At 42.8% G+C, this 142749-nt stretch overlaps 8 protein-coding genes across 12 annotated transcripts; 7 read left to right on the top strand and 1 right to left on the bottom strand.

The window, feature by feature from the left end:
- Positions 1–14534: 14534 nt before the first annotated feature.
- Positions 14535–29479, top strand: LOC106600666 (serine/arginine repetitive matrix protein 2-like). Its single transcript, XM_045716046.1, is given in 16 exon segments — positions 14535–14769; positions 15962–16216; positions 16920–17015; positions 23035–23220; positions 23342–23428; positions 23540–23602; positions 24012–24044; positions 24134–24247; positions 24468–24603; positions 24770–25492; positions 25622–27027; positions 27193–27859; positions 27862–27932; positions 28071–28163; positions 28366–28473; positions 28792–29479. Coding segments are annotated over 15 exon segments (4086 nt in total). The 5' UTR covers positions 14535–14769; positions 15962–15968; the 3' UTR covers positions 28847–29479.
- A 6682-nt stretch (positions 29480–36161) lies between these two features.
- Positions 36162–41605, top strand: LOC106600718 (THO complex subunit 6 homolog). Its single transcript, XM_014192291.2, has 13 exons — positions 36162–36321; positions 36655–36746; positions 36965–37029; positions 37235–37338; positions 37478–37515; positions 37683–37731; positions 37834–37905; positions 38120–38222; positions 38360–38409; positions 40151–40213; positions 40541–40651; positions 40811–40939; positions 41372–41605. The coding sequence occupies exons 1-13, from the start codon at positions 36307–36309 to the stop codon at positions 41450–41452; spliced, it is 972 nt and encodes a 323-aa protein (XP_014047766.1). The 5' UTR covers positions 36162–36306; the 3' UTR covers positions 41453–41605.
- A 280-nt stretch (positions 41606–41885) lies between these two features.
- On the top strand, positions 41886–47752 carry LOC106600727 (ras-related protein Rab-35). 3 transcript variants are annotated; one of them, XM_014192309.2, is made up of 8 exons: positions 41897–42358; positions 43186–43944; positions 44078–44274; positions 44759–44809; positions 44975–45098; positions 45388–45512; positions 46687–46811; positions 47210–47752. In XM_014192309.2, exons 3-8 carry the CDS (start codon positions 44214–44216, stop codon positions 47357–47359), a joined length of 636 nt encoding a protein of 211 aa, XP_014047784.1. In that variant the 5' UTR covers positions 41897–42358; positions 43186–43944; positions 44078–44213; the 3' UTR covers positions 47360–47752. The 3 variants fall into 3 exon arrangements, with proteins under 3 accessions (XP_045572075.1, XP_014047784.1, XP_014047783.1); XM_014192308.2 differs by having other exon boundaries at positions 43172–43944; positions 44103–44274; XM_045716119.1 differs by lacking the exon at positions 46687–46811 and having other exon boundaries at positions 41886–42358; positions 43172–44274.
- Positions 47753–52191: 4439 nt separating this feature from the next.
- LOC106600708 (E3 ubiquitin-protein ligase RNF25) lies at positions 52192–58683 on the top strand. 2 transcript variants are annotated; one of them, XM_014192274.2, is made up of 10 exons: positions 52192–52266; positions 54910–54981; positions 55576–55672; positions 56127–56194; positions 56327–56396; positions 56631–56702; positions 56912–57058; positions 57247–57336; positions 57527–57664; positions 57781–58683. In XM_014192274.2, the coding sequence occupies exons 1-10, from the start codon at positions 52196–52198 to the stop codon at positions 58579–58581; spliced, it is 1626 nt and encodes a 541-aa protein (XP_014047749.2). In that variant the 5' UTR covers positions 52192–52195; the 3' UTR covers positions 58582–58683. The 2 variants fall into 2 exon arrangements, with proteins under 2 accessions (XP_014047749.2, XP_045572071.1); XM_045716115.1 differs by lacking the exon at positions 54910–54981 and having other exon boundaries at positions 52235–52266.
- Positions 58684–58935: 252 nt separating this feature from the next.
- On the bottom strand, positions 58936–66416 carry LOC106600721 (putative carbonic anhydrase 3). Its single transcript, XM_014192295.2, has 9 exons — positions 66281–66416; positions 66101–66146; positions 65978–66004; positions 65662–65838; positions 65313–65467; positions 64002–64091; positions 63621–63693; positions 63246–63409; positions 58936–59127 (listed from the first exon to the last, which is right to left on the bottom strand). The coding sequence occupies exons 1-9, from the start codon at positions 66293–66295 to the stop codon at positions 58936–58938; spliced, it is 939 nt and encodes a 312-aa protein (XP_014047770.1). The 5' UTR covers positions 66296–66416.
- Positions 66417–69616: 3200 nt separating this feature from the next.
- On the top strand, positions 69617–85509 carry LOC106600709 (histone acetyltransferase KAT8). Its single transcript, XM_014192275.2, has 11 exons — positions 69617–70016; positions 70361–70435; positions 70573–70751; positions 70901–70954; positions 72732–72896; positions 73098–73187; positions 73449–73589; positions 74203–74296; positions 74697–74847; positions 82767–82921; positions 85238–85509. Exons 1-11 carry the CDS (start codon positions 69686–69688, stop codon positions 85300–85302), a joined length of 1500 nt encoding a protein of 499 aa, XP_014047750.1. The 5' UTR covers positions 69617–69685; the 3' UTR covers positions 85303–85509.
- A 17121-nt stretch (positions 85510–102630) lies between these two features.
- Positions 102631–118645, top strand: LOC106600706 (RNA-binding protein FUS). The gene is made up of 12 exons (XM_014192271.2): positions 102631–102790; positions 102961–103209; positions 103331–103514; positions 108150–108184; positions 114202–114237; positions 114526–114635; positions 114996–115125; positions 115180–115302; positions 116114–116237; positions 116744–116847; positions 117163–117307; positions 118271–118645. The coding sequence occupies exons 1-12, from the start codon at positions 102631–102633 to the stop codon at positions 118308–118310; spliced, it is 1440 nt and encodes a 479-aa protein (XP_014047746.2). The 3' UTR covers positions 118311–118645.
- Positions 118646–119189: 544 nt separating this feature from the next.
- On the top strand, positions 119190–142127 carry LOC106600703 (transmembrane protease serine 9). 2 transcript variants are annotated; one of them, XM_014192269.2, is made up of 10 exons: positions 119190–119209; positions 132224–132244; positions 132398–132560; positions 132894–133165; positions 134120–134256; positions 134495–134744; positions 134877–135054; positions 140009–140265; positions 140635–140732; positions 140853–142127. In XM_014192269.2, coding segments are annotated over exons 1-10 (1707 nt in total). In that variant the 5' UTR covers positions 119190–119208; the 3' UTR covers positions 141183–142127. The 2 variants fall into 2 exon arrangements, with proteins under 2 accessions (XP_014047744.1, XP_014047743.1); XM_014192268.2 differs by lacking the exon at positions 119190–119209 and adding an exon at positions 128870–129100.
- Positions 142128–142749: the final 622 nt, after the last annotated feature.

The following is a 142749-nucleotide window of genomic DNA, read 5'->3' as shown; positions in this document are numbered from 1 at the left end:
AGAGGCAGCTGGTCAGTAGGTCAGGGCGTGACGGGGTGGTTTTCTATGTTTTGTATTTCTATGTTCATGTTCTAGTTTTGTATTTCTATGTTGGTTTTGTTTGGGATGATCTCCAATTAGAGGTAGCTGGTCCTCGTTGTCTCTAATTGGAGATCATAATTAAGTAGGGGATTTTTCCACCTGGTGTTGTGGGATCTTGTTTTTGTATTGCTCAGTGAAGCCTGCAGAACGTGATGTTCGTGTTTCTTTGTTTATTGTTTTTGTATAGTGTTCTGAGTTAATAATAAATATTTATCATGAGCACTCAACACGCTGCACCTTGGTCTACTCCTAACGACGATCGTCACACAAACCCACAGTCCTGGCGTTGCAACCACCATGCTCTACCAACTGAGCCACCCTATTCTACAGTATATAGTGCACTACTTTTGACCAGGGCCCATAGGGTCAAAAGTATTTTACTATATAGGGAATAGGGTGCCATTTGGGAGACACCCTATGAATATTTTGGGCTCCCGAGTGGCGCAGCGGTCTAAGGCACTGCATCTCAGTGCAAGAGCTGTCACTGCAGTCCCCGGTTTGAATCCAGGCTGCATCTCATCCGGCTGTGATTGGGAGTCCCATAGGGTGGCGCACAATTGGCCCAGCGTTGGCCATCATTGTAAATAAGAATTTGTTCTTAACTGACTTGCCTAGTTAAATAAAGGTTAAATTACATTTCAGAGAGGAACAGGCGAAGCCACACGTTTTTAAACCCAGAGTTCCAAGCGGACCAAACAGACCAGTGACAAATTATTTTTTAGATGTTAATTTTCTCAATCTAAATGCAAAACCTAAATTTGAGCCAATTTCTTAAGGTAACTGTCCAGTGAACATCTCACTTTTAAAAGTTAATATTCTATTAACTCATACCCAAATAATGTCGTTGACTCGTCCTATAGCCTACTCGTATTTGTGGCCAAAGCATAAATTTGAGAGAAAAAAAACATTTAAAAAAAACACCTCAAACTTGTATCTTAAACAGATCTGACCAATCAGCAGTCTACTCGCATTAATATTTTTTAATGACGGTATACGCCCTCACCATTCTGTTGGGGTACATTTTAGTTCATATTTCATAGAAATCTGGAAACATTGGACAGTTACTTTAAGTAATAATAATAATCAATTTCTATAGCGCTCTGTGCTTAGGCTGCTACTAGGGCACCATGGCAACTAGAACTAGAAGCTGAGCATGTCCTAACTACAGCCTCGTGAGGTTCCCAATATGGTCAAAAACTACTTTCTGTCAAAAGAGTGCTTTCAATTTGACTGCCTGCACATGCACAGTTCAGCTTGAAACGACCTGATGACGTGTTTCTGCGCATAACGTTGCCATTAAATTGGCGACAAGAGTGATCGGGGGATTTATATTGGAGAAGCAGTTCCTCGAACTCTTCATGTACTCTATACTCTCTTTGGAAAAAGCCGTATACCACCATCTTTGCTGTATCACACTTATTCAAATCTATCCTGTTTGCGGGCTAACCAAGTCAAAAGTCCCTTTTCCACTGTTGCATTGCTGGAATCTACAGGTAACTGGAAAACTAAAGGAAACACTAACATATAGGGCCCTATTTTAACAAACCTAACGCAATGGTAAATCTAAACGCTGGTGGTGGCGCTATAGACACACAGGTGTGGCAGAGATATTTTAGCTATTTTCACTGCTGGAATTATGGTCTTAGTAGCTGGTTGCGGCACAAAAGGGCCCGGTTTTGATGAATAAATACATTATAGGCGTGTTGAGGCTTGACCCATCACTGGACAATCAGAACATGTTCCATGGCGAAATATGTGGTTGTTTGTCACGGATCCTCCCCGGTACTGCTGCTCATTCCTTTCACCAGCTCCGGAGGTCTATGTCACAGGCCTTCTAGCCGTCACTGAATTGGATTCATTACCACCAACCACGGACTGTCTTGTCTCATTACGCACACCTGGTTCCCATTCCCCCTGATTAGTATGTGTATATATGTGCCCTCTGTTCCCAATTGTCCTTGTCGATTATTGTCCCCATGTCCGTTGGTCTTGTGAGTACCTGTGCTCTGTTGTATTGGCTTTCGTGTTATGGTGCACTTGTTATTACCGGTCTCGTCCCATGTATTATTTAGATGTTTACACCTCCCTCTTTTGTTTCGATTACATCCCTGTGTTATATATTTACGTGTCTGTTTTGGGCTTCGTCCCCGTCGTTTTCATGACGTACTTTATTTTGGACGGGAGAAATAAAAGCCCCTATTACGTATTCCTACGCCTGTCTCCTATCGTAATACAGCGTGACATTGCTTCTAGTTGTGTATTTTATGTGTTGCGTTGTCATCAACTCCAATTCGAATGTTAGTCCGTTATTGCCAAGCTGGTTGAATCAACATTGTTTTAGCATAATTTGTCAACGTATTGTGATGTGGAGTCTACATGTAAAACACATTTGGATTTGCAAAAAGTCATCAACCAGCACCGTTTTCATCTAATTTCAACCAGCATCAGGGGCAGACTAGGACAAAAATTCAGCCCTGACATTTTAGCCACACCAGCCCACATCACTGCACCCACAAACTTGAGCTCCTTTGTCACTCCGTCTGTGATTCTCCTTGTTGTCCTCTGACTTTTCTGGGGCATATGCCTCTCTTTCCTCAATTTGTGATGGGCTTGAGCATCAACATTATCTGGTTTACTGTCTGTTAGGACTAGCATCATCCTGGTTGTGAATTCAGGCTCTCCTTAACAGTGCCATACAGTGCATTCGGAAAGTATTCAGACCCGTTCCCTTTTTCCACATTTTGCTACGTTACAGCCTTGTTCTAAAATGGAATAAACTATTTTTTCCTTCAATGACAAAGAGAAAACCGTTTTTTAGAAATCTTTGCAGATTTCTTAAAAATAAAAAACAGAAATGCCTTAGTTACATAAGTATTCAGACCCTTAGCTGTGAGATACGAAATTGAGCTCAGGTGCATCCTGTTTCCATTGGTTATCCTTGAGATGTTTCTACAAATTGATGGGAGTCAAAATTCTATTGACTGGACATGATTTGGAAAGGCACACACATGTCTATATAAGGTCCAATAGTTGATAGTGCATGTCAGAGCAAAAACCAAGCAATGAGGTCAAGGGAATTGTCCATAGAGCTCCGAGACAGGATTGTGTCGAGGCACAGATCTGGGGAAGGGTACCAAAACATTTATGCAGCATTGGAGGGTCCCCAAGAAAAGTGGCCTCTATCATTCGTTGTAAATGTTCCATTGCCATACTGGCTGGCAACGTTCTTATCCCTTGCTTGCTAGCTAGACAACTACGACTAACTTACAGTCACATCAAACTAACTTACAGTCACGAGACAGGATTGTGTCGAGGCACAGATCTGGGGAAGGGTACCAAATAATGTCTGCAGCATTGGAGGGTCTCCAAGAACAGTGGCCTCCATAATTCTTAAATGGAAGAAGTTTGGAACCACCAAGACTCTTCCTAGAGCTGGCTGCCCGGCCAAACTGAGCAATCGGGGGAGAAGGGCCTTGGTCAGTGAGGTGACCAAGAACCCGATGGTGACTCTGACAGAGGTCGTCTGTGGAGATGGGAGAACCTTCCAGAAGGGTAACGATCTCTGCAGCACTCCACCAATCAGGCCTTTATGGTAGAGTGGCCAGACAGAAGCCACTCCTCAGTAAAAGGCATATGACAGCCTGATTGGAGTTTGCCAAAAAGCACCTAAAGGACTCTCAGACCATGAGAAGCAAGATAATCTTGTCTGATGAAACCAAGATTGACCCCTTTGGCCTTAATGCCAAGCGTTACGTGAAGCATGGTAGTGGCAGCATCATGCTGTGGGGATGTTTTTCAGTGGCAGGGACTGGGAGACTAGTCAGGATCGAGGGAAAGATGAACGGTGCAAAGTACAGAGAGATCCTTGATGAAAACCTGCTCCAAAGCGCTCAGGACTGGGGCGAAGGTTCATCTTCCAACAGAACAACGACCGTAAGCACACAGCCAAGACAACACAGGAGTGAAGAAACCTGAAAATAGCTGAGCAGCGACGCTCCCCTTCCAACCTGACAGAGCTTGAGAGGATCTGCAGATAAGAATGGGAGAAACTCCCCAAATACAGTGTGCTAAGCTTGTAGCGTCATACCCAAGAAGACTCGAGGCTGTAATCACTGCCAAAGGTGCTTCAACAAAGTACAGAGTAAAGTGTCTGAATACTTACACTACCGTTCAAAAGTTTGGGGTCACTTAGAAATGTCCTTGTTTTCCATGAAAACATACATGAAATGAGTTGCAAGATGAATAGGAAATATAGTCAAGACGTTGACAAGGTTATAAATAAGGATTTTTAATTTAAATAATAATTGTGTCCTTCAAATTTTGCTTTCGTCAAAGAATCCTCCATTTGCAGCAATTACAGCCTTGCAGACCTTTGGCATTCTAGTTGTCTATTTGTTGAGGTAATCTGAAGAGATTTCACCCCATGCTTCCTGAAGCACCTCCCACAAGATGGAATGGCTTGATGGACATTTCTTACGTACCATACGGTCAAGCTGCTCCCACAACAGCTCAATAGGGATGAGATCCGGTGACTGTGCTGGCCACTCCATTATAGACAGAATTCCAGCTGACTGCTTCTTCCCTAAAGCATAGTTTGGAGCTGTGCTTTGGGTCGTTGTCCTGTTGTAGGTGGAAATTGGCTCCATTTAAGCACCATCCACAGGGTATGGCATGGCGTTGCAAAATGGAGTGATAGCCTTCTTTCTTCAGGATCCCTTTTACCCTGAACAAATCTCACACTTTACCACTACCAAAGCACCCCCAGACCATCACATTGCCTCCACCATGCTTGACAGATGGCGTCATGCACTCCTACAGCATCTTTTCATTTTTTTCTGCGTCTCACGAATGTTCTTCTTTGTGATCCGAACACCTCAAACTTCGATTCGTCTGTCCATAACACTTTTTCCAATCTTCCTCTGTCCAGTGCCTGTATTCTTTTACCCATCTTAATCTTTTCTTTTTATTGGCCAGTCTGAGATACGGCTTTTTCTTTGCAACTCTGCCTAGAAGGCCAGAGTGCCGGAGTCGCCTCTTCACTGTTGACGTTGAGACTGGTGTTTTGCGGGTACTATTTAATGAAGCTGCCAGTTGAGGACTTGTGAAGCGTCGGTTTCTCAAACTAGACACTCTAATGTACTTGTCCTCTCGCTAAGTTGTGCACCAGGGCCTCCCACTCCTCTTCTATTCTGGTTAGAGACAGTTTGCGCTGTTCTGTGAAGGGAGTAGTACACAGCGCTGTACGAGATCTTCAGTTTCTTGGCAATTTCTCGCATGGAATAGCCTTCATTTCTCAGAACAAGAATAGACTGACGAGTTTCAGAAGAAAGTTCTTTGTTTCTGGCCATTTTGAGCCTGTAATCGAACCCACAAATGCTGATGCGCCAGATACCCAACTAATCTGAAGAAGGCCAGTTTTATTGCTGCTTTAATCAGCACAACAGTTTTCATCTGTGCTAACATAATTGCAAAATGGTTTTCTAATGATCAAGTAGCCTTTTAAAATGACAAACTTGGATTAGCTAAAACGACGTGCCATTGGAACACAGGAGTGATGGTTGCTGATAATGGGCCTCTGTACGCCTATGTAGATATTCCAATAAATATCTGCCGTTTCCAACGACCATAGTCATTTACAACATTAACAATGTCTACACTGTATTTCTGATCATTTTGATGTTATTTTAATGGGCAAAAATGTTTATTTTCTTTCAAGAACAAGGACATTTCTAAGTGACCACAAACTTTTGAACAGGGGTAAATGTGATATTTCAGTTGTTTTTTTATTTTTTATAAATATGCTAACATTTATAAAAATCTGTTTTTGTTTTGTCATTATGGGGTATTGTGTGAAGATTGATGAGGGGAAAAAACTATTTTATCACTTTTTGAATAAGGCTGTATTGTAACAAAAGGTGAAAAAAGTCAAGGGATCTGAATACTTTACGAATGCGCTGTGTCTATATACAAAAATGTCATGCCCTGATCTGTTTCACCTGTCGCTGTGACTGTCTTCACCCCCTCCAGGTGTCGCTTATTTTCCCCAGTGTATTTATCCCTGTGTTTCCTGTCTCTCTGTGCCAGTTCATCTTGCATGTTTAGTCAAGTCAACCAGCTTGTTTTTCCCCGTACACCTTTTCTATTCTCTTTTGCTAGTCTTCCCAGTTTTGACCCCTGCCTGACTCTGGACTACTTTCCCGCCTGCCTGATCATCCTGCCTGCTCTGACCTTGAATCTGCCTGCCCTTCGGTACCTATTGGACTCTGAACTGGTTTTGACCTTTTGCCTGTACACGACCATTCTCTTGCCTACCCCTTTTTGGATTAATAAACATTGTAAGACTCCAACCATCTGCCTCCTGTGTCTGCATCTGGGCCTCACATTGTGCCTTGATACAAAAATACAACCAAGTAATAGACAAATCATTTTTTAAAGAAGAAGCAGGAAGGGTAATAGGAATATATACACAATGAATATGTTGAATATTTAAGTGGTAATGCTCGAGAAGCCGGTGTTCGGAGGATATAATTGGCACGGGTGTTGTGCCAATATATCCTTCATCACCGGCTTTGCGGGCATTATCATTTTTATACAACGGGTAACATTTTCAAATAATGATTGACATATTTTCATTAAAAAATATATTTTGAGAAATATATTCATAGTATTTCTTCCTTCCACAAGATATAGTCCCGACACAAATCTAGGGTTGCTACCTAAGCAGGCTGGTCATTCGTTCTATTGGTTCAGTTGCTAGAGACGTGACCCAGTCGTTTAGTCTTTTGTTCTGTATCTATGGACACGACCCAGTCATTCGTTCTAAATGTTCCATTGCCATACTGGCTGGCAACGTTCTTATCCCTTGCTTGCTAGCCAACTACAGCTAATTTACAGTCACATCAAAAAGTGCAGCCAGAATAACAGCAAAGTAGCTGCATTTGCATTGTTGAAGCTGTTTTCTAGTGACATTTATTTGGATACATCCATAAAAATTTGCTAATGATTTCGCCTGGCATATAAAATGTGCTCACTCGTCAGGACACTGTTGTTCAGAGGAGCTAGCCAACAACACAGCTAACACAATCACTTCAAACTGAAGCTGGAAAGATTGCAAAACTTTCACCTTTTTCTAATTTACATTTCTTTGTATATATCCATAAAAATTATGCCAGCTGATTCAGGATTTCAATTGGCTGAGAAACACTGCCTGCCTGTCTGTCTCGTCCCGACTCCCGACACGTTCATTACTATTGGACAGCTGGAGATCGAATTTGAATATTGAAACAATGTTGCAAATGTCGGAGACAGACTTCAAGGTCTATACAAAACTCTGCTGTCGAAAAAACTAAATGTTAGTCTAAAAGAAATGTGAGATAATGTCTAGATTATTTTTATAGTGAAGATCAAGTTTATAAATTGCTTGGCTGGGCTGATGAGACAGTGGATTGCACAGTCAGATGGAACAGAGTAAATAGTAATTTTAAGGTCTAGATTTAGCCTGTGGTAACTTGTGGAATAGACACCTGCTGGAATGCCATTTTAACCAATCAGCATTCAGGATTAGACCCACCCGTTATATAAACTATGAATACTACAGAATATGCTGGTATATGCAATAAAGTAAATAGTAGCAGCAGTATTGACCGCGTGTGTGTGTAAGTGTGTCTGTCTCTCTCTGTTTTGTCTTCCTACCTCCACTGCACTTGACTCTGCTGCAGCAGCTGAGCTGTCTGTGCATCGTCTAGCGTCACTGGGACCAGAAGATGAGGGGACCACACTGCCTGTACTGGGCCCAGCAACATCCTAGTGGTGAATGAATAAACGCATACAGTTTAGACAAAGAAGAAAATCACTGAATAAATGCCTCGTAAATCAGTGGTTCTCAAAGTGGGGTTTGGGGGGGTCACATGTGTGAAACTCAGCAGCATTCCAGTTCTTGACACAAACCCGGTGCGCCTGGCACCTACCTATCATACCTGTTCAAAGGCACTTAAATCTTTTGTCTTTCCCATTCACCCTCTGAATGGCACACACACAATCCATGTCTAAATTGTCTCAAGGCTTAAAATCCTTCTTTAACCTGTCTGCTCCCCTTCATCTACACTGAATGAAGTGGACATCAATAAGGCATCATAGCTTTCACCTGGATTCACCTGGTCAGTCTACGTCATGGAAATAACTGTTCCTTATGTTTTGTACACTCAGTGTATATCTACTATATACTGTATATACTGCTGTTTAGGAGTTTGACTGACGGGGATGGATTGCCTATATCTGTTCAGCTTACAATGAGGAACCCTGTTGCGTCTGCCTGTCAATGGTGTGCGTACTGGGAGCGGAGTCAGGTGCAGGAGAGCAGAGAGTTGTGAACAGGCGCACACTTTATTTAGGCAGGAGAAACCAACAGATGGACGCCACAGCGTCGAATCCTCCATCCAATATGCCAAAAGTGCAAAAACGCGCAAACAGTCACAATAATCAAGTACAAACAAATAAACATACCTCGTGATATAAAACACGGAATAAACGCACACCAGAAATAGCGCGTCAAAAATGACACGTAGCACGAAACAATCACACACAAAGACATGAGGGGAACAGAGGAATACATACATGTAGTGTGATTGGGGAATGAAAACCAGATGTGCAGGGAACAAGACAAAACAAATGGATAAATTAAAAATGGAGCGGCGATGGCTAGAAAGCCGGTGATGTTGACCGCCGAACGCCGCCCGAACAAGGAGAGGAGCCGACTTCGGCGGAAGTCGTGACAATGCCTGAGGGGAGAAGCTGAAACTCTAAGTGGAGTACATGGGAGGGTTAGTCTCATGATTGTTTGTTCATAAACACAGTCTGCAATGCAGAGCTCCTTCACACTTACTGTATCACCTTCATGGCTGTCTGGACCAGGCAATTGATTTGTTATTTTAAAGTAACTGACAACTTGCCAAACCAGGCTGAAATGCCATAGAATAGAATACTCTATATGACAGCCTGGTAGAATAGGAGCATGCCCTTCTGTTTGACTCCAAAAACCCTGAACCTACGCAGAAAATAAAGGCATTGTTGTACACTAGAGCATTTGTAAGAGTGGACCTGAGTATTGTCCACGTTATGGACCACCACAGGTGAGTGGTCACCAATAGAATTGGGGTCAAAAAACATTTCCACAGTTTGCTGGACATTTAGGATGAGGTGGCAGTCATCACATCACTACACAAACCTTTGTATCTCTGACATATACACAGTAGTGTCAGTGTCTATACACTAGACTGAGAATGGAAATATCAGAAAACTGGACAATATAGTTATCAGGGTGTCTACTTGTACATTTATTTGTATACTGTGTGAATAGGATGGGTGAACTCTCAGCCTTGGGGGGCACCTCAATGACCTTGGGCTCCTGTTTTTCAGAAATGAGTGATACTGCCTGATGGTATAGGGTTTGACTGACATCTGTCTGAGTTTACTGAGGAGGATGTGTGGCTGCAAGATATTAAAGGCTGAACTAAAATTCACAAATAGCAGTCGAGCATAAGCCTTGGGGTTCTCCAGATGTTGCAGGATGAGATGCACTATGCTGAAGATTGCTTCATCAGTGCCACGCTTGTATTCGTAAGCAAACTGATACAGGTCTAACAGTGTGTTTAGTCTGAGTGAAGCTTACACACCGTGATCTTTTCAAGACAATTGATTACAATGGAGGACAGAGCAACAGCTATACAGTCTTTGTTTTCTTTGGGAGAAGGCTTTTGGGGAAGAGGGGTGATGATTGCTTTCTTCCACCGAGGTGGAACCGTGTGAGAATGTACAGACCTCTGATGTAACTCTGGTGTAACTAAGAGAATGGCGCCGGCAAGTACAGTGGCCGTTTTACGGGCTCCTGACCAATTATGCTTTTTTGTGTTTTTTTTGCATTGATCATAACTTTTTTTTGTACGTAATGCTTCCGTCATAACTTCCTATGACTGAAAATAGCTTCTGGACATCAGAACAATGATCACTAACCTTGATTTGGATGAAGAATTCTACTTCAATGACTCGGCCGCAAAGGACATACTGTTCAACCGGGACCAGGCCCTAATCCCTGATACTGAGAAGATGAAAAGATGAGCTTCGTTTGAGATTATTCTATTAACGGGACTTGGATTACCAGGACTCATGAGCTGACCAGCTGGCAAGTGTCTTCACAGGCATTTTCAAACTCTCCCTGACCCAGTCTGTAATACCTACATGTTTCAAGCAGACCACCATAGTCCCTTTACCCAAGAACACCATGGTAACCTGTCTAAATGACTATCGCACCTTAGCACTCACATCTTTAGCCATGAAATGCTTTGAAAGGTGGGTCAATGCTCACATTAACGCCATCATCCCAGACACCCTGAACCCACTCCAATTCACATACCGCCCCCAACAGGATGCAATCTCTATTGCACTCCACACTGCCCTTTCCCACTTGGACAAAAGGAACACCTACGTGAGAATGCTGTTTACTGACTACAGCTCAGTGTTCAACACCATAGTGCCCTTGAAACTCATCCCTAAGCTAAGGTCCCTGGGACTGAACACTTCCCTCTGCAACTGCATCCTGGACTTCCTGACGGACCACCCGCAGGCGATGAGGGTAGGCAACAACATATCCGCCACACTGACCCGCAACACGGGGGCCCCTCAGGGGTGTATGCTTAGTTCCCTCCTGTACTCCCTGGTCACCCATGACTACGTGGCCATGCACGACTCAGACGCCATCATTAAGTTTGCCGTCAACGATGAGATTGCCTACAGAGATTAAGTCAGAGACCTGGCAGTGTGGTGCCAGGACAACAACCTCTCCCTCAACGTCAGTAAGACAAAGGAGCTGATCGTTGACTACAGGAAACGGAGGGCCGAGCACGGCTCCATTCACATCAACGGTGATGTAGTGGATTGAGTAGAGAGCTTCAAGTTCCTCTGTGTCCACATCTGTCACGAACCGGTTCAAAGTTCGTAACAAAAAGGAGACAAAGTGGAGATAAGGAATAACAAAATATATTTATTAACTGGAGTAAACTAAATAAAATTAACAATGGTGTGTGTAGTCAGTAATCAGTAGTGTAAGTGAGTGTTTGCGTGCATAAATGTGATAATGAGGGGTGTTGAAAGGTGCCAAAGCAAACAAACAAAACGACCACAAAAAAATACCACAACCAAACTCTATCAGTGTGTCTGCATGGAGAGAGTCTCCTCAATAAATGGGGAAGAGGTGTATTTATCCCAGGACACACCCGAGCCCAGGTGTGTCCCATTTCTCTGACGACCCTCCCGGCTCCGCCCACCGACATCCTATTAAGGAAAACAAGAGCAAAGAGAAATAATTCGGCAGACAGAGTGGGAGGGTCGTCACACATCACTAAGGGTCTATCATGGTCCAAACACACCAACACAGTCATGAAGAGGGCACGACAAGGCCTCTTCCCCCTCCAAGAGGCTGAAAAGATTTTTAATAAGACCTCAGATTCTCAAAAAGCTCTACAGCTGCACCATCGAGAGGATCTTGACTGCATCACCACTTGGTATGGCAACAATTTGGCATCTATAGTGGGTACCACTTGCCGTGCAGTAGCAGAGAGAACAGTCTATGACTAGGGTGGCTGGAGTCTTTGACAATTTTTAGAGCCTTCCTCTGACACCACCTGGTATAGAGGTCCTGGATGGTAGGAAGCTTGGCCGCAGTTATGTACTGGGCCGTACGCACTACCCTCTGACCTCCTCCCTATATATAAGTCGTTCCTGGCCGTGCAGTCGTGAGTGAACAGAGAGTACAGGAGGGGACTGAACACGCCCCCGTGTTGGGATCAGCGTGGTGGATGTGTTGTTACCTACCCTTACCACCTGGGGGCAGCCCGTCAGGAAGTCCAGGATCCAGTTGCAGAGGGAGGTGTTTAGTCCCAGGGTCCTTAGCTTATTGATGAGCTTTGAGGTCACTATGGTGTAGTCAATGAATAGCATTCTCACATAGGTGTTCCTTTTGTCCAGGTGGGAAAGGGCAGTGTGGAGTGCAATAGATATTGCATCATCTGTGGATCTGTTTGGGCGGTATGCACATTGGAGTGGGTCTAGGGTTTCTGGGATAATGGTGCTGATGTGAGCCATGACCAGCCTTTCAAAGCACTTCATGGCTACAGTGCTACGGGTCGGAAGTCATTTATGCAGGTTACGTTAGTGTTCTTGGGCACAGGGACTATGGTGGTCTGCTTAAAACATGTTGGTATTACAGACTCAGACAGGGAGAGGTTGAAAATGTCAGTGAAGACACTTGCCAGTTGGTCAGTGCATGCTTGCAGTACACGTCCTGGTAATCCGTCTGACCCTGCGGCCTTGTGAATGTTGACCTGTTTAAAGGTCTTACTCACATCGGCTGCGGAGAGCGTGATCACACATTCTTCCGGAACAGCTGGTGCTCTCATGCATGTTTCAGTGTTATTTGCCTCGAAGTGAGCATAGAAGTAGTTTAGCTCGTCTGGTAGACTGTCACTAGGCAGCTCTCGGCTGTGCTTCCCTTTGTAGTCTGTAATGGTTTGCCACATCCGACGAGCGTCAGAGCCGGTGTAGTACGATTCGATCTTAGTCCTGTATTGACACTTTGCCTGTTTGATGGTTTGTCGGAGGGCAGCGCGGGATTTCTTATAAGCTTCCGGGTTAGAATCCCGCTCCTTGAAAGCGGCAGCTCTAGACTTTAGCTCAGTGCAGATGTTGCCTGTAATCCATGGCTTCTGGTTGGGGTATGTACATACAGTCACTGTGGGGACGACGTCGTCGATGCACTTATTGATGAAGCCAATGACTGATGTGGTGTACTCCTCAATGCCATCGGAGGAATCCTGGAACATATTCCAGTCGGTGCTAGTTTAGCATCTGCTTCATCTGACCACTTTTTTTATTGATCGAGTCACTGGTGCTTCCTGCTTTAATTTTTGATTGTAAGCAGGAATCAGGAGGATAGAACTATGGTCAGAATTGCCAAATGGAGGGCGAAGGAGAACTTTGTATGCGTCACTGTGTGTGGAGTAAAGGTGGTCCAGAGTTTTTTTCCCTCTGGTTGCATATTTAACATGCTGATAGAAATTTGGTAAGACAGATCTAAGTTTCCCTGCATTAAAGTCCTCGGCTGCTAGGAGCGCAGCCTCTAGGTGAGCGTTTTCCTGTTTGCTGATGGCGGAATACAGCTCATTCAGTGTGGTCTTAGTGCCAGCATCCGTCTGTGGTGGTATGTAGACAGCTACAAAAAATGCAGATGAAAACTCTTTAGGTAGCTAGTGTGGTCTACATCTTATCATGAGATACTCTACCTTAGGTGAGCAAAACGTTGAGACTTCCTTAGATATCATGCACCAGCTGTTATTTACACAAATACAAAAATTATTAAACGTGGATCAAACAATCTCTCTTTTCGAAAAGAGATTATAAGGTTTCTAAAGCACATACAAGCACCTTCAAACTCTCAAAAATAAGGGCATGGACTCTGTTTCAAAATATCACTTTTGTCCCATGAAATTCAAGTTGTTTGGGGAAAATATTATTTATATGTTATTCTGTTATATTCCATTATATTCTTATTATAAAATATATGTGTTGACTGTTATCAGGGCAGGGTATGTATGTGTGTCTTGTCTGTTAAAGTAACAAAATAACAAACTATTGATTGTATTTGTATGGAACAGCCATGTAGCCTATAGGCTGCACAGACCAGTAACATAATTAAACTCAAAATGACTATTATATTATTTTGAAATAAATGTTCTCAGTTTCATAATGTTTCTTTCTGCCTAAACAAATGTATAATGGGTTTCTTTGTTATGGAATATGGAATATATTCATTGGATTCATTAAAATAGAGGCCTACCCACATTGGCACACCCCTACACCCACCCCTCACTGGTGCTGGCTAATCACCTTGATGTATAAATGGCGAATGCCAACAAGAAAGAGAGGACAATGGGACTGTTTGAAAAGGGATCATATAAACATTGCTTGTTTTTTTTACTGGCAAAATGCTGTGAATTCTGTGTCAGTTAGTTATTATATGGATAATCATGTTGATTCATGGGTGTCAGTAATATGCAAATAGTTGTCTACTTATGAATTTGACAGTATAGGTGTAATTTCCCTAGCCCCATCATTTACCTTATTGTAAACAAGGTGATAGGAATTCTGAAATTACATATCGTGCCTTTAAATGAACTAGGTAACCTGAAGATACAAGGGGGCTGTCATTCATGGCATGGACAATATGTATTCACATTAGGCTACTCATACAGCAGATAAACTCATACGAAGGGTTGTTGTTACTTTTGGCATCAAGTCAACAAGGTGAAACGTTTAGACACCAATAGGTGTAGTCGCCAGAAAACTTTGAAGCGGAAGAAGGAACGTGTTAATGGGAAACATGGGAAATGCCAACCGCCGTTAAACCTCATAGAAGAAGAAGATGGGAAATGTAGTTTAGATGCGGAGTCTGGGGTCGCCATCATCACGCGTGGTTTTCCCCCGATGTTCAACCAGTGACGATATCCGCAGGCATTAGGTGTTTGTTTTACGAAGAAGTACTTGAAGTCGATTTGCCTTTGTTTCGATTGTCGTCTTATTTAGGTTTTTTGCAAGTGTATTTGCTTCCATTCATCGTCTCCGTTCGCGGGGAACTCAGAGGTAACGTTAGTATGTTAAATTGACTTGCTAATTGTGAAACGTTACGTTAGCCACGGTAGTTGCTAGCTACCATGCGGGGTTAAACTATTTCGATATCTAGCTACTGTAGCTGACAAAAAAAATCTAATGACCTGACTGCTGTCCAAATAACGTTAGATAACTATATTGTTTTGATGTATTCCACAAGTGTATAGCGCACGGTACGTTAGTTGCTAGCTAGCCTAGATAGAAGGCCTCTTTGGGCCAAAGTTTGGCCCGTAAGGCAGTGGGCTCGTTCCAAGCCTCGGTTCGATCCTTGTGGTTACTGGGGGAGATGACGCTCACAAGTAGTGTGTGTGTTTGTCAAAACATTAACTAGCTAGTCAGGTAACGTTAACTGATTTCGACGTAATGCCCGCTAGTTCGCCAACGTTGGCTATTTTGCTAACTACCTATGCACGATTCATTGTAGCCGTCCATTTGTCCCTACTACTAGTTTAGTGCGTAACGTTAGCTAGCTAGCTAGCTTAATTAGCTATCTCAGTTTCTGACAAATCTCATACTACTAACGTTAGCTAGCTAGGCTTGTTTGTCTCTTTCCTGTTGCAAAGTGTTATGGTATGGTACAGCAGTAGCTAGTTAACGTTGTTTACCTAGAGATTGGTGGGTTCAAAAGCAGGTCACTTTTTTTTTTTTACTTAACGTTGGGCTAGCTATCGGTGATTATATTATGGTCTACTAAGTTATCTGTTGTATTCAGGAAGTAAACAACATAATTTCAAATACCAAATGTTTATCATGCTTCCTGAATTAAAACATTATTGACCCCAACCTTGCCAACTAGGTGTTTGGAGTTTATGACAGTGTGGCCTAGTTTGGAATCTCTTCTATATCATCAATATGGTTTATAGGGCAGGATTGTTATAATTAACTATTTGTGCATTGTACCTACCCAATCCACTCCCATTTAGTCTTTATTGGCATGCCTAACTCCATAGTGCAGAGTGGATGGCTTATGATACTATGACCAACATTTTTTTTTTACAACACTGAATTGACTGGTCTGCCAGGCTAATATGGTTGACATTGTGACCTGTTTGTAGGCTGTCAATTCTGTTCTGGACTGACATATAGGCCTACCCTCTACCATTCCAGTCACCATCATTTTAATACTCTCACTTATCTGACCTTCGTCCTGTCTGTCTCTCCACAGAGGAGCCATGTACAACGGCATTGGCCTGACCACGCCACGAGGCAGCGGCACCAACGGCTATGTGCAGCGCAACCTGTCGAGCGTGCGGGCAAAGCGTCCACGGGACGAGCGTGGCGGCGAGCGAGATGAGAAGGACCGTGAGAGGCTGGAGAGCCAGCTGAATCGTCAGCCCAACGCCGAGATCCTGGAACACCAGAGAAAGCGGCAACTGGAGGTCAAGTGTGCAGAGCTGCAGGACATGATGGAAGAGCAGGGGTAAGAGCGAGGGATGGGTGGATAGGTGAAGGAGGGAGGGATGGGTGGATAGGTGAAGGAGGGAGGGATGGGCAGGTAGGTAGGTAGAGAGGAGCAGGGGTGGGGGGGAGAGGAGGAAGGAGTAAGGGTGAAAGGGGATTTAATTAACCTGGCCCGGGTTGCACTGGGCTATGGCCCGTCACGTGACCGGACGAAGCCGTTGATGAAGGCGTGCCCTGGTCAAATTGAACGGTAATCTGCACCGCTCTGTCATATTGTCAACCTTCCAGCATGTTGTGGTGTTTAGAAACATGCAACATCTGTTTTCTATAAAATATATATGTTCACATTTTCAAACTAGTTTCCATTGGGAAGGCAGATGAAGCAATCAATTTCATATGTGAACACAGAATCCTACTCATTACTCCACATGCTTAACCAACATCACTTTTTTGGGGGGGGAGGCGATGACGGTCAGAGTGGGGGCCCTGGTTCACGCCGGGGAAGCAGCCCGGTTCCAAAACGAATGCAATCACTTTTCACCCAGTGCAAACTCCAGGCAGCCGGACCATTTTAATCGATTCCCCTCAGAGAGGAATGGGAGGGACTGAAATATTTGGAGAGAAAGAAAGGGTGAAGATATGGGGGCAGAAGGAGAGAGTTAGCTGCCGAGTATTAACTGCTGATCTGTGTGTGTGTGTGTGTGTGTGTGTGTTGATGACAGGTACTCCGCTGAGGAGATTGAAGAGAAGGTGAACAGCTTCCGCATGATGCTGCAGGAGAAGCAGGAGCCGCCTTCGGCCCCCACCGAGAGACCATCGTAAGTACACTCCACCACAGATCACTGTGGTGTAATGAAACTAGTGAAACCACCACAGATCCAGTCATTACTACGGACTAGTGACATTTCTACTGCAGACCACCACAAACTACTACAGACCAGCATGGCTGCACAAACTTTAAATCAATTCAAATCAAGCTTTATTTATGCAGCACATTTCAGACAAGGAAACATCTAAGAAAATCTATGAAAATAAAAACTGAAATATTTACTCAACCAAAAAGAGTGAAAAAAAATAAACAATACATTTCAAAACTGAATGACTAAAAAGAATCCTAGGGAAAAGTAAAGCTAAAAAGGTGTGTGTGTATTTTTATTTATATATATATATTTATTATTATTATTATATATATATTTTTTTAAATGTCAGAAGTTTCAGACCCCCCCTCAGGCTGGGGGCATAGTAACTATAGGCTGCCTGGCCATGCCTCTTGGTCCTGGTCTTTTGGTATAGTTAAAAGGCAAGTGCCAGGGGACCTACTGGGTACATAACTTAAAAGCAAGTCTAACATGTATTGGGGTGCACAGTTGTGGATTGATTAACCTCTCTGGGCCAGTGGGACGTTTGCGTCCCACCCTAGTCAACAGCCAGTGGAATCGCGTGGCGAGAAATACAAATACCTCAAATGCTTTAACTTCAATTTCTCAAACATATGACTATTTTACACCATTTGAAAAATAAGACTCTCGTTAATCGAACCACGTTGTCCGATTTCAAAAAGGCTTTACAGCGAAAGCAAAACATTACATTATGTCAGGAGAGTACCCTGCCAAAAATAATCACACAGCCATTTTCAAAGCAAGCATATATGTCACAAAAACCACAGCTAAATGCAGCACTAACCTTTGATCTTCATCAGATGACACTCCTAGGACATTATGTTATACAATACATGCATGTTTTGTTCAATCAAGTTCATATTTATATGAAAAACCAGCATTTTACATTAGCATGTGATGTTCAGAACTAGCATACCCACCGAATTTACTAAATTACTCATGATAAACGTTGACAAAATACATAATTATTTTAAGAATTATAGATACAGAACTCCTTTATGCAAACGCTATGTCAGATTTTAAAATAGCTTTTCGGTGAATGCACATTTTGTAATATTCTGAGTACATAGCTCGGCCATCACAGGCTAGCTAATTTGACAGCCACCAAGTTTGGGGCAACCTAGCCTCAGAATTACTATTAGAAAAATTGGATTACCTTTGCTGTTCTTCGTCAGAATGCACTCCCAGGACCTCTACTTCAACAACAAATGTTGTTTTGGTTCCAAATAATCCATAGTTATATCCAAATACCTCTGTTTTGTTCGTGCGTTCGGGTCACTATCCGAAGGGTAACGCGCGAGCGCATTTCGTGACAAAAAAAATCAAAATATAGAAGCATGTCAAACACTGTTTAAAATCAATTTTTATGCTATTTTTCTCGTAAAATAGCGATAATATTCCAACTGGACAACGTTGTATTCATTCAAAGCCTGAATGGAAAAAAAAAAATAGAATTCTCGTGAACGCGCATCTCAGTCTCACTGTCCCCAGGCAGGCCACTTACAAACTCTGCTGCTGTACTTTGCCCAGAGACAGGAGACACGTCATTCTGCTTTCTGAACGCTTTAAAGAGCCAATGGAAGCCTTAGAAAGTGCCACGTAACAGCACAGATGCTGTAATGTCGATAGAGGTGCAACAGAAGGACAACAAATTGTCAGACAGGGCACTTCCTGCATGGAATCTTCTCAGGTTTTGGCCTGCCATATGAGTTCTGTTATACTCACAGACACCATTCAAACAGTTTTAGAAACTTTAGTGTTTTCTATCCAAATCTACTAATTATATGCATATTCTCGTTTCTGGGCAAGAGTAGTAACCAGTTTAAATCGGGTATGTTTTTTTTATCCGGCCGTGAAAATACTGCCCCCCTAGCCCCAACAAGTAAAAAAAAATAAAAAATAAAACAATAGAAGAATCTTAATGCATTTTAAAACTCACAGGCAACCAGTGCAGAGACCTTAAAACCGGTGTAATGTGTGCTCTCTGTCTGGTCTTGGTCAGTACCCGTGCTGCAGCATTCTGTATGTTTTGCAGTTGACCAACGGCATCCTTGGGTAGACCAGACAGGAGAGCATTACAGTTGTCAAGCCTGCTTGTAATAAGTGTGGATGAAATGAGAGAGAAATGGCTGCACTGTGGCAATGTTCCTCAGGTGTTTAAAGCTATTTTGGTCACATTCCTAATGTGTGATTCGAAATTGAGTTCACAATCTAATATAACGCCTAGGTTTTTTACCTGGTGTTTTGTCTTTTATTGCCTGTGAATTAAAATGTGCGGCCAGATACTCTTTCTGCTTTGGCTCCAGAAATAAGTACCTCGGTCTTATCTTGGCGCTAAAATCCTCTTGTAACAGAAATGTAAAGTTGTGTGTATACTCTGCTTAGCAGTGAAAATCAATGCTGTGCTTTCTGATAAAGCTGCCATGGGGTAAAATATACAGTTGGAAGTCGGAAGTTTACATGCACCTTGGCCAAATACATTTAAACTCCTGACATTTAATCCTAGTAAAAATTCCCTGTCTTAGGTCAGTTAGGATCACCATTTTATTTTAAGAATGTGAAATGTCAGAATAATAGTTGAGAGTGATTTATTTCAGCTTTTATTTCTTTCATCACATTCCCAGTGGGTCAGAAGTTTACATACACTCAATTAGTATTTGGTAGCATTGCCTTTAAATTGTTTTACTTGGGTCAAACGTTTCGGGTAGCCTTCCACAAGCTTCCCACAATAAGGTGGGTGAATTTTGGCCCATTCCTCCTGACAGAGCTGGTGTAACTGGGTCAGGTTTGTAGGCCCCCTTGCTTAGACACGCTTTTTCAGTTCTGCCTTCAAGTTTTCTATGGGATTGAGATGGCCACTCCAATACCTTGACTTTGTTGTCCTTAAGCCATTTTGCCACAACTTTGGAAGTATGCTTGGGGTCATTGTCCATTTGGAAGACCCATTTGCGACCAAGCTTGAACTTCCTGACTGATGTCTTGAGATTTTGCTTCAATATATCCACATAATTTTCTTTCCTCATGATGCCATCTATTTTGTGAAGTGCAACGGTCCCTTCTGCAGCAAAGCACCCCCACAACATGATGCTGCCATCTCCGTGCTTCACTGTTGGGATGGTGTTCTTCGGCTTGCAAGCTTCCCCCTCTTTCTCCTCCAAACATAACGATGGTCATTATGGCCACACAGTTCTATTTTTGTTTCATCAGACCAGAGGACATTTCTCCAAAAAGTACGATCTTTGTCCCCATGTGCAGTTTATGGTGGTTTTGGAGCAGTGGCTTCTTCCTTGCTGAGCGGCCTTTCAGGTTATGTCGACATAGAACTCGTTTTACTGTGGATATAGATACTTTTGTACCTGTTTCCTCCAGCATCTTCACAAGGTCCTTTGCTGTTGTTCTGGGATTGATTTGCACTTTTCGCACAAAAGTACATTTATCTCTACCTTCAGGTGTTTGGAAATTGCTCCCAAGGATGAACCAGACTTGTGGAGGTCTACAATTTATTTTCTGAGGTCTTGGTTGATTTCTTTTGATTTTCCCATGATGTCAAGCAAAGAGGCACTGAGTTTGAAGGTAGGCCATGAAATACATCCAGTTATGTTTACCAAGAGTTTACCAAACTCTCGACCGGTTAAGTAGGTCCTAAACCAATTTAGAACTGGACCGGAGAGGCCAACCAGCCTCTCCAATCTGTCCACAGTCTTGGTCAACAGTCTCGAATGCAGCACTTAAATCCAAGGACAGTTTGGAGAGGTGGGTTGGCCTCACCCTTGGTGTAATCAGTAAAGCAGTGCTTTGGTGGCCTATACGGGGTTATGGCCAGCACTGGTGGCTGAAATTGAAAAACTATAGCATGCTGTTTGAAAGACCCAAAGTCGCCAAATGAAATGTCCTTACAGCTGAGAGCATAAATAAAAATAGATGCTGTCCCCACCCTTGTTCCTTTTAATGATAGAGTATGAAAAGCTGTAGTCTGGGGTGAGAGGCTCTACAGTCTGAAGACAGTCAGTGAGAAACATGCAATCAACTTTGCGCTCAGTAATGAGGTCATTCACGAGAGGTTTTACTAGTGATTGCAGTTAAGAGTGCCATATTCAATGTGTGGGCCACTCTTCAGCTGGGGCATCTGCCTAGAGGTAACCAATGGAATAACAACCAAATTATTAACGTTACAGACACGTTTTCTGACAGTCTCCAACCTATCAGAATGGTAGGAGATGAGTTTGTATGAACTCACTAGAAAGCAGAGTTACAGGAACATAAAATTAGGTTACTTGCAATAACCAAAGTGCCATTGTTGTAGGAGTTATGGTTTCCTCTTCTGCTTATTCTGACAGGGAGAACTGGAGCCCTACCAGACCCTGTCTGTTAGTCTCTAAAACAGTTTGTTGCTGGGACTGGAGCACTAGCAGACCCTGTCTTGTAGTCTCTAAAACAGTTTGATGTTGCTGGGACTGGAGCACTACCAGACCCTGTCTGTTAGCCTCTAAAACAGTTTGATGTTGCTGGGACTGGAGCACTACCAGTCCCTCTCTGTTAGCCTCTAAAACAGTTTGATGTTGCTGGGACTGGAACACTGTCTGTTAGCCTCTAAAACAGTGTTAGCCTCTGTCTGTTAGCCTCTAAAACAGTTTGATGTTGCTGGGACTGGAGCACTACCAGTCCCTCTCTGTTAGCCTCTAAAACAGTTTGATGTTGCTGGGACTGGAACACTGTCTGTTAGCCTCTAAAACAGTTTGTTAGCCTCTGTCTGTTAGCCTCTAAAACAGTTTGATGTTGCTGGGACTGGAGCACTACCAGTCCCTCTCTGTTAGCCTCTAAAACAGTTTGATGTTGCTGGAACTTGGAACCCCTGCGGTTAGGGGGGGGTCCCATCTCTTTTAAAAAGTGCTGGTTGCGTCCACAAAAATACATTCCTGTCGTTGCAAAGTTTCTTCAGGTACTCGTTTTGGGCAAAGAGTCAGCCGAAACGTTCCGAACCCCTTCGGTAGCACAGGAGAGGGCCAGTGATGATAATTATCTTCCCTCTGCTAGCAAGGGTCTTTAAAAAACCCAATCTCTAGTTCTCCCTCAGATCGCCTGAAACGAAGGTTGTTTAAACCTACGTGAGTGACAATGGTGTCTATAGGAGTAGTTGACCAGAACCGTGGGCAGGAGAGTTGATGTCATGGACACGAGCTCCTGGGTGACAGTGGGACCTTAGTCGGTAAGGGGCAGCAAATTACCATCAGCGCAACGATGGGACGATTATTAGGTGATTGCCACGTGATAGAGGGAAAGCTGGAAGCGGAAGGGGCCTACTGCTCCCATCTCCTACGCTGTCAGCTCATGGGCTGCGGAGTTGAGTTTCACACCTGTCCGTTGGATTGGGACAGATCAACGCTGCCCGACTCATCAACCGCTTTGCTATAGCAGGTATTTAAAACTGAGATTTGGGTTGCCTGGGTTACAGCAAGGTCGGTGTACATAGAAAGCAGGTTTTTCTTTTCTCGCAGCCGAGCTAACAGCCGGAGGATCTCTTCCCTTAGCTGCTTGATGGTGGTGCATTTAGGGCAGACTAATCCTTGTCCATTTTCCACTTCCACCTTATCTTCATCTTGTGATTGTGTGGGAATCATCTCACACCTGAAGCATTTGTGCCCAGCCTGGGATGAAAACACTGGTGGGCTAGCACTGCTGATGTTTGCCTGCTCCACATGGCTAGCAGCTAACTGGAATCTGGGACACAAACTTGCAGTCCCAGCTGTAAAGACTGACCACGTCGCGGAATCAATAGCAATAAAAACAGCAAACCGGTTGCTTGATGACGTGGCTCTTCCTACAGTTGCTGGCCATTGAACAAGGTGGTGAAACACCACTGTTCCACTCTTTGGGGAGTAACCTAGCGTGACAATAATAGGACCTATTGAACAATGGTCCCCCGCCCTCTCTCTCTCAGGGCGACAGAGACTCACGCCCTGGCTGCAGCCAATCAGCAGAAGAACGACCGGCTAAAGGCGGCGTTCGGCATCGCCACGGACTATGTAGATGGCTCCTCCTTCCATCCGGAGCGCAAGGAGCGAGAGAAGGAGAAGAGGGAGCAGGAGAAGCTGGAGCGGGAGAAGCAACAGCAGCAGAAATATGCGTAAGTCAAGGGGGGGGGTCTCCTAGCTAGCTAGCCTTACTCGTGTAACTCTGATTTTCCTTTGTTTATCCCCTCTGTTACTTACCGTCTCTTTATTTCTTCCTCTCCGTCTCTCTCTCAGGCTGGTAGAAGAGTCAGAGGACTCGGACTCCCCGGCCCGAAAACAGAGCCGCAAGAAAAAAAGGAAGAAAAACAAGAACAGAGACAGGTGAGAGAAGAGGGAGAAAGAATGGAATGAGACCGTCCTATTTCGTGCGCATGCTTAAAAATAATGCACAGCTTGTTTGACTGACGTATCACTTTACTCTCTTCTCTTCAGCTCAGAGAGCCCTTCCCCCTCTCCTCGACGGGTGAAAAAAACTAAAAAGAAGAAAAAGAAAAGGTTTCCAGTCGTTTTTCATTTTGCAGTCAGTGAATGGACTTCATGTCCAGCGTAGTGTCGTAACGTTGCTAATTATTTCAGAACGTCTCAATTGTAGTGGGCTTGAACCGCTTGTGTAAGAGATGTGCATTGCTTACAGCTTGATGATCAGCCGCGCTAGCGAGGACTCCTTAGGGCTCAGACACCAATACAATTTGCTGGCCCAGAGTACTTAGCACCTCTGAACGTAATTTGCGAACTGAGTGCGTACCAGTTTTGCATGTAGAATCACGTACAGCGGGGGTGTTCCCTGAAAACAAAGCGTGCTGAAAGCTCGACAGACAAACGCTAGATTCACGTTCGGTGTGATGTGTGCGAGCCTTTACCTTTGTCAGCTTAATGAACAAAGACTTTGTGTTCTCTGTTCTAGGGACGGGTCGGAAGAAAAGGATGACAAAGATAGGTGGGTCCTACAGAACGTGGGTCCTACAGAACGTGGGTAATGGTGTGTGTGTGTGTGTACTAAAATACTTTGTTTGTTCCACATCTCAGCTCCTCAGACGAGAAGCAGGCGTCTAAGAAAAAACGCAAGAGAAGTGAAAATGAGACTCCGCCCCAGAGTAAGACACGGCGCCATAGGAGTGGGTCCTCCAGCTCTGCTCACAGGTACTTCCGGGTCAACAGAAGTCATGACTCACAATTTGGGGTTGTAACTTTCTCTGAATTCCCAGGTTTTCCACAAATCCCCGTCGACGTTACCGAAAATTTGCAATCCTACTCGCATCTATTCTAGTTATTCAATTCAGTAACTTAAAAGTCAAGGCAGTTTTTGAGTTGCACCCCATGCTGTTATTCCATCTCTCATGCCATATCTCCATTTGATCAGCCAATCCCCTGCCCCGCTGAGAGAGAGGCAGAAGAACCAGCCTGTCAAGAGAGCAGAGGGGAGAAAGGGGCTATCTCCTGACAGGAGGGGGCGTGGTCGCGATGACGGGAGTCCACAGCGTTCGGGAGGCAGAGCGGTAAGACCACCTGTGATTGGTCTGGTGATCAGCTCCCTCTACCATTTCAAAACCTGTTTTGTGCCAATTGGGCATAATCTATGTCCTCCAGCACTCTCTCATTCTCCACTTTCTGCTCACCTCTCTCCTTACCTCCTTTTCCCTCTCCTCCTTCTCTCCCTCTCAGAGATCTCCCAGGTATCCCAGCTCCCCTGAACGCCGACCGAGGGCAGACAAGGAACGGGAGAAGGAGCGACTGAAGGACAAAGAGAAAGGAAGAGAGAAGGAGCGTGAGAAAGTGAAGCCTACGAGAATGAGACACGACTCCTCTTCCCCCTCTCCTCCTCGACTGGAACGAGAGAAAGCCAGGCGCTCCAGAAGTGGAGAGAGGGAGCGAGAGAAGGATAGAGGAAAGGAGAGAACAATGCTGCAGAGGAGCAGACACGACTCTTCATCCCCCTCTCCACCCCCGAAACAACTGGACACCAGGAAACAGAGGAGCGGAAAGGACAAACCACTAAGACGAGACTCCTCGTCTCCATCTCCAGAAAGAGAGGGAGCAAGGAGAGGAAGGAGTGGAGAGGGGGAGCGAGGAAAGGAAAGAAATGCCCGAGCCCCAGCTGACAGAGAGAGGGGGAGAGGGAGTGAGAAAGAAGGATCTCCCCCTAGTCGGAAAAGTGATGGCGGGAGAGGTAGAAACTCATCCCGCGACTCCACATCCCCTGTCCCTCAGTCACCTCTCACCAACGGACGACAGAAAGAAAGGGAGCACGAGGGAAGGAGGGGGAAAGAGAGGAACCCGGAGGAGAGGGGGAAAGAGAGGAACCCGGAGGAGAGGGGGAAAGAGAGGAACCCGGAAGAGGGAGAGAGGAACCCGGAGGAGAGGGGGAAAGAGAGGAACCCGGAGGAGAGGGGGAAAGAGAGGAACCCGGAGGAGAGGGGGAAAGAGAGGAACCCGGAGGAGAGGGGGAAAGAGAGGAACCCGGAGGAGAGGGGGAAAGAGAGGAACCCGGAGGAGAGGGGGAAAGAGAGGAACCCGGAAGAGAGGGGGAAAGAGAGGAACCCGGAAGAGAGGGGGAAAGAGAGGAACCCGGAAGAGAGGGGGAAAGAGAGGAACCCGGAAGAGAGGGGGAAAGAGAGGAAACCGGAAGAGAGGAAACCGGAGGAGAGGGGGAAAGAGAGGGAATTGAGCAAAGAGAGGGAGAAACAAGAGGAGCAGAGGAAGCGGGAGAGCGAAAGGGAAAAAGAGAGGGAGCGAAACCGAGATGGAGGGCCAGAGCGCGAGAGGTCCGGCAGACTTTCTTCTACCCAACAACATCCGTCTATCTGTTTGTCTGAAGACCTCCGCGTGGAGCGAGAGGGTGAGGGGGAGAGGAGGGACAGGGAGAGAAAAAGACAAGTGGAGGAGGACAGCAGGCGGGAGAACAGAGACCGAAGCCTGCCGGAAAAGGAGCGAGAGAAGGAGTTGGAGAGGGCAAAGGAAAGAGAGAAGGAGAAAGCAAAGGAGAGCAGCAGTAGCAGCGGGAGTGACAGCGACAGCTCTTCCTCATCCTCCGACTCATCATCATCCTCCTCCTCTTCTTCCTCGTCCTCCGAGGGAGAGAAGAAAAAGGGAACAGTGGTGAAGAGCGGCCCAGTGAAAAAAGCCCTCCCCGCTCTCATCTCCCCTCCCGCTGTAGGTGCTGCCTTCCAGAGGTATCTGGCCAATGGGGGCAGAGAGAGCGCTTCAGAGAGTGATGGACAGAGAGCTACCGGGAGAGAGAAGGAACGTGAGAAAACAGGAGGGGACAGGTTCATGCTCTCTGAAAGGGAAAACCCGCCCCCTGCTCCCCAAAAAGCACCTGTCTCCCAACTCCCCCCTGCTGCAGAGCGCTACCCCCCAACAGACAGAGAGAAGGAGCGAGGGAAGGGACAGGAGAGGTACAGCCCCACCGAGGTAGAGAGCTCCAGCCCTCCACCCTCTCCTCCCAGAAGAGGAGCCCCCCAAGGCGGAGGCGAGAGGTACTCCCCCACTGAAGTGGAAAGAGAGAAGGAGCGAGAGAAGGAGAGAGAGGGAGGGGTGAAGAGCCAAGCCAGGAGGGCAGAGCGCTACAGCCCCTCTGAGCAGGAGAGAGAGTGGGAGAGGAGGAGGGCGCCCTCCCCAAAAGCCCCCGCAGCAGCAGTTGTCCCGCGGCCCTCCCCCCCTCGCCGCACCCCCCCACGGCAGTACCAGGACCCCCCCACTTGCTCCCCCAGCCCCCGACGACAAGCCGCCACCCGGAGAGCCTCCCCTCCGTCCCGCTCCCCGACTCGCCACTACGCCCCACGGCGGAGCCGCAGCCGGGAGCTAGAGCACAACCGAGAGAGGCAGAGAGCGAGGGATAGAGGAGGGAGGGATCGCTCCAGAGACAGAGGAGCCAGGAGGAGCAGGTCGAGGAGTCCCAGAAGACGCAGTCCCCTCTACAGGTAGGAACAGGACCTATACACACATCAATTAAACATCACACACAGTGGGGCAACTTCCTGCGTACATAAATCAATAATAACTCAATTCAAATCTGCCAAGACCTCAGATTGCCAAACCAGATTCTGAATTTATTTAATTTGTGTATTTGTTTTCTCGTCCCTCAGGTCCCGGCGATCCCCCTCTCCCGTTCGACAAAGGAGAAGCAGCCACTCGCTATCCAGAGAAAGGCAGAGACACCAGGAGAGAGAGAAGAATAGAGAGCTGGAGAGAGCGAGGGAAAAAGAGCGGCAACGTGAAAAAGAGCAAGAGAGGCGAGAGCGCCAACCTCTTAAAGAAGTCCCCCCACCCCGTCGCTCTCCCTCTTCCTCTTCTGGTTCTTCTTCTTCCTCATCCCCCTCTCCGGCCCGAGAGAGAAAGGAGCCGCCTGTAGAAAAGGTGATGAAACCGACGGTAGAGAAAGACCGAAGAGGTGATAGAGAGGAGCGAGAGAAAGGGGGAGACAGAGGTAGGAAGGCTTGTTCCATCTCCTCACCGCTCCCATCCAAGGAGACCAGTCCCCTTCCCAGCCAGTCAGAAATCAGAGCCCACCCCAAAGAAACACGGCACTCTGACCCGCCCCGCTCCAGGTCGCCACAGGCCCTCAGCCATTCAGAGACCAGAGTCTCTCTACGAGGTACCTCGAGGACCCAATCACCTGCGGTGCTCCCCTCACGCGGCTCTGCCCACCCCACAGACCGACCAGTCAGGACTGAAAACGGTGTGAGCGAGAAGGGGGCCAAAGAGAAAAAGAAAGGAAAGATGGGCAGCGCCAGCTCATCATCATCATCATCATCTCCTCCTCCTCCTCATCTTCCTCTTCGTCTTCATCAGACAGTTCTGACTCTGATGCAGAGCAAGGAAAAGCGTAAGGAGTGTTAAATGACTGACATGTTTTACATTTGGATCATAATATATTGAACATTGCGGATAGAGATGTCCTAAATTGAGCTGACATGATTCCTCTCTTTACAATGTCCCCCTCCTCTCTCTCTCTCTCCCCCAGAGGTGCCAGGATAGCGGCTGCCCATAGCACTTCCTCCTCCTCGTCGTCCTCATCATCCTCTTCTGAAAGCGAGAAGGAAGACAAGAAAAAGAGGTAATGATGCTGACAATGTTAACTATTTGTTACAGATCTATTATTTCCATTGATTCGTGACCAGAACTCCTATACTGTAATGCTTCTAGTTATGATTCATGGAAATGACACTTATTTCTTTAATGTTATTCAAAAAGTCTGGAATGTTTCTGTAACGTACAGGAACCAGTTGATCTTTGACATCTCTCATCATCTCTTCCAGCCCGGCGCGACCTCACAGAGTTCCAGCTGATTCGCTGAGAGACTCGCGCTCCCTCAGCTACTCTCCACCCAGACAGAGGCGACCTGCACATTCCCCACCCACCCGCAGGTCAGTAGCCAACTAGCCAATTTGATGGCAAACATATTTCTCTGTGTTCCTATTGGACAAAACAGACTAATCTTTAGAATGATTGACTCCAACAGAAGGTACTGGTTTTGAGAAAGAAGTACATGTTAATGTTTTATTGAGGGAAAAATTTAAATGTGATTCTCGCCTAGCCATCTTAAGATGAATGCACTAGTTGTATAAGGTCTGCTAAATGACTAATGTAAATAAACTACTCTAGCAACTACTGTGTATGTCAATTGTGATTGTGGAGTTATCTGTATTGATATTTTTGGTTATTCCTCTTTTTTTTTTTTCTAGGAGTGGCAGCAGGCAGTCCCCAAGCCGATCTCCAAGCAGTAGGAGAAGAAAATGACCCTTCACTCTGAAATGTAACTGTAACTTTCCCTCCCCCTCAATCCTCAGATTTTTCCTAAACACTTCTGGGCTGGTTTGAACTGGACTGTACCATTGGATATTATAGGGAGGGGGGGGGGGGGGGAGTTAAGGACATTTGATCTGTGAATGACCGAGTGAATTAAGCTTTGTTGTTGATTCTGTGGCATGAGGATAGCACCACAGGAAGAGAGAGGCAGAATTTGAAACCCAACAGAGACCAAGAGGTCTGCTTTTAGTCAAGGGTTTCTGTACATTTTGTTTTATGCTGTACTGTAAGGAAGACATGTAACTGTAAATGGTAGGTGAGAGTCCGTGATAGGAAAGTAACCTCTGTGCAGACCCATACAGACTGGAATGAAGCATTCCAGAATCAAAACACACACAGCGTGCACACACACACACACAGTCCTATTAAATTATCTCACAACAACAAAGTAACGTTCACTTGCGCTTTTTCTGCCCCTCTGTATTTGCGCGTTCTACATGTAGATATGACCCATCTGTATTTTGGTTATCGCCGAATGGATTACGTGCTGTTTCCATATATGTTGACTAGAAACTGCAACTCTTGGTTTGTTTCTCTTTGTGAAAATAAAAAGTTGTATCTTCATTTGTGTTGGCAGTGATTGATTTTAAACCATGCAACCATTTGTAAGTAATCTGCAACCTAGAACTAAAATCTCGTTCCATTTTATGTTAAATACGTCTGTCCACAACAGATTCATTTGTAAGTAAAAAGTGCAATTACTAACCAGGTTAACATCCACACTTCTTATGCGAGTAAAGTACTGTAATCTGGTTGATCTTCTTTGAGAAACTTTCTGATTTTGATTTAATTTTGTTCAGTTAATTTGTACTTAAGTTACTATGTTGATGGAAACAGTCCTGATGGAAACAGAACATTTGTAGGTAAACTTTCCAAATGTTGACAAAACACGCAAGACAAGGTGGGATCTTTTTGTGTCAGTAAAATGAATTATGTGAGAATTGTAGGCGGAAACGCTTTTAAAAGTAAACTTGGAGTAACGAACCTGTTGTCCTCTCGCTACTAGTCGAAAGCGTCTCGAAGGGTGCAATTGCGGCCTGCAATTCAGTGCGTTCCTGCATGTGCAGGGGCACTTTATACTTCTATTGGTCCATTTGTAATCTAGGACAGGCAGGGGCAGTACAATAGGTGGCGTTAATGCACAAGAACGTTGGATGCCAGCCACCGCAAAACTCCACAGAAGGGACGGGCACTGTTTTCCCGCAGCAGTTCTGCGAATGGCAGGTGTTTGGCAGACAGGCGCGAAGGACACAGCTAGTTTAGCCAGCTAGTACCGTACACAGGAGGTGGGGGTGTTCATGCAGAAAACAAGGTGGTGTTTGAGGAGGGGGGGGCCTTTCTGCAGATGCAGGAATATCCACATGCAGGCTGCAGTTGCACACTTGGGAAAGCATGCGGATTATTAGGCTACAGGTTAAATAAATGAATTTCACAGGGTGATGAAAGTGCAAGGTGACGAGCTCAATTGATGCTCCTTTCCAATAAATATTGAGGGTCTAATTCTGGTCACCTAAAACCTTGACAAACTTTTACAGATGCACGATTGAGAGCATCCTGTCGGGCTGTATCACTGCCTGGTACTGCAACTGCACTGCCCACAACCGTAAGGCTCTCCAGAGGGTGGTGCGGTCTGCACAATGCATCAACCGGGGTGCAAACTACCTGCCCTCCAGGACACCTACAGCACCCGATGTCACAGGAAGGCCAAAAAGATCAAGGACAACAGCTACCTGAGCCACTGCCTGTTCACCTCGCTACCATCCAGAAGGCGAGGTCAGTACAGGTGCATCAAAGTGGGGGCCGAGAGACTGAAAAACAGCTTCTATCTCAAGGCCATCACACTGCTAAATGGCCATCACACAGCTAAACAGCCATCACTAGCACTGAGAGGCTGCTGCCGACAGACTAGAAATCATTGGCCACTTTAATAAATGGATCACTAGTCACTATAATAATGGCACTTTAATAATGTTTACATATCTTACATACTCATTTCATGTATATACTGTATTTTATACCATCTATTGCATCTTGCCTATGCTGCTTGGTCATCGCTCATCCGTATATTTACATGTACATATTGTTATTCCATCCCTTTAGATTTGTGTGTATTAGGTAGTTGTTGTTAAATTACTTGTTAGATATTACTGCACTGTCGGGAGTAGAAGCATAAGCATTTCGGTACATGTGGGAACACAAGTATATATAAATAATATACAAAGGACAATTGGGCTAGGGGGTACAATATCACATTACACAAGGACCTTAAGGGACATACATACATTTATAATTCTAACAGCTTTTTTGTTACAGTGAGGGAAAAAAGTATTTGATCCCCTGCTGATTTTGTACATTTGCCCACTGACAAAGAAATGATCAGTCTATAATTTTAATGGTAGGTTTATTTGAACAGTGAGAGACAATAACTAAAAAAAATCTGAAAAACGCATGTCAAATGTTATAAAATGATTTGCATTTTAATGAGGGAAATAAGTATTTGACCCCTCTGCAAAACATGACTTAGTACTTGGTGGCAAAACCCTTGTTGGCAATCACAGAGGTCAGACGTTTCTTGTAGTTGGCCACCAGGTTTGCACACATCTCAGGAGGGATTTTGTCCCACTCCTCTTTGCAGATCTTCTCCAAGTCATTAAGGTTTCGAGGCTGACATTTGGCAACTCGAACCTTCAGCTCCCTCCACAGATTCTCTATGGGATTAAGGTCTGGAGAATGGCTAGGCCACTCCAGGACCTTAATGTGCTTCTTCTTGAGTCACTCCTTTGTTGCCTTGGCCGTGTGTTTTGGGTCATTGTCATGCTGGAATACCCATACACCACCCATTTTCAATGCCCTGGCTGAGGGAAGGAGGTTCTCACCCAAGATTTGACGGTACATGGCCCCGTCCATCGTCCCTTTGATGCGGTGAAGTTGTCCTGTCCCCTTGGCAGAAAAACACCCCCAAAGCATAATGTTTACACCTCCATGTTTGACGGTGGGGATGGTATTCTTGGGGTCATAGGCAGCATTCCTCCTCCAAACACGACAAGTTGAGTTGATGCCAAATAGCTCCATTTTGGTGTCATCTGACCACAACACTTTCACCCAGTTGTCCTCTGAATCATTCAGATGTTCATTGGCAAACTTCAGACGGGCATGTATATGTGCTTTCTTGAGCAGGGGGACCTTGCGTGCGCTTCAGGATTTCAGTCCTTCACGGTGTAGTGTTTTACCAATTGTTTTCTTGGTGACTATGGTCCCAGCTGCCTTGATCATTGACAAGATCCTCCCGTGTAGTTCTGGGCTGATTCCTCACCGTTCTCATGATCATTGCAACTCCACGAGGTGAGATCTTGCATGGAGCCCCAGGCCGAGGGAGATTGACAGTTCTTTTGCATTTCTTCCATTTGCGAATAATCGCACCAACTGTTGTCACCTTCTCACCAAGCTGCTTGGCGATGGTCTTGTAGCCCATTCCAGCCTTGTGTAGGTCTACAATCTTGTCCCTGACTTTTTTCCAACAGATATTATCAATAAATCCGTTCCAATAAGGCATGACATAAGGTATAGATACAACATCCTACTGAAACAAGGTTCGTATTGCTCTGTTGTTGAATGGACCAAAAGAGAAACAAATCTTTCCTACTGATGAGTCAACAGGGTCAATGGAAGGTAGGCTCTGAGGGTCAAGTCTTTGAAACGTTCCTGAATAAAAAGCAACACCTGAGGAAATGGCATCTAAAACAATTACAAAGTCTTTAGATGTTACAGGGACCTTGTAAAGTGATAATAATTCCTTATAACTAAGTAAAAGACCCTCTGCATTTACCATTTGGCTCACCAATCGGATATTATTTCGGAACCAATATTCTAAAAACAAAGAAGTATTTTTATACAATATATCCCAGTTATTCCATATATATATCTGCGTGGAGAAAAATTATGCTTAGAAATTAAGGACCATGACAAGAAAACCTGTCGATGAAAAGCAGAAAGTATCACTGGAACTTTGTCAATATTATAATTGCAAACCAACATAAGTTAAGGCCACCAAAAGTAGAGAAGACATGAAGAGAAATAAAATTCCACATAGAAGTGCGTCTTCGTAGGAATTGTTTTATCCAATTGATCTTAAAAGTATTATTTAAGGTAGTGAAGTTCATAAAATTCAGCCCACCATACTCATAAGTGTTCATTACAACAGTTTCCCTAATTTTAATGGGTACGGTTTCTCCACAGAAAGTTGAAAAGCATCTGGTCTCTCTCCTTGCTTATTTTACCGTCAAGATATAAAGATAGAGTGCCGTATGTTAGTCTAGAGATACCTTCAGCCTTGGGTATTAGGACTCTTCCTTTTAAAGATAAGTCCCTCTGTAGCCATTGATTTAGCTTCTTCTGGGGTTTTTTAATAGGAGGGTTCAAATTTAGTAAGCCTCTAGACTTCTGATCCTGGGTAATGGTTATGCCTAAATATGTAAGTTCTTCTTTCACTGGAATACCATAATATGAGGGTGTCACACAATCTTTGACAGCCATGAGTTCACATTTATTAATGTTAAGATATAGACCAGACGCTTTGGAAAAGGATTGTATCACATTGATCGATATGGGAATTTGGTTAGCATCTTTCAGAAAGTATAGTATCGTCAGCCATCTGGCTTATAATATTTTTTTTCCCAGCTATGGAAATACCTCGTACAGGACTATTATTTAAAGAATTTGTAAGAAGTTCGGTGATTAATAAAAACAGGTACAGAGAGATAGGATAACCTTGCCTAATTCCTCTCTTTAACTCAAATCTAGGTGAGGTGCCATATTTCAATTTGATAGAGCTGTTAGCATTTGTATAGAGAGTCTTAATAGCCTTACAGAAAAAAATCCCCATAGCCAAATTTCTCAAGTGAGTGGAAGAAGAACTGATACTCTACTGTGTCAAATGCTTTATAAAAAATTATAATAATAATAATATGAAGCTATCCTCGGTTATTAGGTCTGAGTAGTCAAGTATGTCTGATATTGTTAGAAATATGTCTGCTCCTCATAAAGCCAGACTGTGTTTAATCAATGATTGCATCCAGGACTTATTTAATTATTTTTGCAAGTAGTAAGGCTAATATCTTATAGTCATTATTAAGAAGACAAATTGGACGCCAGTTATCGATGAGCTGCACTTCTTTTTTGGGCTTAGGTATCAGTGTTATTAACCCCTGACTCATTGTAGGAGGGAGAACATTGTTTTTAATACTCTCTTAAAAGACTTCAAACGGGAAGGGAGCTATTTGTTCAGAAAATAATTTGTAAAATTCTATAGTAATTCCATCAACACCTGGTGATTTATTGTTCTTTAGATGTTTGATAGACTCTATAATCTCTTCAACTTTGATGGGTTCATCACACTGTTTAGATTCTACAGTTGAAGTCGGAAGTTTACATACACCTTAGCCAAATACATTTAAACTCAGTTTTTCACAATTCCTGACATTTTAATCCTAGTAGAAATTCCCTGTCTTAGGTCATTAGGTCTTTATTTTAAGAATGTGAAATTTCAGAATAATAGAGAGAATGATTTATTTCATCTTTTATTTCTTTCATCACATTCCCAGTGGGTCAGAAGTTTACATAAGCTCAATTAGTATTTGGTAGCATTGCCTTTAAATTGTTTAACTTGGGTCAAACGTTCGGGTAGCCTTCCACAAGCTTCCCACAATATGTTGGGTGAATTTTGTCCCATTCCTCCTGACAGAGATGGTGGAAATGAATCAGGTTTGTAGGCCTCCTTGCTCACAAACACCTTTTCAGTTCTGCCCACAAATGTTCTATAGGCTTGAAGTCAGGCCTTTGTGATGGCTACTCCAATACCTTGACTTTGTTGTCCTTAAGCCATTTTGCCACAACTTTGGAGGTATGCTTGGGGTCATTGTCCATTTGGAAGACCCATTTGGCACGAAGCTTGAACTTCCTGACTGATGTCTTGAGATTTTGCTTCAATATATCCACATAATTTTCCTCCCTCATGATGCCGTCTATTTTGTGAAGTGCACCAGTCCCTCCTGCAGCAAAGCACCCCCACAACATGATGCTGCCACCCCCGTGCTTCACTGTTGGGATGGTGTTCTTCGGCTTGCAAGCGTCCCCCTTTTTCCTCCAATCATAACGATGGTCATTATGGCCAAACAGTTCTATTTTTGTTTCATCAGACCAGAGGACATTTCTCCAAAATAGTACAATCTTTGTCCCCATGTGCAGCTGCTGTGGATATAGATACTTTTGTACCTGTTTCCTCCAGCATCTTCACAAGGTCCTTTGCTGTTGTTCTGGGATTGATTTGCACTTTTCGCTCCCAAGGATGAACCAGACTTGTGGAGGTCTACAATTTTCTTTCTGAGGTCTTGGCTGATTTCTTTAGATTTTCCCAATATGTCAAGCAAAGAGGCACTGAGTTTGAAGGTAGGCCATGAAATACATCCACAGGTACACCTCCAATTGACTCAAATGATGTGATACAGTGAATTATAAGTGAAATAATCTGTCTGTAAACAATTGTTGGAAAAATGACTTGTGTCATGCACAAAGTAGATGTCCTAACCGACTTGCCAAAACTATAGCTTGTTAACAAGAAATTTGTGGAGTGGTTGAAAAAGGAGTTTTAATGACTCCAACCTAAGTGTATGTAAACGTCCGACTTCAACTGTATATCACTGATAGCGTGACCATTATTCAGTGAGTCAAAAAACATATCTGTGGATTCCTGACAGTATGTAGAGCTATACAGTTTCCTGTAACCTGTAAAAATTGCTGCAGTATTTAGTGATTCATTTTTGGTCTTCTGTAATAACACCATCAATGTTTAATTTATGGTTAGTGTTATTTGTAGAGTGACATTTCTCAAGTCTGAAGAAATAGGATGAATTGTGTTCTCCCTCAATCCATTTTTTCCTAGATCTTATAAAGGCTCCTTCTGCTTTTAATCTATATATATTATCCAGTTTATTTAATCTATATATATTATCCAGTTTATTTAATCTATATATATTATTCAGTTTATTTTGTAACTCAATCAGTTCCATCTTCTCCTCCCCCGAGAGGCCGTTTCGGGATCTCTGAGAAAGGGAAGTTATCTTAATGATCACCTTTTCCTCCTCAGCTCTTCTGGTTTTAGCAAGATTACTACCATGTTTTCTAAGGTATATGGACACCTCAAACGATAATATGTCTCATTCTCATTGTTCTATCTGTGGCATCAGTGACTTCATGTCCCAGAATGCTTTTAAAATGTGCTCTGACGTCATATTTTGGCGACTGGTTTAAATGGGGAAAAAGACATTCTCAAACATTAGTTGAGTTCAGCAATATTTATATTTTCTGACGCTTAAAACGGTATATTCGTCTGCGCAATGGGTCCTGTCGAGGTAACAGTTTCTACCGTTTATGCATTTACAGTGTTTTCTTCTTTATCAGGAATAGCCATGCAATCAACGGCAATCAAGTCGCCTGTTCCGATAACACGATTGTAAGCAATGTGATCGTAGCTACGTTAGTTTGCACTAGCTACATGAACGCTTACAGACATGTTATTAGTCATCTAGCGATCTACATTAGTTAGCTAATGTTACTGTAACGTTAAACATCTAGCTAGCAATACTTGTATCATGCCCATTCAATATGTTTTAAAATGCTGCTATTGTTTAAAAAAAATCTGATATCTTAATTACATTAACTATGTGTCACTGTTCTTCGTCCAGCATCTCCACATGTCCGTGTTCTCTCAGAGTTTCTCCCCCTGTGGTCGCTTCCTAGCCGCCGGCAACAACTACGGCGAGATAGCGGTGTTCAGGTGAGACCGAGCGAAGTCGAGGACATGTAGTTTACTGGCTGCTTCCACTTTGAGTAGTGAAAAATACAATGATATGAACAGAGATGATGTAATCAACCTGTCCCTGCAATAAAAATGTAGCATTTAAATGGATAAAGCACATTTTTATCTGAGACGCCCAAGTATCTTATTTACTTGTGTTCTTTACAGTAAATTGCTATTTTAATCCTTTTCCCCAGTCTCTCCTCAGCTCTTAGCCCAGATGCTACAGATCTGAGCCAGACACCCATCCTCACATTTACTGGTCAGTCTCTCTTTCCTTTGATGTGTTGAAACATTCTCTACTTGCTACTTTATGGTAGATCACCAGTGTGAAATAGCATTCAACACATGCTGTATCTCACCCTTCATCCCTAGGTTGTGACACCTGTCTCTCTGTCTGCTCCTCTTACCCCTCTTCTATTTCTTAATTTTCTGTATTTCTCACCCTCACTCGTTTATTCTCTCAGCTCACGAGGGACCCGTCTTCTCTCTCTTCTCCACGGACTCTCACCTCCTGAGTGCCGGCAATGGAGAGATCAGTGCATGGAGCTGGGCGGAGCTTATCAAGCGGGTAAGGCCGTTACAAGATAAAGCAAGCCTACCAAAATGAATGGCTGTTTAGTGTGAACAGTATGTATTTCTATACAGTCTATGAGGGTATGTGAGATGGACCAAGTCTCTGTCTCTCTCTCTCTCTCTCTCTCTCCCAGAATACCAAGGCTGCTTGGACAAGGAGGCCAAATTACAAGTAAGGCACCAATCAGCCGTACATTTGTTTTGAGAAAACACAAGAAAGCTTGTCTGTGTGTAGACTGTGTACATTTGTGTTGGTTATTTTATCTCCAGATGTTTGTCTTTGCTGTCTGATGCTTGTAGCCAACAAGTGTGTGTGTTCATAAATGCTCCTCTTTGCAGATCCAGCCTGGAGATCCCAGAGATCAATGCCATGACTGTCAATCCCACAGTGAGTACACAGACACCTTTTTCAGATTCATTAAGTACCTCACTGTACTGAGACACGTTCTCTATTAAATTATCTCTCACTCTCTCTCTCTCGCTCTCTCAGGAGAACAGTCTAGTGATTGGTGGAGGGGACAATAACATCCACATAATGGATCTGGAAAGTGGTATCTTTAAGGTTTGAGAAATATTCATTTCTTCGATTCTGTCTCAAGATTCAGCAATGTGATGTTGAACATTTACATAAATATTCTTTGTTGCTACATCCCTTTTAATTTCTCTTCTCTCTCCCTCTTTCTTCCAATTATTTCTCTCTTCATCCCTCGCTCTCTCGCTATCCCACACTTAACCTTTATGTTCAATCTCTTTATTGCTCTCCCTCCCTTCCCCAGTCAGTTCTGCAGGGTCATACAGACTACATCCACTGTCTGAGTGTGAGAGAGAGGGAGGGGGAGATCCTCTCTGGGGGTGAGGACGGCGCTGTCAGGATATGGGGTGAGTGACGGATGAAGCAACCTATTACTGCTTCAGGTTCCCTTGTCAGTCACTGACACATCTGGAATCAATGCATGGCTGTATTACATTATACTCTAGTGTTGTCATGTATCTCACTCTCTGAACTCCGCCTCCAGACCACAGGACCGGCCAATCCGTGCACTGCGTTGAAGTCTACAAATATGAGGTAAGATATTGGGATTTGTGGGTGCCTGCCCCTACCCTCCATGTGTAGAGAAGTTATAATGTAGCATCTTTCTTACATGCAAAAGTATATTTCAGTTATTTTTTGCTTCATCAAAAACATGTTTATATGTAGGCAGGGCCTGTTTTGGTGATTTCTGGTATATCATCAAAATAAATCAATCACAGCCTATTTTTGTACTAATTAAGCAGTTGTTACCTGATTAAGTACAATGCCATTGGAAATTAATGTTGAAAGTTCAATTTAAATATTCCTAAAACTAAGTTGAAAATGTTGATGTTGTTGCTTCCTGTTGACAAGACATATTGATAGCCCAATCTACAGATACATGTGCAACAATAGTAATCAAGGAGCACCTTATAAACTGCACATGCACCAAAAACCCTGTTATTTTGTCAAGTGACATTAAATCACTCATCGATGGGGTGGGGGTATATGCGCAGTTGAAACAACCACGGCTAAAAATACACATGGAAACTGGATATATTTTTACATCACTGGAAAACCTGCAGAACAGTCAGCTACATTTTGTAATGGAGAATTTTGATACAGGGGGCACCAAAACAGAAAGACAAACTCAACACCGTTTTTGTCAGTCACTCCTATCAATTATCACGTTGACATCAATTGTTGCACGAGAGGAGGGAGATGAGGTCTCGTGAGGTTGTTGGTAAAGCATGACGCTTGCAACGCCAAGGTTATGGGTTCAACTCCCACAGGGGACCAGTACGAAAATGTATACACTCACTACTGTAAGTCATTCTGGATAAGAGCGTCTGCTAAATTACAAAAATGTAATAATGTTGCATGTCTTATTAAAACTAACACAGCTCAAAAACCACACGTAATCTGGAAATAATGTATACATCACTGGTTAGAGGACAATTTGTAGAAGACAGCTAGCTACATTTTGAAGTTGTATTTTGATTCAAGTGGGTCGCCAACGCGGTAAGTGTAACGCCACACTTTTTTAGTGAATCAATTCCATCGATATCACGCTGAAATCAATAGAACAGGGCCAACATTTGGGGTGTCGCACTGTTTTAATCTAACACTATTCAAGGCCACACGGAAACTTGGAAAGACCTATACATTGTTGTAATCACAACCCTCCATAGGGTATCAACGGTGACAACGGTTGGCTGCTATTTAAGTGATAGTTTGACCGTCAAATTTGTGCATTGTGTGGCTAGCGTCTTTTATAGAGAACTGCCAAATCATCCATTTCAGAAAGAAAATGATGGCTGCCGTCTAAATCCTGCGAACCCCAGCGCGTATGACAAAATCAACAGTACAAAATCAAACATATTGATATGTTTTAAGCAATTGATCTTTTGTCATCGTGTTGACTATACATTTTTTATACTAACATCACCAATCTGAGGTAAAAGGATGTGTAATTCCCCCCCAATTTGATGTGGTCAAAACATTAGCTTGTGTAGTTGGGTAATATCCATTTAATTAGATATGGCAAAATAATTATCTTAATTTAGGATGATAGTAATTTCTCACTTGTTTAACTGTTTAGTGACGATAAAATGCTCCTAAACACAATTTAACCAGACGGGTGATCTGCACTAGAGTCTGCATAGGGCTTGTGCAGCAGGCTGAACGTTTGACATCCATATTATAAGGCACCTTTCTGCAGATTGCTGAACAAAATAAATATCAAATTACAAACAAAATCTTTCTCACTTCTGTCTCACTCCCCCTCTCTTTCTAGGAATGCGCCCGCCCCCAATATGGCAAGTGGATCAGCTGCCTGACGACAGAATCTGATTGGATGGTGAGGAAAGGGCAGCCCTTGCAATTAGTCAACAGTCCCTTCCCCATAGGATGAGCTCTCTCTCTTTCTAGAAATTGTAATGACTTGTTCAGTACCTCAGTCTGAAATGTGGCACTTATGTTATCAGTGTAGTTGCCGTGGCGAATCATTAGAACAGCCGCCAAGGTCAACTCCACCTGTGGAATGCCTCACGCTGTTGTCTTTTTACTCCTTCAGGATGAAATTATTTGCAATGCAGATACTGTAACATTACTCAGCATTTCCTCCTGCAATTTTATCTCCTTTAGTGTAATTAAATAATTCTCCCTAACACCTGTCCCCCACCAGGTCTGTGGAGGAGGCCCATCCCTCACACTATGGCACCTCCGCTCCATGTCACCCACCTCCATCTTCCCTCTCACCGGATGCCAGCGACAAGCCAACTTTTACCAGGACATGGTGAGACGTGTGTGTGTGTGTGTGTGTGTGTAATCTTCAGGGTGTGTGTGGGTCAGACTGTGTGGGAAGGGAGAAAGAGTTTTATTGGTTTGTCTTTCTCTAACTGTAGACACTAGTCCGTCTGTCTGTGTGTATTTGTGACCTCTCTCCCGCCTGTAGGTCTTGTCGGTGGGCGAGGGCCAGTGTGTGTCCCACTGTCACCTGGGGGGAGAGGTAAAGGCTCAGATCCCCTGCACCCCCCACTCCCTCAACACGCTGGCACTGAACCTCAACAGCACTGATAACAGGGTGAGAGTCGTTTAGACAAACCATCTGAACACTCCGTTACTCATCCAACCCCTCAGGTTACATTTCCTTCTTTGCTCGTCCCGCTTGGGGTCTTCCTGTTCTCGTTCACAAATCCTGTGTGGCTTCGTTGGTAGAGCATGGCGCTTGCAACGCCAGGGTTGTAGGTTTGATTCCCATGGGGTACCAGTATGAAAAAGTAAAGTAATTATGCACTCACTAATGTAAGGCACTGTGGTATAGAGCGTCTACTAATGACTACAATGTAATAAATAGTTTTGTCCACATCAAAGCTTCAGTACATGGTATAATTGATATTCAGTTTTGATATGGTCTGTTGATATGGTTGAGTTTTGTTAAGCAGGGACAGTGGTGGTTTTCAGTGTATGAAGGACGTGGTTGTCATGTTGTCTTCTGTTGTCTTTGCTGTTCCAGGTGCTCACAGTAGGTGGAAGCAGTCACCAGATAGATGTATTCACCAACCTGTCCTACAGAACCTTCTCGCTGTCTTTCTGAGGACACACACAACCCCATTTAAGCTCATAATGTGCTGTCTTGGATAATTGTACTACACTATTCTGTACATAACTCATGCCTCTTGTTCAAAGGATGCCCATTCCAGGATTCATGTTTTTTATGATAATAAAATATTTTGATCACTTTTCAATATCTGTGCTTCAGTCTTGATACATTTGCCCCGGTTTTATGCTCTGAAGGAATAAATTGGCTGAAATATCTGTATGTCTTGTCTACATAAAGTCTTGGGTTACTCCATTTAGATTTCTAGAATATTGGGTTCCCTCCCCAGTTTTCATATTTGCAGCGAGTGTAAGTAACCCTGCCAAATACTACAACAATCCCATTAAACAAGTATAGTACAAACAGCCCTATTTCGTTTTTTGTATGTATTGATGAGACAAGATAAAGCACATTGAGCAAGAAGGGAGATGGGATGAACAGAGAGGAGGGAGAAGCACATGATTTGGATGAAAGTGACTCAACAACACTCAGGTGTGGCCTGAAGACGTCGGGCCGTGGACTAGTCTAAGGCTCCGAACTTTCCTGAGTCATCCCCCCCGGAACCAAGACGTCTGGAACGGTCAACAGATCCTCGTATTTCTTCGGACTGACCAATTGCACAAGTCATCGTTTTGGTGATGGCAATTTATCATTTTGTAGCACGACGCGTTTGAAATACGCATAGAAACTTAGCTACTCTAGAGGAATTATTCCTATACCGTTATCTAGCCGAGTTGTGTTTTGCGTTGATCACATTTCCAGGAGAAAGTAACTTTTAACTTCGTCTGTGGGCGAGCGGCTTGCTAACGGCAATCCCCAAAGATACCGGATACAAACGAATCTAGCCTCAGCTCAGACAGTCACTGCTGATCCTAGCTGCTGATAATGTCCTCTGGTTAAATGGTAGGTAAGTGTTTTAAACCCACATTTCTATGGTTTAAACTAAATCCAACGTTGTGGTTTGTGTCATCAACTGTTTTTGAGTAGTTTGCGATTGTACCTAATTTACGAAGAGTGTTATTGTTGCGACCTAGCCAGCTTGTTTTTCACAGACAGCTGACGATTGTAGGGACTAGGGAGGGACACTTTCCCAGGATTTTCAGTAATGCTTTCATTGATAATCACGATGAAGAAGAAGCCCTAGCAAATATTTTAACTTTGTACCAATGTGTCAGGATTCAATTTCAAGAACTAACTTGCTCGCCCCATGTACTCTTCCCTGTTTTTATTATGGAACAAAAAACTGTCCTCAGTCTTTTCTATTCTTTCGCCCTAAATCGGCGACGCGGACAGACTTGAGGGATTCTTGAGTTGTCCCTGAAAATACTTTAGTCACTTAGTGAATATCAAAGAAAAAGTATGTTTCTATGATACCTATATCCTCTACTATTTAACCATATAACATTTCCCCCAACATTTGTTTTAACTTCTTCCTAATCCAGCTCACTTTACACCATACATGCAGGCTGATGTTTCATGTGGTTAATATAGGCCTATGTTTGTGGTTCATAGTGGCCTATATTTAATGAGTGTGTGGAGAGAGGGCAAACGGTTGGAAACGTTAAATTTAGAGACAGCTGTTCTAGTGAACAGGGAAGGGAGGGTGCGTACAGGGACAGGGTTGGCATACAGTCAGGGAAGTTTTGACAATGACAGACTACAGGTTGTCTCCTCACTCTGTCCCTGTATATTGTCATTGATAAATGTTCCATACAGACGTTCTTTTTCAGGGTATGGTCCAAACAAGGGAGCTGAGGAAAGCCTGAAACAAACCAAATACTGTGAAGGCGTCCACCATTTCTCCGCTCAGAGAGGAAGTGAAACCAAGGGATTGAGACTGAAGCAGTTCAATGGATGAAAACGTTGCATGGACTGTAGATTGAAAGAGGAAGAACTTCATCCTCTCAGGTTTTTGCTTTTGGTCTCTGCTTGTACAACCTTTCAGGCCCCTCTGCCTGTTATTTTGTTTCTTGTAAGAGGTGCGTGATAACTTGACACAGAGATGACAGTGAGACTGTGGGATAAGCAAAAGTGCTAACTGAGAAGAGCAGTGACTTGAATCCTCACATCCATAGGCTACCCACTGGGATATCTAAGTATTAGCAAATCTAGCAACAACAATCCGTCTACCTTGGACACAGACCAACAACTGAGCACTTTCAGACACTCATGGATGTAGTGACTGACTGCCAGAACGCAATTTGATGAGGATAGTCTCTTTGCCCTTGTGTAGAGTTTAACGTGTCAGAAGTCCTTCACCGTCTGTCACTGCAGCCCAACTTTAAGGGGGAAAAACACTTTACTGGACTGATGGAAAGAGAACGTAGGTAAACCTGTGATGAGTCGGAATGTGGTGCTGCAAATAACTGGGAATCCCCTACTGGAGTTAGTGGGAGGAACTGGAACTGAGGTGGAACCAGAACCAACCGAGGCCTAAGCACGACAACGGAATGCCATGTACTAAACTGGAAATACACTTGATTTAACTGGTAATTATTGCACTTGCGAGGTAACAGGAATAGTTTGTAATATTGAGTAAGAATTCTGGACTAGAACTGATCTGGGAAATCAAATGGAAATCAAATTGCAATGTAAGTGTTTTGTGGATGTTTTCTGTACGAGATCTTCTTCCATTCTGAACTGGTAGCTTTGGGGGGGAGACTGTTTCATCCTGGGATTTGGGAAGACTGGAATCTGTTCCTGTGGAACTGCATTTATTGGGAGAGGATTACTGAAACCAAGAGCACTGTCTGCAGAAATGGCGGGGCCGGGAAAGGACTACAACCATCTCTTCAAACTGCTCATCATTGGAGACTCCAGTCAGTGCATCTTAACTTCCATTTTCATACAAAGCTCCTGTGGTCTCTTAGTGCTTACTCTGTCTGCGTTAAAATAGTAGTGTAATTCAAGTGTGCTGTGCTGTTACACTGATGTTTAGCAGGCAGCTCATATTGTGTGAGTTGTGATTTAAAGAATTAGGCTAATATATATTCCTGCTTAATCTCCTTAGTAACACAGCAAATATCAGTCAATCTGCTTATCATTGGGTGACTGTGATGAACATGCCTCACTTACTCACCAAGCTTACAGCTCTGATGACTTACAAAGGAGACTTATTTGTCTCTAACTCTTCAGACAATATGATAGATTTTCAAACATTTACCCATGCTGTAGTGATGTGACTTGCCATATGTAGGCTACTAGTAATGGGACAGTAAGTAGCCTGATACTGTCTACTCAGAAGTGAATGAAGAAAGGCCTAATCACCTAACCCCTCATCCCTGTCTAACCTCTCTGTTCTAGATGTAGGGAAAAGCAGTCTACTACTACGATTTGCAGATAACTCCTTCTCTGGTGAGTTGCTGCTCTCTATCTGGTCAATATATACTATTAAACGATTTGAATGTGTGAGTGGTTAGGAACTGTGTTTTTTTTAATGTTTTCTTCAAGATTGAAATGTGTGCTTAGCATGTTGTGTGTATGCGTGTGTGTTTCTAACCTTGCTGCTTTGGCTTGCAGGTAGCTACATCACTACGATCGGCGTGGACTTTAAGATCCGTACGGTGGACATCGACGGGGAGCGAGTCAAACTGCAGATCTGGGATACGGCGGGCCAGGAGCGCTTCAGGACCATCACCTCAACGTAATCTATCATCTATATCAATGATCTATCTACACGTATAGAAGCTATATATCAATACAAACGCTGTTTATCACCATAGTTGGTTTGGATTTAGGCTCAATTTCAGTTAGTTTCATTCTTTCAGTTTTATAGTGATTAACTCAGTTAAGTGCTATTGATACCAGCCCGGGACAGAGTGCCAGCCAACGATAACTATCACCCGAAAAACAATGCAGCGATTTCCTGTTTTTATACAGTACTCTTTACAATCCTTTGCTATTTTCCACTTTCTCCCTGTTTTTCCTACCAGGTATTACAGAAATACCCACGGTGTGATTATTGTTTACGACGTCACCAACCCAGAGTCGTTTGTGAACGTGAAGAGGTGGCTTAATGAGATCACTCAGAACTGTGACAACGTCTGTAAGATCCTAGGTGAGTTTGGTATGCTGAGGCGATGGATGAAGAGTAAAATAGAAAGAGTAGATTAGATGAATGGATAGAAAATTAGGAATGAAGAAAATTCACTGAGGAATGACTTTGACTTCCAGTCCAATGTGCTAGTGTTATGCCTGATTGTGAACTGATAGACATACACTATATATACACAAGTATGTGGACACCCTTTCAAATTAGTGGATTCAGCTATTTCAGCCACACCCGTTGCGGACATGTGTATAAAATCGAGCACACCGCCATGCAATTTCCATAGACGAACATTAGCAGTAGAATGGCCTTACTGAAGAGCTTAGTGACTTTCAACATAGCACGGTCATGTCATAGGATGTCACCTTTCCAACAAGTCAACTCCAAGTGCTGTTATTGTGAAGTGGAAACATCTAGGAGCAACAACGGCTCAGCCGCAAAGTCGTAGGCCACACAAGCTCACAGAATGGGATGGCCGAGTTCTGAAGCGCGTAAAAATAATCTGTCCTTGGTTGCAACACTCACTATTGAGTTCCAAATTGCCTCTGGAAGCAACGTCAGCACAAGAACTATTCGGGAGCTTCATGAAATGGATTCCCATGGCTGAGCAGCCTGGGCTGTTTTTCATGGTTTGGACTAGGCCTCTTAGTTCCAGTGAAGGGATATCTTAACGCTACAGCATACAATGACATTCTAGACGATCCTGTGTTCCAACTTTGTGGCAACAGTTTGGGGAAGGCCCTTTCCTGTTTTAGCATGACAATGCCCCCATGCACAATGCGAGGTCCATACAGAAATGGTTTGTCGAGATTGGTGTGTAAGAACTTGACTGGCCTGCACAGAGCCCTGACCTCAACCCCATCGAACCCCCTTGGGATGAATTGGAACGCCGACTGCGAGCCAGGCCTAATTGCCCAACATCAGTGCCCGACCTCACTAATGCTCTCGTGGCTGAATGGATTCAAGTCCTTGCAGCAATCTTCCAACATCTAGTGGAATGCCTTCTCAGAAGAGTGGAGGCTGTTACAGCAGCAAAGGGGGGGACCAACTCCATATTAATGCCTATGATTTTGTAATGAGATGTTCGACGAGCAGGTGTCCACATACTTTTGGTCATGTAGTGTACTATGCTGTCCAAAACATCTTTCATTCATCCCCACTTCTCTCTCTCGCCCTCCCTCAGTGGGGAACAAGAATGACGACCCCTCCAAGAAGCAGGTGGACTCCCAGGATGCAATGCGTTTCGGGGAGTCGGTGGGCGTCCGGGTATTTGAGACGAGCGCCAAAGAAAACATCAACGTGGAAGAGGTGACCCTAGCAGCCATGTTCTAAACTCAGCGTGTACCTCATTCACTTCCTCAGTAATAATAATAAAATAAAACTAAGCCTCAAATATCCCAGAGACCTGATATGGCTCTCACAGGGAATTATCAGTTTATTATGCTTTTTTTTAATGAAAACATATATATAATAATTACACTGCCAATAAATTATCCACACCAGTTGGCTGTGGTGCTATCAGAAGTGTGACCATGGTCATCTCTTATATCTCTAAAACGGTTAACTTATTTCAACTTAGACCAGGTGGCGAATTCCCTTTCCAAGGAATAGCACTTCCGTGTGTACTGGTATGTATCCGGGTGTGTATGTATTTTACAGTCATTGCCCTGTCTCTTTCCTTCTCCCCATCTCTCCTACCCTCTCAGATGTTTATGGCTTTCACACACATGGTCCTTCGGACAAAGAAGCAGAGTCAGAGTCGTGCAGAGAGAGAGCGGGAACGAGAGAAGGAAACGGTCGACATCAACTCTCACAGACACAGAGAGAGGAGGAAGAGGGGGAAGAAGTGTTGCTGAGAGGGAGAGAAAGGAAGGAGATTTTCTAAGAACAGGACAGACCAATGGAGAGTCGAGCGTCTAAAGTCTGTCTGCACTCATGGGGAAAGAGCCAGGACATTACATGTTGACATTGCACTGAGACAAGATTACGAGAGGGTAAGGACAGAGAACCACTGTTACGTGCCGAATTTTTACCCTAGCAGTTATTTTTTATGAATGCATATTAATGTCATTTTATCATTAAAAGGGAAACTGGATCCCCACTGTGTCAAACTGTCATTAAAACCCCTAATTTAGGAAATACACTAATGACTTCAAAAGTGACTAGAATGATGTATCTGTCTTATTTGTAATGAAAAAGACTGTCGTGAAAAATGTAACATGTCTAAATAAACAGAGAGCAATAAAGTTGATCTGTGTGTGCCTTTTATATGCGATATACCATCGCTAACACATTGAAAGTGTTATTTACCCTTGGTCTGAATGCTGTACGCAACGTCAGGAAGTAGCATTAGCCACCCTAGATTGGTGGTGGAAAATGCTGTTTCATAAAGAAAGTACGCATATTTTCCCAGTTTTTTGTTTTTTTCCCACCTCGCCATTAAATCAAGTTAAGGAGGAAGTTGACACTTGCAGCCTGAATACATTCCATTTGGACGGTAAAATGAAACGACTTGGTATTGTCATCTGCTGGCCTTTGGGCTACTATACTAGCAGTTTATTTGCAAAGCCATAGGTGATGCAAAATACACAGATCTATTGAAATGCAAGACTGTGGTAATTGATTTTTTTTTCTTCACAACTGCATTTTGTGCCTCTAACACCAATGTTCAGTAACTATTTACTCAATTATCTTGACTGCATCCCTGGCTGCTCAAGCGGTTTGAGAAACACTCTTTTCACGCCACTTTTATATGGAAATGACTTTTACGCAGCATGTTAGGAGACTGAGGTTAAGGTTAGAATTAGGGTTTGGGTAAGTGAAAATGCTCTCCTAACCTGCTACGAAGGTTTTGCGAGCATGGAGAGGCCAGAGATAGCCAGACGAATAAATTGGGCTGGGGCGGACTGGCATTTTATCCAAACCAGTCCACATCACTGCAAGCGGTGCCGACTCACCCCCCCAATACACACCCTACTTAGACACAGGCAGTAGTGCTGAAAACCATTGGCAGTACAGTACAGCATTTCTCAATCATTTCTGTACCAGTGACTGACGAGACATGGTCGTCCTCAGACCATGAACGACCCTCCACCTCCAAATTGATCCCGCTCCAGTGTACAGGCCTTGGTGTAACGCTCATTCCTTCCACGATAAATGCGAATCTGACCATCACCCCTGGTGAGACAAAACCGCGACTCGTCAGAGAAGAGCACTTTTTACCTGTCCTGTCTGACTCCAGCGATGACGGGTTTGTGTCCATAGGCGACGCTGTTGCCGGTGATGTCTGGTGAGGACATGCCTTACAACAGGCCTACAAGCCCTCAGTGCAGCCTCTCAGCCTATTGCAGACAGTCTGAGCACTGATGGCGGGATTGTGCGTTCTCTGCATGGTGTAACTCAGGCAGTTGTTGTTGCCATCTTGTACCTGCCCGCGGTGTGATTTTCGGATGCCACTGTAAGGACAATCAGCTGTCCGTCCTGTCTCCCTGTAGTGCTGTCAAAAATTGTACAAAAATTGCAATTTATTGCCCTGGCCACATCTGCAGTCCTCATGCCTCCTTGCAGCATGCCTAAGGCACATTCAGGCAGATGAGCAGGGACCCTGGGCATCTTTCTTTTGGTGTTTTTCAGAGTCAGTAGAAAGGACTCTTTAGTGTCCTAAGTTTTCATATCTGTGACCTGTCTTAATGACCGTTCCACAGGTGCATGTTCATTAATTGTTTATGGTTCATTGAACAAGAATGGGAAACAGTGTTTAAACCAACATCATACATCTGCCTGGTACAATTGAAACCGGGATTAATCCGTGAAGAGCACACTTCTCCAGCGTGCCAGTGGCCATCAAAGGTGAGCATTTGCCCACTGAAGTCGGTTACAACGCAGAACTCCAGTCACGTCAAGACCCTGGTGAGGACGACGAGCACACAGATGAGCTTCCCTGAGATGGTTTCTGACAGTTTGTATAGAAATTCTTTGGTTGTGCACACCCAGAATTTCTTCAGCTGTCCGGATGATGAGGTGAAAAGTTGTGTTTATACAGCAAAACCCAGCACATTAAAGCCTGCTTGTGAAAAGCCGCCAATTTCACAGGAAGTTTACCCACAATATAGGGACATTGTAGTAAAAAATTAAGCCCTCCGAGCTTCTGATCAACAAAATGAGGTACAATATTCCAGAAACTATGAGGATTTTTTGAAGTACTTTTTAACCCAGTTGACTTACATCTGATTAAAGAAAGTGAAGTCTAAGACATTTAGACCGCCATCACATACCCTGTTGGTGATAATCTCTTTTTATCTTATATGGCTTGTTTTTCCATATGAAGTTGGACAATAGCCTATCTACCTACAGCAAGTGGATTTGGGAATGTCAATAGATGAAAAAAGATAAGATGCACGAGATAGCCCCTCAGTTTTGGATAAAAGCACCCTCTTTTGAAGTCTTAAATCCCTCCCTAATCATGAGGATAATACATTTGGAGTTCACGCAAAGACAATTCTATCTCTGTCTTTTTGGGTGCAGGACTATTAACTACAGTTTCTGAATCAACCGAATGTCCAGATTCCTCCATTTCGTCTCCTGAGGGGTCAGGTGGTGTATTCTTTCTGGTGTATGAGTGGTCAGTTAGCAAATGCCTTCTTCTTCTTTGCCAAGTTTCCGATCAAGTTAACGGTCTACTGAGCGTTGTTCTCTGTTGTGTTTACCATAAATAAAGTTTTGTTACATTTAAGTAAGTTTGAGAGGGATAAAAGCTACTCGGAGCAAGATAAAATCCCATCTGCACTCGCCGCCATCTTTCTGGAACCCCCTCAGGATGAAGTTGGTGAAGAGCAACTTTAGAAACATGCAGTCGACTATAGCAGAGAGGAAGAGAGAGGAAGAGAGAGGATGAACTCGGCGGAAAATCTGTCTCCCTCCAGCAGGTGTTTTTTTTTCATTGTTTCACCCACCAAGCAAAGAGTTTTTGTATGGAGGTCAGTGAGAGAGTGTTGAATTTGCTCACCAAAATAATGTATGGCATGTTTACTATATTAGTTTTTTTGATCTAATAGAAGTTTTGTAATGCTTAAGTTGTTATGAGTGTACTGATAATAAGTAGGAGACGTGACATCCCGGCAACTTTGAGAAAAAAATCTAATCAAATCAAACTTTATTTGTCACATGCGCCGAATACATCAAGTGTAGACCTTACTGTGAAATGCGTACTTACAAGCCCTTAACCAACAGTGCAGTTCAAGAAGAGTTAAGAAAATATTTACCAAATAAACTAAAGTAAAAAATAATTAAAGTAACACAATAGAATAATGAGGCTATATACAGGGGGTACCAGTACTGAGTCAGTGTTTGGGGGGGTACAGGTTAGAGGTAATTTGTACATGTAGGTAGGGGTGAAGTGACTATGCATAGATAATAACCAGTGAGTAGCAGCAGTGTACAAAACAAATGGGGGGGGGGTCAATGTAATAGTCTGGATTAATTATCCAGCAGTCTTATGGCTTGGGAGTAGAAGCTGTTAAGGAGCCTTTTGGTCCTAGACTTGGCGCTCCGATACCACTTGCCGTGCGGTAGCAGAGAAAACAGTCTATGACTTGGGTGACTGGGGTCTCTGACAATTTTATTGGCTTTCCTCTGACACCACCTATTATATAGGTCCTGGATTACAGGAAGCTTGGTCCCAGTGATGTACTGGGCTGTATGCACTACCCTATGTAGCGCCTTACAGTCGGATGCCGACCAGTTGCCATACCAGGCGGTGATGCAACCGGTCAGGATGCTCTCGATGGTGCAGCTGTAGAACGTTTTGAGGATCTGGGGACCCATACCAAATCTTTTCAGCCTCCTGAGGGGGAAAAGGTTTTGTCGTGCCCTCTTCACGACTGTCTTGGTGTGTTTGGACAATGATAGTTCGTTGGTGATGTGGACACCAAGGAACTTGAAACTCTCGACCCGCTCCGCTCCAGTCCCGTTGATGTTAACGGGGGCCTGTTCGGCCCGCCTTTTCCTGTAATCCACGATCAGCTCCTTTGTCTTTCTCACATTGAGGGAGAGATTGTTGTCCTGGCACCACACTGCCAGTTCTCTGATCCCCTCCCTATAGGCTGTCTCATTGCTGTCGGTGATCAGACCTACCACTGTTGTGTCGTCAGCGAACCTAATGATAGTGTTGGAGTTGTGTTTGGCCACGCAGTCGTGGGTGAACAGGGAGTACAGGATGGGACTAAGTACACACCCCTGAGGGCCTCCAGTGTTGAGGATCAGCGTGGCAGGTGTGTTGTTGCCTACCCTTACCACCTGGGGACAGCCCGTCAGGAAGTCCAGGATCCAGTTACAGAGGGGGGTGTTTATTCCCAGGGTCCTTAGCTTAGTGGTGAGCTTCATGCACAAGTCTCAAAGAAGTCTAAGAAACTGGACATTTTTGTGGCTGTGGCAGAAAGTTTGGGTGATTTAAGGATTTTACATCTGAAGACTTGCAAGGGGTACTGGTGCCGGAAGACCCGCCCTCCCAGGTTCCCCTTGAGCCTGTGTAGGGATCAGATCTGTTTTATTTTTTAACAGAAATGTTGTTTGATTTAGTTTAGTTTATTAATACATTTTTGGGGTCATTTGGAAGTTTTTTGGGGGGTATTTAGTTCAATTTTTGCTAAGGCTGTTTCCATCCCGCACAGTAGGTGTCGGCATACACATTTAAAATGTGCGATCGCCAATGTACCATAGAAGAAGTAGTCCCGGTCGGTAGAACGAAGATGGCAGCTGAAAGCGAGTGAGTTTGTTGATGAGAGCGTGTAATTGGAGAAAATGTGTCAAATGACTGTATAATACGTTCATTCATATTCAATACCATTTAATTGAAAATGTATCTTCAAATGGTATGTACGTTGTAGATTGTGGTTTGCTAGCTATGTGTCGCTAGCTTGCTAGCTCCGGCGGCTAGCTGGCTAGCGTTAGCTACAACCCAGTTAACTAAACAACACAGCTGAGTGCAGGGGGTAATGCCATGCAGGGTATGATGCATGTTGTGATCATACGAAAAGAGTCTTGCAAGCAAGCTGTTTGTTCCACATTGTAATTTACCAAAGAGACATACAGTGCTAGTTAGCTGACATCCATTTCGGAAAATACACAACGTTTATATCGGCTTGAACCAGAATCTGGCCTTAAAGGAGACGTTGAACGTGGCGAGGAGAATCGCCATGTTCAATCCCCTGTAAAACCAGATTCTGGTTCGGTGCTGCGTCGTTCCATGTCATTTCAGAAAGCCACGACACCCACTATCTCAGATTGTTCTGAAATAATTTCCGTAGTTAGAAACCGATAACATTAGCATTCCTGACACATTGTTTTGCTGAAATGTAATTGATCTGAGAAATGAATAAGATTGATTACACCCAAATTGGCAATTGAAATGTATGGAATTCATAATATCCAATAAATATAGTACCTAACATCTGGTTTTGATCGAACTTTTTTCTAACAATGAGTAAGCCATGAAAAATCCAAGGAAATGGTCAAACGCCAGCCATGGACCCCTCGCACCACACCCACCGCAACGAGTGACAAGTTGTATGGAGCTGCGGCTCGGAGTGTTGTTTCGTTGTCGTATTCTCATAGAATTAGTAGATTTTAATTTTTCTCCTGTTAAGAGAAATTACTCATTGAAATTGATAGGTTTATGTCCTATCCTGCATTCTGATATTACCAGGTTCTGACCACTAGATGGTGGTGTTCCTGCTAGTATGTGATGAGTATTTATTTATTTTTAAACAGTCCCTCAATGTTAAAGGGATGTTTAATCAAAATCACAATTACATTGGTTTCCTTACCCAGTAAGTGGTTTATGGACAAGGTATGACAGCAACCCATGCTTTTGGTTTTGTTTACCTGGCCACTGTTTCAAATGCAAACATCTTAGCATTTGTGACACAAATCCAATGCAAGTCAATGGGACAGTGCCTAACAGAAAGTCTACATCCCCATGGATTTCTTCACATTTTGTTACAAAGTGGGATTAAAATGGTTTAATTGTCATTTTGTCAACGATCTACGCAAAGTACTCTGTCAAACTGGAAGAAAATTTCAAAATATATTTTTTCAAGATTAATGAAAAATGAAACGCACCTTAATTAGATAGGTATTCACACACCTGAGTCAATGTTAGAAACAACTTACGATTACACCTGTGAGTCTTCTTGGGTTAGTCTCATAAGAGCTTTGCAGGCTGTATCACATCCGGCCGTGATTGAGAGTCCCATAGGCCGTAGCACAATTGGCCCAGCATCGTCCGGAGTAGGCCGTCATTGTAAATAAGAATTTGTTCTTAACAGACTTGCCTAGTTAAATCAAAATTCTTCATGCTCTGTCAAGGTTTTGGGTATCATGGCTTGACAGCAATTTTCAAGTCTTGCCATAGATTTTCAAGCAACTACTGAGTACGTCTCAACTGTAACTTGGCCACTCGGGAACATTCATTTGGCTTTGTGTGTAGGTTGTTGTCCTGCTGAAAGGGGAATTCCTGTCCTAGTGTCTGGTGTTGGGCAGACTGAATAATGTTTTCCTCTAGGATTTAGCTTAGCTCCATTTCTTATTTTCATCCTGAAAAACTCCCCAGTCTCTGCCGATGTCAAACATACCCTTACCATGATGCAGCCACCACTATGCTTGAAAATAAGGAGGCAGTTACTCAGATGTGTTTGGGGCAAATCCAACACAACGAGGCTTTGCATTTAGGCCAAAAAGTGTATTCATTTGCAGTGTACTTTATTCTGTGTATTTTAATTCTTTTCACTCTGTCATTATTGTGAAGTCTAGGGCTGACCTCATTTAGTCAACTGATCGATTGTTTGGTCGATAGGCTGTTGGTCAACCAAGATTTCTTTAGGCGAGCGTTAGCAAAAATGTCTGATTCACGCCTTTCTAAGTGGACTGATCCATTGTGGAGGCCGTTGGATGCCATAACTCTAAGACATGTTACTGAAATTGTGATGGTTATATATATATTTTTTTTTGGGGGGGGGGAGAGTTTGGTCCAAATCGGGTGTTTGACTATTATATGAATCCTATAAATTAAAATAGCCAATTTGGGTGCAATCAATTACTTTAGTTTCTCAGAGATCAAATTATATTTTGTTCAGAAATGATTTTGTTCGATCTGAGATGGTGGGTGTCAATCTTCTTTCGTGTGCTTTGAGGTTAAACGACCCTGCTGTCATTTTATAGCTAGCTTGATCATTTACCACACATGATTAACTGAACTATGCAGGTTCTACATTTTTTTTTTTACATTTGGTTTAGCTAGTTAGTGCAGTGCAGGATCATTAAGTTAATGCGTTACAGTTCAAGCCACTTCTGCTGTAACATCCAGATTGTTGCATCATTCATTGACATTGGCTACATCTCCTCTCTACAGTGTGCTGTCTGAGATCGAGGTTCTCCAGTCCATCTATCTGGATGAGCTGCAGATTAACAGGAGAGATGATGGGTGAGCCACTCAGTTTGATGATAGCCCATGTCCCAGAACACCACTAAGTCCTCACTTTGATGGTAGCAGGATTTTGCTGACTCATGAATCTATATAAATACCAGCTGTAGCCTGGTTGCAGATCTGTTTGTGCCCTGGTGTGGCATAGCAACAAATGACAAAATAACTTGGTTCACCTTAAGCACATACAGTACAGATCTGTGACCAGACTATAATACTATAGGCACTCAAACACCATACACCATTGTATCAGAGGTGTGGTGTGCTAGTTGGCTATGTTTTATGTCGCGTCACGAGGATGGACCAGATGGAGGGATATTGCACATCTGTTGCATCATACTCAGCTGATTGTCAGCTGATCCTCCCTCTGTATTCAACATCCTGTCCTCCCAACTGCTCTCTGAAGAGGTCTGTCAGCCTTCACACTTAAACTCTTTCTGCCCTCTTTTCTATCCCCGAGTGTTTTACTATAACGTATGACTGATTAGCCTCCCCCGGCCAATGGATAAGACTAGATGAAAAGCTGATAGACTTCGGGCTTTGAAGTGGGTGCGTGTGTTTTTAATTGACATTCTCTGTTGCTCTCTCTTATAGGGGATGGGAGGTGAGTCTGGTACTATATCCCTCCACGGGTGAAGATTCCCTCTCTCAGTTTGTGCGACTCACCCTAACTTTGACTCTCGACTTGCAGGTATGCTCATGTTCCCTTCTTCCTTGTCCTTTGCAATCCATTTGATTGGGGGAAAAATGATTCCCCGTCCCCTGGCTTAGGTCATGCATTTAGGTTACTTGTGTTAAAAAAAAAAATGTGTGTACCCCCTAAATATACTGGCCTTCACTTCTCCTGGAGAGCTACCTACAAGGTGTGTACACTTTTGTGTATTGGTGCAGGGATGTAACAAACGCCTGCTTACCCAGTAGCTCTCCAGGACCGGAGTTGAGGGGTCCCTGTGATTTTTATTTTTTTGAGACAACCCTCCATGTAGCAACAACACTTCCTGTCATTGTGAAAGTTTTTCCTCGTGCTTTCATAATTTCCTGTCCTTAGAACCCTGCCCTGTCCCTTTCATTCTCAGGACATGCCACTTCCAAATGTTATACGCTGATTCTCTCTCTCTCTCTCTCTCTCTCTCTCTCTCCCTAAGTATCCCTCCTCTCCTCCCTCCATTTCCATCCACAACCCCCGGGGTCTTTCTGATGACAAGCTGTGCAGGTAACAAGAGTAAATCTGTTGTCCTCCATCTTAGGTTCATTGTAGTCTTATCCACTGCTCTGATTAAGGGTAGTTTAATTTTGTTTGTCCCCTGTTGCTTGTATTGCTCCAAGATTTCTCTCCCTCTCCCAGTGTGCAGAAATGTCTGCAGACAGAGGCGGAGTCCTGCCTGGGTTCCCCTGTGTTGTACCAGCTCATTGAGGCCAGTTCTCTTTCTCTCCCCGTTTCTCTCATTCTCTCTGTTCTTATTTGAAATCTCTTAGTTTGAGACCACAGTAATTTTAAGAACTGCATTTGTGATATTATAATTAGACCTGTGGATCAAGGATGCCCTTTGTCCTGATAATTATTATTCTTTTTTTTAAATTTAGGAATGTATAAATAGAGATGCATATCAAATACCTGACACGGTCCCTCTTTTTTTTCTCTCTCTCAGAAAGCCAAAGAGATCCTGACGGAGAGCAATATTCCCCATGGCAACTGTGTCATCTGCCTTTACGGGTTTAAGGTGATCTGTTTTAATTAGTATTTCCATTAGTCCACACAAGATGAAAGTTTAAACTAGTCTTCCTGTTTTGAAACTCTCTGTAGCCCATGTTAACACCAATCCAATGCTTTTGAAATCTGTGAGGGGGAGTGAGCAAGTGGACACAAAATGGGACCGCAGCATTGTGTGTGTGTGATGTAAACCTGTGATGTCTTTCTGGTCTGTCCCAGGATGGGGAGGCGTTCACCAAGACCAGATGCTACCACTACTTCCACTCCCACTGCCTAGGCCGCTACATCACCCACTCTGAGACTGAGCTCCAGGAGAGGGAGAAGGAGCTGGAGCAGGACAAGACACGGGAGAGGACCGACGATGAGGTGAGATCAAGTATCCATATGCAGCAGTGGAATTGAGGGGGAGTTCCTGAAGTGAAACTGCATTTTTTTTGGAGAGGGGGGTGTCAATTTATTTTTTTAATTTTCTTTGCTATATTCCTGTAGATTTTACAGTGACGATTCACTTGGTGGTCATTTTGACTGACGGTTCTTTCTCCCTCCCCCTGTAGGAGCTAACCGTTGTGTGTCCCGTGTGTAGAGAACCTCTGACTTACAACGTTGACCAGCTCCTGTCCAATCCCGCCCCTAGCTTTCCAAAGGTAAAGACACAACTGACAACACACTGTACTGCTATGTTGCTTCTTGTAGCTGTTCTTTTTTCCTCTACAGTACTGTCATATTTTGTCTTGCAATTTCAACTACACCACTTACTTGAGGGACACAACACCTTCAATTATAGTGGCTGCTATTGCAAATACATCCATTTGTGCTGACCTCTACTTCACTCAGCTGGAGGGAGCGGTGATAGGGGTGGAGTTCCGGCAGAGGTGGGCTGAGCTCCAGAACATTTTGGAGCGTCAGAAAGCAAAAGGCGGGATTATTGACACAGAGGCGGAGTCTAACCGCTTCCTCATACATATTAATGAGGTAAGGAAGCAAGGAGGGGCTTAAGCAAAAAATATTAGCTGAAGTGTCTGTGCGTGAGCGCGCACTTTCTTGATAATGTATCTTAATTAAACAACGTTGCGACTTGTTTTTCACAGCCGCCTCCCGACTCGGACAACGTCAGCGCTGACGGGAATGCCTCTCCCAGCCAATCACTGCCCTCCCTTCCCCCTGCCTCCACCAATCAGATCACAGCACCAAAGCTGCAGCACGCTGGCCACTCGCATCGCAGGGGAAGGCCAGGTCACCAGTACTGGCACCAAGGGCTGCAGGGCCACTTCAGGGGCCCGAGGAGGGGAGGGAGAGGCAGGCCCCACACCCACCCAGGGACACCTGTCCCCCCCACCGACCATCTGGACAAACTCTCTCTGTCCTCAGAGAAACACGACAACTTCCACAGCGCTCCTCCTGTCAACTCTCATGACGCACCAATCAAAGCCAGACTTCAGGAGAACTCTAGCCACCCGGAACTGGGACAAGCACAGTTAAGCCAATTGGAGAAGGAAGAAGGGGAGGGACGTACGGAGCTAGGCCAACAAGAGGCTCCAGTTCCTAAAGATGGTCAGCCAATAAGCAAATCAAGCCTGGACACTACTAAAATGGACATCCCACCTAGCAATGGCATGGAAATGGAGCCTGGGCGAGGCCATAGGGAGAGGGGAAGGAGGAGGGGCCCTCGCGGTTCAGCGCAACAGCCTGACCAATGGCAAGAGAGGTATTTGAGAGGCACGGACCAATGGGATGCTCGGGGGGGCAGGTACCATCGCTACTGGGACGGGCGAGGTCAGCGAAGCAGGGGAGGTGCCAACTACCCCCGTGGTGGCAGAGCTCACATGGCTGGTGGGAGGGGCTTCCATCAGAGTGTGGGAGAGGTGGGGAGAGAGGGTGCTGCTCTATGACAAAGGGGCAAAGGAGGAACTAAGAACAACTATGTCTGTACCTCCATTTACATTCTCGACTCACCTAAAATAAAGCTTTGCATTGTCTGGCACCTAAGTGAACCGGTGTGTCCTGTCTTTCCTATTGCCGTTTGAGTTGTTGTCAGTGGGCAGTTTAGTTTACGCTAAAGCATTCTTTTTGCTGCATAAGATACTAATGACAGGGCACACTTGTCTGAGGGAACATACAGTACATTTTATTATTGACAGAAATCGGCTGAAATTGACCTCCCATGAGTATCAAACACTTCAACTTATTTTCCCCACCCTCCACCCCTTATTTCTGCATACCTCCCCTCCCCTGGGCATCCAGCCTCACCCCCAGCCCAGTAGTAGCAGTAGTAATAGGCCGGGCGAGAGAGCCCCCCTGCTGGAAGTCTGACTGCTGCTAACGCGGCCCAGTGGGGACACTGACACCCCGGGGGAAGCGTAGACGGGGCGCCCGTTGAGGCGCTGCACTGGCCGGTAGATGTCTCTGTACTTCAGTGTTTTAGGAAACAGCTCCACCTGAGAGTGGGACAGGGGTATGAAAGGATTAGCTTAGGCACTGTACATTTTTATGAGGGATACCTGGAGAAAATCAGACGTCTGAAATAAAAATGGATGGCCCTCACTTCAGTAAAATATACTTTTACCTGACCCTCCCTGAACGCTTGAAAAAAGTGACCCTCCCCTACACCCCAAATAATAATTAAAAGGTGCACTATGCAGAAATTGCTCCGCCATTTCCTGGTTGCAAACATTGTAATAGTGTCAGTGACGAAACAAGCAATGTAGACAATCATACTACCATCTAAACCCCTGTGAAATATACACTACCCCTGTGAAATATACACCCCCCCCTTTGCTGCTGTAACAGCCTCCACTCTTCTAGGAAGGCTTTCCACTAGATGTTGAAACATTGCTGCAGGGACTTGCTTCAATTCAGCCACGAGCATTAGTGAGGGCACTGATGTTTTGCGGTTAGGCCTGGCTCGCTGTCGGCATTCCAATTCATCCCAAAGGTATTTGATGGGGTTGAGGTCGGGGCTCTGTGCAGGTCAGTCAAGTTCTTCCACACCGATCTCGACAAACCATTTCTGTACGGACCTCGCTTTGTGCACAGGGGCATTGTCATGCTGAAACAGGAAAACATGCTGAAACAGGGCCTTCCCCAAACTGTTGCCACAAAGTTGGAAACACAGAATTGTCTAGAATGACATTGTATGCTGTAGCGTTAAGATTTCCCTTCACTGCAACTAAGGGGTCTAGCCCAAACCACAGCCCCAGACCATTATTCCTCCACCGCCAAACTTTAGTTGGCACTATGCATTGGGGCAGGTAGCGTTCTCCTGGCATCCGCCAAACCCAGATTTGTCCGTCGGACTGCCACTCCAGAGAATGCGTTCCCACTGCTCCAGAGTCCAATGGTGGCGAGATTTACACCAATCCAGCCGACGCTTGGCATCGCGCATGGTGATCTTAGGCTTGTGTGTGGCTGCTCGGCCATGGAAACCCCTTTCATGAAGCTCCCGACAAACAAGAGGCAGTTTGGAATTTGGCCGTGAGTGAGTGTTGCAACCGAGGACAGATTATTTTTTTACGTGCTACGAGCTCAGCACTCGGTGGTCCCGTTCTGTGAGCTTGTGTGGCCTACCACTTAGCGGCTGAGCCGTTGTTGCCCCTAGATGTTTCCACTTCACAATAACAGCACTTACAGATGACCCGGGCAGCTCAAGCAGGGCAGGAATTTGATGAACTGACTTGTTGGAAAGGTGGCATCCTATGACGGTGCCACGTTGAAAGTCACTGAGCTCTTCAGTAAAGCCGTTCTACTGCCAATGTTTGTCTATGGAGATTGCATGGCTGTGTGCTTGATTTTATACACCTGTCAGCAATGGGTGATATATATAGTGGAATCCACTCATCTGAATGGGTGTCCACATACAATACTTTTGGTTATGGAAAATACACTATTTTCAGCTGTTTGAAGCTGGTGTACCAAACCTAATGTAAAAGATGCAAAGGTTAAACTTAAGAACAGGAAGCATAGAAATAGCGAACAGAACAGATCTACCGCGTCTTAGACTTGCTTTCCATGAGAATGACAGATCTATAACTCACATTTCTATGTGAATTTTGTTGGTCGCCAAAAAAGGAACATATTGCAGCATTAAAACAAAGTGGATAGCAGAGAACATGCCTACTGTTTACCCTTACTCCTAGGACAGACCAGAGCCTTAGATATGCAGTTTTAGAAACTGTTCTTCGTTTTGTAAGCATTACATGGCAAAGTAGCCAGAAGGTTGAGGATTCGCAGACCACTGCTGACATGGGTGAAAAGATCTAAATTTTACTAAAAGCACTACATGAAGTATATCTTCTTAAATGCGACCCAAGAAAAAATTGCCTTGTATAAACGCATTTCATGCTATTCTACGTCATTTTATATGACCGGAGATGAACAGAATCTTTTTAAATTCCACAACAGAGCATGACAATGAATGAATGCATGCTGCAGCATCTGAGATGTTTTGATTTCTATACAGGCTAATATAAAAAAAAATAGGATAGTCTTAGTCCTTCTCATCTTCGCGTGCTCTCTCTCTCTCAAACTGAACAGGACATCAGTAGGCCTAGTCCACACGCACAGATATTGAATTTTTGGGACAAATACTATTTTTTTTGCAGAAGAAGCCTTTGACTTTCTTCCTGAAGGGCCACCGTATACAGCACTGCCATTGGTTAGGCAGCACAAAATGATTTACATCAGCAAGAACAGGGCAGGCCAGTGCTCATGAATATAGTAGCCTAGTTTTATATACACACTGCCTGTGCATTTTCCCCAGGACCGTGTTTGGGAAACGCTGGCCTAGGCCTATAGTACTTCTACTTCCGGCGCCGACAGAGATGGCCGCCTCGCTTCGCGTTCCTCAAACTGAAATGGTCCACCCACGCAGACAGCGTGGTGAAGAAGGCGCAGCAGCGCCTCTTCAACCTCAGGAGGCTGAAGAAATTCGGCTTGTCACCAAAAACACAAACTTTTACAGATGGATAATCGAGAGCATCCTGTCGGGCTGTATCACCGCTTGGTACGGCAGCTGCTCCGCCCATAACCGGAAGGCTCTCCAGAGGGTAGTGAGGTCTGCACAACACATCACCAGGTGAAAACTACCTGCCCTCCAGGACACCTACACCACCCGATGTCACAGGAAGGCCAAAAAGATCATCAAGGACAACAACCACCCGAGCCACTGCCTGTTCACCCTGCTATCATCCAGAGGGCGAGGTCAGTACAGGTGCATCAAAGCGGGGACTGAGAGACTGAAAAACAGCTTCTATCTCAAGGCCATCAGACTGTTAAACAGCCATCACTAACATTGAGTGGCTGCTGCCAACATACTGACTCAACTCCACCCACTTTAATAATGGAAAAAAAGATGTAATGAATTTATTTATATTTAAGCAGACGCTCTTATCCAGAGCGACTTACAGCAGTGAATGCATACATTTCATACATTTTTTCTTTCTTCCCGTACTGGTCCCCCGTGGGAATCGAACCCACAACCCTGGCGTTGCAAACACCATGCTCTACCAACTGAGCCACCACTAGCCACTTTATATTATATAATGTTTACTTACCCTACATTACTCATCTCTTATGTATATACTGTACGCTATACCATCTACTGCATCTTGCCATCTGATGTAATTATGTATCACTAGCCACTTTAAACAATGCCACTTTATTTAATGTTCTCATACCCTACATTGCTCATCTCATATGTATATACTGTACTCTATACCATCTATGCATCTTGCCTATGCCGTTCGGCCATCACTCATTTATATATTTTTATGTACATATTCGTATTCATTCCTTTACACTTGTGTGTATAAGGTAGTTGTTGTGAAATTGTTAGGTTATATTACTTGTTAGATATTACTGCATGGTCGGAACTAGAAGCACAAGCATTTTGCTACACTCGCATTAACACCTGCTAACCATGTGTATGTGACAAATAAAATTGATTTGGGATTTGATTTGATAACATGAATAAAGGCAAATCACCTGGTTGTGACTGTGTAGTATAGGCTATTGATCACTTGATTGAGACCACACTAGGCGCACCTGATATTGCGCGCCCAGCAGAGAATCAGGGATGAGGGGCAGCAATGGGCACACATCGAGATATAAGCAACTAATTCTCAAACACTGAGCAATATGACATTTAATCTATTTACAAATGACATGACCCTCCCCTGGACTAAATAAAAAAAATACGAAACACTCCCCGACTGAAATTGAAAAGGCACGAACCTCCCCCATTTTTCTCTGGGTAACAATTGTGTAAATTTCAACCGCTCCCTTAGGCTTCTTCAATGGCCCAGGAAAATATAATAAAGCTGCAAACTCATCTTTTATTTGACATACGTTTCACTAAGGAGAACGCTTGTTGGAGTGTAATCCAACCAATCAACAAGTCAGCCCACCACTCACTCACTCACCCTCAGCGGGGTTGAAAGAAACCGTAAGCATACGGTTTTCAGGAAGCGGAGGTGAAGACTCAAACCGGATGCTTCCCGTTTCTTCCAGCTCCGCTCGGGCTTTTCTTTTACGCCTGCTATGTTAGGTTACCACTAACTAGATCTCTCCGTATCTTGATTGGCTCTTCGAACACGGTCCATACCACCACTTCATCGCAGGTGGGGGTGGTCAGAGAACCCTGGTAGCGGTAGAACTTGGTGAGGTCCACACTTCCTAGCAGATCACTGATGGATAGTGGCTGCACTATGTCAACTGATGAACCTGAGACATAAGGAGAGGGCTGTAGTGTGAAAAATACTAGTAACATCACCACCAAGGGGAGAAGGCTCTCCCTTTGTTAGTGCTCTAAAAGAAAGCAATGGTGGTTTCACTTTGCTCTTGTACTCTCTCTCTGCAAATTCAAATTAGCTACATTGGCATAAAAATACAGAATATAAGTACTTTAAAGCTAGCTGGTACCACTGCTCCTCACCCTTCTCTGTTATATTCAGCAGATATGATGTCAAAGTCGTCCAGGATTCCACATGCCATTGGTCGCCTGTCACCTGGAATCCATGGAATGTGTTGATGATAACATGAATAATAAACAGTGAAGGCTGGTGAGAGGAGCTATAGGAGGACAGGCTCATTGTAACGGCTGGAACGCATCAAACACATGGTAACAACGTGTTTGATTCCGTTCCATTGATTCCATTCCAGCCATTACGATGATCCCGTCCTCCTATAGCTCCTCCCACCGGCCTCCTCTGATAACAAGGTATTCTGCCATAACTCCTATTACTAGGTGAAGAATCATAACTCTGTCATAGTATTGTCATCATCAGTGTAGAACTGTTGTGACGTAGAGACGTACATCTATGAAGAATCCAAACACTGCTACCCTCTCCGGGTCAGTCTTAGCCTGCTCCATTGTCAAGCCTTCCTTCAGTGTCACAAGGTGGATCTGAAATCCAACAGAGAGTCACATCATATAGGACACAACACACACACACACACATACACACAGTGGTGTGTATTCATGGATGCCAAGGGAAGCCAGGCTTCCCAAAAAACTTGACCAAGAGAAATTAAATAAAGCATAAAATAATTTAGCTTTCGTCTCCGTGTTTCAACATTTTCCTTCAATTCGCAAGAGGCTGATTGTATCTCACAGGAGAAAGCTAAATTAGCCATGGATTGAGATAGGGATTTGGACTTGTGGTTTTACTTCATTCTCCGTACTGGCCAATGATTATCACGACGATTCTGGTCCAACCATTAATTCATACATTGTTGTTCCCCTGGCCTGAGAGGACGGAAGTTCAATATGTAGCTAGATGTAGAAGGCTAATGTTAACTAGCTAACGTTGCACAAGAATGGAAGTTAGGCTAGCGAGCAGGCATTTTAGCCAGGTAGCCTAGGACAACAAAAAATGTAAGCGTGTATGTACTGTATGACATTTCGTCGACATGAAATGTATGACATTTCGTCAACATGAAATGTATGACATTTCGTCAACATGAAAGAAAGGAGGATGGCATTGGTGTTTCTCTACAAGTAGGGTGAGTCAACATGTTTTTTCTACTTGCACAAACGCGCACGCAAACACACACGCACACAGAAATCAGAACCATGGGCAGCCACATCATATTTAGCTTACATTGATTGGACTAAATAGTTTTTGGTATCTTTTAGTTGTCACTGTATTAGAGGTGATTTGATGATGTTGACATGTTGAAGTTGAAATGGTGCTGGAATAGTGGAGGCAGCTCCTGTTTTCTTTGTGACTTGCGGTAACTCTCTATGGTAAAAAATCAATAGTTGTTTAGTGGTCCAAAAATGTCAGAAATATTAACTTGCTTGACGATGCTGTAGGTCATGCAACTGTCTTACTGTACATGCAATATGCTTTGTGGACTTCACTGAACAGAGGTTGCTATCAGGTTTTGTGATAAAACAAAGGTGTGGTTTAATTTGTTCTGCCACTTTGTTTTATTGTCTCTGCCTTTAGGCCTATATGTCATGGTTGCAAGACATATGAATTAACAGGTTATAGAGCAAACAACGCAATTATCACAACACAGGTTGTAATATGGCTTTTGGGGGGCCTGGCTTCCCCAGTGATTTTACCCACGCTCCGCTACTGCACACGCACTCTCTCTCTCTTCTAGTACAGTATCTCACCTCCATGGGGTATCTGACTGAATCCACTGTGTGCTCAGAGCCTGGGTGGCACAGTGAGTCGCCTCCCCAGTGGAAATGCATCATGACGGCCGTGTAGCCATGAGGGAGCCCCCCTCCTCTCACCTCCATCAGGCCCTCCTCTAACACACAGCTCACTGGGAGGACGAAAATAAGTTGTGGTATTACCGTAGTATACGTTATTATGGTATTGTGTATTCACTAACAACTGTTAATGAGTAAATGATACCTGTGTCCTGAGCTACTGAGATTACTTTAAAGAAGACTAGACAACACATGTCCTACAGACACACTATAAGGACAGGACCAAGGAGATTCACCACAAGAGTACCTGTGTGTCCATTGTTGGTGAGGAACCTGATGCTGTGTGGATTAGTGATGTCACTGAAGGTGAGGTTGCGGAGACTGGGGTCAAAGGTCAGCTGGTTAGTATCAATGTTGATCGGCGACTGTCTGACCCCACCACACTGAGAGTTGGGAAGGGAGGGCCAGAAAGAGGGGCTGTTCTCTAAAAGAGAGAAAGAAAAAGAAAGCCTCTGTCAGGTTAAATGTTTGCTGGCCTGAACTGTGTTTGTGTAGCACAGCACAGCTATGAGATGACTGAAGAGTAATGGACTGAGGTGAAGTCAGAACTAGTGAAGTCTTACCACAGCCATTGTGGCACCAGGGCTGGTCTAAAAGTAACACATTTGAAAATACATATAATTAATAGAAAATATATTAATATTCATGAAACTTTAAAAAAGAAGTTGTTTTGGAAGGCTACGCACCTGCTATAGCTCGTGAACAGAGATAGAGGATAATATACACAGATGTCTGAAAAGCAAATATAAATACAATGTAGCATAAAGATGCATGAAACTATCTTTGTTATCTCTATGATTAGATTTCTGTCAAAATGTAGCCATATCAAGATCCCTAAATGTATGATTTTAAAAATGATTTCTTACCCACTTGTACAACATAGTTTCATAAGTTGAATTAATAACCACATTAATATTGAAAATACGTTCTTATGCCTAGCTACAGCCTGCATTGCCCAACCGCCAAAACGACTTTTCAAGGCTGTGTGGAACGTTATAACAAGTGTGTAGTGCTGGGGGAGCACGAGCATCACCTTTTTCAATTTGAAAATACATGGACAATTTATTCTGATCAATTCTAAATAAATGATATTTAATTACCACAAAAAAATCCATAAAAAAAACGATAGAATGACAAACCAAATAAATATGTAGCCTACAGCTGCCTAGAGGTAGGTAAATGGTGGTTTCTTCCCTGCCTTCTCTCTGGCGGAGGCGAGAATGATGAAGAACTGTAGGCTACATGTGGGCATTGCGGAAGCCCTTTGAAGGCTTGACAAATTTGGCCAATCAGAAGGTAAAACCCCAAAAAATCTAAATTCACCATGTCTGCCTTGATGTTCATAAAAGTTCACCGACCCCTCTTGCGCAGTGGAACGGAAAACGATATGTGACCACTTGGTTACGGTGACGTTCTGCCGAGGACACCCAAACCAGTGGTCACCTGCAAAGCCCAAGAGACTGACCCTCTCTGGAAGTTGCTGTAGCCCTGCGTGGGATATTTAGCCTACAGTATATTGGCTATTGGTTGAGACGCAGGGCCCGTTAGCTTGGTATGTCAGGATGGGAAATTTTGAATTGGGCCAAGTTGGAGGTAATAATGAATTTAGGTTATAGTTTATTGAGATGCATTAATACACCACACTAAAAGCTTGATTTTATGGCTGTTTAAAACTAATTTCCTGCAGTTCTATGTAGTCTAGTAATGATTTATGTTCACTACTTGGTCAATTGATTTGATGATCAAATCTATGCAAATTAATTATATGAATTGGTAGTTCACCTCTGTTTTATTTTATTCTGTGATAGGGTATACTGCAACCATGTGTTCAAACTAATCAAATAAACGTTTATTTGGCGCTGTCCTTTAGCAACCACGAAGGGCTCTGCAATCATTTAAAATAAGACTCATCACGATCTGTTGCCTACGCCTAATAGTGCTTCCTACTCATCATGTATTATTATTACAAATAGAAGATTATCACTTCTCACAATGGTGCTCGTTTAGTAAAGTAAGATCAAAGCTTAATCAATGTCTCGCAAGATCACCTAACTATTCATCAGTATTTTACACAACAGAAGCGAATATAATAGCATAGCATAGTAGGCCTATAACGTTACTGTTCAACACTGTTACGCCAAAACAATTAGCATTCACGATTGACAGTGATGATGGCCTATTTTGAAATTATGTATGCCTAACTTGGTGTTTGAGGGTATTAAAAATACAACATTTTCTGGAGACAATATGTGGGCATAGGCAGACGTTGCAATTGGAGTATGCGCTTGATGCATATTCTTTAGCAGAGCTCTCCAACCCTCTTCCTGGGAGAGCTAACATCCTGTAGGTTTTCATTCCAACCCTAATCTAGCGCACCTGATTCTAATAATTAGCTGGTTTATAAAATGAATCAGGTTAGTTACAACTGGGGTTGGAGTGAAAGCCTACAGGCGGGTAGCGTGTCAGGAACAGGGCTGGAGAGTACGAACTTTGACTGAGGAAATGATGACGTCTTTACATATGTAGTCTACGGCGATTCGGATATCACTTACTATTGATATCTACATAGTTTGAGTTTAATCAACGTTTCAGTAAAAGTGCCGGTTTTAGCCAGCCGGCTAATTTTCAACCTCAGTCCCTGGGCAGGTTATTAAAAACAGTTACAATAAATAACAATACAGACAATCAATGAGCAGTGAGCACACCCAGAGCAACATAGGACAAGCAACACGTAACATGTGCATTGTGTGAATCACACTGCTGCACTCTCATTTTTCTATTTTCACCTTACGGATTGTGGTTGTTGTGGATGGCTGTTCACGAATCTAAATGTGTTTTTGAACCCAATAATGGTTGAATTCAAGAAGTTTAAGCTGCCTATCAATCATTGTTTTTGAAACCAGTGGACAGCCAGTGAAAAATGCGCTCTTGCAAAAGCTGCATAGTGCGGATCCAAGCCTATGGAATAAACGCGGAGCTTTTATTGCTCAATCTAATTCATGCTGATAAAATAAATAAATCCATAGGCCTAATGGACACATGCTCAAACTTGTACACTTTTGATAGACTTAAGGGGCAATCTGTAGTTTCTACATCAATTTGACTTATAAATTATATATATATCCATTGATTCTTGAAGAATATAACTTATAAATCTTATAAAGCTTAGTTCATCTGTCACACTCCATGATAAACCAAAATATAAGCTTGTTTTATTCCAATGTTTGTAAACATTGTAAATGTAAACAAACACTGTATAGCCCCATGAACATGGTTAAAACAATAATGTTATATCATGGATGGTCAGTCCTTGCATCCATAACTCTGTCTATTAATCTGAGAGTGGTCACATTTCTCCAGGCCCATCCCTCAGCTTTTAACCAAAACAGAGGCGGGGTGTCCGTTTTGTTATTGTTTCATCTGTGTATTTGCCCTTTAAACAGCTGCATATTATCAAGATATCAAAGTGTCACCAACAAAAAGGTAAACAATAGGCCTATAGCAAATGCAGCATATGGCATTCATTTTTTCACATGTAAATAGCACTTTTCTGTAGTGCTCAAAGCATGCCATTTCATGAGGGCAGCATTTATTTTTCAACTCGAATCAATGAGCCCAATCAGTCCTCCATGACAACAAAATCAGAAATAATGAGGAGGGGTGGCTAATAAGTCCTTAGTTTTGAGGTCATGCTCAGGTAAAACAATTAGGCTAATCTATACTTCCATATTTCCAAGTCCTATTCTTGAAGATCAAGGGGTATAACATTTATTGGAATGACTGGAATGCTGATAGACTTTGGTTTTTAATGTAAAGATATAATTTAATTGTATTATTATATGTAGTAGAAAGCAATGGGTTAGAAGAAGCCAACATAACCAACCCATAAAGTAAAATGTAACATCCATATATGGCCAGCTATGTAAACTTTAACATTGATTTATCCTGCAATAGATGTCGTTCAATTGGTAACATACATGTTTGTCTTCTTCTAATGCCTCTTAAAGGGAAAGTAATCTAAAAGTAACGGAATGTAATCCGATTATGTTACTGAGTTTGGGTAATCCAAAAATTACGTTACTGATTACAATTTTGGACAGGTAACTTAACTGTAACGGATTACATTTAGAAAGTAACATACCCAACCCTGGGGGTAGATAATCTGATCCTAGATCTGTTAGAAGAGAAACTTGCTAAGAAGAGTCGTGTACGCCCCCCTCTGCACTACGCAAACTCACATCGTCCGGGGCAGTGTTTTGAAATAAGACAAGATGTCTGCCGGAGCAGTGCTAACGACGAATGAGCGTCATATTCGAGACAATAACTATAACAACAATCTTCCAGAGGACCGAATGGACGTTGAAATTGACCCAGGACACAACGTAACGGACCGGGAAGACTTGGACGCCGGAATACAAGCCCCTTGTTCATCTAACGGCAGTGGCGGGGAGGAGGATGAGTCGGAGGCCATCGATCGGGAAAGAGAAGCCGGGGGCTCGATTCCTCAGCGCAACGGGGAAGGAGTGTTGTTGGGCAGGGAGCAAGAGGTCTCAGTCGAAATCGGAGAGACGTATTTATGTCAGCGAGCCGACAAGACATGGCGTAAGTATTTGTTTATAAACTTATACTAGTTAGCTACGTTTGAAAAGGCTGTGAGGCAGCGGCCAGAGCACTATTTATCAATGCGTCCCGACTTGTTCTGCGTTCATCTAAAGACTGATATAGAAACATTTCGTGACTAACTGCAGGTTTTTTTTATCGACGCTGTTGGTGATCTCAAGATCAAGTTTGCTTCTTGACCATTAGATATGTTAAATTGTGGTTTTGTTTGTTTACATTCAAGCCCATCAAGCTCTATGAGCTGTAAGCTATAGTTGGCAAGCTAGATGTGCTTTTTACAGAGATGGCTACAGTTAATCCAGTAAAACTCAACCTCTTTCTTTCAGATTCTGCTGAGGTTATCCAGTCCAGGCTGAACGAACAGGAGGGCAGAGAGGAGTTCTACGTACACTATGTTGGATGTGAGTGGGACACACACACAGCACTTCCATGCTCATATCTTTTCATACACCTCTCCTTCTACTTTCCTCCACCTCCCTTTATCGTTTCTTCCTTCTCCTCCTCCAATCCTCTCTTTACCTCTCCCCTGGCCCTGTAGTTAACAGACGTCTGGATGAGTGGGTGGGCAAGGCTCGCCTGGCACTGACCAAGACGGCAAAGGATGCAGTGACAAAAATCGCTGAGGGTGGAGGAGGGGGCGAGCTGGGGGAGCAGCCTGAGAGGAAGATCACCCGCAACCAGAAACGCAAACATGATGAGATCAACCACGTGCAGAAGGTAGGCTAGTGCAGGAGGTTCTAGACTACATACCCCCACAGCGGGGATCAGATCCCCATTGTCAATTTCTGTCAGTCAGATGAGTTAGATTCAGATGTAAATGGGCTCCCTCTGTTCTGTTTTCTAATGGAACTCCTCTTTCCCTCCAGACGTACGCAGAGATGGACCCCACCACAGCTGCCCTGGAGAAGGAGCATGAGGCGGTAAGTGTGTGTAGCTATAATGTTAATCACCTTTTGATATACAGTACCTGTGAAAAGTTTGGACGCCTATTCATTCCAGGGTTCTTGTTTAATTTGTATTATTTTCTACATTGTAGAAGAATAGTGAAGACATCAAAACTATGAAATAATCATGTAGTAACCAAAAAAAGTGTTAAACAAATCAAAAATATATTTGAGATTCTTCAAAGTAGCCACCCTTTGCCTTGATGACAGCTTTGCACACTCTAGGCATTCTCTCAACCAGCTTCATGAGGTAGTCACCTGGAATGCATTTCAATTAACAGGTGTGCCTTGTTAAAAGTTAATTTGTGGAATTTCTTTCCTTCTTAATGGGTTTGAGCCAATCAGTTGTTGTGACAAGGTAGGGTGGTATACAGAAGATAGCCCTATTTGGTAAAATACAAAGTACATATTATGGCAAGAACAGCTCAAATAAGCAAAGAGAAACTACAGTCCATCATTACTTTAAGACATGAAGGTCAGTCAATCCGGATTTTTAAGAACTATGAAAGTTTCTTCAAGTGCAGTCGCAAAAACCATCAAGCGCTATGATGAAACTGGCTCTCATGAGGACCGCCACAGGAATGGAACACCCAGTTACCTCTGCTGCAGAGGATAAGTTCATTAGACTTACCAGCCTCAGAAATTGCAGCCCAAAGAAATGCTTCAGAGTTGAAGTAACAGACACGTGCTTCTACACCTGCATTGCTTGCTGTTTGGGGTTTTAGGCTGGGTTTCTGTACAGCACTTTGAGATATCAGCTGATATAAGAAGGGCTATATAAATACATTTGATTTGATCTCAACATCAACTGTTCAGAGGAGACTGCGTGAATCAGGCCTTCATGGTCGAATTGCTGCAAAGAAACCACTACTAAAGGACACCAATAAGAAGAAGCGACTTGCTTGGGCCGAGAAACACGAGCAATGGACATTAGACCGGTGGAAATCTGTCCTTTGGTCTGATGAGTCCAAATTTGAGATTTTTGGTTCCCACCGCTGTGTCTTTGTGAGACGCGGAGTAGGTGAACAGATTATCTCCATGTGTGGTTCCCACCGTGAAGCATGGAGGAGGTGTGGGGGTGCTTTGCTGGTGACACTGGCGGTGAGTTATTTATAATTCAAGGCACACTTAACCAGCATGGCTACCACAGCATTTTGCAGCGATACGCCATCCCATCTGGTTTGCACTTAGTGGAACATCATTTGTTTTTCAACAGGACAATGACCCAAAACACACCTCCAGGCTGTGTAAGGGCTATTTGACCAAGAAGGAGAGTGGTAGAGTGCTGCATCAGATGACCTGTCATACACAATCACCCCACCTCAACCCAATTGAGAGGGTTTGGGATGAGTTGGACCGCAGAGTGAAGGAAAAGCAGCCAACAAGTGCTCAGCATAATGTGGGAACTACTTCAAACTGTTGGAAAAGCATTCGGTGAAGCTGGTTGAGAAAATGCTAAGCGTGTGCAAAGGTGTCATCAAGGCAAAGGGTGGCTATTTGAAGAAACTCAAATATAAAATATATTTTGATTTGTTTAACACTTTTTTGGTTACTACATGATTCCATATGTGTTATTTCATAGTGTTGTCTTCACTATTATTCTACAATGTAGAAAATAGTAAAATAAAGAAAAACCCTTGAATAAATAGGTGTCTAAACTTTTAACTCGTACTGTATGTAGTAGGAAAACAATGCAATTCCTAGAGAAGGGGGGAGGAAAGTATAAATGTGTCCTTGCCTGTCTCTCTCCCAGATTACTAAAGTGAAGTACGTGGACAAGATCCAGATTGGTAACTTCGAGATTGACGCCTGGTATTTCTCCCCATTCCCAGAGGACTACGGCAAGCAGCCCAAGCTGTGGATCTGCGAGTACTGCCTCAAGTACATGAAGTACGAGAAGACCTTCAGATACCACCTGGTCAGTGACTGTCAGCTTCAACAGTTTAAAAGCACTGTTAGCTTCAACATTGCTGTTGACTTTTATTACCATCTAGCATTTGAGACTAGCACTTCTAATTGACCAATATACAGTTGAAATGCTTTGAACCACATACTTGTTTTATCCTTCTCCACCTCTATTTCCTCTCGCTACCTTTCCTCTCTCTATCTGTTCCTCCAGTCCCAATGTCAGTGGAGGCAGCCTCCTGGGAAAGAGATCTACAGGCGGAGCAACATCTCTGTGTACGAAGTGGACGGTCGCGACCACAAGGTAAGGACACGAGGCAGGACCAGACCACAGAGAATTACCCCAAACTGTGTCCCGAAAGCAATTTAAACAGGTGTTAGTTAACTGGGAACAAGAACAACCTTGACCTTTCAACTTAGGTCTTGGGGGTACCCCTGATTTTGCATATGTTTGTTCCAGCCCAGCACTCACACCTGACTCAACTTCATTGAGCAACTGCAAAGTGTATTAAAATAAACAAACAAACCCACGGATGATAATACTGACCCATGTCTCTTTCTGTAGATCTACTGTCAGAACCTGTGTCTACTGGCCAAGCTCTTCCTGGACCACAAGACGCTGTACTTTGACGTGGAGCCTTTTGTCTTTTACATCCTGACTGAAGTCAACAGGCAGGGAGCACACATAGTGGGATACTTCTCCAAAGTAAGTACTGGTCCCAGTACAGGGATGGGGATATCGGTGTCTAGTTGTCCAAAGAAAAAATGTATATCTGTAATGTAGCTGGTTTCTTTGGGGGGGGGGGGGGTGTTAGTAACATATTTCATTCATGATTGTCATTCAAATCCAAATCAAATTGTATTTGTCAAATGCGCCGAATACAACGAACACAGTGAAATGCTTACTTACAAACCCTTAACCAACAATGCAGGAAAAAAATAAGTGTTTAGAAAATATTTACTAAATAAACTAAAGTAAACAATAAATACATATTATAGAAAAATAACAAATAATTAAAGAGCAACAATAAAATATTAGTAAGGAGGCTATATACAGGGGGTACCGGTACAGAATCAATGCGGTTAGTCGAGGTAATGTCTACATGTAATGCAAATAGCCCGGGTAGCCATTTGGATAGCTGTTCAGGTGTCTTATGGCTTGGGGATAGAAGCTGTTAAGAAGCCGTTTGGACCTAAAAATGTCTTGTGTCTTGAGGAAAGTCTGAAATCTGAAGGAAAGTGTTCATTGTTTTAGGAGAATGGATAACTGGTATAGTGTTGGCCTACAAAAGCTGAGCCTGTTTTTTTGTGTTCCACAGGAGAAAGAATCTCCAGATGGGAATAACGTGGCGTGTATCCTCACCCTCCCGCCCTACCAGCGTAGAGGATACGGAAAGTTCCTCATAGCCTTCAGTGAGTGGGATACACACACACACACACACACACACACACACACACTAGAGCTGGGCAATATGGACAAAAATCCATATTACGATAAATTGAGTGAATTATTAGGTTAATGATCAGTTGTGAGAAGTTAAAATAATTTGTGCTTAATAATTGTATTTTTTATACCCCTTAAACAACTACTACTACTACATTGAATGTTATCAATTTTCCCATTAGCAATAGCTCATATTAGCCGGCTTAGGCCTATTCCATTTCAAACTTCACATTTCTAGTAAAGGCTACTTATCATTATTATCGATATCAGTAAGATGTTGTTGATAAATGGCCGGTTTGGTTGGTGACGATGATTTTTGGTTTATCGTCCCAGCTCTAACACACACTATCACATGTGCTCTCTCTCTAGGTTATGAGCTGTCTAAATTGGAGAGTACAGTGGGTTCTCCAGAGAAGCCCCTGTCAGACCTGGGCAAGCTGAGCTACAGGAGCTACTGGTCCTGGGTGCTGCTGGAGATCCTCAGGGACTTCAGGGGCACGCTCTCCATCAAGGACCTCAGGTACGTACACACACGTAACCTCTTCCACCTCACCATAAATATATTCTCATGTACAGTTCCAGTCAAAAGTTTGGACACACTTACTTATTCCAGGGTTTTTCTTAGTTTTTACTATTTTCTACATTGTAGAATAGCAGTGAAGACATCAACACAATGAAATAACACGTATGGAATCATGTAGTAACCAAAAAAGTGTTTATATTTGAGGTTCTTCAAAGTAGCCTCCCTTGATGACAGCTTTGCAAACTGTTGGCATTCTCTCAAACAGCTTCATGAGGTAGTCACCTGTGATGCATTTCAATTAACAGGTGTGCCTTGTTAACCTCTCTAGGGTATGTGGGACGAAATCGTCCCACCTAGTCAACAGCCAGTGGAATCGAGTGGCGCGTTATTCAAATACCTTAGAAATGCTATTACTTCAATTTCTCAAACATATGACTATTTTACACCATTTTAAAGACAAGACTCTCGTTAATCTAACCACATTGTCCGATTTCAAAAAGGCTTTACAACGAAAGCAAAACATTAGATTATGTCAGGAGAGTACCCAGCCAGAAATAATCACACACCCATTTTTCAAGCTAGCATATAATGTCACAAAAACCAAAACCACAGCTAAATGCAGCACTAACCTTTGATGATCTTCATCAGATGACACTCCTAGGACATTGTTATACAATACATGCATGTTTTGTTCAATCAAGTTCATATTTATATCAAAAACCAGCTTTTTACATTAGCATGTGACGTTCAGAACTAGCAAACATACCGAAAACTTCCGGTGAATTTACTAAATTACTCACGATAAACGTTCACAAAAAGCATAACAATTATTTTAAGAATTATAGATGCAGAACTCCTTTATGCAATCGCGGTGTCCGATTTTAAAATAGCTTTTCGGCAAAAGCACATTTTGCCATATTCTGAGTAGATAGCTCGCCATCACGGGCTAGCTAATTTGACACCCACCAAGTTTGGCGTTCACTAAACTCAGAATTACTATAAGAAAAATTGGATTACCTTTGCTGTTCTTCGTCAGAATGCACTCCCAGGACTTCTACTTCATCCAAAAATGTTGTTTTGGTTCAAAATAATCCATAGTTATGTTCAAATATCCTGTTTTGTTCTTGCGTCCAAGACACTATCCGAACGGTGACGCACGGACGTGTATCGTGACAAAAAAATTCAAAATATTCCATTACCGTACTTCGAAGCATATCAAACGCTGTTTAAAATCAATTTTTATGCGATTTTTCTCGTAAAATAGCGATAATATTCTGACCGGGAGACGTCTTTTTCGTTCAAAGACTGAAAATGTAAAATGGACTCTTCACGTGCACGCGCGCACCCGTCTCATTGTTCTCAGATCGACCACTATCCAAATGCGCTACTGTTTTTCAGCCATGGGTTGCAAAGTCATCATTCAGCGTTCTGGCGCCTTCTGAGAGCCTATGGGAGCCTTAGAAAGTGTCACGTTACAGCAGAGATCCTCTGTTTTCAATAAAGAGGGTGTTGAAGGCCAATAAATGGTCAGAGAGGGCGCTTCCTGTACAGAATATTCTCAGGTTTTGGCCTGCCATATGAGTTCTGTTATACTCACAGACACCATTCAAACAGTTTAGAAACCCTAGGGTGTTTTCTATCCAAATCAAACAATTATATGCATATTCTAGTTTCTGGGCAGTAGTAATAACCAGATTAAATCGGGTACGTTTTTTATCCGGATGTGAAAATACTGCCCCCTACCCTAGAGAGGTTAAAATTGTATATGTGGAATTTGTTTCGTTCTTAATGAGGGAAATAAGTATTTGACTCCCTCTCAATCAGAAAGATTTTTGGCTCCCAGGTGTCTTTTATACAGGTAACGAGCTGAGATTAGGAGCACACTCTTAGCCTGTTAGGGCTAGGGGGCAGTATTGACACGGCCGGATTAAAAACGTACCCGATTTAATCTGGTTACTACTCCTGCCCAGTAACTAGAATATGCATATAATTATTGGCTTTGGATAGAAAACACCCTAAAGTTTCTAAAACTGTTTGAATGGTGTCTGTGAGTATAACAGAACTCATATGGCTGGCAAAAACCTGAGAGGATTCTATATGGGAAGTGGCCTGTCTGACAAGTTGTTGTTCATCTGGGCTCTTTTTATTGAAGACTGAGGATCTTTGCTCTAACGTGACACTTCCTACGGCTCCCATAGGCTCTCAGAGCCCGGGAAAAAGCTGAACGATATCGAGGCAGCCTCTGGCTGAAACACATCGCTTTTGGTAAGTGGCCGATCAGAGTACTATGGGCTTAGGCGCGTGCCCGAGTCGACCCCATGCTTTATTTTCTTTCGTCTGTTTACCTAAACGCAGATTCCCGGTCGGAATATTATCGCTTTTTTACGAGAAAAATGGCATAGAAATGGATTTTAAACAGCGGTTGACATGCTTCGAAGTACGGTAATGGAATATTTAGAAATGTTTTGTCACGAAATGCGCCATGCTCGTAACCCTTATTTACCCTTTCGGATAGTGTCTTGAACGCACGAACAAAACGCCGCTATTTGGATATAACTATGGATTATTTTGAACCAAACCAACATTTGTTATTGAAATAGAAGTCCTGGGAGTGCATTCTGACGAAGAACACCAAAGGTAATAACATTTTTCTTATAGTAAATCTGACTTTGGTGAGTGCTAAACTTGCTGGGTGTCTAAATAGCTAGCCCTGTGATGCCGGGCTATCTACTGAGAATATTGCAAAATGTGTTTTCACCGAAAAGCTATTTTAAAATCGGACATATCGAGTGCATAGAGGAGTTCTGTATCTACAATTCTTAAAATAATTGTTATGCTTTTTGTGAACGTTTATCGTGAGTAATTTAGTAAATTCACCGGAAGTTTGCGGGGGGGGTATGCTAGTTCTGAACGTCACATGCTAATGTAAAAAGCTGTTTTTTTATATAAATATGAACTTGATTGAACAAAACATGCATGTATTGTATAACATAATGTCCTAGGTGTGTCATCTGATGAAGATCATCAAAGGTTAGTGCTGCATTTAGCTGTCTTCTGGGTTTTTGTGACATTATATGCTAGCTTGAAAAATGGGTGTCTGATTATTTCTGGCTGGGTACTCTGCTGACATAATCTAATGTTTTGCTTTCGTTGTAAAGCCTTTTTGAAATCGGACAGTGTGGTTAGATTAACGAGAGTCTTGTCTTGAAAATGGTGTAAAATAGTCATATGTTTGAGAAATTGAAGTAATAGCATTTCTAAGGTATTTGAATAACGCGCCACAGGATTCCACTGGCTGTTACGTAGGTGGGACGATTTTGTCCCACATACCCTAGAGAGGTTAAAGGGAGTGCTCCTAACTGCAGCTTGTTACCTGTAAAAAAGACACCTGTCCACAGAAGCAATCAATCAATCAGATTCCAAACTCTCCACCATGGCCAAGACCAAAGAGCTCTCCAAGGATGTCAGGGACAAGATTGTAGACCTACACAAGGCTGGAATGGGCTACAAGACCATCGCCAAGCAGCTTGGTGAGAAGGTGACAACATTTGGTGCGATTATTCGCAAATGAAAGAAACACAAAAGAACTGTCAGTATCCCTCGGCCTGGGGCTCCATGCAAGATCTCACCTCGTGGGGTTGCAATGATAATGAGAACAGTGAGGAATCAGCCCAGAACTACACGGGAGGATCTTGTCAATGATCTCAAGGCAGCTGGGACCATAGTCACCAAGAAAACAATTGGTAACACACTACGCCATGAAGGACTGAAATCCTGCAGCGCCCGCAAGGTCCCCCTGCTCAAGAATACATATACATGCCCATCTGAAGTTTGCCAATGAACATCTGAATGATTCAGAGGACAACTGGTGAAAGTGTTGTGGTCAGATGAGACCAAAATGGAGCTCTTTAGCATCAACTCAACTCGTCGTGTTTGGAGGAGGAGGAATGCTGCCTATGACCCCAAGAACACCATCTCCACCGTCAAACATGGTGGAAACATTATGCTTTGGGGGTGTTTTTCTGCTAAGGGGACAGGACAACTTCACCGCATCATTTGACGGGGCCATGTACTGTCAAATCTTGGGTGAGAACCTCCTTCCCTCAGCCAGGGCATTGAAAATGGGTCGTGGATGGGTATTCCAGCATGACAATGACCCAAAACACATGGCCAAGGCAACAAAGGAGTGGCTCAAGAAGAAGCACATTAAGGTCCTGGATTGGCCTAGCCAATATACAGAAGTATACAGAAGATAGTATACAGAAGATAGCCCTATTTGGTAAAAGACCAATTCCATATTATGGCAAGAACAGCTCAAATAAGCAAAGAGAAACGACAGTCCATCATTACTTTAAGACATGAAGGTCAGTCAATTTGGAAAATTTCAAGAACTTTGAAAGTTTCTTCAAGTGCAGTCGCTATGGTGAAACTGGCTCTCATGATGACTGCCACAGAACAGGAAGACCTAGAGTTTCCTCTGCTGCAGTGGACCAATTAATTAGTGTTGCCTGCCTCAAATTGCAGCTCAAATAAATGCTTCACAGAGTTCAAGTAACAGACACATCTCAATATCAACTGTTCAGAGGAGAATGTGTGAATCAGGCCTTCATGGTCGAACTGCTGCAAAGAAACCACTACTAAAGGACACCAATAAGAAGAAGCGACTTGCTTGGGCCAAGGAACACGAGCAATGGACATCAGACTAGTAGAAATCTGTCCTGATGAGTCCAAATTTGGCATTTTTGGTTCCAACCTCCGTGTCTTTGTGAGACGCAGAGTAGGTGAACGGATGATCTCCATGTGTGGTTCCCACCGTGAAGCATGGAAGAGGATTTGTGGGGGTGCTTTGCTGGTGACACTGTCTGTGATTTTTATTTAGAATTCAATGCACACTTAACCAGCATGGATACCACAGCATTCTGCAGCGATACGCCATACCATCTGGTTTGCGCTTAGTGGAACTATCATTTGTTTTTCAACAGGACAATGACTGAAATCACACCTCTTGGTTTTGTCAGGGCTATTTAACCAAGAAGGAGAGTGATGGAGTGCTGCATCAGATGACCTGGCCTCCACAATCACCTGACCTCAACCCAATTGAGAGGGTTTGGGATGAGTAGGACCGCAGAGTGAAAGAAAAGCAGCCAACAAGTGCTCAGCATATGTGGGAACTCCTTCAAGACAGTTGGAAAAGCATTCCATGAGACTACCTCATGAAGTTGGTTGAGAGAATGCCAAAAGTGTGCAAAGCTGTTATTAAGGCAAAGGGTGGCTACTTTGAAGAATCTCAAATATAAATATATTTTTATTGAACACTTTTTTTTGGTTACTACCTGATTCTATATGTTATTTCATAGTTTTGATGTCTTCACTATTATTCAACAACGTAGAAAATAGTAAAAACAAATAAAAATGGAATGATTAGATGTCCACATTTTTGACTGGTACTGTATGTGAATATCCATCCACTTGCAAATCCACAACATAGGTACACCAGCATTCACTTGTACATACACTACCGTTGAAAGGTTTTGGGTCACTTAGAGATGTCCTTGTTTTTTAAAGAAAAGCAACAAAAAAATTGTCCATTGAAATAACATCAAATTGATCAGAAATACAGTGCAGACATTGTTAATGTTGTAAATGACTATTGTAGCTGGAAAAGGCAGATTTTTTATGGAATATTTACATAGGTTTACAGAGGCCTATTATCAGCAACCATCACTCCTGTGTTCCAATGGCATGTTGTGATGAGGCAACTCTGGGATGCTGACCTAGGCAGAGTTGCAAAGAAAAAGCCATATCTCAGACTGGCTAATAAAAAGAAAAGATTAAGATGGGCAAAAGAACACAGACACTGGACAGAGGAACTCTGTCTAAAAGGTCAGCATCCCAGAGTCACCTCTTCACTGTTGATGTTGAGACTGGTGTTTTGCCCGTACTATTTAATGAAGCTTCCAGTTGAGGACTTGTGAGGAGTCTGTTTCTCAAACTAGACACTCTAATGTACTTGTGCTCTTGCTCAGTTGGGTACCGGGGCCTCCCACTCCTCTTTCTATTCTGGTTAGAGACAGTTTGCGCTGTTCTGTGAAGGGAGTAGTACACAGCGTTGTACCAGATCTTCAGTTTCTGGCAATTTCTCGCATGGAATAGCCTTCATTTCTCAGAACAAGAATAGACTGACGAGTTTCTAGACTGAAAGTCCTTTGTTTCTGGCCATTTTGAGCCTGTAATCGAACCCACAAATGCTGAGGCTCCAGATACTCAACTAGTCTAAAGGCGGCCAGTTTTATTGCTGCTTTAATCAGCACAACAGTTTTCAGCTGTGCTAACATAATTCCAAAAGGGTTTAAGTGACCCCAAATTGTTCAACGGTAGTGTATGTCAAGTACTCCCACGTCATAGTTGTATACAGTTGAAGTCGGAAGTTTACATACACTAAGGTTGGAGTCATTAAAACTCGTTTTTCAACCACTCCACAAATTTCTTGTTAACAAACTATAGTTTTGGCAAGTCGGTTAGGACATCTACTTTGTGCATGACACAAGTCATTTTTCCAACATTTGTTTACAGACAGATTATTTCACTTATAATTCACTGTATCACAATTCCAGTGGGTCAGAAGTTTACATACACTAAGTTGACTATGCCTTTAAACAGCTTAGAAAATTCCCGAAAATGATGTCATGGCTTTAGAAGCTTCTGATAGGCTAATTGACATAATTTGAGTCAATTGGAGGTGTACCTGTTGATGTATTTCAAGGCCTACCTTCAAACTCAGTGCCTCTTTGCTTGACATCATGGGAAAATCAAAATAAATCAGCCAAGACCTCAGGAAAAAAATGGGTTCATCCTTGGGAGCAATTTCCAAATGCCTGAAGGTAACATGCTATTCTATACAAACAATAGTATGCAAGTATAAACACCGTGGGACCACGCAGCTGTCATACTGCTCAGGAATGAGATGTGTTCTGTCTCCTAGAGATGAAAGTACTTTGGTGCGAAAAGTGCAAATCAATAGCAGAACAACAGCAAAGCCCCTTGTGAAGATGCTGGAGGAAACAGGTACAAAAGTATCTATATCCACAGTAAAAAGAGTCTTATATCGACATAACCTGAAAGACCGCTCAACAAGGAAGAAGCCACTGCTCCAAGAACTGCCATATAAAAGCCAGACTACGGTTTGCAACTGCACATGGGGACAAAGGTTGTACTTTTTGGAGAAATGTCCTCTGGTCTGATGAAACAAAACTAGAACTGTTTGGCCATAATGACCATCGTTATGTTTGGAGGAAAAAGGGGGAGGCTTGCAAGCCGAAGAACACCATCCCAACCATGAAGCACGGTGGCAGCATCATGTTGCGGGGGTGCTTTGCTGCAGGAGGGTCTGGTGCACTTCACAAAATAGATGGCGCCATGAGGAAGGAAAATAATGTGGATATATTGAAGCAACATCTCAAGACATCAGTCAGGATGTTAAAGCTTGGTCGCAAATGGGTCTTCCAAATGGACTGACTCAGTTACACCAGCTCTGCCAGGAGGAATGGGCCAAAATTCACCCACCTTATTGTGGGAAGCTTGTGGAAGGCTACCCAAAACATTTGACCCAAGTTACACTCAATTAGTATTGCTTTTAAATTGTTTATGTAAACTTTTGACCCACTGGGAATGTGATGAAAGAAATAAAAGCTGAAATAAATCACTCTCTACTATTATTCTGACATTTCACATTCTTAAAATGTGATCCTAACTGACCTAAGACAGGGAATTTTTACTAGGATTAAATCTCAGGAATTGTGAAAAACGGAGTTTAAATGTATTTGGCTAAGGTGTATGTAAACTTCCGACTTCAACTGTACATTTGACCACACACACACACTCAGCCCCAGATTCTCATTGCTCTCCTCCCTCCACAGTCAGATGACCAGTATTACCCAGGGTGACATCATCAGTACGCTACAGTCCCTCAACATGGTGAAATACTGGAAGGGCCAGCATGTCATATGTGTCACGCCCAAACTGGTTGAGGAACACCTCAAGAGCGCCCAGTACAAGAAGCCGCCAATCACAGGTAGACATGTTTCATTTTCACTTCTCCTTTTCACATCTCATAAGCTCTGTCCCAAATGACACCTTATTCCCTATATAGTGCACTACTTTTAACCAGAGCCATAATGCCCAGTGGTTAAGAATGTTGGGCCAGTAATTGAAAGGTCGCTGGTTCGAATCCCTGAGCCGACTACATGAAAAATGTGTCTGTGCCTTTGAGCAAGGCACTAGTTGCTCCAGGGTTGCAGTCAATAATGGCTGATCCCTGGCGCTGACCTCCCTCTCCGATGGTGTTTCAGGGATATGCAAATAACAAATGTCCGATTATATGCACATTAATATACACTACATGTGTGAAATAGAACAAATGTAAGCACCCACTTTTTTATTATTCCCTATATAGGGAATAGGGTGCCATTTGGGACAAGCCCATAGTCCCCTCATTTGTAAGTACTTATCAGAAAGGACTGAATACATTTTTTGTGGCCATGGTTCCATCTGAAATATACAGCAAAATGATTGAATACTCTATATAGAGTTTACCTCCCAGATTTGAAAAATGTGTTTTGCTATTGTGTATAAAAAAAAGTATTCAGACCCCTTGACTTTTTCCACATTCTGTTACGTTACATCCTTATTGTAAAATGCATTAAATAAATACAAATCCTCAGCAATCTACACACAATACCCCATAATGACAAAGCGAAAACAGGTTTTTGGACATTTTTGCAAATGTATTCAAAATAAGAAACTGAAATGCCTGTAATTAAGACAGGTAAAATGTTGAAGGATTAATGTTCTCTCTTAGAAAATAGTCCTGATCATATAGGTCTAAACCTAGACAATATAAAATAACAATACCCAGAGTTCATACATTTTCCTTAATTTTAAATTTTAAAGTCATGTCTTCCTACACAATAGCAAAACACATTTTTCAAATCTGTGAGGTAAAATTTATAAAGTATTCTATCATTTTGCTGTGTATTTCAGATGGAATCAAGGCCACAAAAAATTTTCCTTTTTGCAAAAACAAATCTTACCAGTGGGGGTTTCATCAGACCAGAGAATCCTTATTCTTGTGGTGTGAGAGTCTTTAGGTGCCTTTTTGGCAAACTCCAAGCGGGCTGTCATGTGCTTCCGTCTGCCCACTCTACCATAAAGGCCTGATTTGGTGGAGTGCTGCAAAGACTGTTGTCCTTTTAGAAGGTTCTCCCATCTCCACAGAGGAACTCTCGAGCTCTGTCAGAGTGACCATTGGGTTCTTGGTCACCTCCCTGACCAAGGCCCTTCTCTCCCGATTGCTCAATTTGGCCGGGCGGCCATCTCTAGGAAGAGTCTTGGTCATTCCAAACTTCTTCCATTTAAGAATGATGTAAGCCACTGTGTTCTTGGGGACCTTCAATGCTACAGAAATGTTTTGGTACCCTTCCCCAGATGTGTGCCTCGACACAATCCTGTCTTGGAGCTCTACGGAAAATTCTTCCGACCTCATTGCTGGGTTTTTGCTCTGATATGCACTGTCAACTGTGGGACAGTATATAGACAAGTGTGTGCCTTTCCAAATCATGTCCAATCAATTGAATTTACCACAAGTGGACTCCAATCAAGTTGTAGAAACGTCTCAAGGATGATCAATGGAAACAGGATGCACCTGACGTAAATGTCGAGTTCCATAGCAAAGGTTCTGAATACTTATGTAAATAAGGTATTTCTGTTATTTTAATAAATTGGCTCAAAAAACCTGTTTTTAGCTTTGTTTTTATGGGGTTTTTTATGTAGATTGCTGAGGATTTTTTCATTAAATCAATTTATGAATTAGCCTAACGTAGCAAAATGTGGAAAGTCAAGGGGATCTGAATACACTGTACTTTGAAGAACTGATAAAATAGTATTTAATTTTTTTTTAGTTTTAATAATCATAATTCAGACAGCGTAAGCAGCAGCTCTTTAGAGATGAGATGATGACTTGGAATTAAATAAAGTTATAAAACAAATGTAATATACACAATTGAAATATTTTATTGAAGTAAAGTCATGCGAATAAATGATATGTGTGTGTGTGATAAGCGGTAATGGGCCGTCACTACCGTCATGAGACTTTTTATTAATTGTTTTATTCTGTGTTACAGCATTCAATGTTAAAACAAATACTTTCTTTTTTGTTGTTGTAATTGTACCAAAACCAAACCAACCTCAAAGCAGTAATCGCTCAGCACTAGTATACAGTATGCAGTTGTCTCGTGAGGATGATATCATAGTAACACTGTCACAATGTGTGTGTGTGTGTGTGTGTGTGTGTGTGTGTGAGAGCCTGACCAGAGTGTTTCTGTCTCCTCAGTTGACACCGTGTGTCTGAAGTGGGCCCCGCCCAAACATAAGCAAGCCAAGTTCTCCAAGAAGTGAGGGGAGGTGCTAGTGACATCATGCCAGACCACCCAACCAACCCACACGCATGGTATTTGTTCTCGAAGTGCCTCCTTCCCTCCCCTTGTTCTTTGTCCCCAGTTTAAGCTATTTGTTGTAAAGAGGAACCAACATGTACATCACTAGCGTCTTTGTCTTTTCATTTTTTTCATATTTTTTTTTAATAAACAAGAATAGTGATATTCACTTGGGTGGTCTTTTTTCTTTCCTTTAACTTAGTGATTTGTACAGACAATTTCTACTTAACTCAATAGCAGTGTTTCTCTTAGTTATATTTTCCCTTGGGGTGCAAAGGCACCTGAAGCAACTACTATGAGGACTGAGTGAAGACTACTCCTATATGCTTTGAAAATACTGGTAATAACAATCATGGATGCAATAAAAAAAAAAACGGTCAGTATTGTTATTAAAAAAAAATTAAATGACAATGGTATTATATGGTGCACAGTTGTTACTCAATTGTGTAAAGTGATATATGACATGAAGTGAGAGAAAGCAGTTGGTATTAGATTTCACATGGAGGTGTTAGGTATTTTCTCAACAAATTCCCCTAAGACTTTGTCTATATTGTCATGGGGATAATAAGAAGTTTTTAAAGGAATTGAATGGGAAGGCAGGGGTGTACAACACTCCTCCTAGAGTGTTAGGTTTGCAGGCTTTTGCTCTACCCCTGCTCTAACACACCTGAATACCGGTACACTTTTCCTGGCAACTCATCCACATCGCTCTGGCCAACTGACGCTTCTCCACCATGAGTCTGGATTTGCCTTCTCGACGATTTCTAGAACGTGAGCACATTCTGATTGGTCCCAGGAACAGATGGGTTTGGCCAAAGCCGGCCTACATAATGATGCTATCAACTTTAATACTCTTATTGGTTAGATTTGTTCGATCCAATAGCTGATGCATTTGATTTGTACAACCCCACTCATTTTGAAGTCACAGTTTCAGATTGATTGAATGTATGTAGCGATCAATAGAGCAGCAGCATTAAAGTCCGGGTGAGTCATTAGGCAAACACTTACTAGTCTGCTGAGCTGCACTGTTTCAGGACTGCCTTAAAGGAATACTTTGTGATTTTTGGCAATGAGGCCCTTTATCAACTTCCCCAGAGTCAGATGAACTCGTGATACCATTTTTATGTCTCTGTGTCCAGTATGAAGGAAGTTAAGAGGTATTTTTGCAAGCCAATGCTAACTACATTGCCCTCAAAGTATTCATACCCCTCGATTTATTCCACATTTTGTGTTTATTTAACTAGGCAAGTCAGTTAAGAACAAATTCAAATTTACAATAACGGCCTACCAAAAGGCCTCCTGCGGAGACGGGGGCCTAGGATATATATTTTTTAAATACAATATAAATATAGGACAAAACACACATAACAAGAGAGACAACGCTACATAAAGAGACCTAAGACAACATAGCAAGGCAGCAACACATGACAACATCATGGTAGCAAAAACACATGGTACAAACATTATTGGGCACAGACAACAGCACAAAGGGCAAGAAGGTAGAGACAATGATGCATCACACAAAGCAGCCACTCCGTGATTGAGTCTGAATGAAGAGATTGAGATAAAACTGTCCAGTTTGAGTGTTTTGCAGCTCGTTCCAGTCGCTAGCTGCAGCGAACTGAAAAGAGGAGCGACCCAGGGATGTGTGTGCTTTGGGGACTTTTAACAGAACGTGACTGGCAGAACGGGTGTTGTATGTGGAGGATGAGGGCTGCAGTATGTTTCTCAGATATGTGAGAGTGAGGCCGAAGAGGGTTTTATAAATAAGCATCAACCAGTGGGTCGGGTATACAGAGATGACCAGTTTACAGAGGAGTATAAAGTACAGTGATGTGTTCTATAAGGAGCATTGGTGGCAAATCTGATGGCCGAATGGCAAAGAATCTAGCCGCTCAGGAGCACCCTTACCTGCCGATCTATAAATTATGTCTCCGTAATCTAGCATGGGTAGGATGGTCATCTGAATCAGGGTTAGTTTGGCAGCTGGGGTGAAAGAGGAGCAATTACGATAGAGGAAATCAAGTCTAGATTTAACTTTAGCTTGCAGCTTTGATATGTGCTGAGAGAAGGACAGTGCACCGTCTAGCCATACTCCCAAGTACTTGTATGAGGTGACTACCTCAAGCTCTAAACCCTCAGAGGTAGTAATAACACCTGAGGGGCATTCTTCTTACCAAACCACATTACCTTTGTTTTGGAGATGTTCAAAACAAGGTTATGGGTAGCGAAGCTTGTGGGACACTAAGAAAGCTTTGTTGTAGAGCATTTAACACAAAATCCGGGGAGGGGCCAGCTGAGTATAAGAATATCATCTGCATATAAATGAATGAGAGAGCTTCCTACTGCCTGAGCTATGTTGTTGATGTAAATTGAGAAGAGCGTGGGGCCTAGGATCGAGCCTTGGGGTACTCCCTTGGTAACAGGCAGTGGCAGAGACAGCAGATTTTCTGACTTTATACACTGCGCTCTTTGAGAGAAGTAGTTAGCAAACCAGGCCAAAGACCCCTCAGAGACACCAATATTCCTTAGCCAGCCCGCAAGAATGGAATGGTCTACCTTATCAAAAGCTTTGGCCAAGTCAATAAAAATAGCAGCACAATATTGCTTAGAATCAAGGGCAATGGTGACATTATTGAGGACCTTTTTAAGGTTGCAGTGTCACATCCATAACCTGAGCGGAAACCAGATTGCATACCCGAGATAATACTATAGACTTCAAGAAAGCCAGCCAGTTGATTATTGACAAGTTTTTCCAACACTTTTCATAAACAGGGCAAAGTAGAAATAGGCCTATAACAGTTAGGATCAGTTTGATCTCCCCTTTTAAATAAAGGACGAACTGTGGCTGCTTTCCAAGCAATGTGAACCTCTCCAGAAAGGAGAGACCGGTTAAATAGGTTAGAGATAGGTTTGGCGATGATAGGGGCAGCAACCTTAAAGAAGAAAGGGTCTAAACCATCTGACCCAGATGTTTTTTGGGGGTTAAGTTTAAGGAGCTCCTTGAGCACCCCAGACTCAGTGACCGCCTGCAGGGAGAAACTTTGTAGCGGTGCAGGGGAAAAAGAGGGAGAAGCATCGAGGAAAGTCGCATTAGAAGGGGTGGGAGATGAGGAAATGTTGGATGGGCAAGGAGGCATGGCTGAGTCAAATAGGAATCCTGACTAAGTGGTGTTTAAAGAGCTCCGCCATGTGCTTCTTGTCAGTAACAACCACATCATCAACATTAAGGGACATGGGCAGCTTTGAGGAGCAGAGTTTATTCTCCAGGTCATTAACCGTTTTCCAGAACTTCTTGGGGTTAGACCCACAGAGAGAGAACTGCTCCATAAAGTAACTAACCTTGGCCTTCCGGATAGTCTGAGAGCACTTATTTCTCATTTGCCTGAACAATAGCCAGTCAGCCTGAGTATCCGTGTGTCGAGCCTTTTGCCAAATGCAATTCTTGAGGTGGAGTAACTCTGCAAGATCACGGTCGAACCAGGGGCTGAACCTGTTTTAAATTCTAATTTTCTTTATGGAGGCGTGTTTGTTAACAATACCACTGAAAATATCAAAAAAGAAGGTCCAAGCACTCTTCAACAGAGGGGATCAAGCTGATTCTATACCATTTTACAGAGGCCAGTTCATGAAGGAAGGCTTGCTCATTAAAGTTTTTTAGCAAGTGTCGATGACAAATCAGGACAGGTCGTTTCACTGAGCAGCCATCACGAACACAAGCTGTAAAACAGTGATCACTAAGGTCATTACAGAAAACACCAGGATTATTTGTGAGGATAACATCAAGGAGAGTAGCCTTTTCTAGGTGTTTGGAGTCATACCTTGTGGGATTGGTAATAATCTGAGAAAGATTTAGGGAGTCCCATTGTTACAGCCCAAATAAATAAATCACTTTTTTAACGCATTTACATACTACCCTTTCATGAAAAAGTGAAAACATGATTTAAGAAATGTTTGTAAATGTATTGAAAATTAAATCTGGAAATATCTCATTTACATAAGTATTCACACCCCTGAGTCAAATCATGTTAGAATCACCATTGGCAATTGAAGGGGCTTCACCTAGGGGTCATGATAGGGGCTGTACCAAATGTTTGATGTATTATAATAATTGATTATGCTTATGTTGTATTAATAGAAGGGGAGGGGTTATAAGACCCCTCCCTCCTTACATTTACAGGGTCCTAGACTACAGATGAACAATATATATACATTATGAGGTTTAATATTTTTCCACAGTACTTTTCTAGGCTCTCTGCCTGAGAAATGTGTGACTGTGAAGACAGAACTCTGCAGGGGAGTGTAAGAGATAAGAGATTAGTTAGACATTCCACTATAAATCAACTTGGACATTTACTGCTAAGCTTTTAGATAGCTATATAAACAAGAGTTTTAGTCTTGAGTAGGCATGGTTTTGGTCTCATGAGTAAAAGATAATGATGTAGGCAGTGACATAACTAGGGCTGGACTTCGGGTTTAATAAAATAACATGGGACCCTTTCTTTGATCTCCACCCGGCACAGCCAGAGGAGGACTGGCCACCCCTCAGAGCCTGGTTCCTCTAGGTTTCTTCCTAGGTTCCTGCCTTTCTAGGGAGTTTTTCCTAGCCACCGTGCTTCTACATCTGCATTGCTTGCTGTTTGGGGTTTTAGGCTGGGTTTCTGTATAGCACTTTGTGACATCGGCTGATGTAAAAAGGGCTTTGTAAATAAATGTGATTGATTGATTCAGAATTTGGACAGCCTCCCCTGGGGAATTGCATTGTGGGAGGAAGTGCAGCTCGAGAAGGAGCATGGCCGTGGCAGGCGGACATTCAGATGGGGGCCAGTGGACATGTATGTGGGGGTTCCCTCATCACCAGGGACTGGGAGCTGTGCGCCGTTCACTGCTTCCCCAAGTAAGACTACTTACTGCCTGTGGGATTGGAGGGGATCCAACCTGGGTTGTCTCAGCAATTTATCCTGGTTGAATCACCTATTTTAGAAATATTGTCCGAAATATACAAAGTAGTTATCTGTTATACTTCACATACACTACATGACCGAACATCTCATTCCAAAATCATGGGCATTTATATGGAGTTGATCCCCCAACTTCCTAACCTCAGGGCACATTTAAACAATGCCAAAAACTTCAGTGATTACAGTGAACATTTAGTCTAGTTCTTGTATAGGATGGAGTGATGCTGAAGCGAGGAGTATTGTTGAGAAAGGGCTTTGTAGAGGAACAGAGGAGTGAATGAAAGATCAACTTAGTGGGGGTTACTTGTTCCTATTAAGCTACAGATCAGTAATGGGAGTAATCCTGAACCTGTCTAGAACCTGTCAATGCAAATCAGCGGGCATGCAAAGTTGACCTCATGCAAATCACATCAAGGTTGTTGGTTTCTGGGCCAGTTGGGAGAGAGGAGGGTAATTGACATTTAAGTCATTTTAGTCATTAAGCAGACACTTATCCAGCGCAACAAAGCCCATATCAACATTCACAGGGAATACTTTTGTTTATATGCTACATTTTGTTCCAATTAATTATAGTTAAATGTGCAATAAAGTGTTGTGCCTAGGCAAAGTCCTATTTAATTCAACCCTAGCTGTTGATGTAGGCAATAGCTCATAAAGCAGGGCTGCTATATCTAGCTTAGCTGTGGAAGAGCACACGTCTGCACGGTTTCACATTGTAAACCATAATAACTGCACAGTAAGACGTACAGTACACCCTTAAACAACAGTTCAGTTCATTAACCTGTTGTGTTAGCTAAGAAGCCTAACGGAGCCAAAGTGTGAAAAGAGGTTATGTATTCGTCCAAAGGAGCAGGGCGAATCCGTGCCCGCACAGGCCTATCTTCAGCCACCACTGCTTGCGTCACAGAGGCTTGGGCTCGGGTGGTAGTGGTGGAGGAGGGACATCGGGTGGTTTCTCTTTATGTCCGTGTTGTACTTGCCCATAAGAGAAGAGTGGACATTTACATTCCATGAGGGGCAGGGACTTTCCTGAGGTGGCTGGTGGCCAGTGTGATCGATTGCTCAGCATAAAGGTGGTGGGCCCCAGTTGTCGAACAACCTGGAAGGGTTCTGACCAGATTGAGGCCATTTTGTTGCACCGCTGAGGCAGACTGATGTGATGAGAGATGCCGGTGAAACCTGTGTTGTGTTTTTGCTTGCTCTATAGTGCATTAGCGTTTGGTTCAGGAATCGCATCAGCGGTTTGGAACATGCATCCATGGACTAGGTGTGCTCTGATGCCGTTCTTCAGCTTTTTGTTGAAGTTTTCCACCCCTCCGTTAGCTTGTTGGTTGTCGTAGGACGTGCGGATGTGTTTGATTCCCTTGTTGCTGAGGTAGGAAGAGAACTCGGCAGAGGTTAGCTGGGACCCATTGTCCGTGGTGAGGGGCAGAACCCACCTTGCGAACAGGATGGTCATATGCCACCACCAGGAAGCGCTGGTGGTGAGGGACTGCTTTCCCATGGATCTCACCACAGATGTCCAAATGGATGTCCTTTCCAGGGGCGGGACGGCCATGCGAGAGGCTACAGGGGCGGTGGGGAGGCACACAGTACACTCCCTGACCAGGGCTTCAATGTCGTGGTCGAAGCCTTGTCACCACATGAGGTCTCGACATCGCTGCTTGACCTTCACTATTCCCAAGTGACCTTTGTGATCGCTGTAGTGCACTTGCGCTGGCTGAAGCTGCTGTGTGAGAATGGCTGGGGGATGAGTGAATGCTGCAGAGCTGTCTGTTAGCATAGTGAGCCAAAGACCGTACAGTATGGAGATAAGTAGAAACTGCTTCTCCAATAGAAATCCCCAATCACGCTTGTAGGCGATGTCATGGCAACGTTGGCTAGCTAAACTCATGTGTAGAAACACGCCACCGGGTCTAACGGTCATCTTGCACCGAACTGCGCATGTGCAGGCCGTCAACTCAAAGGCACGCCTTCGATATAAAGTTGTTTTTGACAAAAATGTCACTTTCACGAGGTTGGAGTACTAAAATCTTCAACTACTTAAGACATTGGCTCGAATCTAGGTTGCGCCTGTTGATTTTGAGAAAATTAACAACTAAGGAGGAATGTTTCACTTCTCTCATTGACTTCTCTAACCCCAAACCCCGGCCTGGTCTGCTTTGCAAGAAGTTTTTCTACGTTGCGCCTCTGGGTTTACAAACTCTGTAGTAGACCATTCAAAAGCCGCTTTCAACCTGGAGTGCTATTTTAATAGCTCCAAGTTGTAAATTGCCCAATTCCAAAAGCAGTTTCTCCCTTGTCTTTTTGCATAACATCCCCACTATCAGCTGATCCCTGATGGTCTCATCATGAAGTGCCCTCTACTTACAAGAGCTAGCCAAGTCCCTCAGATTAGCCATGTAGCTTTGATTTGACTCACCGGCCGTTGGTGTCTTTTCTGTAGCCGGTAACGTCAGAAGAGCACTCGCTGTTTCCTGGCAAAGTGGTTCAGTAGGATGCTGACTGCAGCGGTGAATGTAGCAGCCGATCCAAGCGCTCTGAAAATCCTCTGTACCTCCGTACCGAGGCAGTCAAGGAACAGTGCTGTCCTCCGCTTGTCGGAGATTGTAGAAAAGTCCTTAGCTTCGAGAAAAGTGTTAACTTTCGAGCCAGTTATTCCACGGGACTGGTGGTTCGCCAGGCACAGCAAGAAATGGTGTCGGTGGATGTAAACTTAATTTAATAACGTGCCACTCATTCTGACAACCTATTCGTACATAAAGCAGCACACTGTCACAAACCATAACAAACACACAGAAGATGTACAGTACATAACTAGGGAATTCTCGAATCCCCACTGAGCTAAAGTTTTTGGAAATGGCAAGTTCACTTTCTCATCCATAAACACATCTCAAGTGCAAGTGCGCTGTTCAGCAGCTCACATCAGCAGGATGGGGGCATTTTCATTAGGAAAGATGTCTACTGTGGATTGCTAAAATAATGATTATGATCACACTTCCTCAATTGTATTATTATGGGGACACCTATACATTTGGCAGCCAAGCAGAGTTGTAAGTGTAGCCTTTATCGTCTACACATGAAGTTGAAATATCTTCAGTGTAATGTAATTGTTCAATAATTCAATGTATTGGGTTTAAAAATAAAAATATCTGATCATATAAAATCTGTTGTGTTTATATTACTTTTACATATAAAAATGTGATAAACAAATCTAAACTAACAAATGTCAAATCATATTTTTCGCCGAGATGGCCAGTCAATTTGAGTAATGTTATTGGGTATTCTACATAATGACGCAGTTTTACGTTAATACGTAATGACGTCATCACGCAATGACATCACAACGTCATTTAGCAACAAATCAACCTGCCTCTAGCAACTTCCCCTGAAAATTAGTTGGCAACACTGAATGTGAGAGGCATGTAGGAAAGAGAGGGAGGAAAAGATAAAGGACTTCACTAACGTACATACAGCTGAGAACTATGCTCATGGAAATGCGAATACCTTGCACATGAATGTCCGCTCATTCGAAAGAATTGCAATGTACATATTTACGTGTGTATGTCTTTGCTGTCTCTACATTGAACAGCAGAGATCAAAGTCTTTCGTAGTTTTAGCATGTTCAGTGGGCTCTGTTATTATGTATATGTCAGACATACCAATGGTCATTTGATAGGGGAATTTTCTTTGAATGGATCTTTCAGAGTACCAACCAATGGTTCTCAGTCAAGTTTACTAGACTAAAGTTCTTAAACAGCTGCAGACTGAACGTTCCTGTGTAGTCTTCATCTTCTTCACCATTTTCTACCTTTCAGCTTACACTGTCCGGGTACTGGTCTTGTAGAGTCTAACCATTCGTGACGTTCGCCTGCTTGGTCTGATATGTTAATTCTTCACGAGGGGTTTTATGCACTCTGGAAAAAGGGGTGTTCCATGACGTTTGGCATAATGTCTGTGCTCACGTTGGCGTGGTTACTGACTGGATAAACATCATATGAAAAAACATTTTCTCATTTAAAAGGCTAAGATCGCAATTCATCTTCTCACAAATAGTTTCATATTTAATCATATAAGATCCACAACATTTGGATGTGAACCTGACAACTGGGAAATATACACATTGAGATACAGTTATGTTGTTATACTGTCCTTAGTTTACACCACAAATTAGCCCAAGGACCCTTCCAACTGCTTGGATTAAAGACATATTGTTTCATTATCCTATCTTGAATGTCATAGTACTACTAAATCTCTCTCTGTTGTAACAAAGGGATTTTTAACTTCCCTTTCATTGTGTGGGAGAGAGAGCGTTCCTGCAGGTATTTACGACTGTCATAAAACTGGTGGGGGGGGAATCTGGCGCCTATGATCCTCACCCAAAAGGGCAAGTCATGACACACACCCTAAACATAGTGGATGATGGAAAGGGAATACGCCACACACCTTGGTGTTGTTAACGTTTACAATACTCACCACCCAGCGTTCAGGATTTATCCCACGTTCTTTACCGGTACACATCCCTGATAGTAACATTGTTATAACTGTCTCTTACATTTCCCCAAACCCATACCCTGACTGCCAACAGTATCCCTGTCGGGTGCAGGAGCTCTACAGGAAGTGGCAGTGCCCATCGTGGAGCAGACTTGTTGTCACAGGATGTATCAGATCCAGTCTTACGACTCTGAGACGGTAGACATCCTGTGGACACACAACCAGACACAACAAGCTAAACATTCCAATTCCCTTGGCAAACACACAGTCACACACATTTTTGAGTCTCTAAACATGTTTTTGTTCTGCTCTGTCTCTGGAGGCCCTCTTCCATAGGAAATGGGACATGGATCCAGGCTGGGGTGGTGAGTTTTGGACTGGGCTGTGCTCAGCGCAACCGGCCTGGAGTCTACGCCAAGATGTTTGCCTTCGATGATTTCATAAGAGCCAGAGGCCCAGCTCATAGGTGGGACCACACAGAGAGCAGCCAGTGGGGCTTGTGTACTAGGATACACCCAGGCTTCACTACTGCTGGCCATATAGGCCGCAAAACATCCCAGCCTACAGAAACCTGCAAAGATGCAGTAAATATGTAGATATACTAGACTTCAGACATCCAGTACATGTGCATACAACGGTGTTTGACAACCATAAACAGCATCTGTACAAGCACTAAACATCCAAATTGATATAAACAAGATGCATACCATGTAAGCATAAGTGAAACTATGTATAAAACATGAAATGTTTTAAGTAGGATGTAATTTAGCCTTCCATAGTCTACCGCGTCAGTATGGTGTCAAACAGCTCATATGAAAATGATTACATGAAGAAGCCATGAAGAAACCATCCATGTTCTGGTTCAGTGCCAATAGCCTAAATGTTGGTCTTGTTAAACAATAACGGTTTAAACATGCCTGACAAACACCCACTTAACCAAGATGGTTCTAAGGCCAATACCTAAAATGACAATTAGACTTGACCGACATACTGAAAATCCACCTGAAACATAACATGTGAGAATTTATTTTTATCTGGGTGTGTAAAACTTGTTTGTTTTGACTGAGATAATTTCAAACTCATGGGAAATTTTGACACCCCTCCATTCAGCAATGTGCATGACTCAAGAAAAACACCCTATTACACCCCTGCCCCACCAAAGCCATTTTTTATGTTACCTGGTGGCAGTCTGTGATTGAGTCTTTTGAGTGTGAAAATGATTTTTCCAATTCCATAGGATACACAATTGCCTAGAATTATTCATTTTTTATACCACATAAGACATTATGATTCTGGACCATTTCTAATAAAGGAGAAAATGTGTTTAATATAATTACTGTTCTATTAAAATTTTGTCTACTTTTGTGGCAACTCAAGTATTTGACACATGGTCTCCTGAGCAGATGGAAATCCTAATTTCTTGCTTCATTGATAGATGAGAATTAAATGAGACAAACCTTGGGCTATGGATAAATTTGGCCCTTGATGACGCTTGTATTACGTCATGATGGTGTCGTCATCTGACATGCGATAGTGCATATTGCTGCATTCATGTGCTAGTCGGATCAAGGAAACTCGGACATTTCCGACTTAAGTGGTGCACGTGTCCAACTACAACCAGTTTGCAAGTCTGACATTTCCGAATAGCCCTTGAACGCGGCATATGACTGGAGGCTGAGACAACAATTATCTGCCTTTAGCAGCTAGTGTGACCTGCGGTCTTGAAGAATAGCCCAACGTTAGCTAAATAATCAACATCTGACAAGTTTGAGGGTTTTAAACGAGGAGATGGCGTCGAATGGTAAGAATACATAGGACAAGACGTTATGTCTGAAGTGGCCATTAAAAATTAAATATTAGCTAACGTCTGATGAAAAGGAGCTAGCTTGCAAGCTAACTATAACGTTCTATAGTATACATATTTGTTGTATTTTAGCTAGCTAGTCAATGAAACATTTACCATGTTTGTGTAACTGTTGGCAAGTGAACTTGTCAAGTCAAACAAAAGTTAGCTAGCCAAAGCAAAGACGGCTAACGTTCGCTAGTTGGATACGACAACCACCATTTTGTTTAGCTAGCTGCTAACGTTACAACAACCAACTGAACCAAGCAAGGAGAACGGTTTGTGCTAGCAACTGACCTAGTTTTGTAGAGGTCATCTTATTAGCTTGGTCGTTTAGTTAACATATTCGGAAAAGTCGGTGGAATAAGATTACTTATAGGCAGGGGTGAAAGTAGATGTAATATCTTATCGGCACGGGACACCAAGTGCGCGCACGCATTTTTTTTCTTTCATAGAGGTGAAATCATTGAATTGCAAGTAGAAGCCATATTCATTTCATACAGTGCATTCGGAAAGTATTCAGACCCCTTGACATTTTCCACATTTTGTTACGCTACAGCCTTATTCTAAAATTAATTAAATCGTTTTTTCCCCCATCAATCTACACACAATACCCCATAATAACAAAGCAAAAACTAAAAAAAACACTAAACATTTACGTAAGTATTCAGACCCTTTACTCAGTACTTTGTTGAAGCACATTTGGCAGCAATTACAGCCTCGATTCTTCTTGGGTATGACGCAACAAGCTTGGCACACCTATTTGGGGAGTTTCTCCACTCTTCTCTGCGGATCCTCTCGAGCTCGGTCAGATTGGATGGGGAGCATCACTTACCTCCCTTAGCTCCAAACTTCTTCCATTTAAGAATGATGGAGGCCACTGTGTGCTTGGACCTTCAATGCTGCAGAAATGTTTTGGTACCCTTCCCCAGATCTCTTTCTTAAAAAATCTTTCTTGGGCTCTTCGGACAATTCCTGTGACCTCATGGCTTGGTTTTTGCTCTGACATGCACTGTCAACTGTGGGACTTTATATAGACAGGTGTGCCTTTCCAAAATCATGTCCAGTCAATTCATTTATCACAGGTGGACTCCAATTAAATTGTAGAAAGATCTCAAGGATTATCAATCTAAATAGGATGCACCTGAGCTCAATTTCGTGTCTCATAGCAACGGTTCTGAATACTTATGTAAATAAGATATTTCTGTTTCTTATTTTTAATACATTTGCCAAAATTTCTAAAACTAGTTTTCACTATCGTTATTGGGTATTGTGTTTAGATTATTGAGGATTTTTTTAAATGTATTTAATTAATTTTAGAATAAGCCTGTAACGTAACAAAATGTGGAAAGGGGAAGGGGTCAGAATACTTTCCGAATGCACTGTATATAATGTCTGTATGCCTAGTAGCCTAGCCTTAGTAAATATTTGTCATATCACTTTTAACATAGGTGGCACGAAGCTATTTTTCACCATAAACATGCACCCTTATAATAAAGCATTCCATGCATCCTCGCGTTTGCAGACTTATGTAAGACAGCCTACAATTACTAATGTGATGGTTAGATTGGATAGTCATATTTTTTCATCTTAAATTATAACACAATCACTGATCGCAAAAAAGACTGTAAAATGCAGCGCAGGCTTAGGCTATAGGCCTATCAGATACATTTCTTGTGGGCATTTTATAAAGACATTTAATGCAATTCTACTGCACTTTATATGAATGTGGACATTAGTAGAATTGTTTTTAATACTATAAAAATTATAGGGTAGACTACTCTGCTGACACTGACAAACAGATCAATAAAAATGTTGTCTGATCCATGTAATTGGCATACGAAAAGGGAAGACGCATACAATATGACATCCATCTACCCTGGAGGAGGAAATGATTGTCAAAAACAAACAAAAACGACACTGACCCAATGATAAAGACAGTGAATATGCACACTCACCGGGGGTATGGCCGATGTTCTCCGCTGGTGCCAATAAGATACTAGGCTACTGTTCGCTCAATTAAGTTGAGAATTTTGTTAACGAAAAGACAGATTGGATTATTTTCATTGTACTCTCTTTACGGCAATAGCCATTTGCTTTCCAAACTGTTTTTCCGCAATTGTTTATTTAAATATTGTGATATGCCTGGATCTCTGCTTTTCATTGATAGTCGCAACTCAACTATCATCTAGGCCTATTTGGTATTTGCCTGGCACGCTGCCCAAATTGCGGACCCTTCCGACTGTAGGCTATGCGATTTAAAACAGTCCACAGTTTTTTTTACAATTTAAATAAGCTAATGATCCTCGGCGGCCAAATCATGCTTTCTGGTGTAGTAGCCTATTTTGAATGATTATTTCTTTCTGTGTAGACAGGAATAAGTTACTTAGACGAAATCATTTTGGCAATTTAATTCAATTGAATCTGGAGGCAAAAGAAACGCACACCTGTTTAGGCGAGGTGCTGGCTAGCGGAGTAGAGACCACTTGAAAAAGAAAATGAGAGCCGCCCACTCTAGAAGCTCGGATGCAATAATGTAATAACCTAATAACCAACGTTATAATGACAAACACTACGGGTCACTAGTTTACATAGTGTCAAAGGACACACACATGTGTCTGTAATCATGGCCAGACATGAATGGAACATATAAAAAACATAAATGGATAGCATACAATCATAGATCAAATTTGGCTACATAGGCCTACAAACATTTACATGATTACAGACACGTGTGTGTGTGTGTGTGTGTCCTTTGACACTATATAAACTAGTGACCTAACGTAGTGTTTGTCATTATACCCTGATGAAGACAGCTTGTCTGTTGAAACGTTGGGTTATTAGGTTATTCAATTATTGCATCTGAAGCTCTTAGTGTGCGGGTCTCCTTTTCTTTTTCTAATTTAATTCAATTTACCTGCAATTTGATGAATGGAAAGAGACACCTAAGTGTATTGTAATGACATTCTGCGATTGTCATTAGGCCTACACTTGTAGCCTGAATGGATCCATCCACTGTTGTCTGCGCACGCTTCGGTCTCACTCAGCCATTCATCTGTGCGTTTCTCGGCCGCGTGTCTCGGCTGCTCACTCATCACTCACCTGCCACAAATGTAAGTGCTCTCATTGAACCACAATGAAATTTGGGGAGCGTATACCTCCCAATTTCTTAAACGTTTCATGCGGCTGACATGCAGTAATGTTAAATAATGGTCTAATAGCATATCGTTTTTTGGGCATGTTGTATTAATTGTGATAGGCTGACGTTTTACCGGTGCGGCGTATCCCCACTATTTATTTTGCCGGGACGCCATACCGCCTTACTTTCACCCCTGCTTTTAGGGAACAAATAGCTAGCTCATAGGAACATACAGAGAAGGAACTGCAAGATGTGTCATAATAGCTTGGAAGAAATGCTGCGTTCAAAACCACTGGGAACTCTGAAAAATACAAGGTAAAATCATGACATCAGTGATCTTCAGGTCAGAAAGTTGGAGCTCTAGAAAGAGGCCTGAGATTCCGAGTTGGATGACCGTTGAAATCGATTTTTCCCAGTCGGAGCTTGTGTTTTTCCGAGTTCCTATTTGTTTTGAACGCACTGAAGTTGGAAGTTGGAGATTTCAGAGTTCCCAGTTGTTTCGGCATGAAGCCAAATTTGAAATTGAATACATGGAGCAGGGTGGAATTTTTTTTTAGTAAATCACGATTTAAATGTATTTTCCAAATGGCTGTGGTCACCAATGAATACATTAAATAGAGTGCATTCAGAAAGTGTTCAGGCCCCTTCCCCTTTTCCCAATTTTGGGAAAAAGTCAATGTGGAAAATGTCAAGGGGTCTAAATACTTTCTGTGTGTGTGTGTGTGTGTGTGTGTGTGTGTGTGTGTGTGTGTGTGTGTGTGTGTGTGTGTGTGTGTGTGTGTGTGTGTGTGTGTGTGTGTGTGTGTGTGTGTGTGTGTGTGTGTGTGTGTAATGCAATGCACTGTGTGTGTGTGATATATATCATTTTTGAGAACTCACAATCACCAAAATAAAAGCTAGACTTTTAGGGAGAATCAAAAATTCCTAATAATTCATTCAGAAGTATTTTTGTCATGGCATGGGGCACCCATTGATTTTGATATGTTTAAGTCACTCAGATGGCATAAGCCATGGAAAAATGTTTAGAATTGCAGGAAACTCGCTTTAAAACTGCACTTTTTCTTTAAGCTCCATGGCAAGATCTGTAGAGTTGCAGGAAATTAGATTTTAAAACTTCCAATTTTTCATTCACCTTTTTAGCTATTAAAACGGTAACATTTTCACTGTGGCCAACAGGAAGGCCTCTAAAATTTCTGGTCTGTGACAGCACCATTGGCCACACCCATGGCCACGCCCCTGTCACACCCACCAGCTAAGCCCCATTTTGATAAAAAAAAACCCTGGCTGCATATGAGATGGTGTGATTAGCCCTGACTCTATCCACCTCATCCTCCTTCACCCTCGTCGGGCAATCCAAAGACGTCGCTTCATGCTTCCCACCACAATTGCAACACTTCACGTTCTCCTCACTTCTACAACACATTAGATTATCTCCTCCACAACATGGACATCTCGGTTTTTACCCTCCTGCAGACACTTTCCACACGCCCAAAAGCTGTACAGTGATTACACTGCATCACTCTTGGGAGAAACGCTTTTACATGAGAATTCACATATCCGAATCCAGAAGACATAAAACAATTTCGAGGTTAGATGGATATCTATATTGAGACATAACATAGTATTTTTGTATACGGTTTTTAAGATTTCTCACAAAAACATGCATATCTCTGAAATGTTAATTGATCACTGCGTATACGGCAAGCCTTTTATTTTCAAAGCCTTTTACATTTAATTCAGTTCGTGTCGTGCTTATTTAGCTTTTTATGACCCACAGAAACAACTTTGCAGACGACCACCACAACATGTAAAATCCTCAAGTTACTGCGAGAGAAGCAACCCTGCTCTGTCAATTATACATTAGGCTACGAAATCTAAATGTTTTCATATAATGTTAATGATATGTTAGAGAGACCCCACTGAACAATTCAGAACATGAAGAATCATATTTGTCTTGGTAAAATGTGTTTTTTATAACATTTGAGGGAGATTTCATCACCAAAGCGTGTTTTCACCCACTAGGCAGAGTGGGTGGACACCCTACTATTAGGCTACCTCTACTGATAACATCCCTTTTCTTGTTCCTCAGATTACCCCCCGACTGCAGCCCAGGGGTGAGTCAAAATATGTGTATGGTATCCTCTCATTAGTGGTAGTTAACTTTATCCCGGATTGCTAAACCCAGAGCCAACTAAAGTTAAATGCATGGCTCTAGCTAAGTCCAGCCTACATTATTTTCTGCAAGCTTAATCAATTTACGAACACTACGTCAATGGAAAGGTCTTTTCTGTATGTATGTGAAGTCCTATATAGGTTATTTCTCACTGAAACTACTTGTCACACCAATTTTGAAGTGACCCATTTCTTATATTGAGATGAGATTTTATGTGCGTGTCGCCACTCCATATAATATGTGTTTGCTGCTTTCAGATATGGGTCCTATGGTGGTGGCCAGGCCAGCCTGATTGGCTACAGTCAGTCGTCCACCCAGCAGGGCTACGGCAGCAGTGGCGGCTACAACCAGAGCTCTGAGGGCAACTCCGCCTCCTACGGCCAGGGAGGCTACGGCTCTAACTACGGCCAGTCGCAGTCAGGTACGTCACCAACTGCACCATAATAAATCTTCATTAAAACCAGGCGCTATAGGTGTTGTGTTCCTCATGTTGTCTGGTCTCTAAGCGTTGTTTCCTGTTGTATTATCTGGCGATGGAGCTATTTATTGACCGTTTTTTTTGGGGGGCTTCCAAAATTGGTGCTTGGTAGCTTAAGTCTGCAGTTGCATATCCACCACACGTCCCCTCTCTCTCTCTCTCTCTCTCTCTCTCCCTTGCTGTGACCTTCCTTCAGGAGGATATGGTTCTCAGCCTCCATCCCAGGGCGGTCAGCCCTACAGCTCTGGGGGCTACAACAACAACAGTAGTAGTAGTCAGCCACCACAGAGCGGCTACAACCAGCAGTCGTCCTACTCTGGATATGGACAAGGGCAGTCTGCTGCTGCACAGTCTTCTACCAGGTGAGAGACTATGGAAGACTGTGTTTGTGAAGTTCTGCATTGTGGGATGAGCTTACAAAATGTGTTGATAAACATTGACATTTTGATGCATATGATATCCTTAGTGTTCCTAAACGTGAAAGCAGCTGGGCTTAAAATAACGTTGTTCCTTTTTTCTCCCTTTTCCACAGTAGCTATGGCAACAACTCCCAGCCCTCTAGCTACGGGCAGCAGCAGTCGCAGAGTGGGGGCGGGGGCAGCTATGGGAGCCAGAGCGGAAGTGGCTACGGGGGCAGTGGCGTTGGACAGAGTGGGGCTTATGGGGGTCAGCGGGGGTCAGCAGCAGCCCGGGGGGGCTCCCTACAGCCAGGCCCCCAGCTACAGCTCACCCCCACCCCAGAGCTACGGCCAGCAGACCAAGTACAGTCAGGGGGGTGGAGGTAAGGATCCCCCTCTGATATTAGAGGTCCAGTTGACATTCATTCAAATGCACCCGCCCTTCTATTTTTGAGCACCCACCCGGAATCTCAACCTCAATTTCCTCCATCTACTATTCCACAGGATACAGAGGCAACTCTCCACCAATGGGAGGAGGGGGTGGAGGAGGGTATGGTGGCTCGGACGGAGGCTACGGAGATAGTGGAGGGCGAGGCCGTGGAGAAAGGGGAGGCGGCTTTAGGGGTCGCGGGGATGGTGACCGAGGATTTGACCGAGGTGGCGGACAAAGAGGCACAGGCGGCATGGGGTAAGGACTCAATAGCTCCGCTCCTCCACACACACACACACACACACACACACACACACACACACACACACACACACACACACACACACACACACCCGCCTCAGTATTCACTTAGACTTCTTGCATCAGTCCCCCATAACATTTTTCTGGACTCACCACATAACAAAAGGACACACACACACTCAACTCTTGTATCTATGTTTGGATACATCTACACATCAGTCAGGTAAACACATGTGTAGTGTAGCTGATACTCAATCCAAAGTGTCTGTGTTTGGGCTATTAGAAGATAGGGAAGGGCATGGTTATTTGAATATCTGAACAGCCATTAGTATTCCATTACTTGGGAGAGTATTAGGATTGTCCCCGACTAAAAACAAATCTTGGTCGATCGAAAGTCGTCTGTTCTTTCGACCGACCAGTTTTTTTCCATAAATAGACACACCTTTATATGTATTAATAAAATCAACTAAACGCATTGAGCTTATGGTTTGATGAAATAAGACAAATGCCTCGAGGGCACCAGAGATCTAGATAACCAGAATAGAGAAACTTAACCTGAACCAATCTTCTCCTCCCACTCCTGATGGCTTTCAGATTCTGCCATTACGCTCCTGAAGTTGCCTGTAATAAGCTACAGGAGGAGTCTGCAACCTTTCTCATGTGGGATGACAATTTATCTGACCATTTCTACCGATCTGCGTGCCAGTTAGGGTTTTCATATGCACATTTTCGTGAAACAGTTTAATCTAATTTATAATAACATCTTCGTGTCTCAAAATCATTGTCATATGGTTAATCAAAATTCAATGCAAATTTAAATGAAATGATACAAACCTAAAAAGTAACTTCTGTTGTCAACTATGTAAAAATAGCCTACATAAAGCCAACAAATAAAAACATTGCAGCCTGCAGGTAGAAAATATACTGATGAAAAAAAATTATAAAAACAATCCTATAAATCACATTGGCTACACATGGCCTGTCTGCAACGAACTTGAAACATTGTATCAACTATTAACTTGGGTCAGGCCCGAAGCCTGCCCTTGCGAATTTGCAACCTTGTATAAAATATTATGGGTGCTCAGTTTCCCTCACCAGTGAGCTCGGGACAGACACAGCTGTAGGCTATTTGAGCAAGGGATAAGAAGCAGTGGTTGACTTGGGCAGGAACTCTACCGGAGCTGAATATGGGCACCTCAAATTTTCTACTGTATGAGCTCCTGTTCCTCTTATAAAATATTAGCTTAAAAGTATTGTGGAGCTCCTGCACCTAAATATAAACAGTACCAGCACCCAAAATGAGTACCGGAACCTATTTCAGTCCAAGTCAAGCACTGATAAGAAGTAATCAGGTAGGCCTATTTTATGACATTTCCACTGGATCAGAGCATGCCATTTTTCCCATTTCACTCTGAGTGCTTATTGAAAAGGAGAGAGCTGGAAAGATTTTCAAATACATTGAGGAACTATTGTCATTCTCAATGGATGTAAAGACAGACTTTGTTGCTGTTTGAGGTGAAGAAAACATTACTTTGAGAAGCTCCACAGGTCATTAGTGGTGGTGTGTTAAGCCAATCAGAAATACTATCAGATCCCCAAATGGGCACATTTATATGCCTATATTTACTCGCAGACCAGGTAGCCTATAGGACTACTTCCATGCATGCACGTCTTAACTCATCATTGACAGGAGCTCTCCAAACAAAGCCAATGACTAAATTGACTTGTTAATGAAATGAACCAAAACTTGTTTCTCACAAGTGTAGCATTGTTTGCAGAGTGCACAACCTATGTGTCCACTCCGACTGGAATAATAGCCTAATATTGAATGCATTAGCAGAAATGATAGGAATTAACGTTAAATGTACTACTGATATATGTAATGGGGAATTGATATACACTAACAATCAAATGCAAACAATTCACACAATGAAGTTATGAAACAATGAATGCAAACTGGCAGGAGAGAGCACATCCTGGAGAGAGAAGTGCATCTGGGCACATGGTCAATCTGACATCTGCATTGGCCATGCAGCATTTACGGTGATACGGCCTCAGCAGGAGTCAGGGCATTCATACTTCTTGTGTTTCGTGGAGCAGTGCAGAGCTGTTGTCAAGAAAGTGAGTTTGTTTTCTACAGGATGTACCGCCTCCACCTACCGTCAACCAATCATGTCAATGCGGAGTTCTACAGAACCCTCCGCATTGTTACAAAATTTGGGAGGCGCGTGGCGATGCGGTGAGGAGCTCGATTTGGCTTCTGCATTCCTCTGGAGGCTCCGCAATTGCGTCACACTTTCCATATGGAGCCTCCGACCACATTTTCGAATCAAGAATAAGTTTAGTCTAGGCCTCCAATGGATTAGTTCACTGAGATGGGCTTGCGAGCGCGCGTGTGTGTGTTACTGCTCGACTAAAACGATCTCGGTCGACCAACAGCCTAACGACTAATTGGGTTCAGCCCTAGTGTGTTTATTATTATTATTATTTCTATGACATTGCTACATAGCCTATAAGGATAGACCATTACATTCCACATTTTTATTAAAAAACTGTTTTGACAGTTTTTACAGGTGCGCCCCATTTAAAAAAAGACGCACTGTCAGCCTAAACACGTTTCACACGTGTAGCTAGTTGTTATTGTCTGTCAATCAAAGCGCTGCTACAGTCAGAGGCTCCATGTGTAGCAAGTGATGTCAGAGATTTCTAATCAATGCAGAATGGGATTCAAATTAGAATTAAGTTGTCCAAATGAGGAGGAGGAGTAGGCTGCAATGATCAACCAACAGGTAGGCTGTTGTTTCACTCACACAGCGTGCTCGGGTCACGCAAGCAAGTCTCCATTTGAAGTTTTTCTTTAAAACCTGTATTTCAACTATCCTGATATCCCCCCGAAATACTATCGCCAGTCTGATTTGTACAGAAACAACTCAGTGGTGAAATGATTGTCTTGGTGACATTGTCGGTTACCTGGAAATCCAAGGGGGACAAGGAAAGATGTAATTGTCCACGTGAACTGTAGGAAGCGCTTGTCAATTTGATCAATGAAAAATGGATGCACTGGTGCAACTATAATAATGGAAAACTCAAACTCAGTAGGGGTTGAATAGTTTGGAGTTGTATGTGCAAGCGACCCATGAGACATGACAAAATAACAGTGTTCTGGCTGGTTATAGGGGTTGTTTACAAAGGAAGGAGTTTTTGAATGTGATAAAGACATCGGTCTTAGGTTCTCCCAATTATTTGGTTATTAAATAATTTACTTCAGTCCCCATGTTCTCCTCGCTGCCTGTTATCTATGGAACCTGAACTGAGTGTCATACTAGCGTTGTGCACGTTCACACTGACAAAACTGCCCATGCTCAAACCAAGCACACGCAATCCATGGCTACAGGGAAATGCTGTGTAAAGTGCACATTTGTGTTTGTGGTTGCTTGTGTGCAAATACAGCATCACCAAAGCCACTGTGATGAAGTAAGCCGAATCCTACTAGCATTAACTACCTAGCTGTGCAACTGACTCCTAGTAACAGTTGTGTGGTTCTTTAAAAGCTGAATACTGCTAAACGTCATCCGTATTAACTTTAAACATGCTATGTTGCTGAAATGTTAGCAATTAGCAAGAGATGTAGTCATTATCACATTTCATCAAGAGTTATCTTCTGCTTACATTGGCAGCCGTGTGACAATTTATTTATCATAGTGAACTATTTGAAGGGTCTCACTGGCAAACCTTTGTGTGCACACTGACACTGTCCACACACAAACACACCACATGACCTTGCCATCCTCCCACTCCACCCTCCTCTTCACCTTTTTTATAACGCCACTTTCCCACCCACCCTTTACTGTGTGATATGATGCTTTAATAAATCTCTGAATCTCCTCCTAGGCTCTCACCTCTCCATGGTGGGCTTCTGTTTTTCATTTTGTTTTCATTTTGTTTTTTTCTCTTGAGGAAAGGGGGAATGGTAGAAAGAAGGAAGGACAGGCAGGAGAAATTCACTGAGAGGACTATAGGCAGGGGTTAAAGAATAAGAGTTGCAAGTGCAACATGGACGCACTGACTGGTCAGTTAGAAAGGATGTCAAAGACCTACCTAGGAAGTGTGCTCTTAAGACAATGTCAAAGTCTCAAGACGGTCACCTATATAGAAAATATCAAGGAAGGTTTCACGAAACTCCTTTCTGTAGGTGCTTAATTTATGTTTAATTGGATGCCGCAGCTGTTCTTGCAGTGTTATAAAACAGTGTACAACACGACACAGCAGTTCCAGGAAACAAGAACATTTGGTCTGAGTTGGTTTCAGAGATCAATGCAAAAGGAGTGTTAAATGATCTCTTGTACAAAGGAAGGAGAAGTGACTGTGGACAATTTTGATCTTCGGATTAAAACCCACTTGCAAACAAGATGCAAAGGTCTTCAAAACTGACCTCCGACGACTCAGTTGTATAGGAGAAGGGACAAATCCTAGGGTGGTTCCAAAGAAGAGATAGGGGGTGAACAAAGTAAGAGAGAAGTGAAAAGAGAGTAAAGGGGATGGGGTAAAAAGGGGGTGGAAACCCCCCCTAGAGAGAGATTTGGCTCCGTCCACACCAGCCTTCAATGCGTCTCGCCTTTCTCTCCTCATCAGAATGGGCGATCGTGGAGGATTCAATAAGTTTGGTGGTAAGTGACAAAACTCTTTTAAATAAGAGATTTGGTGGGTTTAAACAGTCAAGCTTAAAGGGAGGGGGGAAAAACAAGATATAAAAGGTTTAGATTATTGGGCCCAAAAAGGAAACTGGCCCCGGAAATTAGAACTATTATGTGATGGTTTTTGAACGTGGGAAGAGGGAATTGATGTCGGAAGAACAACCAATATGGGAAGTATCACACAAAGTTAGCTAACTAGGAAAGATTGGTCATGATTTTATCTTAGAAACAAAACTAATATTCAGGAGTTCTGGGTAGAATGGAAAGAAAGCATAGCATATTGAGGTGAAAAAGGGTCATGATAAAAAAGCAAAACGTAATTAGGATTTAAGGTCTTTATTATTCATTAGATGGGTTGCTTTCAACAGATCTCTTGGTCCTGTTTTGCTCAGTTGACACTAGGATTGTGTGGTTTTGATTCCAACTGGGCTCACCCATACAATAGACATAAGCACGCGTGACTGTAAGGCTGGAGCTACACTGGGGCGGCAAGCGTTCAGCGTCGCGTCGACGCTGGAGAAGCGGGATAATTGATGTCATTGTAATAAATGGAAGCAGCCACACCCCAGGCTCGTCTGCTTGGTCTGATTTGCAAGCGTACCCCGGAATTCTTGCGGCCTTGTGCCTCTGGGTTAAAAAACTCAGTGGTTGTCTTTCTTCGTTTACTTGATGCTTTTTCAGTTGTCGTAAATTCAAGTTATTAAATGGGCTACAAAGGAATTAGTTAAATGATCCTTAAAAACAAAAGAAATATCCTTTCCTATATGCAACCTCGAGGCGTACCCCTTTTCAGCGATGACTCAGCTCGTCTTTTGTTATTTAGGGCTTATTGTTATATTTGTCATGACTGTGGGTGCTTGAACTTACGCACACTTAATGATTCCTTTCAAATTTCGATTTTGCATCCATGTGAGCTAATTTTCATTGACTGTATTGCTCACTGTGAGTGCGTGTATGTAGAACCTTAAGTACTCGGGCAAAATGACGCTGACGCCATGCTTTAATGTAGCTCCAGACTAAGTCACCTTGGATAAAAATCAGCAATTCGTATTATATCTTAGTTGTCTTGTTTTTTTTCTTATGTAATACATCTATAACACCTCAATATGCTATGTAGCACATGATGGATGTACTGCATGTTGTCACCTCAACAGGTAAGAAAAATCAGTGTGTATGTTCCATATCAGAAATGTCACTGTCGTGTTTGGTACTGTGTAGGGTAGTTTACACTGCACTCCAAAATCCTTAGCAGCAGAGGGAGCTGTACAGTTGATTTGAAGTTACCTTGCTTTAATCTTCTGAATTTAAGTCACTGGGCTCTAAGATGATTTGAGTTGAGGCGGAAGGTCTTTCTAAGTGTCAAAGTTTTAATGTGCCTACCTGGGTGATTGAATCTGAACAATGGGTGTTGCCCCCCCCCAAAGGTCAAATAAGGTATTTCTTCTTGCTTGAGAATATTTTGACAAAAGAGTTGTGCCCAGATAAATGGTCAGGGCTGTTACAGCCGCCACAACGGTGTCAAAAGTGTTGCTGATTTCTTATTTTTTTTTACAAAAGTATCCTCACAATATTCTATAATATGTGTGATGACATCAAATTGCAGGGTGAACTCTAAGGAAAGCAACTGACGTAGGGTGTTTGGTTATGTTTCTCCCTTTCCTTCTGTAATGCTATGCTCACTGTTGCCTTGTTGGTGTGAGGAATTTGGCTCTCTGCACCTTCTGGTTTCTAAATGCTGTCGAAGTGTACTGCCTAGACAGTCCACTTAAAATATCATGGGTGGAAGTACTGATCATGGTAAAGTCTTCAATGGTGGTATTGATGGTCACCATCTTGGACTTACATGCTGACTACACTGGCGCCATCGTGCTCACATGTTGAATATATCCATCCACACCAGACACGATCATGACATGCAGGTTAAAATATCAAAACCAACTGTGAACCATCTATATTAGTTTTGGGGCAGGTCGAAACATGCATGAAGCATTCATGGACATTGGGTTATTTTATCTGACATGGTCCTCTCTTTAGCTGGTTCTTTTGTCGAATTTTGACCCAGAGTCATACAAAAGTGTGTGTTTCTCTACTCTGACGGTTAATCCACAGACAACAATGGAAACCTACTTAGTTATCTTTAAGTTTGTCTTCCAAGCGTGGGTTTGTATCTTCCTAATATCCAATAAGGGAGGAACTTGCACCACATGAAGCGTCTTGAATAAAACCAAGTTCTATTTTAGCGCTTGGCTACGCAGACTCTCATTCACATGCGAAATGATTGAATAACATGTATGTGTACATTTTATTTTGCACTGCTCACGCACGCAATATAGCCAGTGTGGTTTGCATGTTAGTCATTCCTCCTTTGACTATGGAAGTCAAAGGTCAAGCATAGACAGATTTAATGCATCTACTGTCCCGTGTAATTTAACAGTATGTATCTAAAGAAAATACTTAATCCTTACTCTGGTTCTGTAACGGCATTGATCAGAGGGAAGGGAACAGAATGGGAAATATGTATGAGGAGAAAACTGTTTGCGCCCAGGTAGGTAGTGGACAAAACACAAAAGGATTCTTGTGGTGTTGCAAGGGTGCACTAATGACCCCTCTCATCTTGTAACTGGTGTGGTCCACTAAAGAAATGAAGTGTTTGTTCAGCGTATAAATTGTTCTTGTACCAGAGACCTGTTTGTGGCAAACAGTGCTCCAGGGGAAAGTCCATTTTCTCAAACCGGTAAATTAAGTGTTGACGCATGACTGGAAGGAAATAATGACTGCCATGCAGTCGTAGTATTGTCATGATGCTTGTGATATGTCAGAGGTGGGATCCATACACTATCAAAGAGTAATGTTAAACTCTTGGTTAGGCCTTGTTTCCTGTTGAATGTCCTCAGTTGTTTGTGTTGACGTAGTTAAGCAGAATATTTGAAACGGCACTAAAGCATGATGAATTCTTGGTCCCCTCCCAAAAATAGATAGATATATTTATCACAGTTCACACTCACCTTATTGTCAAGATTCTCTCCACACGAGATGAAAACAGAACAATATCACACACAGTGAAATCAACAGACAAGTCAAATCTTGGTCTCAAAAATGTTGTACAGTGAGCAAAGTGGGTTATCTTGGCCACAAAGAGCACAGCTTCTGAAAGTGGCCACGGTGTGGGTAAAACGATAGCAGCAACACAATCGCATGGTAAAAGAGTTGGACCTCTGAGTAAAGTATACTGAACAAAAATATAAACGCAACATGTGAAGTGTTGGTCCCATGTTTCATGAGCTTAAATAAAATATCCCCTACATTTTCAGAATTTGGCAGTACATCCAACCGGCCTCACAACCGCAGACCATGTGTAACCACGCCAGACCAGGACCTCCACATCTGGCTTCTTCACCTGTGAGATGGTCTGAGATCAGACACCTTCTCAGGGATGCTCATCTGTATGCTTGTTGTCCTCACCAGGGACTTGACCTGACTGCAGTTCGGTGTCGTAACTGACTTCAGTGGGCAAATGCTCACCTTCAATGGCCACTGGCATACTGGAGAAGTGTGCTCTTCACGGATGAATCCCAGTTTCAACTGTACCGGGCAGATTCCAGGCAGCGTGTATGGTGTCATTTGCTGATTTCAACGTTGTAAACAGAGTGCCCCGTGGTGGGGTTATGGTATGGGCAGGCATAAACTACAGACAAAAAACACAATTGCATTTTATTGATGGCAATTTGAATGCCCAGAGATATTGTGACGAGATCTTGGAACCCATTGTTGTGCCATTCATCCGTCGCCATCACCTCATGTTTCAGCATGATAATGCACAGCCGCATGTCGCAAGGATCTGTACACAATTCCTGAAAGCTGTAAATGTCCCAGTACTTCCATGGCCTGCATACATGTCACCCATTGAGCATGTTTGGGATGCTCTGGATCTACGTGTACGACAGCGTGTTCCCACCAATATCCAGAAACTTTGCATTGCCAGTGAAGAGGAGTGAGACAACATTCCACAGCACACAGTCAACAGCCTGATCAACTCTGCGAAGGGGATGTGTCGTGATGCATGAGGCAAATGGTCACACCAGATACTAACTGGTTTTCTGATCCACGCCCCTACTTTCTTATTTAAATTTTTTTTAACGTACGCTACATGACAAAGTATGTGGACACCTGCTAATCGAACATCTCATTCCAAAATCATGGGCATTAATATGGAATTGGTCCCCCTTTACTCTTCTGGGAAGGCTTTCCACTAGATGTTTGAACATTGCTGCACGGACTTTCTTCCATTCAGTCACGAGCGGTAGGGCACTGATGTTGGGCGATTTAGGCCCGCAGTTGGCGTTCCAATTCATCCCAAAGGTGTTCGATGGGGTTGAGGTCAGGGCTTTGTGCAGGCCAGTCAAGTTCTTCCATACCGATCTCAAAAAAACATTTCTGTATGGACCTCGCTCTGTGCACAGGGGCATTGTCATGCTGAAACAGGAAAGGGCCTTCCCAAACTGTTGTCACAAAGTTAGAAGCACAGAATAGTCTAAAATGTCATATGCTGTAGCATTTAAGATTTCCTTCACTCCCACCCCAAACCATTATTCCTCCTCCACCAATCTTTACACTTTACAGGTAGCGTTCTCCTGGCATCCCCCAGATTCATCCGTCGGACTACCAGATGTTGAAGTGGGATTCCTCACTCCAGAGAACACTTTTCCACTGCTCCAGAGTCCAATACGCTTGGCATTGCGCGTGGTGATCTTAGGCTTGTGTGTGGCTGCTTGGCCATGGAAACCCATTTCATTAAGATCCCGACGAACAGTTTTTGTGCTGACGTTGCTTCGAGGCAATTTAGAACTCTGTAGTGAGTGTTGCAACCGAGGACAGACTATTTTTATGCGCTTCAACACTCAATGGTCCTGTTCTGTGAGCTTGTGTGGCCTACCACGCCGCGGCTGAGATGTTGCTCCTAGATGTTTCCACGTCACAACAACAGCACTTACAGTTGACCAGGGCAGAAATGAAGTGGGTGTTGTGTCAAGAAGCAGTGCGGCTGGGTTGTGTTTCGGAGAATGCACAGCTCTCGACCTTCGCCTCTCCTGAGTCCGTACGGGAGTTGCAGTGATGGGACAGGACTGTAACTATTAATTTGATGACACGAAATTGGGGAGAAAAAGGGATAATTAAAAAAAAAGCATAAAAAAACATCAATATCGAGACATTGGAGTTGCATTTGTCATGTGAAATCCATAGATTAGGGCCTAATTTATTTATTTAAATTGACTGATTTCTTTATGAACTGTAACTCAGTAAAATTTTAGAAATTGTAACATGTTGTGTTTTATATTTTTGTTCCGTTTATGTCAGATCAAAGGGTGGATCTGGTTTTATGTGCAAACTTAGAAATAACATGGAAACTTGAGACAAATGGTGACAAACCTGAATGAATGTGAACGTCCCCAGGCAAACAATCCGTAGTGGTTCCTTGTTCATATCGACCACTGGGTTCAATGATCTCTTCAGCCCCTTGTGTTAAATGCATTCATTCCTAGTAATGCTGGTTGGTACATGTGGAATGAATGTATCATCAATAAAACGGGATGCTAAAAGTGGAATGAAAGGTTTATTTGATAAAGGTGAGAAAAAAAACTGTCAATTGTTTCTGGTTGTAACTCTTCTGATGAATTGATAGGAAGGTTGTACGACGTACACTATGGGCATCGTGGGTCATTATTTCACTTCAATTGTGTCTCAAATCTGGAGTCTGGTCTATGGCAAGCATACACTGTAATGGTCCATGTCAGGTATACACGACACAAAAGGCATGTAGAACGGTATACCACTAGGTGTGTTTTGGGTGAGTGGTTTTGTAGGGATGAGAGAATCGAAAGAATGCATAGTTGTGAATGTGCAAAAGTTGTGGGACTGTAGAATAGTAGTATGTGTGGCACTTTTGTAAGTGTCCACTTACAAAAACTTAAATATCCTTTTTCTTCCTGAAGGACCGAGAGACCAGGGACCTGGTGGGCCCAGCTCCAGTAAGTACTGACCTCTGACAGTTGATAGTGCTACAATTAGAACTGATTATGTTTCTTGCCATCATGTTATTAAGTTCATTAGTGTGTCAGTATACGGTTCTGGAATATCTAGGTCAGCAGCAGTATGCATCTTGCTTTTCTGATCTGCTCCTACCTTTGTAAATTGTGTATATTAGTTATGTTAAGAAGTATTTGTCTTTTCTGGGATATAGATCAGAACCACCTTACATAATGAATGTGACTGTGACTGTGTATGAACCCTATGCTGGCCTGACCACCTCCCTACAGTGGAAGACCAGGATAACTCTGACAACAACACCATCTTCGTGCAAGGCATGGGAGATGGCTATACTGTTGATTCTGTGGCTGACTTCTTCAAGCAGATCGGCATCATCAAGGTACCGACCTGCCTACCTTTTATTTATTGATTGATTGAACTCCCTTAACACCTCCCTCCATTGAATTATACCTGACACACTCATCACTGCCCTGACTTTGGTGCATGGGTGGCATCTTTTCCTGAGGCTTTGCTGTAGATTACTAACATGCTATGTTTTGAGTGGTAGGCCATTGTGTTTACCTATGCAATGCTTACATTAATGCATTTTACTTCTGTATCTTAATGTAGCTTTTTTTGTCAATCCATCTCTCGTTTTCTACTCGTTCTCTCCCTCAATCCCCCCATCTCACTCTCTCTCACCCTCTCCCACTTTCTCTCTGTCACACTCTCCATCCCTCCCTTTTTCTCCATCTGTCAGATCAATAAGAAGACTGGTCTGCCCATGATCAACCTGTATACAGACAGAGAGACAGGGAAGCTGAAGGGCGAGGCCACTGTGTCCTTTGACGACCCCCCTTCTGCCAAAGCTGCCATCGACTGGTTTGATGGTGAGGGGATTACCGGGGGAAAAATGTTGGGGGGGGAAAAAAAAAAAAAAAAAAGGAAGGACTTCAAAGGGAACCCCATCAAGGTGTCCTTTGCGACCCGCAGGGCGGACTTCGGAGTAGGACGGGGTGGGGCTGGCGGCATGAGAGGAGGACGAGGAGGTGAGGCAGAGTTTGGTGGTGAGTTGGTCATTATAGGGTCGGCTCAATTGGGTTAGTCAATTCCACTTCATATTAGTCCACGTAGGATATGAATTGAGGGTTTTTAATTTGAGTTTCAGTTAATTTACAAAAATGATTGAATTGAAAGGGAACTGTTCCAGAAAAACTGCTTGCCCCCCCCCCCCCAATGGAAAGGGGCCAAGTATCTGTATAATTTTGTATAGCCCATGGTTAGGAGGGCGTGAGTGAGGGCACAGTATGATTTAGCCCTTATTCAAGACCATTGAACGTGCCCTTTAGCCTTGAGGGAAATGCTCAGACGCTCCTCAAATATTCTGTCTAAATGCAATTTTGGAAACATTTGGAACTTAACTTTCATATAAGCGAGAAATACTTTTTCAAATTTAAAAGATACACTTACTGTATTCAGTTTAGGAAAGTTGTACCCGGCTGTATTTTGAGAAGCGTGATCCAGCTATGAAATATGGAATGGTCCAATGGAAATGCGAGCGCAAGGTAAGAGGATGTGTCATAGCTGAGGAGGTGTGTGAAAACAGCCAGATGCAACGTTGCTTGACTGTGCACAGTATCTTTTGGTTATTTCTTGCTTATATGAAAGTTTATTTTCAAAGGTTTCCAAAACCGTATCGCTAGTGAGGATTAATAACGTTTCTAAATGTTAAAACCGAGCCTTCGGATTGTAGTTCGTTGACCAAGCTGTGGTCCGGACCTTTAGTTGACAAATCAAGGGCTGGGTATGCCCCCCTCGGGTTCTCGAGAGCTAAGTATGATTGTACCTCTCCTGTATATTCTAACCCTCTCTCTGTAGGGCCGATGGGTCGTGGCGGGTTCGGAGGTGGTAGAGGTGGTGGTGGTGGTGGTCTCTCTGGCGACAACGGTGGCCGTGGCAATGGAGGACAGCAGAGAGCTGGAGACTGGAAGTGTTCCAACCCGTAAGTTGGGGCTGAGGTGTGTGTGGACTGGAAGTGTTCCAACCCGTAGGTTGGGGCTGAGGTGTGTGTGGACTGGAAGTGTTCCAACCCGTAAGTCAGGGCTGAGGAGTGTGTGGACTGGAAGTGTTCCAACCCGTAAGTCAGGGCTGAGGTGTGTGTGGACTGGAAGTGTTCCAACTCGTAAGTCAGGGCTGAGGTGTGTGTGGACTGGAAGTGTTCCAACCCGTAAGTCGGGGCTGAGGTGTGTGTGGACTGGAAGTGTTCCAACCCGTAAGTCGGGGCTGAGGTATGTGTGGACTGGAAGTGTTCCAACCCGTAAGTCGGGGCTGAGGTATGTGTGGACTGGAAGTGTTCCAACCCGTAAGTCAGGGCTGAAGTGTGTGTACTGGAAGTGTTCCAACCCATAAGTCAGGGCTGAGGAGTGTGTATATTTTGGGGACGAGGATGGGAGTGAGCTGCTAGTTATGATGGTGTGTGTCTGAGATTCTCTGTCTCTTTCATTTCAGGGTGTGTGGGAACCTGAACTTTTCGTGGAGGAATGAGTGTAACCAGTGCAAGTCCTCCAAACCAGAGGGGGCCGGAGGTGGCATGTCTCCTATGGATGGAGGCGGTAAGGCTGAAACCAACGTTCTGCACGGGCTTTCAGACTTTAGCCAAAGGTTTTAGTCTTTAGTCTAGCGTTTTAGCCTTTTAGGAGCAGCTTAGTGGCTGAAGGAAGTCTTGTGTACAGAGAATTATTTGCTTATGTACTAACAAAGACTAATGGATGAGGTGTAGACTGCCTTTTATACTAGGCCATGTTAGCCAGCCTAGTGGCCAAGGGCACAGTTAAACTGGATGCCAGTCGTAGCTCTGTGTTTACTCGTTTTAATGACATTTTCCCCCTTTTTTTTGTCTCTTAACTCTCTGCATTTCTGTTTGTCAGGAGGTTTCGGTGGAGACAGAGGAGGTCGTGGGGGTTTTGACCGTGGGGGATTCCGGGGCCGAGGGGGTGACAGAGGTGGATTCCGAGGCGGACGCGGAGGCGGAGGCGACAGGGGTGGATTTGGACCAGGCAAGATGGATGGAAGGTAAGAAGGTGCATGTGTCCCAACATTGTACATAGACAATGACTTATTCATGTACACTATATATACAAAAGTATGTGGACACACCTTCAAATTAGTGGATTCGGCTATTTCTGCCACACCCGTTGCTGACAGGTGTATAAAATCAAGCACACCGCCATGCAATCTCCATAGACAAACATTGGCAGTAGAATGGCCTAACTGAAGAGCTCAGTGACTTTAAATGTTGCACCGTCATATAATGCCACCTTTCCAACAAGTCAGTTTGTCAAATTTCTGCGGCTCAGCCATGAAGTGGTTTGCATACAAACACCCTGGTCCACACACACATACAAATACTAGATTCAAACTCAAGTGCACACGCATCCATTTTTTGACTTTTAAATTAATGATGTATATCATTGATTCTTAAAGAATGTAACTTAACTATATAAAGGCCTCATGACCTTATTTCAACTGTCGTACCCCATTAGAACCCAAAATATAAGCTTGTTTTACAATTTTTTGTTTTACTGCATCGTTTTTACGCATCTCACACGCCACATTTCAGAATACCCTACAATTGGACACACTAGTGCACGTGTCAAACTCTTTCCACGGAGCGCGGAGTGTCTATAGGTTTTCGCTCCTCCCTTGTACTTGATTGATGAATAAAGGTAACTAATTAGTAAAGAACTCCCCTTAACTGGTTGTCTTGGTCTTAATTGAAAGGAAAAAACTAAAACCCGCAGACTCTAGGCCCTCCATGGAATGAGTTTGACAACGCTGCGCTGGTGTCTTTGGTAAATGACCTCTTCCAAGAAGAATGTATGTTTATTTTATAGTTATGTTTTTGTGTTTGTTTCCCACCTTGAGTGATTACATTTCTCCAGCCCCATCTTTGATTTTTACCCAAACGGTGGTGGGGTGTCCCTTGGTTACTTTTTAAACCCCTTTAACAACGTGACAAATGTCTTTCTGTTGTAGGGGTGAACACAGACAGGACCGCAGAGACAGGCCCTACTAGACCAATGCCACTCCAAGCTGGGACTAGTTCTCCATCCTGCTCCTCCTCTCCACACCACCTCTCCTACTTTCCTCTAGGACCCACCGCCCAACTCCCTCCCAAACCCTCCTTTTATACAGCGTTACAAGTTGTTACTTTGACCATGTTTCTTGACTGTTTTGACAGACCTGACTATCCCACAAACACTCACACTCCCCATATACCCCACTCCCTCAAGTTTGGTAAACTTGGTTTTATTTGTTCTTCAAGAGCTCTTTACATTTGTTGCTGTCTTTTGAGTTGTTTTGGAATCTTAATGTTTTGTTTTTAAAATTAAAGTATTTATAAAACCAAAAGTGTTTTGATTTGTGTGGAGGTTCAGGCATCAAACAATATCTCAGGACTATTTCAAACTTTTGGTTGTGAGTTGATACACAAGATCTTACACCACTCAAACATTTCTGTGGTAATTCTGAATGTACCACCATTTCACCTGGGTTGACACTGCATGGGGAAGAAGCTACCACTCACTTTGATGCTTTAATTGTCAACCTCAGTTGTGTCCCAAATTGCACTTCAAAGGGAATAGGGTGCCATTTGCGACAGATATACCAGGGGCGGAGACAGAGGGGTGTCCAGGGTGGCACTGGACACCGCTGACATCTGATTGGCCACCCCAAAATGTAATTCGCTACTGGCAGTTTGATGCTGATTGACATCTCATTTCACCTTTTGTTTAAAGAAGCATTTATTTTGACATTCGGAGGCGCATTTTTCAAATCTAGGATGAGGAAGAGAGAATATTAACATTGGTTGCGAGATACAGAAGAAGAAGAATAAGAACAACACACAGAAGAGGAAGAGAGAATATTTCCACATCCCCACAAGCTTTTTGGGGGATTGGCGAAAGCATATTTGAAGTAAGTTAAGGTTTAGCATCAGGTTTAGGTTTCCCGAACAACCTTTACGAAAGTTGAGTCGCTGTGTAAGTTAACGTTAGACCTTTGGCCACATTATTAGACCTTTGGCCACATTAACATACAGTTAATCAGATAAGAGAGATCGCTTCCCAATTTAGTCTAACATCATGTTTACATCTGCTAGTAATGCACGCATGTGCAGTGTCGGAAGTTACAGTATACGAATGTTTAGCTAATGTGGGGTAACAAGTGTCGTGGAAATATTGAATCAAATATTTCTCAGATATCGGAGCTTGTGAATTAAAATACTTTATTACAAAAAGTAACAAAGCCGAGCAATTCGATGGAACAACTATGTAGCCTCCTGCTACAGATACATTTACACATAACTATAGCCTTATTTAATTACGATCCCTACAGCAACTGCCGTAAGAATAACTACTGCCTGTAATCTGTCAAGTGTTCGCCGGCTGTTAGAAATTGGGAACAATATCAATGAGTTGAAAGAATATTCAACCTAACGATACACTTAAGTCACAAGTCTTTTAAACGTTTACCATGTCTGAAATACCACCACTACCTAGATTACGGTGAGGGTAAAAGAGATATGAGTAATGTTCAATTTACTTATAATTGTCCCTATATTTTACACAGCCAGCTGTCCTCCCTCTCCTATGTGCTGTCTCCTGTAACAATATACATAGTCTCTGGAAATGACACCACTCTACCACCACAACCTTAATATATGAGCCTCCCCCATATCCCCAATGCAGTCACATTCCATCTAATCCATAACACACTAGTCACTACTCCTAATGTACTTCCACAGTTATAAACATACTAAAACATTCTCAAATCAATTTAGTCAATATACATCAGTACCTATTTTGGAACAAAAATCACTCTTTTGTTCCACAAAACCTAAAAACATATTGACTTAACAAGAAAAGAGTAAAATAAATGTAAAAATAACGTTACGTTCTATGCCCATGTTATTCTGGTCTCCATGCCGTCTCCTTCATCTCCATCATTGGGTGTTATCGCAAAACACAAACCTTATATGCAATTAATTATATATCATCCAGCCATCTCTATTTATCACTACAATTTAACATTAAAATTCTAATGAAATAATAAAACAAAACAAACAAAAAACAAAAACCTTTATGTTAACCCAAGCTATCATCCAGTATGTTCTAACAAACTCCCTGTCAAAGGATACTTAGAGATAAGGTTTCCAGAGCTTCCCTAGGCCTAATACATTTAAACAGCGCCCCCAACCCTCACCATTCAAAAGCAACTCTTCTGCTATATCCAAATCATAACTAAAACATTTTATAAATTCTCCAACCCAAATTCATAATAACAGTCCTTAGTACTTACTTTAACTCAAATTCAAACATCTCAACTTAGCACACATCGTCCCTATTAAAATGTACGTTTATAAACAAAACTTTTTAGAACCAGCAATAACTATTCTCATTACAGCTGATATTCGAGAGCTGATGCTGTTGCAGGATTTTAAAAGCAACCTCCCTGATAGAATTGTAGTTCATTTAAATGAACAGAAAGTGGCGACATTGGCCCAGGCAGCAGTGTTGGCAGATGAGTACGCTTTGACACACAAGACTGTCTTTGGTGCGCCTCGTTTTGAAGGCCGAACGATTACGTCATCAGTGCCTCGTTTGGGTCGCTTATCATCCAACGACCCTAAGCCTTTGCACGATATCCGTGAATGTTTTTACTGTCACCAAAAGGGTCACGTGATTGCGGACTGCCTGGTTTTGAAAAATTAACCGAAACGGTCCCAGTCACCATCCCCACAATTAAAAAGCGTGGGTTTAGTCCAGTCTTTGGCTCGTCCGTCGGACCGAGTTATTGATTCAGCATTTGGGAAACCGGATCCTATCTATGCTCCGTTTATCTCTGCCGGTTGTGTTTCCTAAACTGGAGAACAAGCGGATCAAAAGCCCGTACAAATCTTAAGAGACACCGGGGCGGCGCAGTCAGTAATCGTTACTGATGCTTTACCCTGTTCTCCTGAAATGTATTGTGACCCGCATGTCATATTACAGGGTATAGAGACAAAAACCGTATCTGTACCATTTCACTGGGTCCACTTAGTGTCAGACTTGGTATAAGGACGTTTCTGTGTTGGTGTAGAGTCTACACTGCCAGTAAAAGGAGTCACATTGCTACTAGGGAACGGTAATGTCACTCCTGTGTTAGAGGTAGTAGACAACCCAGAAATCAAAACTACAGATGATAAATTGGTTCAAGCATTTCCCCATGTTTTTCCTGCTTGTGTGTTAACGAGGGCACAGTCTCGCAAGCTAGTAGATGTGGTGGATTTGTGTAGTTCAATTTTTGAGAATGTTGAGGTTGAAGACAATGCACCGTGTATTCCTTCTGCAAGGCCAACAGTTTTTACCCCCGTAAAAACTAAGGCAGGGGGAAAGCGAAATCGCACCCCAATTACATGACATTCATTTGTCTGTCACTCCCGAGAAGGTGATTGAATGTCAAAAGGGAGACACCAGTCTTCGCAAGTGTTTTGCTTCGGTAATTTCCATTGAGGAAGCTAAAACTAGGGAGACCGCCTACTTTATGGAAGCAGGGTGTTGCTTCCATGGAGAGAGAGATATTGAGCTGCAGTTCTGAGGTAGAGACACTGACTATTCATAGTATGTTAAAGAATTCTAGTGAAGTAACTCTTTTGGACCACACTATCTGCCACATTGAAGAACTCCGGGTTAAGTGAATTATCAGAGCTTGTGGACCCCTGAAGTAGCCGTGGCCACCCCATGTATAAAACTCTAGTTCCGCCACTGTTTGGTACGGAACCCTTCTGTGTATAGTGGGAAGAAAAAGTACGTGAACCCTAATAACACACAAACAATTATAATTTTTCATGTCTTTTTTTAAACAAACCGTGTAAACATTCACAGTGCAGGTTGGAAAAAGTATGTGAACCCTTGGATTTAATAACAGGTTGACCCTCCTTTGGCAGCAATAACCTCAACCAAATGTTGCGGATCAGACCTGCACAATGGTCAGGAGGAATTTTGGACCATTCCTCTTTACAAAACTGTTTCAGTTCCTGTTAGAATAATTTGTATGTGTTAGAATAATGACTAAATTGTTCCACTCTGTTGTTATAGAATAGGGAGATATGTTTAAGAATAATGGGATGATAAAATGAGGATATGGGGAGATCGGTTAGGATTGTAAAACTTTGAGGTTATATTCTTTAGTAGGGATGTAAACTGAGTGAAGTTGTAGATTAGTTAAAAGAAAAACATTGGAGAGATTTCAAACCAAGATGGTCATAAAGGGGAGGGAAGGTGAAAGCCTTGAAGAATGTGGCAAGTTTTTATGGTTCTTTGTGGTGAGTGGAAAAGTACTGGTTGTTGGAGAAGGGAGTGGTCTAAAGATAAGAATGTGTTTGTATTATAAAAGGACTGAGTCTTGATTTTTGACTTTAGAACGTTCTCTGAATAAACTGTACAGACCTTTTGCAGAAAGCTGAGTCCTTGCCTACTTATTCTTAACCCAGTGTCTTACAAACCTTGGGGATTAGTCAAGGCTTATTGATCGTTAATTAGTATCATTGGGATTCGAAAATTCCCATAACAGTTCCACAATATTTTTTGGATGTCTGGTGTGAACCGCTCTCTTGAGGTCATGCCACAGCATCTCAATCGAGATGAGGTCAGGATTGACTGGGCCACTCCAGAAGGCGTATTTTCTTCTGTTGAAGCCATTCTGTGGTTGATTTACTTCTGTCTTTTGGGTTGTTATCCTGTTGCATCTCCTAACTTTTGTTGAGCTTCAATTGGCGGACAGATATCCTTACATTCTCTTGCAAAATGTCTTGATGAACTTGGGAATTCATTTTTCCATCTAATAGCAAGCTGTCCAGGCCTTGAGGCAGCAGAGCAGCCCCAAACCATGATGCTCCCTCCAGTTGGGATGAGGTTTTGATGTTGGTGTGTTGTGCCTTTTTTTCTGCACTCATAGTGTTGTGTGTTCCTTCCAAACAACACAACTGTAGTTTCATCTGTCCACAGAATATTTTGCCAGTAGCGCTGTGGAACATCCATGTGCTCTTTTGCGAACTTCAGACGTGCAGCAATGTTTTTTTTGGACAGCAGTGGCTTCTTCCGTGGTGCCCTCCCATGAACACCATTTTTGTTTTCGTGTTTTACGTATTGTAGACTCGTCAACGGAGATTTTAGCATCTTCCAGAGATTTCTATAAGTCTTTAGCTGACACTCTAGGATTCTTCTTCTTAACCTCATTGAGCATTCTGCGCTGTGCTCTTGCAGTCATCTTTGCAGGATGGCCACTCCTAGGGAGAGTAGCAACAGTGCTGAAATGTATCCATTTATAGACAATTTGTCTTACTGTGGACTGACTTTTAGAGTTACTTTTGTAACCCTTTCCAGCTTGATGCAAGGCAACAATTCTTAATCTTAGGTCTTCTGAGATCTCTTTTGTTCGAGGCATGGTTCACATCAGGCAATGCTTCCTGTGAATAGCAAACTCAAATTTTGTGAGTTTTTTTATGGGGCTGGGCAGCTCTAACCAAATTTCCAAACTCGTCTCATTGAATCGACTCCAGGTTAGTTAACTACTGACTCCAATTAGCTTTTGGAGAAGTCATTAGTCTTAGGGTTCACTTACTTTTTCTTGCCACTGTATGTGGATTATTCTTCAGTTTATGCTTAAGATGAGCTTTCCCACAGAGTGAGGTTTCTTTGCCCAGGAGACTGTTTGACACTTATTATTATTATTATTACTAGTGAACTTTTCCTGACAGGCATTCGAAGTGAGTTCAGCTAGGCCTCCACGCTACAGTACACAAAGAAATTCCAAGATGTCTGAGCATTAGAAACTTGATGGAAACAGAGAAGTGACTGGAGCACATTGTCACGGTCGTCTGTGGAAGAAGGAGTAGACCAAAGTGCAGCGTGGTACGTGTTCATGATGTTTATTATAACTTGAACACTGAAACAAAAAACAAAGTGGAACAAAACGCAACAGTTCCGTCAGATGAACACACCAAACAGAAAACAACTACCCACACCAACCCTGTGGGAAAAGGCTACCTAAGCATGGTTCCCAATCAGAGACAACGATAGACAGCTGTCCCTGATTGAGAACCATACCCAGCCAAAACAAAGAAATACCAAAACATAGAAAAAAAGGACATAGAATGCCCACCCTAGTCACACCCTGGCCTAACCAAAATAGAGAACAAAGCCCTCTCTATGGCCAGGGCGTGACACACATTCCATCCTTATTGATGACAAACAGGTACCATTGTGAAACTGTGTAAACACACAAGTATGTGTTGTTTTATTTTTGACGATGTTGCTGCAATAGCTTACGCCAGAGCCTTCTATTAGGAATAAACTGTCTTATCCATCTCTCCATTGTTACAGCCTGGATATACTAAGATCACCCATGACATTGGGATGTATAGTGGAATGAGTATTATACGTGTGTATTGCAACAGTGCGTTGCAAACAAGAGAAACTGACATATATAAAAAAAAAAAACATTTTGGACAAGTTGATGTGGACAAAACTATATCCGTGTAGTTTTACATGGACATTTGGGGGGTGTTGGAAAGGCTGTGAATCATTTCTGATTAAATGTTTGTTAACACACATTCCATTATGTCGATTGCGTCAACTGTCTGTGGCCCAACTCAGTCCTTCAAATGCTAGGATGAGTTTGCACTTTCAGGCCATAATGAGCTGTAGTATTCTTATCCTGTGTATTTGTGTTTATTTCCGTGTCCCCTGGCGTGTACGTATGGAGGATTATTAGAGGCATGGGTAGATAAACACGTAGGGCCAGTTCACCAAGGCAAAGAAAGGTTTGCATTCCTTACATTGTTACGGCTTTCGTGTGAATATACAGTACTGGATGTACTTGATTCGTTTAACCAAGTGGTTTTGAGCGCTGATGAGAACATTACTCTGGAAGTTGGCCATTATGACTTGACTTACAGGAAGGAGAATAGACAAATACACTAGCATAGGAACATGAAGGAGTTTGACTCCGGCATAAAGGCCACAGGACCGTTGGGGTTAAAAGATGAATTATGGTTAATAAATCATGTTTGGTGAAAGGCCCCCATATACTTTGTGTACCTTGGTCAGACATTGTGTACCTTGGTTGTTGTTGGTGGTGGAACCGTCTACTGTCATTTAAAAGTGCCTCATGGTGATTCTTCAAATGATATTGCTAGCGACTTTATTTGTGTTTTTATATTACACTGAACAAAAATATAAAAGCGACATGTAAAGTGTTGGTCCCATGTTTCATGAGCTGAAATATAATATCACAGAAATGTGTCATATACGCAAGTTTATTTCTGTCAAATGTTGTGCACAAAATGGTTTACATCACTGTAAGTGAGCATTTCTCTTATGGCAAGATATTCCATCTACCAGACAGGTGTGACATATCATGAAGCTGATTAAACAGTATGATCATTACACAGGTGCACCTTGTGCTGGGGACACTAAACGGCCACTTCAAAATGTCCAGTTTTGCCACACAACACAAGTTTTGAGGGAGCTTGCAATTTGCATGATGACAGCAGGAATGTCTACCAGAGCTCTTGCCAGAAATGTAATGTTAATTTCGCTACCATAAGCCGCCTCCAACGTCTTTTTAGAGAATTTGGCAGTATGTCCAACCGGCCTCACAACCGCAGACCACATGTAACCACGTGTAGACCTCCACATCTGGCTTCTTCACCTGCGGGATTGTCTGAGGGGGGGACACAAGCTACGGACAACAAACACACAATTTAATTTAATAAATTGCCATTTGAAAGGACAGAGACACCGTGACGAGATTCTGAGGCCCATTGTCGTAGGATCTGTAAGCAATTCCAGGAAGCTGAAAATGTCTCAGTTCTTCCATGGCCTGCTTACTCACCAGACATGTCACCAAATGAGCATGTTTGGGATGCTCTGGATCGACGTGTACGACAGCGTGTTCCCGCCAATATCCAGAAACTTTGCACAGCCATTGAAGAGGAGTGGGACAACATTCCACAGGCCACAATCAACAGCCTGATCAACTCTATGCGAAGGAGATGTGTTGTGCGGCATGAGGCAAATGGCCATCACACCAGATACTGACTGGTTTTCTGATCCACGCCCCTACCTGTATTCCCAGTCATGTGAAATCCATAGATTAGGGCCTAATGAATGTATTTCAGTTGACTGATTTTTACTGAAACTTTGTAGCAGATGAAATTAGTGGTTGGGCTGTAAATACTGGTGTGATAGGGAATAGGGAAAAATTAAAGACACTTCTTCGATAAGGTCTCTGACAAAAACATTGATAGTAAATGTGCAGAGGTAAAATTGTGTGTTATTTTTTTCAACAATGTACATTTTGGGTCTAACTGCAACAAGAGAGAGGAAGCATGCTGGACTTGAAGTTCCGAAGTGGTTCACTGCAAATCTGTTCATCTCCTTCACTTCATGATTTGTTAAGGGATTTAAAGGGGATGGGTGAGACCGTAACATATTCAGGTTGGCTGGAAGTGTGACACAAGGATGAGGCCCATCTCAATTCAGTTCACTCACCATAATAAATCACTATTTCTAAATCAGTGAATTGCCTATTATTTCCAATGAGAATATTCTCTACGTCAATTGAATATCCAATTAATTCCCTGAAAAAAACGGCCCCAATCATGGTATTGTAATATGTACAGTAAACTTTGTATGCGTAGAATGGTGGCTGTTTCAAACTTTATGATTTATATTTACCTGATTGAGATATATTCCTTTGTTATTAGTGTAACTTGGCCGCCCCTCTTGCGCATTCATTGTACTGTGGTAAGTGTGTTAGGATAAAGGCAGGAAGTTGGACCATCGGGGGGAGGAGTCCTAGCTAGACGCGGGAGCGGTAGTCTTTCGACCATTTTTCACGTCACGCAATCGATGCTTTAAGTTGATTGGAGAATCATTTTTTTGTTAGATATAGAACAATAAACCTTTTTGTTGCACCATATCCCTGGATCTCATTGAATGTTTTGGCCATTTGGAAACCTTGAATGTGGACTGTATGCATACGAAACAACCCCGCTTTCAGGCTAGGGCAGTGGCTATGGTCAAGAGGAACACTGTAGGTGTTCCTTTTGTCCAGATGTGAAAGGGCAGTATGGAGTGCAATAGAGATTGCATCATCTGTGGATCTGTTGGGGCGGTATGCAAATTGGATTGGGTTTAGGGTTTCTGGTATAATTGTGTTGATGTGAGCCATGACCGGCCTTCCAAAGCACTTCAGGGCTCCAGACGTGAGTGCTAAGGGTCGGTAGTCATTTAGGCAGGTTACCATAGTGTTCTTGGGCACAGGGACAATGGTGGTCTGCTTGAAACATGTTGGTATTACAGACTCAGACAGGGACAGGTTGAAAATGTCAGTGAAGACACTTGCCAGTTGGTAAGTGCATGCTCGGAGTACACGTCTTGGTAATTTGTCTGGCCCTGCGGCCTTGTGAATGTTGACCTGTTTAAAGATCTTACTCACATTGGCTGCGGAGAGCGTGATCACACAGTCGTCCGGAACAGCTGATGCTCTCATGCATATTTCAGTGTTACTTGCCTCGAAGCGAGCATAGAAGTAATTTAGCTCATCTAGTAGGCTTGTGTCATTGGGTAGCTCTCGGCTGTGCTTTCCTTTGTCGTCTGTAATAGTTTGCAAGCCCTGCCACATCCGACGAGAGTCGGAGCCGGTGTAGTACGATTCAACCTTAGTCCTGTATTGACGCTTTGCCAGTTTGATGGTTCGTCGGGATGGCATAGCGAGATTTCTTATAAACTTACGGGTTAGAGTCCCGCTCCTTGAAAGCTGCAGCTCTATCCTTTAGCTCAGTGCAGATGTTGCCTGTAATCCATGGCTTCTGGTTGGGGTATGTACGTACAGTCAATGTGGGGACGACGTCATCAATGCACTTATTGATGAAGCCAGTGACTGATGTGCTGTACTCCTCAATTCCATCAGAAGAATCCCGGAACATATTCCAGTCTGTGCTTGCAAAACAGTCCTGTAATTTAGCATCTGCTTCATCTGACTACTTTTTTATTGCCCGAGTCACTGGTGCTTCCTGCTTACATTTTTTTGCTTGTAAGCAGGAATCAGGAGGATAGAATTATGGTCAGATTTGCAAAATGGAGGGCGAGGGATAGCTTTGTACGCGTCTCTGTGTGTGGAGTAAAGGTGGTCTAGACTTTTTTTCCCCTCTGGTTGCACATTTAACATGCTGGTAGAAATGAGGTAAAACGGATTTGTTTCCCTGCATTAAAGTACCTGACCACCTCTGCATGAGCGTTTTCCTGTTTGCTTATGGCTGTATACAGCTCATTGAAACCATCAAGTGATAGATTTAAAACAAATAAATGTCTGTCATTGAACAGGTTACTGTACTGCATTCTTCTCGTCATACACACTAAACACACAGCCCTTTGAACATAACGATGCAGCAGGATATACACAGGATAAATTACAGATTAGCTAGATACATATTTACACCGATATATAGATAAATAGACAGGAGAAATGATCAACAGATTACAGCAATGGAAAACCAATAGCATTGCCCTTGTGACAACCAAGACATTCCTCAGTGGGTCTGTTTGACTTGAAAAGAGGGATGAGAGAGGGAGGAGAGAGAACAGGTGTATCATGGTGTGGGTGTGACTCAGGTTTCTGTTTGAGAGAGAAAAATAGATAAAGGGGAGGAATAAAAGTATAAACACTAAACAAGACAGGCTGTAGTGGCGGGCATTGAAACGATGGAAGTCTACAAAGCGCTCTGTTTGGTGACTCTACTAGTTGCTCTCTTTTCAAAAGGTAAGAGACGAGATTCCTGTTATTCCACTGCTTTCCTTCTATTGACTGGTGAATGGAGACAAGGAGTTGGTCAGGTTTAGAATTTTATTGGTGGTGGGCTATATGGGCCGTATTGACTATTTATAGAATACAGGCATAGCCGATAACGACAGTCAAAGCCAACAGGATGTCATGTGCCTTGACCTGTTAGACTTAAGGCAGAAGGTTCACATTTGTCAAATATTTGTCTAAGACGTGAATGTATGTTGTGTGAGCGAGGTATTACGTGTGTCCTTAAAGACATTTATCAGTCTAAAGTGGAGCCTCATGGCAACATAACTTAATTACACTGCAGAAGGGTCAGTGTGTTTTAGGGTGTGTGGACCAGTTGAACTTATACATCTAATTTCAAAGCCATAAGGAAGTGAAGGGGGTGTTAGCCCAAGTTGTCACAGCCTGCCGTGACCGGGAGCTCCCAAGGGCGATGCACAATTAGCCCAGCATCATCCCGGCTGCGGTTTCCTTGAACCGTGTTTGCCTCTGACACATTGGTTCCCAATAGATATCACAACCACAAAGTACAATTTGTCTATATTGTAAATATTCAGAAAAACAAAAACTAGCTTTTTTGGTTTTAATTTAAGGTTAGGGTTAGGATTGAAATCCGATTTTAAGAAAGAGAAATTTGAGAAATAGGCAGGGCTTATGACTTGTGGCTGTGTTAACTAGTGACGACTCAACATATTTGGGCAGCTATCTTCTGGGTTAGCGAGCAATGTGGGTTAGAAGCAGTGCAGCTTGGCGCAGGTGTCTCGGAGGACGCATGTCCCGATCTGCGCCGCGCCAAGCCCATTGAGGAGTTGTTGCAATGAGACAAGATCGTAAATACACAATTGGATACTGGGAAAATGGGGTAAAATTCAGTCATTTAAAAAAAAAGAAGGGAAGGGGACATCATAATTGAATTTATGAGATGAAAGGTGAATCGCACACTTGACAGAAATTACAAACCATGATTAACACGGATGACTTCCCTCTTGGCCAGCTTGGACAGGGGCCTTATTTATAAACGTTGTGTAAATGTCACATTAAAATCTTCATACGCCTTTTTCTGAAATTGTCAATTTCCTAAAACTGTGTGCGTGAACAAGCGTTATAACTCCGACTGGAAAACACCCTTCATTCACCTTTTAATGGTGACATAATGAATAATTGAAAGTATTGGGATTAGGCCACAGCAGTTTCTAAACGAAAGAGCAATGGCAAATCTGAGGTGTTGCCAGAAGGTTTTGATCTTTTGCAGTGACTAATTATTAGTATTTGGCAAAGGACTGAGATTGTTTCTAAAAGGAAAAAAAAAACACGATAAATTGTTGTGGACCTGTTAGCAGAAGGTTTAAACTCAACAATGTTTTGTATTGACTTTTCCACGAATGTAAATATGCTGCACTGCCTACCAAATCAGAATTATTGTCTACTCAATACATTTGAAATACATTAGGCTATGTCAATGGAAAGTCTGTTCTATTCAATTATACTGTAACCACGCCCTGGATCTCAGAGCAAAATAGTTTAAATAGCTTATCTAATAAGATATGAGACGAATGGTATTCTAAACCATCACAGTCAGAAAAGCAATGATTATGGAAATAAAATACATAGTAAATCGATTCCTATTTCGAATTATTTCAGATTAGCAAAGATAAAATAAATAGATTTTGGCTCTTATTAACGGCCTGCTTGCAATGCAATACTTCAAACACTAGAAATTGTAGTGTAAGCATTGGTCTAAATTTTACGTGGAGGTAAGCACATTTTCACGTCAAGTTTAGTTAAGGCCAATGTTTGAGTGAACTGGTCACCAATGCAATGAGTCACCAATGCAATGCTCGTCTGTTGTTGTCTTAAGGGCAGAGTACATGGAGGAAATTGAGGTTCCAAAGTGTATGAACATTGGTCGTGACTGGCCAGTTGTGTTTGTCCTCAATTTCAGTTGGATGGAATAGAATATTTGATAAGTTCATTATGTAATGCAATGAACTTGTAGAAACAAATATCAGTTTGTAGATAAGTCTGATTTGTCTGTTTACCTCTTAAAGTGTTGTATACATTCATTAAAAAACATGACTTGATTTTAAGTTAGTGGGTGGGGACTGAATGTGAAGCCAGCCAGTCAACCTGACAGTCACGCCCATAGAGCACCCAGAGGTAGGGTGCTCTCCTTTAGCTTCACTGGTCTGAAAAGACAGGAGGTGAAAGTGTTATTATGACAGACGTTTAGCAGTGGGCTTAATTTCTCCTGTCCAGTTCTTTTAGATTAGCTCAAATAAAGGAACGTAGATGAGGAGAGGAAGCCTCTTTAGACCATTGATTTGTCACATACAGAGAAGATTCAAAACAACAGTGGAGGCAAGAGAAGGGTGATTGGGTGAACTATCCTTTGTATACAAGTCTTAGAATGCATTATAAAACATGACCAAGTATTCTTTCATGGGAAATCCCCATACAGTCATACAGCAATGATGACTGTTTGTTGTGACCACATTGCTTCCTTTGAATGATTGTGCATTTTGTCTTGTTCTTTGTTTCCTGATGAGCCTGTTTTTCTTTAGCTCTCCTTTAAAGATGCAGTATATATTTCCTCATCCTCTTTATCTTATTCATAAGGCTTTGGTCCCCAAAATATATTTATCTAGTATTAGTTCATTAGTATAAAATAAAAACATATTTTTGTAATTCTGAGAGTAATCTATTCTCCTAGGTTGTTTCAATAGGTAATGTGCTAATTAGTGTTAACTACATTCTGGACAATGTTAAGTGGACAGCAGTATTAGGTAACATACACAGTGATGAAAGACGTTTTGACAGATGACGTTTGGTTTAACAATCCAGACTCATAATAAAAAAACAGCTGAAATAGTTTGTTCACAGGAAAAGTCTGTATGGACACTAAATACACACAGTACCGTCAGAAATCACAATAATCATTCACAGCCAGCCAGCCAGACAGACAGACAGACAGCTCCAAGACTGTATGTTTCTACTATAAAACCAATGGGGTGAAAAGAGTTATGAATTACATGTTTGCCCACAGTGTGCCAAAACCAAACTGTTCAACTGTTTTCTGCTTCTCCTGTTTTTCAGTGTCTCACTCTCAGTTGGATGGTAAGTCCCCTCCTTTTTCAATCAAATGTCTGTTATTTTCCTAATTGAATGACTTAACCATGCTCCTATTCACTGACTAACTAGTGAGCTTTAATCTATTCACTTCCTGTGTGTTATATTTTGTAATCCCTCGCCCATCTGTGTCTTTGTTAGTGTGTGGAATCTCTCCTCTCAACACTAGGATCGTGGGGGGTCAGGATGCTCGTCCAGGGAGTTGGCCATGGCAGGCCAGTCTGCAGAAATCTGGCAGACATTTTTGTGGGGGATCCCTTATTAACAAAGAGTGGGTGCTGACTGCTGCTCACTGCTTTCCCAGGTGAGGACCCATAAAAAAACGACTTAATTCAATCAAATCTGTATTGTAGTATTTCCACAAACTGTCACGTAGTAGTTTTAATAATAATAATAATAATAGATTTAGATTTTCATGTGATCACATAAAACCACAATGTTTTTTGGGACAGTAACAATACTTTGTAAATAGACTTTCCTCCCGATCATGTTTTAAGGGAAGCAGGGAAGCAGTTAAGGGAAGAAGTTAAGGGAAGCAGTTTGTAAATAATGATAATATTCAAATATTGCTGAAGTGGGTGCTACAGGCCCTTCAAACATTTAATACAATTCTAACTTGAAACTCTCATTTTCTCAGCACCAGTACATCAAATTTGCGGGTCTACCTGGGTCGTCAGAACCAGCAGGGCTCCAACCCTAATGAAGTGAGCCTTACGGTCACTCAGATCATCTGCCACCCCAACTACATCAGTAGTACCAGTGACAACGACATGTGTCTGTTGAAGCTCTCCTCCTCCGTGACTTTTACCAACTACATCCGGCCAGTCTGCCTAGCTGCACAAGGCAGCTCCTTCTATGCTGGCACTACTAGCTGGGTCACAGGCTGGGGCACCCTCAGCAGTGAAGGATGTGAGTCCACAGATATAGCTTGTTTTAACTACTACTGATAATGGATCAGAATTATGAGAGGTCTTGTGTATGTTGAGGAAGCCCTTTTTCTTATGGGGTTGAAAGTCTCCTCAGTGTCCCTGCCCTCACCACAGACTAGAGCTGGGCGATATGGACAAAAATGTATACCGCAATAAATTACCTGAATTGATGCGATAACGATAAGTAGAACGATACGTTTGTAACATTCATGTGCACCACTGTTTTTTTATTTATTAGCCTTTAAACTACTACTACTAGCAATGGTGTAAAGTACTTAAGTAAAAATACTTTTAAAGCACTACTTAAGTCGTTTTTTGGGGTATCTGTACTTTACTTTACTATTTTTTTTTTTTACTATTATAATTTTGACAGATTTTAGTTTTACTCCACTACATTCCTAAAGAAAGTAATGTACCTTCTAATTTTCCCTGACACCCAAAAGTACTAGTTACATTTTGAATGCTTAGCAGGACAGGAAAATGGTCTAATTCACACACTTAAAAATAACATCCCTGGTCATACCTACTGCATCTGATCTGGCTGAGTCACTAAACACAAACAGTTTGTTTGTAAACTATGTCTGAGTGTTGAAGTGTGCCCCTGGCTCTCCGTAAATTAAAAAACAAGAAAATCGTGCCAAGAAACAAGAAAATCGTGTAGGATTTTACTGGGTGACTCACTTTTACTTGAGTCATTTTCTACTAAGGTATGTTTTACTTTTACTCAAGTATGAAAGTTGGGTACTTTTCCCATCACTGACTACTAGTTTGATTGTTGTAGCTATCAATTGTCCCATTAACAATCACCCATATTAGCAAACTTATTTCATTTCAAACTTCACATTGTCTAGTATAAGCTACTTATCGTAGTGAAGAATATCAGCAATGCCTGTGATAAGTGGATGGTGACTACATTTTCGGTTTATCATCCCAGCTGTACCACAGATACTACAGGAGGTGGATGTGCCTGTAGTGGGAAACAGGCAGTGTAACTGTAATTATGGAGTTGGCACCATCACTGACAACATGATCTGTGCTGGTCTATCAGCAGGAGGAAAGGATTCCTGTCAGGTAAAATCTCTTGGGTGTCCTTTTTGTTTATTACAGTGTCAGTCAATTACACATTGAGCCAATTCTCCGAAAACAGGTTATACCTAATCCTAGACTAAAAATAATTTTCAATAGAGATTCCCCATTTGAAAATGCTTCTTTGTCTGAGACTAGACTTCATCTGAGAAACCAACCCATTATATTTCATAATCCTGTGAAAATTCAATCCCAGTAACACTGTAAATCTGTCTATGCATAGGGGGACTCAGGAGGTCCGCTTGTGAGCAAACAGGGTACTCGCTGGATCCAGTCTGGCGTTGTAAGTTTTGGCAACAGCTGTGCTCTGGCAAATTTCCCTGGTGTGTACGCCAGAGTTTCCCAGTACCAGACCTGGATCAACAGCCAGATTACCAGTGCCCAACCAGGTTTCATCACCTTCTCATCCAATGGGACTGACTCTGACCTCAGTGTCACCTGCATCACCTCCCCCCCTACAACCACACCCGCACGTACGTACCTATAGTCTAACTTGTGCATATGACTAAACATTGATGTGAATCTCTACCTCTGTGATAAATCTGACTACTGGATTACTCCCTTTTATTTGTCTCTCAAACTTGTATCTGTCTCTCCCTCTGCAGCTGTGGTGTGTGGCAGCGCTAGCCCCTCTTTGAACTCCCGTATTGGTGGGGGAAGCTCGTTGGCGACAGCAGGCTTGTGGCCCTGGATAGCCAGCATACAGAAAAACGGAGCACACGTTTGCGGGGGCACGTTAGTGGCGGTGGACTCTGTCATGAGCGACGCTAGCTGCTTCTCCAGGTAAGTTAACTGTACCTGTATTTCAAAGGGGAGAGCAAGTAGTTAAGTGGCGGATTAAAATGTCAGTCATGACATATTCTAAGGAAATCTAGTCATATAACCTACATTTAGATTTTTGAAGGTGCCATTACATTAACATTTAGTGACACTTTCCTTTTCAACCCTCATGCAAAAGGTTAAAAAAGGTTAATTAGTCCGACGTAGAACATTCGTACAATCCTTGTGCTAGTGAAAATCCTTTTATGGATAGCTGTTCAAAAACACCACCCATGTTTTATACAACCGGTGCTGCAGAGAGAATGGACCTGGTGTAATAATTATGTCAATCAATGTCTGGATGGGACTGCATGGGTCCAACTGAGCGACGGACCTCCATTTGCGTCACTCTCTGAGTATTTCTATGTACTTTTGTGCGGCTGAATTTTTGGAACGGTCTGTACACGACGCTCCGATGCTCTGTTTGCGCAGAGTGTGTAGAGCCTTTTACAGTAATATTTACTGTAGTGTACCAAAGGGGAGAGCCATCAGCCAACATCTCTCCCAAAATACTGTACAATTCTGGCTTTACCATCCTGATCAGCTGGACAGTTTTTAAAGTGTTGATACCTTCATAGATACATACAGTTGAAGTCGGAAGTTTACATACACCTTAGCCAAATACATTTAAACTCAGTTTTTCACAATTCCTGACATTTAATCCTAGTAACAATTCCCTGTCTTAGGTCAGTTAGGATCACCACTTTGTTTTAAGAAGATGAAATATCAGAATAATAGTAGAGAATTAGTTATTTCAGCTTTTATTTCTTTCAACACATTCCCAGTGGGTCAGAAGTTTACATACACTCAATTAGTATTTGGTAGCATTGCCTTTAAATTGTTTAACTTGGGTCCAACATTCGGGTAGCCTTCCACAAGCTTCCCACAATAAGTTGGGTGAATTTTGGCCCATTCCTCCTGACAGAGCTGGTGTAACTGAATGAGGTTTGTAGGCCTCCTTGCTTGCACACACTTTTTCAGTTCTATAAGATTTAGGTCATGGCTTTGTGATGGCCACTCCAATACCTTGACTTTGTGGTCCTTAAGCCTTTTTGCCACAACTTTGGAAGTATGCTTGGCGTCATCGTCCATTTGGAAGACCCATTTGCGACCAAGCTTTAACTTCCTGACTGAGGTCTTGAGATGTTGCTTCAATATATCCACATAATTTTCCTACCTCATGATGCCATCTATTTTGTGAAGTGCACCAGTCCCTCCTGCAGCAAAGCACCCCCACAACATGATGCTGCCACCCCCGTGCTTCACGGTTGGGATGGTGTTCTTCGGCTTGCAAGCCTCCCCCTTTTTCCTCCAAACATAACGATGGTCATTATGGCCAAACAGTTCTATTTTTGTCTCATCAGACCAGAGGACATTTCTCCAAAAAGTACGATCTTTGTCCCCATATGCAGTTGCAAACCGTAGTCTGGCATCTTATGGTGGTTTTGGAGCAGTGGCTTCTTCCTTGCTGAGCGGCCTTTCAGGTTATGTCGATATAGGACTCATTTACTATGGATATACTGTAGATACCTTTGTACCTGTTTCCTCCAGCATCTTCACAAGGTCCTTTGCTGTTGTTCTGGGATTGATTTGCACTTTTCGCACCAAAGTATGTTCATCTCTAGGAGACAGAACGCTTCTCCTTCCTGAGCGGTATGACGGCTGTGTGGTCCCATGGTGTTTATACTTACGTACTATTGTTCGTACAGAGGAACGTGGTACCTTCAGGCGTTTGGAAATTGTGGAGGTCTACAATTTTTTTATCTGAGGTCTTGGCTGATTTCTTTTGATTTTCCTATAATGTCAAGCAAAGAGACTGGTATTGGAGGTAGGCCTTGAAATACATCCACAGGTAGACCTCCAATTGACTGAAATGATGTCAATTAGCCTATCAGAAGCTTCGAGCTAACGTAGGCTAATGCGATTAGCATGAGGTTGTAAGTAAGAAGAACATTTCCCAGGACATAGATATATCTGATATTGGCAGAAAGCTTAAATTCTTGTTAATCTAACTGCACTTTCCAATTTACAGCAGCTATTACAGTGAAAGAATTCATGCTATTGTTTGAGAGTGCACAGTTATGAACTTGAAAAGTTATTAATAAACCAATTTGGCACATTTGGGCAGTCTTGATACAAAATGTTTAACAGAAATGCAATGGTTTATTGGATCAATCTAAATCTTTGCCCATACACTGCTTCCACCTAGTGGCCAACATCTAAATTGCACCTGCACTGGAATAATACATTATCGCCTTTCTCTTACATTTCAAAGGTGATGGTACAAAAAAAATTCTAAAAACGGTAGTTTTTTCTTTGTATTATCTTTTACCAGATCTAATGTGTTTTATTCGCCTACATTGATTTCACATTTTCACAAACTTCAAAAAGTTTCCTTTCAAATGGTATCAAGACTATGCATATCCTTGCTTCAGGTCCTGAGCTACAGGCAGTTAGATTTGGGTATGTCATTTTAGACGGGAAAAAAAGGGGCAGATCCTTAAGAGGTTTAACATTCAATTCTCTGGCTACAACTCTGGTGGACATTCCTGCAGCCAGCATGCCAATTGCAAGCTCCCTCAAAACTTGAGACATCTGAGGCATTGTGTTTTTGACATAACTGCACGTTTTAGAGTGCCCTTTTATTGTGTCCAGCACATTGTGCACCTGTGTAATGATCATGCTGTTTAATCAGCGTCTTGATATTCCACACATATCAGGTGGCTTGATTATCCTGGCAAAGGAGAAATGCTCACTAACAGGGATGTAAATGAAGTTGTGCACCAAATTTGAGGAAAAATAATCCTTTTGTGCATATGTAAAATTTCTGGGATTTTTTCAATTCAGCTCATGAAACATGGGACCAACACTTTACATGTTGCGTTTATATATTTTGTTCAGTATACATAACCCATACATATCACATTCATAAGCAGTGCATATGAATTTAATAAATACACTACCGGTCAAAAGTTTTAGAACACCTACTCATTGAAGGGTTTTTCTTTATTTTTTGTATTTTCTACATTGTAGAATAATAGCGAAGACATCAAAACAATGAAATAACACATTTGGAATCATGTAGTAAGTGTTAAACAAATCAAAATATAATTGAGATTCTTCAAATAGCCACCCTTTGCCTTGATGACAGCTTTGCACACTCTTGGCATTCTCTCAACCAGCTTCATCTGGAATACTTTTCCAACAGTCTTGAAGGAGTTGTGCTCACATAAGCTGAGCACTTGTTGGCTGCTTTTTGTTCACTCTGCGGTCCGACTCATCACAAAGCATCTCAATTTGGTTGAGGTTGGAGGATTGTGGAGGCCAGGTCATATGATGCAGCACTCCATCACTCTCCTTATTGGTCAAATAGTCCTTACACAGCCTGGAGGTTTGTTGGGTCATTGTCCTGTTGAAAAACAAATGATAGTCCCACTAAGCCCAAACCAGATGGGATGAGGTATTGCTGCAGAATACTGTGGTAGCTATGCTGGTTAAGCTTGAATTCTAAATAGATCACAGACAGTGTCACTAGCAAAGCACCATCACACCTCCTCCTCCATGCTTTACGGTGGGAAATACATATGCGTAGATCATCCGTTCACACATACTGCGTCTCACAAAGACACGGCGGTTCGAACCAAAAATCTACAATTTGGACTCCAGACTAAATGACAAATTTCCACCAGTCTAATGTCCATTGCTCGTGTTTCTTTGCCCAAACAATTCTCCTCTTCTTATTGGTGTCCTTTAGTAGTGGTTTCTTTGCAGCAATTCGACCATGAAGGCCTGATTCACACAGTCTCCTCTAAACAGTTGATTTTGAGATGTGTCTGTCACTTGAACTCTGTGAAGAATTTATTTGGGCTGCAATTTCTGATGCTGGTAAGTCTAATGAACTTATGCTCTGCAGCAGAGGTAACTCTGGGTCTTCCATTCCTGTGGCGGTCCTCATGAGAGCCAGTTTCACAGCGCTTAATGGTTTTTGTGACTGCACTTGAAAGTTCTTGAAATTTTCCGTATTAACTGACTTAAAGTAATGGACTCATCGTTTCTCTTTGAAAGAAATCACACAAATTAACTTTTAGGAAGCCACACCTGTTAATTGAAATGCATTCCAGGTGACTACTTCATTAAGCTGGTTGAGAGAATGCCAAGAGTGCGCAAAGCTTTAATCACGGCAAAGGGTGGCTATTTGAAGAATCTCAAATATAAAATATATTTTGATTTGTTTAACACTTTTTTTGGTTACTACATGATTCCATACGTGTTATTTCATAGTTTTCTACAATGTAGAAAATAGTAAAAATAGTAAAAAATCTTGAATGAGTAGTTGTTCTAAAACTTTGACCTGTAGTGTGTCAACAACTTCAAGTAAGAAAATATCAACTTGCTACAATCATTAATTGCATTCAAAATGATGACAACATCCATACTAAAGAGAGACGCACTATGCAGAAATCGCGCCACCGTTTGCCTAATTTCAGTTTGTGACAAAACAAGCAGTCATTGTGTAGACAATCGTTGTACCATCCAAACCACTGTGAAATATATTTTCCATAACCACAAATATTGTATATTCTGCTGTTTAATAAAACACATGTACGAAACTGGAAGTAAAAGACACAGAAACTTCAGAATGGGAAGCATAGAAATAGCATACATACAACAGATCTACCGCTTCTTAGACTTGCTTTCGACGGGAATGACAGATCTATAACTCACATTTCTATTCGATTTTAGGGGTCGTCCAAAAAGTTAGAAATTGTATGACGGGTGTCTACCTAGGGAATAACACATTCTTCATAACCCCTACATATCACATGTATAAGCAGTACATAAGCATTCCATAAGACGGCAATCAGAATGAAGAATTTTGCGTCCCTCGCTAAACACACAATTTATTCTATCTCTGCAGCCAACCCAACGCCTCTCAATGGACCGTGATCCTGGGTCGTCTGAAGCAAAACGGCTCCAACCCTAACGAGGTAACCCTGAATGTCATCAACATCATCATGAGCAACTTGACGGGCAACAACGTGGCCATCCTCCGACTGGCCAGCAAACCCAAGTTGTCAAACTACATCCAGCCTATCTGTTTGGACCAGGGAACCAGCACCTTCAGCACAGGGACTAAGTGCTGGGTGGCTGGCTGGGGCACTGGCCAGGGTGGGGGTGAGTGGATGGACAACTGTCTTTGTGTGTTTCTTAGAAATGTGCCTGCTCAGTAACAAGCTCTATAGATCTGAAAGAATTGGAAAAGCAATGGAATTGCTGTAGGCCCACCTTTCCTTTGATAGGATAGGTGGGATTTTCAACATATTGCTTACACCCTATCCAGGCCTCTCAGATGGACACAAATGCCTAGGGTAGGGGCTGGCTAGGGATTGTTTCCAGAAAGATACGACCTTAGGTGTGTGTGTGTGTGTGTGTGTGTGTGTGTGTGTGTGTGTGTGTGTGTGTGTGTGTGTGTGTGTGTGTGTGTGTGTGTGTGTGTGTGTATTGGTATGACAAGTAATAAACTCTCTCTCTTTGTGTCCTCAGCTGAGCAAGTCCTGCAGGAGTTCCAGACCTCTGTGGTGGAATGCGTGAATGTTTCATCTTTGGACAACATTTGCACCGGACCTGTGACACTATTGCAGGTATGGCACAGTTGATCTATAAATATGTCGGTCTTACTATTTTGCTTGCAACATGTTGTTATAAGCACATAACAGTATGACCATATTAACCCATGTTTTTCTCTGCTTCTCTCCCCATAGAGTGATGTGGGTGGTCCTCTGATGTGTAAGCAGGGCAACTCATGGTTTCAGACTGCTGTGTTGACTGTCGATAGCAGCAACGCCACAAGCAGCAACACCACCAGCACTAACGGCACTAGCAAAGCACGATGGAGCCAGAGTCCTCGCGCCTCCACCATCCAAGTCTTCACCAAAACCTCCCGCTTTAAGAACTTCCTTGCTACCAATTTGGGAACCTTCCTATCCCCCGCCTTAGCTGGTGGCAGCAGTGGAGCTTCCATGGCCCACTCCTCCTTCTCTCTCTTCCTCTTCTTCTCCCTCTCCTTTGTCCTCCTGTTGGGTTGGGATTGATACTAAGCAACTCAATGGCAACCATTGCCAAGCCCTTTCTGTAACTTCCAACTAACCAAAAGTCAGTGACTGGCAGAGTGTGTCAAAGCAGAGTGTGTCAGAGTGTGTCAAAGCCAATGTTGAACTCAGGGAGCCTTCATCTCCGGTCACTTGAATTATGAATGTTTACAATTTCCCCTTTGTCAAAATCAATCGATAAAATATATTTTTGCTGTCTCAATTGTTTTTGTATCCATAGCATTTTCTGGACAATATTTGTTAATTCTAACAGCACTGTTATTTAAGTTGCAAAATGCATGATTTTCTGTTCAAAGCTGTCTGGGCATGTGTAACAATGTTACATTAATATCCAGATGAATATGACTGTAGTAGCACACTTGACTTTCTCCAAAGATTATAGTAGTCTATTCTACAGTATCTGTGAGCCAAAATGACAAGTAGCCAACATGCACTGAACTATAAGATAGTCATACTGCACTTTACTGGACATGTGCCATGGATTATTATATACTTAACAAATCACAATGTTATGATGATGGTTTTAACAAAACCGTTAACTAAATAGCTCTAATACTTAGTTCTAAATTAACTGAAGACTTTATAGCCTTCAGATTATCCCTTGAAAGGCACATTGTGTCACGCCCTGACCTGAGAGAGATGGTTTATTTTGTTAGGTCAGGGTTTGTGGTGGGCAGTCTATGTGTTATATTTCTATGTTGTCTTTTTCTTTGATTGGCTGAGTATGGTTCCTAATTAGAGGCAGCTGTCTATATCGTTGTCTCTGATTGGGAATCATACTTAGGCAGCCCTTTTTCCCTCCTTCTGTGTGGGATCTTGTTTTTGTACAGCTTAGATTAGCCTGCAAAACGGGACGTTCGTTTTCCGTTGTTTATTCTTTTGATTTAGTGTTCTGAGTTCAAATAAATATTTGAACATGAGCACTCACCATGCTGCACCTTGGTCTCATTATGACGTTCGTCACACATTGAGTGTAATTAAGAGAATGTAGAAAGAATTTACAGAAGTTTGAGGAAACCAGGAAAGGCAAGAAATGTCTAATAGATTGGGGTAAATTTAGAAAGTGGGAGAGGGAAGCCGAAAGACAGTCATACAAGAAAGTTAAAGGAATAATGGTGAAAGAAAGTAAGAAGAAGAAACAGTTGGAGGAAGATAAGAAAAGAAGGAGAAACAGGGATGATGATGATAATGACTTTCCACCCCCCATTATACCCCTGTATCCACTGCACCAGCACCAGCCCTGGTTGTCCGACAGCAGCTCGCTCAGCCATCTCTCACACCGCAGTTCTACCAGCAGACACCTCGGAGGTGGCCCTTGAGCAGTGGAAATCCGTTCCATCCACCGGCCACATTGAGTCCCGTCTCTGGTGTTGATGGACTCTGAGAAATTAGTCCACCATCAACGTCGACCCCTAACATGCAGCTATGTCCCTCACCCACAACGGTCACGACCAGAACAGGTAAAAAAGGTGACCCAAACACAACCTTTCTACAGGCACCTCTGGTAATGTCCACTAATCCACAACCACGACCTGTGGATGGTGAGGAG

This window comes from Salmo salar, chromosome ssa03, assembly GCF_905237065.1.
Source record: "Salmo salar chromosome ssa03, Ssal_v3.1, whole genome shotgun sequence".
Classification (NCBI taxonomy): domain Eukaryota; kingdom Metazoa; phylum Chordata; class Actinopteri; order Salmoniformes; family Salmonidae; genus Salmo; species Salmo salar.
The sequence above is the reverse complement of the archived record's forward strand: the minus strand, read 5'-3'. Positions and strand labels throughout refer to the sequence as shown.

What these genes read in the sequence shown, in the direction of transcription:
- LOC106600718 (XM_014192291.2), top strand. An exon ending in TGGAAAGTGGTATCTTTAAG is followed by an intron (nt 37,906 to 38,119) that starts GTTTGAGAAATA and finishes TCCCTTCCCCAG; the next exon opens with TCAGTTCTGCAGGGTCATAC. An exon ending in TTGAAGTCTACAAATATGAG is followed by an intron (nt 38,410 to 40,150) that starts GTAAGATATTGG and finishes CTCTCTTTCTAG; the next exon opens with GAATGCGCCCGCCCCCAATA.
- LOC106600727 (XM_014192309.2), top strand. Translation starts at nt 44,214, where the DNA reads ATGGCGGGGCCGGGAAAGGACTACAACCATCTCTTCAAACTGCTCATC. An exon ending in TTCAGGACCATCACCTCAAC is followed by an intron (nt 45,099 to 45,387) that starts GTAATCTATCAT and finishes TTTTCCTACCAG; the next exon opens with GTATTACAGAAATACCCACG. An exon ending in CAACGTCTGTAAGATCCTAG is followed by an intron (nt 45,513 to 46,686) that starts GTGAGTTTGGTA and finishes GCCCTCCCTCAG; the next exon opens with TGGGGAACAAGAATGACGAC.
- LOC106600708 (XM_014192274.2), top strand. Translation starts at nt 52,196, where the DNA reads ATGTGCGATCGCCAATGTACCATAGAAGAAGTAGTCCCGGTCGGTAGA. An exon ending in AAGATGGCAGCTGAAAGCGA is followed by an intron (nt 52,267 to 54,909) that starts GTGAGTTTGTTG and finishes TCCTCTCTACAG; the next exon opens with TGTGCTGTCTGAGATCGAGG. An exon ending in TCCTCATACATATTAATGAG is followed by an intron (nt 57,665 to 57,780) that starts GTAAGGAAGCAA and finishes TGTTTTTCACAG; the next exon opens with CCGCCTCCCGACTCGGACAA.
- LOC106600721 (XM_014192295.2), bottom strand. An exon ending in CTGTTCACGAGCTATAGCAG is followed by an intron (nt 66,005 to 66,100) that starts GTGCGTAGCCTT and finishes TGTTACTTTTAG; the next exon opens with ACCAGCCCTGGTGCCACAAT. An exon ending in TCAAGATACGGAGAGATCTA is followed by an intron (nt 59,128 to 63,245) that starts GTTAGTGGTAAC and finishes TCCCACTCTCAG; the next exon opens with GTGGAGCTGTTTCCTAAAAC.
- LOC106600709 (XM_014192275.2), top strand. Translation starts at nt 69,686, where the DNA reads ATGTCTGCCGGAGCAGTGCTAACGACGAATGAGCGTCATATTCGAGAC. An exon ending in AAAGTTCCTCATAGCCTTCA is followed by an intron (nt 74,297 to 74,696) that starts GTGAGTGGGATA and finishes CTCTCTCTCTAG; the next exon opens with GTTATGAGCTGTCTAAATTG. An exon ending in CAAGAAGCCGCCAATCACAG is followed by an intron (nt 82,922 to 85,237) that starts GTAGACATGTTT and finishes CTGTCTCCTCAG; the next exon opens with TTGACACCGTGTGTCTGAAG.
- LOC106600706 (XM_014192271.2), top strand. Translation starts at nt 102,631, where the DNA reads ATGGTTCTCAGCCTCCATCCCAGGGCGGTCAGCCCTACAGCTCTGGGG. An exon ending in ACCTGGTGGGCCCAGCTCCA is followed by an intron (nt 114,238 to 114,525) that starts GTAAGTACTGAC and finishes ACCTCCCTACAG; the next exon opens with TGGAAGACCAGGATAACTCT. An exon ending in AGGTGAGGCAGAGTTTGGTG is followed by an intron (nt 115,303 to 116,113) that starts GTGAGTTGGTCA and finishes CTCTCTCTGTAG; the next exon opens with GGCCGATGGGTCGTGGCGGG.
- LOC106600703 (XM_014192268.2), top strand. Translation starts at nt 129,043, where the DNA reads ATGGAAGTCTACAAAGCGCTCTGTTTGGTGACTCTACTAGTTGCTCTC. An exon ending in AGTTGCTCTCTTTTCAAAAG is followed by an intron (nt 129,101 to 132,223) that starts GTAAGAGACGAG and finishes CCTGTTTTTCAG; the next exon opens with TGTCTCACTCTCAGTTGGAT. An exon ending in GACGCTAGCTGCTTCTCCAG is followed by an intron (nt 135,055 to 140,008) that starts GTAAGTTAACTG and finishes CTATCTCTGCAG; the next exon opens with CCAACCCAACGCCTCTCAAT.